The sequence below is a fragment of the Myotis myotis genome, unplaced genomic scaffold (genome assembly GCF_014108235.1).
Source record: "Myotis myotis isolate mMyoMyo1 unplaced genomic scaffold, mMyoMyo1.p scaffold_m19_p_26, whole genome shotgun sequence".
In the NCBI taxonomy this organism is placed as follows: Eukaryota; Metazoa; Chordata; class Mammalia; order Chiroptera; family Vespertilionidae; genus Myotis; species Myotis myotis.
In genome coordinates, this window is record NW_023416331.1 from 440,150 (window position 1) to 575,368 (window position 135,219).

Here is a 135,219-nt window from a genome sequence, read left to right on the forward strand (position 1 = left end):
GCTAGGCCCAAAGAGAACGCCTGTGGAAACGGTGGGTCTGAGCGCGGCTGCAGCTTCATTGTGTGCAATGTCCTGTTTTCAGACACGTGTGGCTGCTAGATGCTATCGCTGGGGTAAGGCGTGGGTGAAGGGCAGGCTTCTCTTTTTCTTTTTCGGCTGCACTTTTTGCAACTTCCTGTGAGCCTTAAATTAATTCAAAGTGAAAGGTTCTTAGGAAGGAAGGAGGGGAGGGGAGGGGAGGGGAGGGGAGGAGGAGTGAGGCTCCAAAGGGGATCCCTTGTCCCTGTGGGTCCAGAGAGAGCACCGGCGAAGGCGCTGCACGTGGTCAGGTTTCAGCCAAACTGCAGAACCGCTTCTAGGAGGAGGGACGCAGTGGGGCAGGGGTCTCGGCTCACGAAAGCGGCCAGGCAACGCCTCTCCTCCCCAAACTGAGCTCATCCTCATCCTCCCGGAATCCATCTGCTGTGGCGGCTCGAAGGGCCGGGGTCCCCAGGCGTCCTCCTACCCGCCAGGTGGGGACAGGACCCCCCAGGTGGGAACGGGGAGCAGAGCGGCTGGCGCTGGGGGCCTTGGCCAGCCCCTGCGCTGCGCCCCTCCCAGCCCACGTGCCCCCCATTTCTGTTTCCTCCTTACAGGCCTTCTCTCTAACACCGACCCCCTCACCTGCCCCTCCATTCCCTCCACATTTCTCTCCTCGCCCCGCCTGCCCCGCCCCTCACCCTTCTCTACCAACTCCATCGCCCCCCACCCCACTCCCGCCGTTCCCCTCCCTCTTGCACACACACCCAGCCTCGCTCTCATCCGCTCTCCCCTCTCCCCCTCCCGGCTCCCACTCTCCTCTGGCTACTGTTAGGCTGCCGAGCTAGGAAGCACAGGGCAGAGAGTGGTAAGAAATATAAACTTATTACGTCACCTGGAAACCCAAACGGCGCCAGCCCCTAGGGACAAGGGGCAGAGGTTTTAAAGAACTCGAGTGGAGGGGGGCTTTTTGGCAAGGGGTCAGGGGACGGGACTCTCTGGGCAGGTCCAATCCTGGGAAAGTCTGAAGGGGAAGTAATGGCCTTAGCAAGTGGAATGTGGTCTAAGAAGTGACCTGGACGTGGGTTGTGAAGTGTTTGGTTTAAAGTCAGTTCCCAAGGGGAGGGGGTATCATTCAGTTATTTGTCAGGCCTAACAGCTCCCCCTTCCCTGGCTCACGGTCCCCTAGGGCTCCAAGCACCCCCTCCGCCCACCTGCACAGCTGCCTCCGCTGCCTCCTCACGACCTCCCCTCCCGCCCTCGGGCTGTGCTCATGGGTTGTGGGAACAATGTTTATGCCTGTGGGGCGCAGGCAGTTAGGCCACTTTCTCCCCAGACACTCCTAAGGCCACTGACAGGGGATGACCAGGCAGGGACAACGAGAACAGGTAACAGCAAGGACTGTAACGTTCCTGAAAAATTGGTGACAACACAACTGAGGGAAGTGTGTGCATCCAGGGAAATTCAAAGAGAAGGTTACTTTTCAGGTGAAACTCTGATCTCTAGACATAACAAGCCAAGGAAATCTAGGGTAAGCGAGTAAATCTGAACATAGTGAACTAATTAAAAACCTGTGCAGGAGGATTTACACCTGCGAGCCTCCCTTAGTCTCGTTCTGCATATCCATGAGACAGATGCTCCCCAAAACATTACTCTTGACTTTATTCATGGATCAGGGCTGCCATAAGCAAGACAATTAACAGGAGAACAATGAGGGGAATTGAGGTCCGCAGAGCAGAGTGGAGTGGTGGCTGTGCTTTGAGGGGTGGGAAGGAACTTACTCTGACATTCCAAAGGTATGTTACCATAGATCAATGGTTCCTAATGCCACGACCCTTTAATACAGTTCCTCATGTTGTGGTGACCCACAACCATAAGAGTAGGAAGCGTGGGCCACCCTCCCACCGCCCACTCACCAGTTCCCTTTGTGAGAAATCCGGGAACTAAGTGAAAGCTCCTGCGAGCCAGGCACCTGCAAAGCCAAGGCCAACGTAAGAATCATTCGAACCTGGAGAGGATTTCTGTGCAACTGTCAACAATCGCCTGGAAGCAAAATCTCAAGGGATTGAGAAAATGCTCCCGAGAATGGCAGTTTTGCGTCTTATTTTATACATTAGAATCAAAAGAGCAGATGTAAGTGGCTTACACGGAATCCATTGGCGATGGATTAGGGAGAAAGCCAAGGGGGTGGACCTCTGGGATTGGATAAAAAGCAAAATGATAGACACACACTTCTTTTACAAGGTGTGTGCAGGAGAGTTAACAGCCGACAATTAACAGGAGAACAATGAGGGGAATTGAGGTCCGCAGAGCAGAGTGGAGTGGTGGCTGTGCTTTGAGGGGAGGGAAGGAACTTAACTCTGACATTCCAAAGGTATGTTACCATAGACCAGTGGTTCTCAACCTTCCTAATGCCACGAACCTTTAATACAGTTCCTCATGTTGTGGTGACCCACAACCATAAAATTATTTTCGTTGCTACTTCATAACTGTAATGTTGCTACTGTTATGAATCATAATGTAAATATCTGATATGCAGGATGTATTTTCATTGTTACAAATTGAACATAATTAAAGCATAGTGATTAATCACAAAACAATATGTAATTATATATGTGTTTTCCGATGGTCTTAGGCGACCCCTGTGAAAGGGTCATTTGACCCAGAAAGGGGTCGCAACCCACAGGTTGAGAACCACTGCCATAGATGCAAAAAGACAATTAGGCAGGCTAGATTAAGGTGAAAATTGACCTTTGTCAAGGAAGATTCTAGCCTAAGACATGACTACTGTCATAACTGCTCTTAGTTTAAAAATTTTAATCTCAGACCATTGTTTGTCTCTGAGTTTGCAAGGCCGCCGTGCAGTCTTCCCAAGCTTTTCGGGTTCATATGTGACCCTTTCTGTGCCCACCAGTGAGGAGGCATGTTAGGCCCCCGCCAAAGGCCAGGCCAAGAGACCTTGTGAGAGTTTAAGCGGGCTGAGCCCAGTGTGTCGGTTTTAGTGGGGCAGAGTAGGGGGAGCGGGATATATATGTCCCTTGTCAGGGTCAGTCAGAGTAACTGGTGGGACCAGGTGGGGCCAGGTGTGGGGGTCACTGAAACCTGGGTGAGGCGGTTTACTGGAAGCCACAGACCGTTAATCATGAAACCTACAATGAGGACAACAGGAAAATCGCAGGGAGGGGCGAGAGCCCCCAGCAGGGCATAATGGAGTGCAAGAATGTGCCTAACAGATTCCAGATGTTGTCCACTGTAGTCCCTGCCCTGGTGATAGGAGCAGAAATAGAACGTTGGGGAACCAGCTAGAACTGTAAGAAATATGAATCATGCTCTGTTGACCGTGACTGTGTTGTTCTGATTAAAGAAGGCGCATTCCAAACTGGCTGGGAGTTACACACACGGCCCTCGGAGCTCACCTGGAGATGCAGCCCAGCCTCCCTATTCTCATGGAAAGATTAACAACTTTGTTGCAGAAACCAGAGCCGCCAGCCCTTGGAAGACCCAGCCCTTGCAGATCACTAAGTCCTTTGAAGACCCCCAGCCTTCCCATGTCAATAAGACCTTTTTAAAAAAATATATTTTATTGATTTTTTACAGAGAGGAAGGGAGAGGGACAGAGAGTTAGAAACATCAGTGAGAGAGAAACATCGATCAGCTGCCTCCTGCACTCCCCCCACTGGGCATGTGCACACAACCAAGGTACATGACCTTGACCGGGATGGAACCTGGGACCCCTCAGTCCGCAGGCTAACACTCTATCCACAGAGCCAAACCGGTCAGGGCTGTCACTAAGTCCTTAGAAGATCACCAGCCTTTTGCATACCCACAGGCCTTTGCAAATCTCTAGCCTGCTTACCTGTAAACTGCCCGTTTGGCACACCCTTTGCCTACTTCCCCACGTAATCTTTGTCCCTCTACCCAGTATCAGCAGCTGGCTGATGGTGGGCAGAGCAGATTTCTGTGGCTGACCTGCTGCTCTCCCACGCTGCCAGCAGGATTGAAATAAACTCTCATAATGATTCAACCCTGTCTCTGCTTAACTGGCTCAAGTAGTGACAGGCAGCCGGACCCACTGATTGTCCGGTTACACTGGCGCAGGGCCATGGGATCAGAAAGAGAACCCTGCTCACCCAGCTTCTCCCAGGGAAGGCGTGAGTTCAAATGACCGGTGCACCACTCTCCACAGTGGGGTCCCCAGGAGACAGACCTCAGTGGAGCCAGGGGACCTTGGTGGGGTCCACCGCAGCCCAACGCCCTGGGGAGAAAGGGAAGCAGCCTGGGCTAACAGAAAAGATGGCCCTCCGTCCGGGCTCAGAGCGAGCTCACAAACGCCGCAGCTGCCTGCGGAGGGAAGGAGCCCACAGAGGCCCACGGACTCCCGGCCAGGCTGATTGGTGGGGGATGTCTCCTGAGTGAGGCCAAACCACAAAGAGCAGGAGTGGCGCTGCTATGAGGTGTTAAATCAGTGGTTCTCAACCTTCCTAAGGCCGCAACCCTTTCATACAGTTCCTCATGTAGTGGTGACCCCCAATTTCATTGTTACAAATTGAACATAATTTAAGCATAGTGATTAATCACAAAAACAATATGTAATTATATATGTGTTTTCCGATGTCTTAGGTGACCCCTGTGAAAGGATCGTTCGACCCCAAAGGGGTCGCGACCCACAGGTTGAGAACCGCTGTGTTAAATGAACACTTGGTAAGTGCAGCCGGGATGATGAGCTGGACGGTGGCTGGTGGCATGGATACTCACGGGCCCGGGAGGAGGCCACAGAACTGCCTTGAGGGGCCATGTGGGGAGGTGAAGGCAGAATGCAGAGATGCCACGTAGTCATCTGGTTATTATTTACCAGGAAAGGAGTGGAGGGAAGATTGGATCCTAGAGGCATGCCATTTACCTGGTTCACAGCTTGGCCAATTTAACTAACACTCCCCAAGCCTGTTCCCTGCTGATTGCGGGGGGCGGGACTGGACAGTGGCCTTCTGGAGTGTGCCCAGTGAGGTCTGAGCGACCTGGGGAGGTGCTTACCGGTCCATCAATCACACCTGGAAGCAAGTCAGTGGCCAGAATAGGCGTGGCCACTGTAAGGGCAGGAAACCTGAATGTTTAACCTGACAAAGGAGCAGCTCTCCCGGCCTTCAGCACCTGGTCCTCTCCTGTTCCAGGGATGCCCTCCCCGTACCCACGTGGCTCAGAGCCCTGTGGGATCCGCACCGTGAACTGATGGACTGTAATCAGCCTAATGCTGGACCAGACCCGGCTGCAACATGGACGGAAGCTCTGGACACGCTTTAGGCTCTGCTGGAACCCCAGCACCTCTTGCAGGACTGGCTGAAGGGGCAGGGGACCTTACAACCCGAGGAATGTAACTCCAGGCAAATAACGCCTTTTACCACATCTCATCCGCCAGCAGGGGCTTCTGAAATGCTTATTTCAGCGGGACCCCAAGGGCCTCACTCCCACAGCGATGGAGAAATCTGACCCTCCGGGACCACAGAGACTAGACAGGGCCGAGGTAGGGTCCGCAGGTAGAGCGCTTTGGCACCTAAGGCTATAGGCCTGGGCGTCAGGGAAGACTGCTGGGGGAGGCGTCTCCGGAACTTGCATTTGTCTATGACTGCAGCCTGCCATCGAGGGCGAGCGCTTGTATGAGGGACTGGTGTCCGTTTAAGACCCCTGGGTACTGACATTTCAACAAGTTAGCCATCTGTAATTCAACAACAGTCCCTGCTCAACACAGATCACACCTGAGAGGCGGCACACTGAAACACCTGCAGTGCGCACGGGAGCTAACCAGGGAGAGGAGACGGGAGGAAAGCGCAGACACACAGCCGGACAGCCCACTGCCGGCCGCCAGAGAGGAGAGAGCTGGTCGCGTGTGGTGGCGAGAGAACAGCATCTGAGCCGAGGACGCGGCGAACAGGGTCTGAGTTGCACACACAGGAGCTGCAAGAGCTAACACTGCGCCAGCAGATGCCCCGCAGTCAGAGCACCGCACCGCGAGGCTCCCACCGCTGCGCCTGGCGGAGGTGCTTTAGACCAGACGAGGAGATCGCAGCGCCCTGCCGCGGAGACTCCCAAAACTCGCCTCCTGTTGCCCCTGGAGTTGGCTCAGGAGCACATCGTCTGCAAACCAAGAGCTGATGGATGCAGTCCAGTCGCTGTTTCCCTCTGTAACTACCCCCCAGAAGGGGTGCTTGGCTGCACCCAAGGAGGTCGGGGTCGCCATTACGGTGCCGGTAAAAGGAACCTCACCCCAAACTCTCACCCCGCAGGCAGCCAGGGGAGCCTCTGAAGCCGCGGAGGCTCAAACCGGGGAGAGCGCGGGGTAAAAAGCTTGTGAGTCAGCGCCACCTGCTGGAACATAGGAGAAAGGCCGCCTCAGAGATAAATGGAAAATCCATGGAGGGCAGCAAATACCGTGAGGAACCACAGTAACCACAACGACCAGAAAGAAAATGAAGAATCCCCAGGAAGCAGGCTGGCACGCATGGAATTGTGTGACATAAATGACACAGCCTTCACCATTGCAGGTCTGAAAATACTCAACAAGGTGCGACAAAATACTGACAGGCAAGCCAGGGCACTCAGAAAACAAATCAATGAACAAAGGGAGTATTTCTCCAAGGAAATTTAAACTTTAAAAATGAATCTATCAGAACTCCTGGAAATGAAGCCGGCAATTAAGGAGATTAAAAGTGAACTACGGAGCATAGAAAACAGAACCAACCAGTTGCAGTGGTTCTCAACCTTCTGGCCCTTTACATACAGTTCCTCATCTTGTGACCCAACCATAAAATTATTTTCGTTGCTAGTTCATAACTGTAATGTTGCTACTGTTATGAATCGTCATGTAAATATCTGATATGCAGGATGGTCTTAGGCGACCCCTGTGAAAGGGACGTTCGACAGCCAAAGGGGTCACGACCCACAGGTTGAGAACCGCTGAGTTAGAGGAAAGACCTAGTGACACTGAAGATAGGAATGTAGAAATTATGCAGAGTGAAGAAGAGAGACCCCTGAGAATAAAGAAAAATGAAGGAGCTCTATGAGACTTATCTGACTCCATCAGAAAGAGAAATACTAGAAATATAGGCATTCCAGAGGAGGAGGAGAGGAGCATGGGACAGAGGGCCTATTCAAACAAATAGTGCAAAAGAACTTCCCAAAACTATTGAAAGAACTAGATCTTCGAATCCAAGAAGCAAACAAAACACCTAGTTATCTCAATCCAAAGAGGCCTTCTCCAAGGCACTTGGTATTAAGCTGTCAAAATTAATAACAAAGAAAAATTCTCAAAGCAGCCAGGGAAAAGAAAGAAGTGACCTACAAAGGAAAACCCATCAGAATTTCACCCAACTTCTCAGCAGAAACTCTGCTAGCCAGAGAGAGTGGAGCCAAATATTCAAATGTCTGAAAGAGAGAAATTACCAGCCATGAATAATATATCCACCAAAATTATTCTTTAAATATGACAGAAAAATAAGGACATTCCCAGAATACAGAAGCTGAGGGGTTTTATCACCAGAAAAATTCCATTGCAGGAAATACTCAAGGGAGTTATTCTACCTGCAACAAAGAACGTAAGGTCACAACACAAAGAGTAAGATACCAAAAAGCTTACAGCATAAACAGGGATAATTTGTGACAACAAAAACATACAAGGGGAAGGGGGAAGGTCTGAACTGGCAAAGGAGGATGAAGATCAGATGCACTCAAATGGGGGGAAATATGGTGTGTGTGTGTGTGTATATATATATATATATATATATATATATATATATATATATTCATTCTTTATAAACCTAATGGCAACCACACACACAAATCCCGAAAATGGGACATATAGCTTAAAATCTAAGGAAACAGAGGAAAGAAGTGTGGAATACCACCAAGCAAAAACAACAGGCAGAAGCATAAAGGAAAAGAGCCAATGGAGGCACAGAGCTACCAGAAAACAAAAGATTAAAATGGCTGTAGGAAATCCTCATACATCAATAATTACCCTAAATGTAGATGGTTTGAATTCACCAGTAAAGAGGCACAAAGTAGCAGAGTGGATCCAAAACAAAATCCAACCATATGCTGCCTACCAGAGACACATCTAAGCAGCAAAGACAAAGGTAGATTCAAAGTAAAAGGGTGGAGAATGATTCTCTAAGCAAGTAACACCCACAAAAAAAGCAGGTGTAGCCATACTTATATCTGATAAAATAGATCTTAAGATAACAAGAAACAAAGATGGACACTTTATAATGATAAATGGAGCATTACATCAGGAAAGCATAACACTTCTTAATATATATGCACCCAACCAGGGAGCATCGAAATATATTAAACAGCTACTCACAGACTAAAGGGAGAAACAGATAAAAACACAATCATAGTTGGAGAAGTTGGAGACCTTAATACTCCATTGACAGCTCTAGACAGATCAACCAAACAGAAAATCAATAAAGAAATACCAAAATTAAATGAAACACTAAACCAAGTAGACATAATTGACATTTACAGAATATTTCATCCCAGAACATCAGATTACACATTCTTCTAAAGTGCACATGGAAGAAAAACCAAGATGGCGGCATAGGTAAACACCGGAGATTGCTGCCTTGCACAATCACTTCAAGAATACAACTAGCTGTGGCCAGTTTGGCTCAGTGGATGGAGCATAGTCCTGCGGACCGAAGGGTCCCAGGTTTGGTTCCGGTCAAGGGCATGTACCTTGGTTGCAGGCACATCCCCAGTGGGAGGTGTGCAGGAGGCAGCTGATTGATGTTTCTAACTCTCTATCTCTCTTCCTTCCTCTCTGTAAAATCAATAAAATAAATTTAAAAAAAAAATACAACTAAAACACTGAACAGACATCATCCAAAACCACAGGAAGGCTGGCTGAGTGGAAATTCTACAACTAAAAGGAAAGAGAAAAGCATACTGAGACTCAGAGGAGGTGCGGTGCAGAAGTACAGAGGTACAGAGGCACATGCAGAGAGGGCTGGCGGCTGAGGACACGGTTATCTTTTTCAATCGGGAGGGAGTCTCAAGCTCTGAGCTCCAGTTCTGGGCGAGTCCCTGGGGACCCAGACTCATATGGAGAGAAACTGGACTATCTGGCATTGGTGGGAACTCGAGGGCGGCTTTCTTTCAGAGGTGCTTGCAGCATTTGCCGGGACACTGAGAAGCAGGGCCTCTGAGGGCAGCCATAGCTGCTTGCTCCACCCTGTTGATCCCCTGGGACCCCACCCCACCCAAGCCCCAAGCCACTCATGGAGGCTTTTGCATATGAAAGGCCTAGCCCAGGGGTGGGCAAACTTTTTGACTCGAGGGCCACAATGGGTTCTTAAACTGGACCGGAGGGCCGGAACAAAAGCATGGATGGAGTGTTTGTGTGAACTAATATAAATTCAAAGTAAACATCATTACATAAAAGGGTACGGTCTTTTTTTTCAATAGTTTTATTCATTTCAAATGGGCAGGATCCAGCCTGCAGGCTGTAGTTTGCCCACGGCTGGCCTAGCCCTTTGCAATCTGATAATTACCTAACAAACTGCAGCTGGCCCAAGGCCCAAGGCAACTTGCATTGCTTCACACCTGGCTCCTGCTGGATAGCCTCAGGCAGAGGCTAGATTAGCACCTCCTTAGAGATACAGGAGCAAGTGTTCCCTGTGGTCAGAGTGGGACCATCCAGATTGCAGCTCCTGGGATCCATAAAGGACACACTCAGGGAGCAGACTCAGTGAGCACCAAAGCTCCACTGAAGCAAGTCTTGCCCCGGAGGGGTGTCTCCAGCACAGAAGTTCTCCCACTGCAGACACAGCTGATTCTCATAGCCAATTGGCCTGGAGGTCAAATCTTCCCAGTGATACCTACAACAATCAAGGCTTAACTACAACAAGACTGTGCACAAAGCCCACAAGGGGGTGCACCAAGAGTGTCCACCTCAGGTAATTGGGGAGGCTGAGCCACTGGGCCCTATAGGACATCTAGCACAGAAAGCCACTCTATCAACACAGGGAAGCAGCCAACATGCGGAGACAAAGAAACAGGTCACAAATGACAGAAATGGAGGAAAGCAAACTATTGGATATAGAGTTCAAAACCACACTTTTAAGGTTTTTCAAGAACTTTCTAGAAACCGCTGACAAATTTAGTAAAACCCTCAAAAAGATGGGTGAGACCACCGATAAATGTAGTGAGATCCTCAAGAAATCTAGTGAGACCATCAAGGGTATGAAAAAGGACCAACTAGAAATTAAGCATACACTGACTGAAATAAAGGATATTATGCAGAGTTCCAACAGCAGACTAGAGGATCGCAAGAATCAAGTCAAAGATTTGAAATATGAAGAAGCAAAAAACACCCAACCGGAAAAGCAAAACGAAAAAAGAATCCAAAAATGTGAAGATAGTGTAAGGAGCCTCTGGGACAGCTTTAAGTGTACCAACATCAGAATTATAGGGGTGCCAGAAGAAGAGAGAGAGCAAGATACTGAAAACCTATTTGAAGAAATAATGACAGAAAACTTCCCCTACCTGGTGAATGAAATAGACTTACAACTCCAGGAAGCGCAGAGAACCCCAAACAAAAGGAATCCAAAGAGGACCACACCAAGACACATCATCATTAAAATGCCAAGAGCAAAAGACAAAGAGAGAATCTTAAAAGCAGCAAGAGAAAAACAGTCAGTTACCTACAAGGGAATACCCATATGACTGTCAGCTGATTTCTCAACAGAAACTTTGCAGGCCAGAAGGGAGTGGCAAGAAATATTCAAAGTGATGAATACCAAGAACCTACAACCAAGATTACTTTATCCAGCAAAGCTATCATTCAGAATAGAAGGTCAGATAAAGAGCTTCACAGATAAGGAAAAGCTAAAGGAGTTCATCACCACCAAACCAGTATTGTATGAAATGCTGAAAGGTATCCTTGAAGAAGAAGAAAAAGGTAAAGATACAAATTATGAACAACAAATACACATCTATCAACAAGTGAATCTAAGAATCAAGTGAATAAATAATCTGATGAACAGAATGAACTGGTGAGTATAATAGAATCAGGGACATAGAAAGGGAGTGGACTAACTATTCTTGGGAGGGAAAGGGGTAGGGAGGATGTGGAAAGAGACTGGATAAAAATCGTGCACCTATGGATGAGGACAGTGGGGGTGGGGGTGAGGGCAGAGGGCAGGGTGGGAACCGGGTGGAGGGGAGCTATGGGGGGGAAAAAGAGAAACAACTGTAATAATCTGAACAATAAAGATTTAATTATTTAAAGAAAATAAAAGCAAATAAATAAATAAAGTGCACATGGAACATTCTCAAGATAGACCATATGTTGGGTCACAGAACTAACACCAACAAATTCAAGAAGATTGAAATTATACCAAGCATATTCTCTGACCACAATGCTTTGAAATTAGAAATCAACTGCAAAAATGAAGTAAAAAAAAATATAAATACATTGATATTAAACAACACATTACTGAAAAATGACTGGGTCAAATAAGAAAGAAAAGATGAGATCAAAAGATATATAGAGGCAAATAAGAATGATAACACAATATATCAAAGCCTCTGGGATGCAGCAACAGCAATAAGAAGAGCACAGTTTATATTATTGCAGAGCTATCTCAAGGAACATGAGAAATTCCAAGTAAACAACCTAACATCACATCTTAAAGTGCTAGAAAAAGAAGAACAAAAGCAGCCCAAAGTCAGCAGAAGAAAGGAAGTAGTGAAAATTAGAGCAGAATTGGATGAAATTGAGAACAAAAAGATGATATAAAAAAATACAACAAAGAGTTGGTTCTTTAAAAATATTAATAAAATTGACAAACTCCTGGCTAGACTCACTAAGGGAAAGGCCCATATAAACAAAATCAGGAATGAGAGAGAAGTCACCACAAACATCACAGATACACAAAGGATCTTACTAGAATATTAAAGACGTTATGCCACCAAATTCAATAACCTAGAAGAAATGGATAAGTTCCTAGAAATATATAACTTTCCTAGACTAAATCATGAAGAACTGAAAAATCTAAATAGACCAATCAGCAGTAAGGAAATTGAAATAACCATCAAAAAACAAAAGTCTAGGACCAGATAGCTTCACCAGTGAATTCTACCAATCGTCCAAAAAAGAATTAAAGCTTATATCCTTTTCAAACCCTTCCAAAAAATTGAAGAAGAGGTAATACTTCCTAACACATTCTAGTAGACCAATATCACACTGATACCAAACCCTGGCAATGATAATACAAAAAAAGAAAACTACACACCAATATCTCTGATGCATACAGATGCACAAATCTGAAACAAAATACTAGCAAATTGAAAACAATAGTACATCACGATCAATTAGGGTTCATTCCAGGGGCACAAGGACAGTTCAACATATGCAAATCAGTCAATGTAATACACCACATTAACAAAAGAAAGGATCAAAATCATATGATCTTATCAACAGATGCAGAAAAAGCATTTGATAAGATACAACATCCATTTATGATTAAAACATTCAATGAAATAGAAATAGAAGGAAAGTACCCCAACATAATAAAGGCCATATATGACAAACCCTCATCCAATATTATATTCAATGGCGAAAACAAAGCTTTTCCTCTAAAACTGTTATTATTAGCAGATGACATGATATCGTACATAGAAAACCCTAAAAACTCCACCAGGACCAGAAGCAAGTGTACTGCAAACATGGCATCGGCGGCACTGGCGCTGAGGATGCAGATAGCTGTTACAGCCCTGATGAGGCCCCCACAGGCAGCAGCTCTTGCCATCAGATATGCATCCAAGAAGACAAGTGGCAGCTCCAAAAACCTCGGTAAAAAGTCACCAGGCAAATGCTTTGGCATCAAAAAAGTGGAGGGTCACCATGTTCATGCTGGCAACACTCTTGGGACTGAGCGCCACGTGCAATGGCACCCGGACAATCCTTTGGGGTTGGGGGAGGGGTATCTGTGTGCCCTGGAGGAAGGGGTTGTTCACTACACTCAGCAGGTCTAAAGTGGAAGCATATACCATGTTCATGGACTGAAATAATTAGCATCATTAAAATGTACATACTACCCAAAGCAAATCTATCGAGTCAATGCAATTCCTATTAAAATACCAATGGCATTTCACACATCTGGAACAAATATTGCAAAAGTTGATAAGGAACCAAAAAAGACCCTGAATAGCCTCAGCAATCTTGAGAAAGAAGAACAAAGTTGGAGGAATCACAAAAGCAGATATCAAGTTACACTACAAAGCCACTATACACAAAACAGCCTGGTACTGGCACAAGAACAGGCATATAGATCAATGGAACAGAACAGAGAGCCCAGTAATCAACCCACATATTTATAGTCAATTAATATTTGACAAAGGAGGTAAAAGCATACAATGGAGTAACAACAGTCTCTCTTCAATCAATGGTGTTGGGAAAATTGAACAGGTACTTACAAAAAGAATGAAACTAGACCACCAACTTACACCATACTTAAGAATAAACTTAAAATGGATAAAAGACTTAAATGTAAGTTGAAAAACCATAAAAATCCTAGAAGAAAACATAGGCAGTAAAATCTCAGACATCTCATGCCCTGGCCGGTTTGCTCAGTGGTTAGAGTGTCAGCCCTTGGACTATTATGGGGCGACCCGTGGAGATAACCACCAAGGACTCAGATCAAGATTTAGGAGCCTTTATTAAGCTGGCCAGCAACTACAGTTACAGAACCCTGCCAAAACAGAGGCTGAACTGCAGTGCCGAATTCCATGGCCAGCGACTACAGTTACAGCACCTACCAAAGCAGAGGCTGAACTGCAGTCCTAACTACAGGAGTTACAGCGTTTTTATTTGCAAAAACCACATAGTTAGTTACAAAGCCTTGTTTACACAATTTGTTCCCAACACAGTACGGTGTCAGTACAGTGACTACCTTCCTATCTAAGTGTTCTAGGAACAGAAAGTACAGCATGCCCCGTCTGGCCGTAGCACCATATATACAGCCCAGCACAGGACCAAAGGGCCAGGGGGTCAATTCCCAGTCAAGGACACATACCTCAGTTGCAGTTTCAATCCCTAGCCCTAGTCAGGGCACAAGCAAAAACAACCAATCAATGTGTCTCTCTCCCCCTCACCACTTCCTTCTCCCTAAAATCAATGGAACTAGTACAATGTAAAGTAGGGTTCAAATAGCATTCTGAGAACAGGACATTTATTATTCACCAGGAAAGGCAGTTTGAAATAATATTCTGAGTTAGAGAAGAAAACGTGGTTAATGTCCTGTGGAGGAATAACTGTAACTTTTAGGGTTATCTTTTCTCTGTAATTGCACAGAAAACAAGCCTTTAATTTATCATTAAAAAACAAAGTCAAAGGGAAGTTTATAGCTCTACAGGCCTTCCTCAAAAAAAACAAGAAAACAATGGTAGCAAATTATCTAACTCTACAACTCAAAGAATTAGAAAGAGAGCAACAAGAAAAGCCCAGAGTGAGCAGAAGAAAAGAGATAACAAAGATTAGAGCAAAAATAAATGACATAGAAACCAAAAAAAATCAATACAAAAGATCAACAAAACCAAGAGCTGGTTCATTGAAAGGATAAACAAGATTGATGAACCTCTAGCCAGGCTCACCAAGAAGCAAAGAAAGAGGACCCAAATAAACAAAATCAGAAATGATAGAGGCGAAATAACAACAGGCCCCACAGAAATACAAATGATTGTTAAACAATACTATGGACAACTCTACTCCAACAAATTAAACAACCTGGAGGAAATGGACATATTCCTAGAAAAATACAACATTCCAAAACTCAATCAGGAAGAATCTAAAAATCTCAATCGGCCAATAACTATGGAAGAAATTGAAGCAGTCATCAAAAGGCTTCCAGCAAACAAAAGCCCAGGACTAGATGGCTTCACAGGGGAGTTTTACCAAACATTCAAGGAAGAACTAAAACCTATCCTCCTCAGACTACTACAAAAAATTCAAGAGGAAGGAACACTTCCAAGCACATTCTATGAAGCCAGCATCACCCTAATCCCAAAACCAGATAAAGACAACACAATGAAAGAGAATAACAGGCCAATATCCCTCATGAACATAGATGCCAAAATCCTCAACAAAATCCTAGCAAATAGGATCCAGCAGTACATCAGAAAGATCATACACCATGACCAAGTAGGATTCATCCCAGGGATGCAAGGATGGTACAATATCCGCAAATCAATAAATGTGATACATCATATAAACAAATTGAGAGAAAAAAACCACATAGTCATATCAATTGATGCAGAAAAAGCATTTGACAAAATCCAACACCCATTTTTGATAAAAACTCTCAGCAAGGTTGGAATAGAAGGATCATACCTCAACATAATAGAAGCCTTATATGACAAACCCACAGCCAACATCATACTCAATGGGCAAAAACTAACACCATTTCCCCTAAGAACAGGAACAAGACAGGGATGCCCACTCTCACCACTCCTGTTCGACACAGTACTGGAAGTATTAGCCATTGCAATTAGACAAGAAGAAGAAATAAAAGGCATCCAAATTGGAAAAGAAGAAGTAAAACTGTCATTCGCAGATGACATGATATTGTACATAAAAAACCCTAAAGACTCCATGAAAAAACTATTAGACTTAATAATAAAAGAATTCGACAATGTAGCAGGATACAAAATTAACACCAAGAAATCTGTGGCATTTTTATGCACCAATAGTGAATTTGCAGAAAGAGAGACTAAAAAAGCAATCCCATTTACCATCGCACCAAAAAAATTAAGATACCTAGGAATAAACTTAACTAAAGAGGTAAAAGACCTATACTCAGAAAACTACAGGACGTTGAAAAAAGAAATAGAGGAAGACATAAACAGATGGCAGAAAATACCATGTTCATGGATTGGTAGAATCAACATCATTAAAATGTCCATACTAAAAGGAACCAAGATGGCGGCGTAAGGTACAGACCTGTGCATGCTGCCTCCCACAACAACATTGAAAATACCAACTATAAGACAAAACAGCTATCATTCAGAACCAGGGGAAAGCTGTCCCAGTGGAAGTTCTACAACTGGAAGGAAAAAAAGAAGAGCATTGAGACTGAGTAGGATGTGCAGAGGAGCCAAGAACAGAGGTACGGAGGCGCGCGCCAAGCGGGCTGCAACTGGATACACTTTTTTTTCAATCGGAAGGGGTTGCAAACTCTCGAATCCATTCTGTTTGCTCTGGTGATTCCCTGAGACCCTGCCCTACTCAATTTACATCCACATCCAAGCTGTGCCAGAGTCACAAAATGTGGGAAGAGCTCAGGAGATTTATCTCAGTGCAGTGGCAGATGCAATGGCGTGAGCGCACTCCGCCTATACAAGCTTCCTCGGCACACCGGGAAGTGGCAGCGCCCGCCTGAGTAAGCCCCCTAGAGCCCCTACATAGTACCCTAACTTTCCTACCATTGGTTGCCCTAAGGATGTTGTAAACTTCTGATTGGTCCAGAAAGTTATATATATCCCTGTACTTAAACAATAAAGTTCAAATCTGCGTCTTGAACCTGATCTCCGGAGTCGGGCATGCTTCATTAGGACTCTGTCGGCCTCACCCCCGCGGGACCCCCTGCCTCATTCTGGCGCCATGAACAGGGACCCCGGCAAGCGTTGGGACGGGTGAGTGCCCCTCTGTAACAATGGAAAACCTTCCCCCCTCAGCCCGAGCCCCTCAGGCTCGGGCACTCCACGCGCTGTTACAGAGCAGGCGAGTAAAGGTAACGGAACGGGAGACATTCCCTCTCGCTCCCCCCGCCGCAGCCTCGGCTGCCGCCCCCGCCGCAGCCTCGGCTGCCACCACCACCTCCTCAGGTGCTGCTACCAATGCCTGAGGCGCTTTCAGCCTAGGTAGAGGCTGGGAGGACGTGTAGTAAGCCCTCTGCCCCCGCAGATTCCTGGACTGTTTTCAACAAGCCAAAAGTAGTTTCTCAAAGCTCAAGGAAGGCTAAAACTGAGACAGAAAAAAACCTCTAGCGAGGAAAAAGCAGGAAAGTCTCACCAGGAGGCTGCCTGCCGGAGTCACTCCCTCGCTCCCCTTGCAGAGCAAACAAAAAGTTTAACTGCCAGCGGTCCCCGAGTAACCCTTTCGTAGAAAACACAGATAATAATCCATGGACGGGGATATATCAATCCTTGTGTAGCCAGAGAAATAGAACAAAGAAGTCCTTAAAACTAGAGACCCCTGGACTCTTTCCTGTGAATATTAACCCCACAGCTACAGCAGAGAAAGAAAAAAAAAAAGAAAGAAAAAAAAGGTGGGGGGGCCGTTGCCATGGAGAGAGAGTTCTTTGTTGATTTTGCTTATCTAAGGTATGCGAAGACCCTAGCAGCTAGCAGGCAAACTTATCTCTGTCCAGTTTTCTTCTCTTTAACCCTTCCAATACTAAATTTGACTAATACAATATACTTAAGATTACACAAGAAAGAAAACACCTACTCTTATTAATCTAAAGAAATGCTGAATGTTTAACTTGCCAGCTAAGAGTTTAAAGTTCTAATTAAATTGGAAAAAATTATAATTGTAACTAAATGCCTAAAGTATAGAAAGAAAATCTTGTCAGTTTTAATTTAATTAATATCTCTTAATAATTATAAAAAGTACTATAACCAAGGAATGACTTTGAGATATTTCATGGGCCCTGAAATGTTTTCAAAAGTTTATTCTCTCTTCTTAAAAAATTTTTTAATAAAGCCAATTTAATGTGCTTAAAATCACATGGAAAGCTTTATCAAATAAAAATTAATAAATATATGTCTTAAGTTTTTGCCTCTAAAAAAGGGCAAAAAAAATTATTTTATATAATATTTCTTAAAATACAGCAGTAGAATTTTAAGATATAATTTAAAACAACAAAAGCTCTCTGTTCATGCTGAGGTTGAAGCCTCATAGTGGCTAGTACCATAAATCTCCCAGATAACAGAGACTTGGCTAAAAGTAGCTTCCCTATATCTAAATCCAGCCTAACACCAGGAATGCTCAGGGCCTTCTCAAAGAATGCAAAATAATCCTTTCCATTAATATTAACAGTATAAACTAAAATTGTTGTTAAAGTATTAAATTTAACAGTAAAATAATAGTCAAGTTTTCAGATTAATTAAAAATTGGCTCAAGAAGTATTAACCAAAATTTTCATTTCATGGAAAAATTGCTTAACATACTATAAACCTAAAGCAGTCATATTTTTATACAAAAAATTAAAATTTAAAGTTATCTAGACTGCATTACAAATTTTCCAAAAAATCTTCCTAATAATTAAATTAAAAAAGGGAGGATAGTGGAAAAATACCATGTAAAGAAAGATATCCTGTAACTAATTTACATCTAGAAAAATTTTCATTTATAATGCTAACAGCAAGACACCCATGAAAAACCTATGTGATGTCAACATAAGCCAAAGGAAATTCATTTAAGCAAAAATAAATAGAACTCCAAATAAAGTTTCCTTTATTAACCTTTGGTCAAGAATACGTTTATATATTTTCAAAAAACAAAAAACAACTCCAAGACCATGTGGATTCCTGCAACAGAAAGGAATTATCAGGAATGCTCCAGCCATGAAGACAAGAGGAAAAACAATCCAGAGATAGAGAGAGAACCAAGATGGCGGCATAGGTTAACGCCGGAGTTTGCTGCTTTGAACAACTACTTCAATAGTGAAACCAAAAAATGGAAGGGACATCACCCAGAACCACAGGAACGCTGGCTGAGTGGAAGTCCTACAACTAGGAGGAAAGAGAAACGCATACGGACACTCAGAGGAGGCGCAGTGCTGAAGTCAAATACTGAGGTGCGGAGTGCGCGGAGCGGGCTGGCGGCGGAGGGCGCGGTTGGCGTTTTCAATCGGGAGGGAGTCGAAGACTCTGAGCTCCAGATCCCGGCGAGTCTTTAGGGACCCAGGCTCAAACGGGAGAAGCGGGACTGTCTGGCTTCGGTCAGAGCGAGTGCAGCTTTCTCTCCGAGCTTTGCAGCGGGTGCTGGGACTCAGAGAGGCAGAGCCCCTGGGGACAGGACTGAGAGCCACCATAACTGCTCTCTCCGGCCCACCCTGTTGATCCTGTTCGACCCGCCCCATCCAAGCCCTGCACACAGGCATTTGCCGGATAGCCTCAGGCAAAGGCTAGATTAGCACCTCCCTAGAGGACAGAAGTTCTCTCACTGCTGACACAGCTGATTCTCATAGCCACTTGGCCTGGAGGTCAAACCCTCCCTGGAATTAGCTACAACAATCAAGATTTAACTATAAGACTGCGAACAAAGACCACTAGGGGGTGCACCAAGGAAGCATAACAAAATGAGGAGACAAAGAAACAGGACAAAATTGTCAATGGAAGATATAGAGTTCAGAACCACACTTTTAAGGTCTCTCAAGAACTGTTTAGAAGCCGCCGATAAACTTAATGAGATCTACAAGAAAACTAATGAGACCCTCGATCTTATATTGGGGAACCAACTAGAAATTAAGCATACACGGACTGAAATAACGAATATTATACAGACTCCCGACAGCAGACCAGAGGAGCGCAAGAATCAAGTCAATGATTTGAAATGCGAGGAAGCAAAAAACACCCAACTGGAAAAGCAAAATGAAAAAAGAATCCAAAAATGCGAGGATAGTGTAAGGAGCCTCTGGGACAGCTTCAAGCGTACCAACATCAGAATTATAGGGGTGCCAGAAGATGAGAGAGAGCAAGATATTGAAAACCTATTTGAAGAAATAATGACAGAAAACTTCCCCCACCTGGTGAAAGAAATGGACTTACAGGTCCAAGAAGCGCGGAGAACCCCAAACAAAAGGAATCCAAAGAGGACCACACCAAGACACATCATAATTAAAATGCCAAGAGCAAAAGATAAAGAGAGAATCTTAAAAACAGCAAGAGAAAGAAACTCAGTTACCTACAAGGGAATACCCATACGACTGTCAGCTGATTTCTCAACAGAAACTTTGCAGGCCAGAAGGGAGTGGCAAGAAATATTCAAAGTGATGAATACCAAGAACCTACAACCAAGATTACTTTATCCAGCAAAGCTATCATTCAGAATTGAAGGTCAGATAAAGAGCTTCACAGATAAGGAAAAGCTAAAGGAGTTCATCACCACCAAACCAGGATTATATGAAATGCTGAAAGGTATCCTTTAAGAAGAGGAAGAGGAAGAGGAAGAAAAAGGTAAAGATACAAATTATGAACAACAAATATGCATCTATCAACAAGTGAATCTAAGAATCAAGTGAATAAATAATCTGATGAACAGAATGAACTGTTGATTATAATAGAATCAGGGACATAGAAAGGGAATGGACTGACTATTCCTGGGGGGGGAAGGGGTGTGGGAGATGCGGGAAGAGACTGGACAAAAATTGTGCACCTATGGATGAGGACAGTGGGTGGGGAGTGAGGGCGGAGAGTGGGGTGGGAACTGGGAGGAGGGGAGTTATGGGGGGGAAAAAAGAGGAACAAATGTAATAATCTGAACAATAAAGATTTAATTTAAAAAAAAAAAAAAACAATCCAGAGATAAAGGCAGCTAACTTGCACAAACTATTTCCTCATTTAACCCTCTCTAGCTGCAAGCATCTCATACGGGCATGCAAAACCTGCGGCCCCTATTGCCTTTAGGCCCCCTCCAGCCACAAGGGGACAACCCCCGGGGGCTCCAACCCAATGCCTTATGGCAAGCAGATGTGACCCATACTCCAAGCTGCAGTAGGCTCAAACATGTACATGTAATCATTAACACTTGCTCTGGAGCCACGTATGCTCAAGCTCACACAGGTGAAAAGACTCGCCATGCAATAGCAACCCTCAAGGAAGCATTTTTAACATTAGGCTTCCCTTGAAAAATTAAAACAGATAATGGTCACTACTACACTAGCGAGGCTTTTCAGCAATTCCTCACGAAACATAACATCAAGCATATTACTGGCATACCATACAACCCACAGGGACAAGCCATAGTAGAACGACAAAACAAAGAACTAAAAACCCAGATTCAAAAAGAAAAAGAAGGGGGAAATACAGGCACGCCCCAACAACTATTACAACAGGCCTTATTAACTCTCAATTATTTTCATTTTGCCCCCGACGGTCTTCCTCCCATTTTCAAACATTGGGGAGGTCTCAGAGACGTACCAACACCTCTCCCCTTGGTCCGGTGGAGAGATCCACTAACCGGGGCTTGGAAGGGCCCCGACCCGCTCTTAACCCAAGGGAGAGGGTTTGCTTGTGTTTTTCCAGAAGGTGAGAAAAATCCCGCGTGGATTCCTGCCCGTAACATCAAACCCTGCACCACCAGCGATGAGCCATAGACCAACATCACCATCACCTCCAATAGAGGAAATGGAGGACCTGACCATAGAGGACAGCCAGCCCTGACAGCGGAGATGACCAAGACATTGATGAGCCCACAACATTACCTGGGAAGACATCAAGAACCTACAGGACCAAGCTGCACGCATGGCACCAGAAGGCAATCCGTCAGAAGGGACATTATTCCTATTGTGTGCCATCATAACAGCGAACTCTCAAGCGCGAGCACAACATGTATGGGCAGCCATACCTCATCCAGGGTTGCTCATGCCTGTCAGCGCCGACAGCCTACAATTCCCCGCTGTCCAAGTGTCTGACTGCTCTGTGGACTTACCCTGTGATGGAGCAGAACTGGACTCATTGCCATAGAGTGGGACAGTATGGGCTGATAGCAGTAGCCCTAACCTCCTTAAATGGACTCTAGATAATGGGATTGCCCCAGGACAAGGGTGGATATACCTAGCACCTCATGCAATAATACCTGAGTGAAACCCGTTGAGTTTAGTTTCTTAAGTGATGCCCTCAGTCGTCTAACTTCCTGGTTAAACCCAGCCAACCTCCTCATTTGGGGAGTCATGATAGTAGAATTCGTCATAGGAATAGTATTATTTCGCTGTTTATACAACATGTTCAATAAGCTAAGTGCCCAGCAAGCCATAATCATACACGTCCAGCAGGCGCTAATAAGAAAAGAAGGGGGAGATGTGGGAAGAGCTCAGGAGATTTATCTCAGTGCAGTGGCAGATGCAATGGTGTGAGCGCACTCCGCCTATACAAGCTTCCTTGGCACACCGGGAAGTGGCAGCGCCCGCCTGAGTAAGCCCCCTAGAGCCCCTACATAGTACCCTAACTTTCCTACCATTGGTTGCCCTAAGGATGTTGTAAACTTCTGATTGGTCCAGAAAGTTATATATATCCCTGTACTTAAACAATAAAGTTCAGATCTGCGTCTTGAACCTGATCTCCGGAGTCGGGCATGCTTCATTAGGACTCCATCGGCCTCACCCCCGCGGGATCCCCTGCCTCAACAAAAGGAACCACCTGTGCTTTTACAGCATAACCCAACAAACTGCAGATTTCCACTCCTCGCATCAATAAGGGACACACTCAAGAAGCGGTTCTTTTTTAATCGGAAGGGGTTACAAACTCTCGAATCCACTGAGACGGGACTCGGAGGTCCTAGACCCCTACGGGGAGAGGTGGGATGGCCTTGCAGCAGGTCGGAGAGCGAGGGTGGCTTTCTCGTGGAGCTGCTCGCCAGCACTCGGGGACATGGAGACGTGGAGTCGCGGAGTGGTGAGGAGTTGCAGAGACACCATTGCTGTTTGCTCCACCCTGGTGATTCCCTGAGACCCCACCCTACTCAATTTACATCCCCACCCAAGTTGTGCCAGTGGCACAAAAGGAACCACCTGTGCTTTTGCAGCACCCATAAGGGACACACTCAAGAAGCAGAATCAGGTTCAGAGGAAGCCGGAGCCGGACCCGGCTGGGCCGGCAACATGGAACTGCTGTACCAGCAAAAGCACAAACAGGTCCACCAGATCCAGTCTCACATGGGACGCCGGTAGACGGCAGACAGCAGTCTGTGCACTTAGTAGAAAATGAAATCCAAGCAAGCATACAAGATATTCAGCCAGCGAGAACACCTGGAGATTTTGTCCAGCAAGGAGCCGCCCAACAAAAGACTGAATGCCAAACTTCATGTTGACCAATTAAAGTATGATGTCCAGCACCTGCAGACTGCTCTCAGAAACTTCCAGCATCGGTGATATGCAAGGGAGCAGCAGGAGAGACCGCGAGAGGAGCTTCTGTCTCGCACCTTCACCCCCAAAGTGGGATGCGGCAACCCCTGTGAGGCTGTGACGGCCCCTGCGAGGCTGCGATGGCCCCTGCAAGGCTGAGATGGCCCCTGTGAGGCTGATACGGCCCCTGTGAGGCTGAGATAGCCCCTGTAAGGCTGAGACAGTCCCTGTGAGGCTGAGATGGCCCATGTGAGGCTGAAACGGCCCATGTGAGACTGAAACAGCCCCTGGGAGGCTGAGACGGTCCGTGTAAGGCTGAGACAGTCCCTGTGAGGCTGCAACGGCCCCTGTGAGGCTGAGACAGTCCCTGTGAGGCTGTGACGGCCCCTGTGAGGCTGAGACGGTCCCTGTGAGGCTGTGACGGCCCCTGTGAGGCTGAGACAGCCCCTGTGAGGCCAAACACAGGGACACACCGTGGATGGAAATAGCTACATTTTCCATGTGTTATGACCTGACAACAAAAAGCATACACCTATGGATGAGGACAGTGGGGGGGTAAGGGCAGAGGGTGGGGTGGGAACTGAGTGGAGGGGAGCTATGGGGGGAAAGGGGGGAACAACTGTAATAATCTGAACAATAAAGATTTATTTTTAAATCATAAATAAAATCAATGGAAAAAATAAAATAAAATAAAATGTCCATACTACCCAAAGCAATCTATAAATTCAACACAATCCCCATTAAATTACCAACGACATATTTCACAGACCTAGAACAAACTCTCCAAAAATTCATCTGGAATAAAAAAAAGACCCCAAAATAGCTGCAGCAATCCTGAGAAAGAAAAAAGTAGGTGGGATCTCAATACCAGATATCAAGCTGTATTACAAAGCCACTGTTCTCAAAACTGCCTGGTACTGGCACAAGAACAGACATATGGAACAATGAAATAGAATAGAAAACCCAGAAATCGACCCGAACCACTATGCTCAATTAATATTTGACAAAGGAGGCAAGAACATACAATGGAGTCAAGACAGTCTCTTCAATAAATGGTGTTGGGAAAATTGGAAAGATACATGCAAAAAAAATGAAGCTAGACCACCAACTTACACCATACACAAAAATAAACTCAAAATTGATAAAGGACTTAAATGTAAGATGGGAAACCATAAAAATACTAGAGGAATCCAAGGGCAACAAAATCTCAGACATATGCCAAAGCAATTTCTTCACCGATACATCTCCTAGGGCAGTGGTCGGCAAACTCATTAGTCAACAGAGCCAAATATCAACAGTACAACGACTGAAATTTCTTTTGAGAGCCAAATTTTTTAAACTTAAACTATATAGGTAGGTACATTGTTATTAACTTATTTAGGGTACTCCTAAGGCTTAGGAAGAGCCACACTCAAGGGGCCAAAGAGCCGCATGTGGCTTGCGAGCCGCAGTTTGCCGACCAATGTCCTAGGGCATTTGAAACTAAAGAGAAAATGAACAAATGGGACTACATCAAAATAAAAAGCTTCTGCACAGAGAAAGAAACCATCAACAAAACAACAAGAAAGCCCACTGTGTGGGAGAACATATTTGCCAATGTCATATCTGATAAGGGCCTAGTCTCCAAAATTTATAGGGAACTCATACAACTTAACAAAAGGAAGATAAACAATCCAATCAAAAAATGGGCAAAGGATCTAAATAGACACCTTTCAAAGAGGACATTCAGAAAGCCAAGAGACATATGAAAACATGCTCAAAGTCACTAATCATCTGAGAGATGCAAATCAAAAACAACAATGAGGTTCCATCTCACACTTGTCAGAATGGCTATCATCAACAAATCAACAAATGACAAGTGCTGGAGAGGATGCGGAGAAAAAGTAACCCTTATGCACTGCTGGTGGGAATGCAGACTGGTGCAGCCACTGTGGAGAACAGTATGGAGCTTCCTCAAAAAGTTAAAAATGGAACTCCATTTGACCCAGTGATCCCACTTCTAGGAATATATCCCAAGAAAACAGAAACATAAATCAGAAAGGATATATGCACCCATCTGTGCATAGCAGCACAATTCACCATAGCTAAGATTTGGAAACAGCCTAAGTGCCCATCAGCAGATGAGTGGATTAGAAAACTGTGGTACATCTACACGATGGAACACTATGATGCTGTAAAAAAGAAGGAATTCTTACCATTTGCAACAGCATGGATGGAACTGGAGAGCATTATGCTAAGTGAAATAAGCCAGTCAATAAAAGAAAAATACCACATGATCTCACTCATTTATGGATAATTAAGACCATTATAAACTGAGGAACAATAGTTTAGACACAGAGGCAGAGCAACATTGAACAGACTGTCAAACTACAGCGGGAAGTCTGGGGAGGGTTGGGGGTGGAGTAAGAGATAACCAAAGGACTTGTATGCAGGCATATAAGCATAACCAATGGACACAAGACACTGGGGGGTAGGGGAGGCCAGGGGAAGGTCAAGGGGAGAAAAAAAAAGGGAGACATGTAATACTCTTTGTAATACTTTAAGCAATAAAAAAAAAAGAAGTCAAACACGATACATTCGCCTAGAATCTGTTTTTGTGATTAATCACTATGCTTTAATTATGTTCAATCTGTAACAATGAAAATAAATCCTGCATATCAGATATTTACATCACTATTCATAACAGTAGCAAAATTACAGTTATGAAGTAGCAACGAAAACAATTTTATGGTTGGGGGTCACCACAACATGAGGAACTGTATTAAACTGCATTATTAAGGTTGAGAATTACTGCTGTGGAGTATATTTGTATGACCTTATTGCTGGGGCAATCCATTTCAATGCATTTGCAAATGCCTCAACTACCCTTTCCCACACACTGGGAACAGTGCCCCTGCCCCCCTCCAAGCTACATTGTGGTTTAGATGTTTACACTCAGTGTCCAGTCAGTAGACAGAAGCCACATCAGTGATTTGAACAGGGTAATTTTTAAATATGTTTTTATTGATTTCAGAGAGAGGAAGGGAGAGGGAAAAGTAAAAACATCAATTATGAAAGAGAATAATCAGTCAGGTGCCTCCTGCACACCCCCACCTGGAAATCAAGCCCAAAACCCAGGCTTGTGCCCTGACTGGGAATCAAACAATGACCTCCTGGTCATGGGACGATCATCAACCACTAGGCCACACCACTTGGGCTAAACAGGGAAATTTTATATTTATTATTATTATTACTAGAGACCCGATGCATGAAGATTCGTGCAAGAATGGGCCTTCCTTCCCCTGGCTGCCGGCACCACCTTTGCTCCGGCCTGGAGCCACCTTTCGACCTTCCCACACTGCCCAGGGGCCTGGAGCAAGCGTCCCGCCCCGCTTCTGGCCGCTCAACACCTGCATATGCAAATTAACCTGCGATCTTTGCTGTGTTAATTTGCATACTCACTCCTGATTGGCTGGTGGGCGTTGCAAAGGTACAGTCAATTTGTATCTTTCTCTTTTATTAGTGTAGATTATTATTATTGCTTTCAGAGAAAAGAGGGAGAGAGAGAGAGAGAGAGAAACATCAATGATGAGAGAATCATTGATCAGCTGCCTCCTACACACCCCTCACTTGGATCAAGTTCGCAACCCAGGCATGTGCCCTTGACCAGAATCGAACCTGGTACCTTTCAGTCTGCAGGCCAATACTCTATCCACTGAGCCAAACCGGCTAAAGCAGGGAAATCTATAATAATAAAAGCATACTATGCTAATTAGACGAGACAGCCAAATGACCTTCCAGACATTATTCCGGATGTCCTTCCAGATGAAGCCGCCAGGGTGGGGGCCAAGGCAGAGGCCGTTAGTTAGGGGTGATCAGGCAGGCAGGCAAGTAGTTAGGGGCGATCAGGCAGGCAGGCACAGTGGTTAGGGGCGATGATGCAGACAGACAGAGTGGTTCACGGTGATCAGGCAGGCAGGCAGGCAAGCAGTTAGGAACCAGTGGTCCCAGATTGCAAAAGGGATGTCCCACTGCCAGTTTAGGCTAAATCTCTGGGATTGGACCTAAACCAGCAGTCAGACATCCCCCGAGGGATAAATAAATAAATAAATTTATATTAAAAAAATTACTAACTAGCCAAAGGTAGTTTTAGTGGTTAACTACTGAAACAAGTAAAAGAAAGCTCTAAGGAATACAGAAATAGCAGATACAGGAAACAGACACTAAGTCTAGAGTTAAGGCAGAGTACACGGGAAGGAAGAAATTTGGAAGAGGAACCCCACAAGACACATTCAGAGCTTATTGGTGAAGGGAGGACCGTGGCCCCTGGAAGGAGTACACTGACAAGCCACAGGCCAGAGCTGGTGGCAGGAAACCTCCCACGGGGGTTCTGCTTAGCCCCCCGGAAGCATCCTCTGGAAAACAGGCTGCTGCAATGCCAGGCAAGTTCACCAAAAGGTGCAACACTGGGCCTTCTGCAGGCCAGTGACAGTCCACCGTGGGGGCAAGAAGAAAAGGGCCAGCAGGGAAGAGAGCCCATTTCCCCTGCTGTGCCCTACAGCGCCCCCTGCAGCACAGGGCTGCCAAAGGCTCACAGCATTGGGCTGCATGGCACAGAAGTTGGGAGGGTCACAAAACAGGGCAAATGTGAGGTGGGTTTGGAACCAAGAGGCAATAAGTTGATAATGGACACAGTCCACACCTTTGACTACTCAGCTTCAATGTGAGCCATTTACCAAATTTGAACTTTCATACAAAAATACAGCTCTACTTTTTCACACATCAAGACAAAGCTCCCGTCACACGTGAAGAGAGTCTCACCCGTCCCCCAAAATGAGGAGACAGTCACAGTCCCCGTATCGATCACTGCTATATTCATATTGCAAATTCCTGAAATCCACCCCCCACTGACTGCTCTGTTACCTGCAGACTATACTACACATAACCCCCAACGACTTACAAAAAGCGAAAGGGTAAGGAGAGCGAGCAGGAAAAAGGTTCATGTACACAAGTAACACACACACAAGAGAGAACATCTGCAAGGCTGTCGCTTCACCCCTTGTTGGTCATTGGTCGCAGGTGAGAACTGACCATCTGACTTCTTTCTTCCACTTCCCATTCGGCTCTTCCACCGCGTGAGAACCACAGCAAGTCAGAGTTCTCCTCTGGTAGAGAACTGCATTCCTGCGGGTCTGAGTCCTCCAGGGCCCCGCTTCCTTTTCCTTGCTGTGGTTTTCCAGTAACCTTGCCATTGGACTTGGAAGCACCGACGCGACACACTGATGACTGGGTCCCACGCCCAGCCAAAGCTTTCTGCTGCTCGCCCGGCATCTGAAAAGTCTCCTCTGTGCACATGGTAGCCCGGGGAGAGCGCTCTTCCTTCCCTGCGGTTGGAGCCTGAAGAGGGGCCCGGTTCTTCCTTGGTTCCTTAAGTTGACACCCCAGGTCTTGCCCAGGGAACAGAAACTTGCCGCGGTTTGGGAAACAACTGCTCCAGCCATCCCGGGGCAGGGACCATAGAGTGGAATATCAGACCTCTCTCCCCTTAACAGTCCATCTGCCATCGTTTCCCTGGAGATTTTGGGGCCAACTTATCTGGTCAGATAGTGAAGACCCACAAAACAGATCTGGGACCACCCTCAGCCCCTGGTTCTCCTGCACAAACTCAAGTTGGATAAAAGAAACTCCCCTCAATGCTGCAGAGCAGTTCAGCCCCGCCCCCGGCATATTCAAGCAGAACAACGAGCCCATGGAATATTTTTCATTACCAACGAAAAACAACCTCCCGTATCAAAATAGCCTCTCCCAGCCCAGTCAACTTTAACCTGCTGCCTGAGCTGGGCAGGAACTGACTGTTCACAGCCTCACACCTGGGAGCCTGCACGCAGGGGGTGGGGCTCTGCTCACAGGGGGTGGGGCTCTGCTCACAGAGGGTGGGGCTCTGCATGCAAGGGGTGGGGCTCTGCTCACAGGGGGTGGGGCTCTGCACGCAAGGGGTGGGGCTCTGCTCACAGGGGGTGGGGCTCTGCACACAAGGGGTGGGGCTCTGCTCACAAGGGGTGGGGCTCTGCACGCAGGGGGGGGGCTCTGAACGCAGGGGGTGCGGCTCTGCTCACAGGGGGTGGGGCTCTGCATGCAGGGGGTGGGGCTCTGCTCACAGGGGGCGGGGCTCTACCACAGGGGGTGGGCTCTGCTCACAGGGGTGGGGCTCTGCATGCAGGGGGTGGGGCTCTGCTCACAGGGGGTGGGCTCTGCTCACAGGGGGTGGGCTCTGCTCACAGGGGGCGGGGCTCTGCCACAGGGGGTGGGGTTCTGCACTCAGGTCTCCCTGGGAGGCTTTGCCAGGGGAGGCTGCAGCTCCAGAAAGCGCCTTAGTGAGGGGTCAGGGACAGTGGCGGGGCGCAGCCGCCTCGTTGCCGGGGAGTAATGGAGATTCAGCCCCATCAGCACTAGAGCCTGGGGGGCTCAGAGGCTCCTCGCAAGGAGAATTGTTATGGGGCACAGGGAGCCCCTCGGACACACCCGCCATGGGGCAGATGGTCAAGGACCCAACTCCTGACTTCAACCTGAAGTATGGAAAGAGGGTCCCGGAGAAGGAAGCCCGAGGGAAGGAGAAGATGTGGGAGCCTTCCGTCATGTCGTAGAAGGAGACGTCCCCTTCGCTGTAGTCCAGGAACACCCCTACCCTGCGCGGAAGCTGCCTCAGGGGTAAAGGAGTGCCATCCTTAGGGCAGGGACAAAATCCATCTTCAAACTGCCCCACAACCCAGAACCCCTTTTCTGGGGACTCTACGTACCAGCCGGTCCTTTTCACATCTTCCCGGCAGACCCCCAGAACCCACTCACTTCGGTCCCCATCGGGGACCTCCACCTCCCAGTGACAGCGCCCTGCTGTGATGCCCTCCAGGCCCAACACGCTGCCGCTGCCTCCAGAATCCTCACAGGTCTCCTTCAAGGTCACTCTCCTCCTCTCCTGAGAGACAACAAGGCTGGGATCCGCAGAGCCTGGGTCCAGAGTGACAGGCCCTGCAGAGAGAGGGCCACTCATGCAAGGCCTCCCCACCCCAACAAGGGCACACCTCCCCATCCCCACACACTTAGCTGCAGGGGGGGGCAGCCTCCTGAGCCGAGCGCCTTATGACGCAGCCCATGGCCCTCCAAGCAGGAGAAGGAATCACAGGACCTATTCGGGGTTGGTTATGTCTCAGGCCCTTGAGGCCCAGCCTGGACTCCACGGGTTAGGGATATCTATTCAGCACCCAGTACCAGCCACGCCCCAGCCCCAGCTCTGTGCTATCACCTTCGCCACCCAGCTCGCCGCCGCTGCTGGGGCCACTATCTGCCCACCACAGAACTGAAGGAGAGGCCAGAAGTCGTGGGGCAGCAGGAGGCGCACCCAGAAAAAACACACTCACTCACAGGCCGGGAACTTCTCCTGCCGCCAATCTGCAAGAGAGCACGGCACATGTCAGGGACCTCAGAGACCGGAAGCATACTGAGGCGGGCATACGGGGGAAATTGTTTCTGGAACATTCAGCTGATGCATTTATTTCCTTTTATACATGCAAACACACACATACACACACACACACACACAGATGCACACATACACACGCGCACACATAAATGCATGCACACACATGCACGTGGAGCCACCATGCTACCACCTTCCCGTGAAAGCTTAACGCTCAGGACTCAATCTGGAGACCGACCTGCGCCGAAAGGCCCAGACTCAGTATCTAAGTTGCTTTCTCAAGTCCCAAGCCACACAGCCACCCTGAAAGCCAGGTTTCCCCCTAAAGAACTGGGAGATCCAAATGTCCATTTACAAGTGAAAAACGGATTGAGCTGAACTCAGGGTGCCCCTCAGCCGCAAGAACAGTGAATACCACTGGCTGGGCTGAACTCGGAGGATGACTCCAGCCCTGAGTGAAGAGAACTGGGGCTGCAGATCAGAGAAATCTTGCCCACTCAGAGGCAATGGAGGGGGTTCTAAGGAAGGGAGAGGGGTTCAAAGCAGGAAAGACATGCACTCAGTAAGAGGACAGACACTAACAAATTTTCTTCCCCTTCTCATGGGTAGTGAAAGCAAAACTGTACCAGAAACCTGCAGGGTCTGGACCCCAGACTGAGAACACCTGCTTTAAAGCAACCACCTCCTCACAGCCAAGGAGGCTGAGAGGGAGGAACCAGCACAGATGGAGCTCAGAGCATCAGGAAGCCGACACCAATCTCTCAGAGGACCAGGAAGAAACAGAAAACAAAGCTAGATCCAAAAAGGGGAGGGATTTCAGGGCAAGAAGGATCCAAAACCAAGGACCCTTAGGAAGACCTCAGTCCTACCCAGGCAGGCAGGGTTTCTGAAACCTAGGCAGAGACGGGCGAATGGGCACGGTGTTCCCCGCCTGCATCTCTCCTCACCACCCCTCTGCCCTCAGGACAACAAGGTGAGCTCAGCAGTGCCGCTAGCCCTGGGGGGACCTGCGGTGGAGGGTGGGCCAGACAGAGGCAGGTGTGTGTTCCCAGGGAGGAGTCCTGGCGCCCTTCAGATGGCGGCCACAAAAGTGACAGGAGAGCAGGAGCGCCCACCCACCCTGGGGTGCGGTCCACTGACAGAGAAGGGGACAGGGTCGAGGCTGGGGAGGTGAAGCCACAGGAAACGGAGTCACTTACCTGCATACAGCTGGGCCTTCCTCCAGGCTGAAAGGGAACACACCTGGTGAGACCTCGGCCACAACACCCTGCACAGCGGGAACCTCTGGCTGCCCGGCTCCCCAGGGGAGATGGCCTACAGGGAGAGTGCCCGGCAGGGGTTGAGGGAAACCCCGTGGCAGGTGGGCTGCGGCTGTGCGGCCTCTGGCCAGTCACCTAGCTGCTCTGAGCCAAAACAACCTCAGAAACTCCCGTTTCACTTGCTACTACTCACCGTTGCTATTCAGGTGAAAAGGTACACTATGTGTGGAAACATTTTAGGAAATAAAATATAAATTATTCTGTAATTGTAAGAAAGCACTTTCCTATCCAATCTTTTTCTGACAAAGGTATATTTGGAAAATAACTCAAAATGGGAATTAACTTAAGGACGGGGATGTGAGGTGAGATCTGGGCTAAAGTGGCCAACCTTCCTCACATAGATAGTTTCTACAGGTAACCAGCACGGCCCCTTTCCGGGCGGACACCCACCCGGCACCGTCCCCTGAGTGGTCAGTGACTTTTTCTGTTAATCCTCACTGTAGGACATTTTTTCCCATTGATTTTTAGAGAAAGTGGGAAGGAGGGAGGGAGGGAGGGAGGGAGGGAGGGAGGGAGGGAGGGAGGGAGGGAGGGAGGGAGGGAGGGAAGCGGGGAGCAGGGGTGTGGGGGGGAGAAGGAGAGACATTGGTTGCCTCCAGATGCGCCCAAATCAGGGCCAGGGATCAACCCGACAACCCAGGTAGGCGCACTTGATCGGGAATTGAACCTGCGATCCTTTGGTGGGAGAGCCAATGTTCTAACCCCTGAACCCACCGGCCAGGGCTCCCCCAATCGCGTTTGATCAGCACCCGCAGGAAGTGGATAAACAGACTCTCTGGGTGGTGTTTCGGGGGAAGGCAGGAGCTCACAATCCTACCTTAATGACCCCACTTATTTACATGGCCCTTTCCAGGTGCTGAGTGAGCTCCGCATTGAAGGCTGTACAGGGTGGTCAGGGCTGGAATGAGGCCCGGTGCCTGGCAGACCCCAGCCGCCATCACGCCCGGTTCCCCAGCACTGGGTGGAGAACAGCAGCAGCCGGGTCTGTCAGGGGAGCCCAGGGAGCAGGGGGCTGCCTCCCACCAGCTCCCACGTCTGCCCCACGGAAGGGGTCCACACGTGTGTGCCCAGACAGAAGCCGGGAGAGGGACCCTGGGGCAGCGGAGGTCGGTGGAGTCACTCACCAGCCAGGTACACGCTCCTCCTCCATCCTGAGAGAAAACACAGGACAGGTGAGCCAGCCCGAGTGTCTCCCACGGGGCTGGGGGCGGGGGGGGGGGGGGGGGGGGGGGCGCGCGGAGAACCTACCGAGCTGGTCCTGCAGTTCCCCTGAAACAGAGTGAGAACAGCATGAGCTGCCATCCCTGAGAGGAGGGACAGGGGGCGGGAGAGCCGCTCTAGCCTGAGGTCCCACTGCAGACCCCGAGCCTGCAGAGCCCTCTCTGGGTCTCCCTGGTCTCCCCGAGGGCTGGCGCCGCCCTGGGCCTGCCCCTCTCAGCACGGCTGCCACACCCACCGCCTGGGCCTGTCCTGCCTCACCTGTGGCCCTCAGCGCCGCCTCCTTTGCCCGCAGGTCTTCCTCCTTAGCCCGGAGCAGGGTCTCCCGGTCCCTGAGCGCCCGCAGTCTCCTGGAATGTTCTCTGTGGGCGCAGTAGCCAGCCCCCAGGAGCAGGAGCCCCAGCGCGGCCAGGCTCACCCAGAAAGTCACCTTCCAGAGAGGGGCCTGGGGGAAGAAGGGCTCTGCACCCGGCAGGTGCCCCATCAGGGCCCAGCCCAGGACCGCCCCCCAGCGCCCCCGGGACAGCCCAGGACAGCCCCCCAGCGCGCCCAGGACAGCCCCCCAAGGCCCCCGGGACAGCCCCCCAGCGCGCCCAGGCCCCCCCTCCCTCCAGCTGGGGAGTCGGAGCAGCTCTGACCTGGGATGAAAATGGCCACAGCCTTCTCCTGGCCCAGGATGGGGTTGTGCAAGGAGCAGGTCACGTTGCCCACAGAGCGGTCTCTCACCACCAGCGCGGCCTCCACGCTGAACAGCCCGCGGGCGTCCTGGGCGTGGGCCTCGGAGAACGCCGGGAACTGCGCTCCGCCGCCGCCTCGCCAGTGCACCTGGGGCTTCGGGAACCACCCCGAGGCCGCGCACTCCACGCGGACGCCGTCCTCCTCCGGCCCCGTGATGCGCACTCGGGGGGCAGAGCCCACACCTGCGCAGGGAGGAGATGGAGGCCCCTCTGACATGTTAACCACTGGCCTTCCCTCCCCCGGGCCTTCCCCCCACCCGCGGCAGCAGGCGGGCTGCAGTGGGCGCGCTCTGAGCTGTAAACCACCTCCCTTCACAAAGGCTGAGCTTTTCCTCCAGTGAGCTCATAGATGGCCACCCAGTTAGCAGGTGAGTTCAGGTACACTCTCTGCGACTCCTGCCCTTCCGTTCTCCTTCCAGAGGCTTAGTGGCCTCTGCACGAAGGGCGCTGCAGGTGTTTGGCTGGTGGCAGGCTGGGTGCCGTGAGTGGGTCATGCTGGCTGGTGGCAGGCTGGGGCCCTGAGTGGGTCGCACTGGCTGGTGGCAGGCTGGGTGCCTGTGAGTGGGTCGCACTGGCTGGTGGCAGGCTGGGTACCTTGATTGGGTCCCACTGGCTGGTGGCAGGCTGGGTGCCTTGAGTGGGTCGCACTGGCTGGTGGCAGGCTGGGGGCCCTGAGTGGGTCGCACTGGCTGGTGGCAGGCTGGGTGCCGTGAGTGGGTCACACTGGCTGGTGGCAGGCTGGGGGCCCTGAGTGGGTCGCACTGGCTGGTGGCAGGCTGGGTGCCGTGAGTGGGTCATGCTGGCTGGTGGCAGGCTGGGTGCTGTGAGTGGGTCGCACTGGCTGGGATGCTTATTCAGTCAGAAAAGGCTTTTCTTTCTCACCAGCCACAGCCCCGCAGTCCCCTCTCCCTGCAAACGGTCTGTGTCCCCAAACCTACTCACCCAGTGGGTCTACTCTGGAAGCCTCACGATGTGTGATCCCTTCTGCCCGCCCAGTGCCACTCGGGTCGCCTCCCCCCTCATAACCAGGTCCGTCTGAGCCCCAGCCATGCTCCCTCCATCCGTCCTCTCAGCTGCCACAGGGACCGTCCTGCACTGCCTCGTGCTCTTTCCTCAGCAGGGCGTCCAGCTCCCCCAGCACAGCCTCCCTCCCCCCACCTGCCTCCTCCACCTGCCTCCCCACTGACCGCCTCCCCCCACCTGCCTCCTCCACCTGCTCTCCCCACTGACTGCCTCCCCCCACCTGCCTCCTCCACCTGCCCCCCCACTGACCGCCTCCCCCCACCGGCCACCTCCACCTGCCTCCCTACTGACCGCCTCCCCCACCTGCCTCCCCACTGACCGCCTCCCCCACCTGCTCTCCCCACTGACCGCCTCCCCCCACCTGCCTCCTCCACCTGCTCTCCCCACTGACCGCCTCCCCTCACCTGCCTCCTCCACCTGCTCTCCCCACTGACCGCCTCCCCCACCTGCCTCCCCCCACCTGCTCTCCCCCACCTGCCTCCCCACTGACCGCCTCCCCCCACCTGCTCTCCCCCACCTGCTCTCCCCACTGACCGCCTCCCCCCACCTGCTCTCCCCCACCTGCCTCCCCACTGACCGCCTCCCCCACCTGCTCTCCCCACTGACCGCCTCCCCCCACCTGCCTCCTCCACCTGCTCTCCCCACTGACCGCCTCCCCTCACCTGCCTCCTCCACCTGCTCTCCCCACTGACCGCCTCCCCCCACCTGCCTCCTCCACCTGCTCTCCCCACTGACCACCTCCCCCCACCTGGGCCCCGAGGGGCCACAACTCGGGTCACAGGACTGTTTGGTAGCTGCTCAAAACACAATCACCCGCCTCATCCGATCCCAGGCTGTCAGTGTCAAGTGCTCAGCGGAACTGTGACCTGAGCTGGTGACCTCAGGCACCTGCTGGGCGCACACTCCCTGTGAATGTTCTGGCTTGTCCATCTGCCCACCCTGCACCAGGAGCATCCTTTTCCAGGACTGTCAGCTCTTACCGCCCTCCCCTTCACTCCTCTCATGGACAAGCCACGGTGGCCTCCTCAGGTGCCGGGAGCACCAGCCACACCCCAGCTCTGGCTTCACGGGGCTCCCTCTGCTGGGCACCCTCCTGGCCCCCTAGCCACTCGCTACATCCCTCCCTCCTCGGAACTTGTGCTCAGAGTGTCAGGAAGAGCCCAGGTGAGCCCTGTGTGACCATGAAGCCGCCCCCCCCCCCGCCCCCCCCCCCGCAGCCTGGCCTCCTTCCCTGTCTACTCGGCCTTGTATCCTCAGCACTGCCCACCGCCTGCCTGCGTAACCCACGCACCGTGTGGCTCCCTAGCTCTGTGCTTCACGGGTGTATCCCAGGCGCCCAGAACAGGCCTGGCGCAGAGTGGGGGTTCTCTGTATTTTCAGTGAATAAATGAAGGAGTGAATGAGCCGCCCTTTCCTCTCCATAAAGCAAGGGGCTGTACTGCACGGCCCTGGAGGCCCCACCTCCACCCCAGTGCCCCGGGAGAGTGCAGAGCAAGTCGCCCACCTGCCACCTTGAGCTCCAAGCTGGCCTCTTCATAGAATTCTCCCTCTCTGAAGAAGCAGGAGTACGACCCGTCATCGGAGGCCTGGACGTCGCGGATGAGCACAGCAGCCTGCCCCTGGCCCAGGAGCTCCGTCACCAGCGAGGTCCGCCCTGCGTACTGGGCCATCAGCTCCTCGGGCTGCTCCCTGCCGTCCTCGTAGATGAGCACGGCCTCGGAGAACTTGGAGCGGAACCAGCGCAGCTGCATGTTCTCCGCGCTCCTGGCCGGGGCAGTGCGGCAGGGCAGCTCCACGTCCCCGCCCAGCACGGCCACCAGGGGCTCCGTGGGGCCCAGGACCATGAACTCTTCTGTGGACACAGGAAGAGGGAGGAAGACGGAGATGCACAACCCTCAGTCGGGAATGCCCAGGCAGGGGCGCAGGTGTAGCCACTCGAATCCGGGCACGATCTTCTGGTCACAGTTGTGGGCAGGATGTCCAAACGACCCTCTTCTCCACCTGGGCTCCTGTCCTCCACCTTCTGTCACTCAAGGTGGAGTCACCAGCAGGGCTTGTAAACAGCTCTGACTCGGTGGGTGGCTCGAGAACGGGCATGGCTGGCGAGTCCCTGCAGCTGACACTGAGGCTCCGGACCCCCCAGAACACAGCACCCACCAGGCCCCTCCAAGGACAGGACTGGAAACTGACCAGGTCCCAACTCTTGATTGCTCAGCCTCGCCCAGGGACCCCCTCCCACCGCACACCCGTGTCCCGCCTTTCTCCGCTGGCGGCTTATGTGGGACTCAGCCCCGCTCACGGGCCGAGCACTGCCTGGAGGAGTGGAGAAGGCCGCCCCGCAGAGCTGCCCCAGCCTGTGGACAGGCATGACGTACTCTGCAGCAGTACCGCCCGCGGCACGTCTAGGGGCCTCCTCACCTGGGCTGCGTGGCTTCAGCCAAGGCTCATCTGTCCTCTCCCCACCCTCCCGCCTGTGACCCTGTCACCTGCTGTCACCCTGCTCCGCTCTGAGCCCTGCAACCCTCCCACTTTCCCCAGTGGCTGTAGCTCCATAGGGACAACCACCAGCACCGCTCTGAGCCCAACACCCTCCCCGTCCCCCCATGTGCAGGGACACTGGCAAGCACATCGGACATTCTTAAAACTGTTGTCACCTGGAGGAAACTAAAATGGCGGCATAGGTAAACACCGGGAAATTGCTGCCTCCCACAACAACTTCAAAAATACAACGAAAAGACAAAACGGACATCACCCAGAACCACAGGAAGGCTGGCTGAGTGGAAATTCTACAACTAGAAGAAAAGAGAAAAGCACACTGAGAGCCCGAGGAGCTGCGGAAGTAAAGTGCAGAGGTAGGGGGCTTGCGCGCGCGGAAAGGGGCTGGTACCTGAGGACGCGGCTGTCTTTTTAAATCGGGAGGGAGTCACAAGCTCCCGACTGCTCTGAACTCCGGTTCCAGGAAGTCTCTGGGGACCCAGGACTCATACGGGGAGAAACTGGACTGTCTGGCAGCGGGCAGAACTCGGAACTTGAGGGCGGCTTTCCCTCAGAGGTGCTTGCAGCAATTATTGGGACACTGAGAGGCACAGCCCCTTAGGGCAGGGCTGAGGATCCACCATAGCTGCTTGCTCTGCCCTTTGATTCCCTGAGACCCCGCCCCACCCAGGCTGCGGGCAGAGGCTTTTGCATATGAATGCCCTGGCCCTTTGCAACCTGAAAATTACCTAACAAATTGCAGCTGGGCCAGACAGACCCAGAACTTCCAAGAGAAGGCCCAAGGCCCCACAGCAGCTTGCATTGCTTCACAGCTGGGCTTCATCAGGGTACCTCCAAACTCCAAAAAAGGAAGGGGAATATGCAGTTCTCTTCGTAGCTCCTGCTGGGTAATCTCAGGCAGAAGCTAAAATAGCACCTCCTTAGATCCAAGAGCCAGTGTACCCAGTGGTCAGAGGGGGACCATACAGATTACAACTCCTCAGATCCATAAGGGACACACTCAGGGCGCAAAATCAGTGAGCACCAAAGCCCCATTGAAGCAAGTCTTGCCCCAGAAGGGTGTCTTCAACACAGAAGTTCTCCCACTGCAGACACAGCTGATTCTCACAGCCAATTGGCCTGGAGGCCAATTCCTCCCAGTGATCCTACAACAATCAAGGCATAACTACAACAAGACTGTGCACAAAGCCCACAAGGGGGTTCACCAAGAGTGTCCACCTCAGGTAACTGGGGAGGCTGAGCCACTGGGTCCTACAGGACACTTAGCACACAAAACCACTCTACCAACACAGGGAAGCATAAAAAATGCGGAGATAAAGAAACAGGTCACAAATGACAGAAATGGAGGAAAGCAAATGACTGGATATAGAGTTCAAAACCATGTTTATAAGGTTTTTCAAGAATTTTATGGAAACTGCCAATAAATTTAGTGAGACCCTGGAGGATATGAAAAAAGACCAACTAGAAATTAAGCATACACTGACTGAAATAAAGAATAATATACAGAGATCCAACAGCAGACAAGAGGATCCCAAGAATCAAGTCAAAGATTTGAAATACAAAGAAACAAAAAATACCCAACCGAAAAAGAAAAAAGAAAAAAGATTCCAAAAATATGAAGATAGTGTAAGGAGCCTCTGGGACAACTTCAAGCATACCAAAAATCAGAATTATAGGGGTACCAGAAGAAGAGAGAGGGCAAGATATTGAAAATGTATTTGAAGAAATAATGACAGAAAACTTCCCCTACCTGGTGAAAGAAATAGACTTACAACTCCAGGAAGCACAGAGAACCCCAAACAAAAGGAATCCAAAGAGGACCACACCAAGACACATCATAATTAAAATGCCAAGAGCAAAAGACAAAGAGAGAATCTTAAAAGCAGCAAGAGAAAGACAGTCAGTTACCTACAAGGGAGTACCCATTCGACTGTCGGCTGATTTCTCAACAGAAACCATGCAGGCCAGAAGAGAGTGGCAAGAAATATTCAAAGTGATGAATAGCAAGAACCTACAACCAAGATTACTTTATCCAGCAAAGCTATCATTCAGAATTGAAGGTCAGATAAAGAGCTTCACAGATAAGAAAAAGCTAAAGGAGTTCATCATCACCAAGCCAGCATTATATGAAATGCTGAAAGGTATTCTTTAAGAAGAGGAAGAAGAAAAAGGAACTCTTACCATTTGCCACAGCATGGATGGAACTGGAGAGCGGATAAACACCACATGATCTCACTCATTTGTGGAATATAATGAACAACATAAACTGATGAACAAGGACTGATCCAGAGATGGAGAGGCATTGATTGGACTGTCGGGCCTTGGAGGGAAGGTAGGTGAGGGTGGGGGTAAGGGGGAAAGATCAACCAAAGGACTTATATGCAAGCATATAGGCCTAACCAATGGACACGGACAATGGGGGGGTGAGGGTATGAGCGGGAGGGGGGAGGAGGGAGGGGGCAATCTGGAAATAAGGACACATATGTAATATCTTAATCAATAAAAAATATATTTAAAAAGGAAAAAAAAATATTGTCAACTGAACCCCAGACTCAGGCAGAGCCACGCCCTGAGGGCGGTCCTAGCCAACAGGCAAGGAGCCACTCAGTCTGACCTTTCCAGGCCAGGTGCTAGGGGGTGCATCCCATTGTGTCTCCAGGAACTCAAGGCCCACCCAGATGTGATGTAACTTCCTGGAATTTGGGTATAAATTAAACACATGGTTCCAGTGCTGGCCGCCCTGTCTGTCCCTCCATCAGAGGGCAGAAGCCCACCCGGTCCCAGCTTCTCTTTCTATTTCTGTGTCTTGTCTCTTTATTTCATTTCTCAGTCCCCAGCGCCTCTACTCAAAGAACTGGTTCATTTCTCTTTCCGTGCTGGACTCGGAAAAGAGAGACTCCCGGCCATACCCCGGCTCCCGCCCCTCAAGCCCACTCCACTCCAGACACACTGTGTCCTCTGTGCCTTGAGCCCCCGCATGTGCCAGCTCCGCACCAGCTGGTCCTGTCTGTAGGGTCCCTCAGGGGCTCGCAGCCCTCCTCCTCCAAGCCCGGGCCACCTCCAGGCCCACACTGCCCACCTCCCCGCAGCCACTCCCGCCTGCTCCACCGCACCCCACCTCTCTCTGCCTCCGCTGGGACTGGGCAGGTGCATGGCACATTCACTGCCTCCTGCGGGAATGCCGCGCTGTGAAGACAGCCCCTCTGTGCTGCTCACAGAACAGCTGACGCACGGCGGCACCTTGCAGCTACTCATGGAATGAAATGGTCCCGGATGAGAGGTGCTTAGGGTCCCAGTACAGCTGGCAGCGCGGCAGAGAGGACAGGCACCCACACTCTGAAACTGACTTTAAACCTCGCATACTCCTCAGTGGCCCGTCGTCCAGGCCGAATCCTAATTTCCTGGATCGGGGACTGTTCTTGAAGATTGCCTCTTAGAGAAGGGCCTCCCCCAACCGCCCCTGTTCCTGATGGGGAGCACCCACAGGGGACCTGGGCCCCACCCACCCGGGGTACCGCCCTCCTGGGAGAGACACAGGAAGAGGGTCAGGCCACACTCACCTGCGGACCCCGCAGGGAGCAGCAGCGGCATGAGGAGGAGCAGGGCGGTAAGATGGTGGAGCTCAGAGCTGCTGGGGGGACCCTCCATTCCTCTGCGCGGGGGACATGCGGGCGGAGGCGGGTGAGGGCCCACAGAGGGAGCTGGGCCTCAGGGGGGACAGCAGGCCAGTGGCGGGCCAGCTCCAGCCCAGCCCAGCCCGCCCTGGACTCCTCATGCTCATGGGCTGTGGGCCCACCCAGCAGATGCAGAGAGGACTGCGCCTGGGCCCGTCTGCCTTTGGAAACCTGTGCAGCTAGAGGACCTTTAGGGTCGCTGGGGGGAAGCCACTCCTGCCCTTCCCACCCCGGCACCCAGGGCACAAGCAGCCTGCCCAGAGAGCAGCCTTCCTCCCTCAGCACCTGCCCCAGGGCGACCATCCCCCTCCCTCTCCCTTGTTCGCCCACCACACTGACCCTGGACAGAGGCCAGCCCCGCCCCTTGCCAGGAAGGACGTGACCAGGGACCCCTCCCCAGGAGACTGGCTCCCTCACAGCCACCCCCCTGCTCAGACTGCTCGCTGACTCACCTTCACTCCCACCCACCGCCCCTTCCTGCAGGGGCCCAGCGGGGCCCAGTCACCCACTGACAGGGGACTCTTCCTCCCTCTCTCCATGAAGAGCTCTGCCTCGGGGTCAAGGATCCCCCTCCCGGAGCCACCTCCCCACCCTCCGCACCTGCTCTCAGCCGCCTCCTCCCCGCACTGCTCCCTGCTTCCTCCTCTTTGACCACGGTGTCCCCCAAACCAGCGTGCCTGCGGGGAAGGCCGGCTTCTGGAGCCAGCGTCTCAGCACCAAGCTGGAGAAGGTCCAGGGGCCCCAGAGCCCCAATCTGCGCCCTGCGTCTGCCCCTGTGCTCAGCTGCTCAGAGCCCAGCCCCGCTGTGCGCCCAGGTGGGTGCCGGGGCTCCCTGGGGGCAGAAGAGCTGGTTCCCAGGACGCAGAGAGGCAGAGCTGGGGGCTGCAGGGGCGTCTGCAGAGGCCAGGCCCTTCCCCAGCTCCTTCCACCTTAGAAGACAAAGCTCGCCTGGTGCAGCCTCGACTCTGCCCCGCCCTCTGGACATGCACCCAGGTACAGGAAGCTGCATGATGGGAGATTAGAGCAGCCCACGGAGCCCGTGGCCACTGACAGGGCGGCCAGGGGGCTGGGTTCTGGGTGCCGATCCTCATCCTCATCCTCATCCTCAGAGAGGAAGCCAAGCCTCTGAGGGTGACAGCCACACGGGTCCCTCTCCGCAGCTCCGAATGGCCCGGCAGCCAGGGCTCCCTGACCCGGTGCACCGGCCCTTGCTTTCTGCCCGGAGCCTCTGAGACATTAAACCCTCGGCCCCGGAACCCAGGCCACCCCTGAGCACACCACGCTGCCTTTCCCAAAGCTCGGTTTCTCCCAGGCCCCTCACACTCGCGATACTTGTAACATCCACGTGGAGCCAGAAAGCACTGACAAGACAAGAACCAGTGTTGCTTAGGGTTCACCCCCACCCCAACCCCCACGGCCACCACCCATCCCTGCCCAACAGAGAGACTTTTCCAGGCCTGAGAGGCAGCAGGGAAATTCTATGAAAAGACAGAGGAAAAAGTGTTTTATTGAACACCTACTAACTGCAGGGGACTGGGCCACAAAAATTCTATCTGCCTCTTGGTTCTCACATGTGCAAACAGAGATCAGGTAACCAGGAACCAGGAACCTTAAAGAGGGGGGCCCAGAGCTGCAAGGAGACCCCTCCTCACCCCACCCAACCCTTAAGCCAGCCCCCAGCTGAACGAAGACAGGATGAGGAGGGGCAGAAAGGGACCTTGGACTCAGAATTGCCCCATGGTAAGCCTGGAAGCTTATCTCTCCCTGAATCCTGGCCCTTTGATTGGGGGGAGGCGGGGCAGACATCCCAGGAGAGCCTGGAAGGACAGAGCAGCGGCTGCACCGCCCCTCCCGGCTGCTCAGGGGCAGGGTCCAGCTGCCTCCACAGCGGAGGAGGAGGACGCTGTTCACTAGCCAGGAAGGACTTTTCTGGATCAAGTATAAATTGCCCTAAGGCTGCTGAGGTCAGCATTTGACTTGCGCGCTAACAGCCCGTTGTTACCTCTTATCTCCTAGTTGCTTCGGTACTTTCACAACCGTTCGGATAAATACCTAAGCCATTAAAGGGGAACCCCAACCAAATTGTGATTTTTAAAATGTGACAGTGAGTGGGACGATTAAACCCCCTTTTTAAAAACGTGCCATCGGTAGGGCTTAATTTATCTGGACACTGTTAGGAGGGATTAGCTGGACACTGTTCACCGGATTAGCTTCTGCAGGAAAAACTTCAAAATTGACTGCTGACTCTTTGGAAAAATTAAAAACAAAAAGAATCACAAACACACACACATGCACACAAGAAGGTGGTGGCTCCTGTTTCAACTTTAAAAGCTTGTCCTTCGTGGTGCAGACGCACTCGGGGTGCGAAGGGACGCGGGCTCCGGAGTTGCTGGCCTGGCGCCACGTTCCTGACCGCTGTCCTGCCGCCGCAATCGCATCCCTGGCAGCCATGGGTCTGAAAGCAGGGCGGCCATGCTCCCTGCTCCCTGTCCTTCCTGGCTAAGCAGAACATGGAGGGAAGGAGGGAGGGAGGGAGGAAGAGAGGGAGGGAGGGAGGGAGGGAGGGAAAGTCCTCCCAGCATTCAGCCCTGACATATCTGGGAATGGGTGCCCAGAATGGCCAAGTGTCTGTCAGTCACCGGGATGTTGGTGAATGATTTGCAGAGAGTGAGCATGTACTGCCCATGGGATGGCCCAGTCAGTGACCTGGGAAGGATTTTCTCACCCTCGATCCCAGGTAGGTGAGACACATCCATGGTCAAGGGTGAACAGGCAAACCCTGGAGGGCGGGGTTTGAGTTCCAAGTCATAGGAAAGGGCCTAGAGGCCTGGCCCCTTGACCTCTGCACCTACAGGCTCAGGGGAGAGGGGCCTGGGGCACCAGAGGCCAGAGGCCAAGGCAAACCCTGAGAGGCTGATTCACACCCCGATGCCGGCCCTCTGGGGTGAGCTGTGGCTGAAGCCCAGAGCCCGGCTGCCCTCATGGTGTCTCCCAGTCCTCAGGCCCGCCCTGCCCCAGTGCTGCTTTGCTCTGAACATTGCCATGAGTGGTTCACTAGATCCTCTGAGGGGAGTCTTGCTGTCCCCCTTTTACAGCCGGAAGACAGAGGCTGAACACCTTGAGGGACCTGCTGGAGGCACGTGGTTGTGTGGCCAAACTCTGACAGGAGCCAGGTCTCCCCAGAGCTCAGCAGAGCGCTCAGGGAGGCCACCAGATTGGGGGCCCCAACCCCAGCAGCGCTCCAGGAGTCTAAGGCAGGAGGGGAGGCAAAAAAAAAAAAAAAACTTTAAGCCTATAGGGGTTGCTCAGTGGTTGAGCATCGACCTGAATGAACCAGGAGGTCAAAACAGGCTGGGGTTGCAGGCTTCATCCGGGTTGGGGGGGGGGGGGGGGGCCAGGGGGTGGCGCGTGCAGGAGGCAGCCAATCACTGATGTTTCTATCTCCCTCTCCCTCCCTCCCTAAAACCAATAAAAATATTTTTTTTGAAGTTAGAGTTTCTATTATAAAAGCTTGCTCTTGTCTCTTTTGATGTGTTATTGGTGTATGTGTTTATAATCTGTGTAATGTTTGCACATAATTGTTAACTGATGTTCAAAGTGTCAGCGGTGCTGGGGGTCAGCAGGGCCACTTTCTGGCCACAGAGGAAGGAATTCCACCCGAGAGGGGAGACAGGGAATTGCAGCAAGAGGCAGAATTCACTTAAAAGCCAAAGTCAGAGGGGCAGCTTGAGCGAGGGCCCAGGGCCCCAGGGGGGTAGCCCCTGGCTTCTTATCTTATTCTTGCCCCTCCCTCCTTGGTCTTGGTCTTACTATACATGTGTTTCCTGGCTGATGGGCTTCTTGGGTTTTGTTTGCAGGTGTTCTGTAAGATTTGCCCCTTTGGTGGGGTCGTTAGACCGCTCAGCCTCCTTCCTGCCTTTGTCGGACCTGGATCGCTCATCATCCCGCCCCGTTTCCCGGGTTATTCCAGCCTGGTCTCTGGCCCGTTCATTCTGCCCTTGATCCACCTAAATACCTCCTCCAACACCAGCGCCCCTGGAAGGAGAGTGAGATCACAAGAGTGTGGAGCCGGCTCGCTCCGAACCTCTGCTCCACAATCTTCTCCAAAGCAGCAGGGCTCCGAGGGGGGAGCAGGAACACCCTGCCTGGGAGGCGCCCATAAAAGGGTGCTGGGGGAGGAGCGGGCGGTAGACCGGGGAACAGTGGACCAGCACCGCCAGGTCGCACCAGGGTCCGTCAGGCTCTGCTGCCCCCTTGTGGCCAGCACGTGGCGGACAGAAAGGGCTCTTCCCTGCAGGACACGGAGGAGCGTGGGCGGTGCCTCCAAGGGATCTTAGAAGCTGCAGGGGACCCAGGAAACCAGATGGACGGACGGACGGACGGCCGCTCCCTGCAGGATTCCTGACGGATGGAGCCCACGGGCAAAGCAGGCTGAGCGGCAGGAGCCAGGCAAGGATTACCCGGAAGGCTGAGGGCAGGCAGGACCGGGGAGGACACCCGGGAGTGCTCTGGGGTGGGACGGTTCACCACGTACTCACTCACCGACGCTTTACTGTTATTCGTCCTATTAATTTTATATTTATTTTAATAAACTGTTACTCATTTTTTAACAAAACTGAGTTCCCACAGGGAACGCTGGGACAATGTCAGGGTCTCTGAGCAAGCATGTCCCCCCGCATTGGTCGGCCCCACCTTGCTCCCCAGTCTCACTGCTGCCCCAGGCCTGACAGGGGCAGGGGTCTCTCCTGTCACGGACCACACACACACACACACACACACACTCGTGCACATGGGTGCACACAGGCACCCTCTCTTTGAAAAGGGCCCACAGCAGACCTTGTCCCTGCCATTCCCCCAAACCCAAAGCTTCTCTCCTCACCTGCCCCTCTGCTTCTGAAAGGCCAGAGGACACACTCCCTGCACACCTGTCCATGGGCCGTGTGCACCTGGGGAATGCTACAGGATTCCAGGGCCGGAGGATAGGGAAACTGAGACAGGAAAGTTAAAACAAGGCCCAACAGTGTGGGCAATTTGCAGCCAGCTTGTAACTAACAAGCCATCATCTTCCCCAGCCAAGGGCCCTGGAGTGCAAATGGTTAAAAACCTCCCTGATGAAGAGAGAATGGGGAAAGGGGGGGGGGGGGGAGGGAACAAAGAGTATTTTTACTCCCTGAGCAGAGAAGCCAGCAGCCTCAGGTTTCTCAGGATAAAGTTGCCAGGTGACTCTCAAGAATTCCGGGAAACACAACAAAGTCACATGGGACCTTGAGAATTACTCTGCACCAGTATAGTCCACAGGGGAATTGTGAGACCTGTAGACAGGAGGGTGTGTAACGCCCCGGACCCCACCAAACTCGCTCTTCAGATCAGCTGAGCCAGATGCATAAGTTGCTGGCTTTGCTTTTTCAATAATGGTGCATGCTTTCATTGCTTCAATGAATTGAAGTATGGTAGCAACCATCTCAGGTGGAAACTGTAGTTTAACTCTAGCCCTGCTGTTTGGCTTAACAATAGAAAAGTTATTTTGATTTTCTGAATTGTATACATCATCCCATTCGATTGAATGACTATCCCATTGATTGTTATCTTACTGGTTATTGAAGCACATTCTTCTGTACCTGGGAAACAGGACAGCACAATTATCCTAAATTGTTTTAGTGGCCACAGATAATGCGTTCCAGTTGGCTCAGTGGTCCCAAGACCAGGACAGCACAATTACTCTAAATTTAATGAGTTCCTGGAAACTCAGTGGTCTCAAGACCCGAGGGCTCTAGATAAGGTGTTTCTGTCAATTCAGTGACCCCGAGACCCAGAACTATAATTAACATGCTTAATTCTGCTTCTGTAAACTGCTTTTTTGCGAACCAGGTTCCTCATTCCAAACCCTGGGATGTAAACAATACCTTTGTGAACTTTGCCTATATAAGTCTGGTGTTATGGCCATCTTATCACTATGAGATTTGGGGGATGGCCCCTCATAGTCCCAGATTGCAATAAATGTGACTCTTTAATTCGACTTCTTGAGGCGTCCTTCTGTGATTCGCGGGGTACATTACAACAGAATTGGCTTTTCACAGTGAGTCAAGGTCTCTCCCAACACCTCTCTGGTCCCGCTGAGAGGTGCTTCTAACAGGGAACACCAAGTCTCTTGCTCTGAGCAGCCTCACAAGGGGGCCCACTGACAGGGCAGGTGAAGAAGTGGAGAAAGCTGCAGGGAGCCACCACGCCCTGGGGGGTGGGGGGTACGGAGAGAAAGGGAGGAGGGGCTGCGCCTGGGAGACCTGCAGGAGCAGTGGCCTCAGTTTCCAGCTTGGACTCCCTGGGGAGACTCCGAACCCGCTGGCAAGAAGTCCAGAATGGGGGTGAGAACCTGGCCTCTGCGAAAACCCAGGAACTGACGGAGCTGAGCCAGAGGTTCAAGACACAGGGAGGGTGAGAGGCTAAGCCAGTGCTTCTCAACCTTCCTAACGCTGCGACCCTTTAATACAGTTCCTCATGTTGTGGTGACCCCCAACCATAAAATTATTATCATTGCTACTTCATAACTGTAATTTTGCTACTGTTATGAATTGTAATGTTCCTATCTGATATGCTATATGTGTTTTCCGATGGTCACGACCCACAGGTTGAGAGGGCAGGAAAGAGCGCCCAGACTCTGCCCTACAGATTCTGCCAACAGAGAAGAGTCCTGAGTGAGGAGAGCCCAGCCCCTGAAAATGAGGAGAGAGGACTGGGAGGGGAAGCTGCCAGCAGGAGGCAGGACTCACCAGGACAGCAGGGGCCTGAGATAGTAGGCGCCCCCCTCAGGGTCGAGAAGGGCCTAGAGGAGGAGGAGGAGGAGCAGTAGGGATCTGAAGCTGGGGACCACCCAGGCAGGAAGGGCCTAGAGGAGGAGGAGCAGCAGGGATCTGAGGCTGAGGACCCCCCAGGCAGGAAGGGCCTAGAGCAGGAGGAGCAGCAGGGTAAGGTTGGTAGCTCCCTTGGCCAGACACCAGCAGGGAGTGAGGCAGGCAGCGGAGGAGCACCCCTTCCCTCTCCCACTGCCCTCCCCTGCTGGCCCGATCACCCCTAACTTCCCTACCTTGCCAGCCTAGTCTCCCCTAACTTCCCTCCCCTGCTGGCCCAATTGCCCCTAACTGCCTTCCCCTGCCAACCTGGTCACCCCTAACTGTCCTCCCCTGCAGGCCAGGTCCCCCCCAACTGCCCTCCCCTGCAGGCCTTGTCTCCCCCAACTGCCTTCCCCTTCAGGCCTGGTTGCTCCCAACTGCCCTCTGCTGAAGGCCTGGTTGCCCCTAACTGCCCTCCCCTGCTGGCCTGGTCCCTCCCAACTGCCTTCCCCTGCCGGCCATCATGTGGTGGCCATCTTGTGTGTTGGAGTGATGGTCAATTTGCATATTACCTCTTTATTAGATAGGATAATTGTGGCTGGTCCCCAATATTCTATTTCTTTTTTTATTTTTAGTAATTTTTATTTCTTAAAGTATTACAAAGAGTATTACATATGTCTCCTTTTTCCCCCCTTGACATTCCCCCAGCCCCTACCCCCCTCCCCGGTGTTTTGTGTCCATTGGTTAATCTTTTTTTTTTTTTAAATATATTTTATTGATTTTTTACAGAGAGGAAGGGAGAGAGATAGAGAGTTAGAAACATCGATGAGAGAGAAACATCGATCAGCTGCCTCCTGCACATCTCCCACTGGGGATATGCCAGCAACCCAGGTACATGTCCTCGACCGGAATCGAACCCGGGACCCTTCAGTCCGCAGGCTGATGCTCCATCCACTGAGCCAAACCGGTTTCGGCTGGTTAATCTTATATGCATGAATATAAGTCCTTCGGTTGATCTCTTAATCCCCCCCAAACCCTCCCCAGGCTTCCCACTGTAGTTTGACAGTCTGTTCAATGTTGCTCCGCCTCTGCATCTACCCCTGTTCATCAGTCTATACTGGTCCCCATTATCTGTCCCAACCTCACTGGAGCAGTCCCAACCTCACCGGGGCCGCCTCAGCCTCACCAGGGCCGTTTCAGCCTCACCAGGTCCGTCCCTACCTCACCGGGGCCGTTTCAACCTCACCGGGGCCATCTCGACCTCGCTGGGGCAGTTTCAACCTCACCGGGGCTGTTTCAATCTCACCGGAGCCGTTTCAACCTAACTGGGGCCGTCCCGACCTCACCGGGGCCGTTTCAACCTCACTGGGACTGTCCCGACTTCACCGGGGCAGTTTCAACCTCACCAGGGCCGTCCCTACTCCACCAGGGCCGTTTCAACCTCACCAGGGCCGTCTCGACCTCACTGGGGCCACTTCAATCTGACCGAGGCCATCCCGACCTCACCGGGGCCGTTTCAACCTGACCGGGGCCGTCCCGAACTTACCAGGGCCGTTTCAACCTCACCAGGGCTGTCTCAACGTCCCCGGGGCCGCTTCAACCTGACCAGGGCCGTCCCAACCTCACCAAGGCCGTTTCAACCTCACTGGGGCCGTCCCGACCTCACCGGGGCCGTTTCAACCTAACCGGGGCCATCCCGACCTCACCGGGGCAGTTTCAACCTCACCAGGGCCGTCCCGACCTCACCGGGGCCACTTCAACCTCACCAGGGCCATCCCTACCCCAACACAGGCACCATCAGACCCCAGGAGTCTGCTCTCATTCACACATGTACCTCCCATCTGCTCCAAGCTCACCCACAGGAGCAGACGCCTCTCCCTTGCTGACTCTGCCTGTCCCAGAGCTGCCTGCTTCCCCTTCTCTGCCTCCTTTGTCTATAACTAATGTAAATCCTTACAGAATGGCTTACCTCTCTCTTCCCCACCTGATGTACGAAAACATCCAAACCTCCGGGACTGCAGACATGTCGTCTTTCCCACCTCACCATGCTGCTGGGGTTTAGGCTCCAGGCCTTGCTGGTCTTTTGTTATCAATGCCCTAATAAACCCTTAAAAAATACATTGGTTTGTGGGGGAGAAAGAGAGAGAGAGAGAGAAACATCGATTTATTGTTCCATTTATTTATGCATCATTGGTTGTTTCTTTTTTTATTTTATTTTATTGCTTAAAGTATTACAAAGGGTATTACATGTGTGTCCTTTTTGTTCCCCATCCTTGACAATCCCCTGGCCTCCCCTACCCACCATTGGTTGTTTCTTGTATGTGCCCTGATGGGAGATTGAACCCACAACCTTGGTGTATCAGGATGATGCTCTAACCAACTGAGCTACCAGGCCAGGGTTAAACCCTTTCTTTTAAAAAGACTTTCAGTCCTGGCTGGGTGACTCAGTTGGTTGGAGCATCATCCTGTACACCAAAAGGTTGTGGGTTTGATTCCAGGCCAGGGCACATACCTAGGTTGCTGGTATGGTCTTGGGGGCCATACAGGAGGCAGTAGATCTCTCACATCAATGTTTCTCTCTCTCTCTCTCTCTCTCTCTCTCTCTCTCTCTCTCTCTCTCTCTCTCTCTCTCTCTTCCTTTCTCTCTTTAGAATCAATGAACATATCCTCAGGTGAGGATATATATAATAAAGAGCTAATATGCAAATGGCCATCACACCCTCACGCCCCTGTGCCCTCATGCTCTCGCACCCTCGTGCCAGAACTGCTCAGACACTCAACACTAGGGAGAGAGGAATGGGGACCAGCCAGGCACAAATGAGCTCCCAAAAGAGGAATGGGGACCAGCCAGGCTGTGACCTGGGAGACGGACAAGCTGCCCGCCCCACTGTCCAGGACGCCAGCACCTGTGGCTGTGGCCCGGTAGAGGGACAAGCCGCCCGCCCCATGGTCCCGGGCACCTGCAGCTGTGGCCCAGGAGAGGGACAAGCCACCCGCCCTGCGGTCCCAGGCACCTGTGGCTGCAGCCGGCACGGGCAAAGCCAGCCCAGGTCCTGGGTGCTTTCAGCCAGTCAGAAGGAGGGAAGCCCAGGTCCCAGGTGCCTGCAACTGGCCAGAGGAGGGAATCCTGGGTCCCGGGTGGGAGGACAAAGCAGAGACGGTTAAGGGTGATCAGGCCAGCAGGGGAGCATTTAGGGGTGATCAGGCAAGCAGGCAGACATGGTTAGGGGCGATCAGGCAGGGAAGCAGGCGAGCGGTTAGGAGCCAGCAGTCCCAGATTGCAAGAGACAGTCGGACATCCCCCAAGGGGTCCCAGATTGGAGAGGGTACAGGTTGGGCTGAGGGACCCCCCCCCCCGCCAATGCATGAATTTCATGCACCGGGCCATTTTTTGTTTAACAGTTTTGTTGATTTTGATAGTTGTACTGCAGTTATGTAAGAGTATTGTGCCCTAGCCGGTTTGGCTCAGTGGATGGAGCGTCGGCCTGCGGACTGAAGGGTCCCAGGTTTGATTCCGGTCAAGGGCATGTACCTTGGTTGCGGGCACATCCTCAGTGGGGGGTGTGCAGGAGGCAGCTGATCGATGTTTCTCTCTCGTCGATGTTTCTAACTCTCTATCTCTCTCCCTTCCTCACTGTAAAAAAATCAATAAAATATATTTAAAACAAAAAAAGAAAGAAAAAGAAAAACATTAAAAAAAAGAGTATCATTAAAAAATAAAAAATTTTAAAAATTAAAAAAAAGAGTAACGTTATTCTTTTTTTAAAATATATTTTTACTGATTTCAGAGAGGAAGGGAGAGGGAGAGAGAGATAGAAACATCAGTGATGAGAGAAAATCAATGATTGGCTGCCTCCTGCATGTCCCCTACTGGGGATCAAGCCTGCAACCTAGGCATGTGCCCTTAACCGGAATTGAACCTGGAAACCTTCAATCTGCAGGCCGACACTCTATCCGCTGAGCCAAACTAGCTAGGGCTAATGTTATTCCTAAGAAGTTCACACCAATGTATCTACCAGTAGAGGGATATCTTGTATGAACCTGACTCACAAATGATTCAGAAAAATATTCTAATATGTATTTAGAGAAATAATGATAAAGCAGACATGGTTAAATGATATCAACTGGTGAATCTGAGTGAAGACTATCCTGGAATTATTTTTAGTATCATTGCTCCGTCTCTTTGAGTTTTAAGTTATCTGTATATATAAAAGTTTAAGTGGCCAACCATCCGACTGCCCTACTGACCAGCCAGTATATATGACATGCACTGGCAATCCCATATAATAAAAGCCTTGGTGGCGTCACGCACGATGCCCTTGCACAATGTAGTCACAAGATGTCTGCCACGACATTGTCACAAGATGGCCACCACAAGATGGCCAGCGGGGGAGGGCAGTTGTGGGCAATTAGGCCAGCAAGGGAGGGCAATTGGGGGTGACCAGGCCAGCAGGAGAAGGCAGTGGGGGGCAATCGGGCAGGCAGGGGAGCAGTTAGACGTCAATCAAGCCTGCAGGGGAGCAGTTAGGGGTGATTAGGCAGGCAGGCAGGTGAACGGTTAGGAGCCAGCAGTCCTGGATTGTGAGAGGGATGTCCAACTACTGATTTAGGCCCAATCCTGCAGGGATCGGGCATTGGGCCTAAACCAGCAGTCGGACATCCCCCAAGGGGTCCCAGATTGGAGAGGGTGTAGGCTGGGCTGAGGGACAACCCCCCACCCCGTGCACAAATTTCATGCACCGGGCCTCTAGTCTATCCTATCTAATAATAGACAAACATGGTAATTAACCATACCTCATCTACGCTTCCCATTGGCTAATTGCAGGATATGCAAATTAACCGCCAACAAAGATGGCGGCCGGCAGCCACGCAGCTGAAGTGAACATGAAGCTTGCTTGCTCCAGTGATGGAGGAAGCCTAGGTTCCCCGCCTGCCATGGCCCAGCTCTGAGCTCCGGATGCAACAGTGTTGCAATTATAGAAGCTAAACAAACTCCAGATACCTGCTTTCAGCCGGCAGTTGGCTCAGATCTTAGAGCGGCAGTAATGGCAACAGAGTTTCAATTATAGAAGCTAAACAAAGCCCAGATACCTGCTTTCAGCCAGCCATGGCCTCAGAGCTGGAGCTGGCTCTCAGCTCCAGTGACAGCTATAGAAGGTAAATAAATCCCAGAATTAAAAAAAAAAAGAAAAAAAAAGAGGTTGGGAGCTTCAGTCACCTGCCAGCCTGAAAATGGCCCTCAGCCCCTCATCCAGGCTGGCCAGGCACCCCAGTGGGGACCCCCACCCTAAAGGGGGTGTGACCAGCTGCAAACAGCCATCAGCCCCTCATCCAGCCTGGCCAGGCACCCAAGCGGGACCCCCACCCTGATCCGGGACACCCTTCAGGGCACCCATGCACCAGGCCTCTATCCTATATAGTAAAAGGGTAATATGCAAAATGACCCTAACAGCAGAAAGACTGGGAATGACTGGTCACTATGACACACACTGACCATCAGGGGGCAGATGCTCAATGCAGGAGCTGCCCTATGGTGGTCAGTGCACTCTCACAGGGGGGAGCTCTGCTCAGCCACAACCTAGGCTGATGGCTGCCAGTACAGCGGTGGTGGTGGGAGCCTCTCCTGCCTCCTCAGCAGCACTAAGGATGTCTGACTGCAGCTCAGGTCTGCTCCCCGCTGGCAAGTGGACGTCCCCCGAGGGCTGCCGGGCTGCCAGAGGGATGTCTGATTGCCATCTTAGGCCCAATCCCCTGGGGAGCAGGCCTAAGCCAGCAGGTGGTCATCCCCCGAGGGGTCCCAGACTGCGAAAGGCCACAGGCCGGGCTGAGGGAACCCCTACCCCTGAGTGCACAACTTTTTGTGCACCGGGCCTCTAGTATATATATAAAAGGCTAAGTGACCGACTGTCTGAACCATCCCACTGACCGGCCGGTACACATGATGTGTACTGTCAATCTATATATATAAAAGCCTAAGCAACTGTCCAACCAGTGCTATGACACATAATGACCACCAGGGGGCAGATGCTTAACACAGGAGCTGCCAAGCGACAGCAACTTTGCAGAGTGCCCTCTCGCACTCAGGGACCGCTTGGGGGATGTGCCAGTCAGGACTAGAGACCCCACCTGCCAGAGGGACCCCGCTCACTCCACAGACCTCCTTCGAGCCCTCCCCAGGTGTGGCCAGCTGGGGAGGGACCGTGGGAGGTTGGCTCCAGGGTGTGTCTGGTCCCTCTCACCCAGCCCCGTCCCATCAGCCACCTTCTAATTAATTTCCTTTCAATGTGCACAAATCCGTGCACCGGGCCACTAGTTTCAAAATAAAAAGCTGCCTAGCTGGTTTTGTTCAGTGGATAGAGCATCGGCCTGTGGCCCGAAGGGTCCCAGGTTTGATTCCAGTCAAGGGCACATGCCCAGGTTATGGGCTGGATCCCTAGTGGGGGGCATGCAGGAGGTAGTCGGTCAATGATTCTCATCATTGATGTTTCCATCTCTCACTCTCTCTCCCTTCCTCTCTGAAATCAATAAAAAATATATTTAAAATAAAAAGCTTTTTTAAGTGGTGCATTCCTCGGCAGAGGAAATTTCTCAGGGTGCCCCAGGCTGCAGAGGGTGCTTGCTGCCACACCTGTGCCAGTCACCTGACTCAGCCCTGTGCCAGCAGAAGAAGGCCAGACATACTGAGTCCAACAGCCAGGGCTTACTCAAGAAGGTAAGGTGAGTCAGGGCAGCAAATTCTCTTTTGTGATGTTATTTTTTTTATAATTTTTTAAATATATTTTATTGATTTTTTACAGAGAGGAAGGGAAAGGGATAGAGAGTTAGAAACATTGATGAGAGAGAAACATCAATCAGCTGCCTCTTGCACACCCCCTACTGGGGATGTGCCCACAACCAAGGTACATGCCCTTGACCAGAATCGAACCTGGGACCCTTCAGTCCGCAGACCAATGCTCTATCCACTGAGCCAAACCAGCTAGGGCTCTTTTGTGATGTTATTTAGTCCGATTTTAAAGTCAATGACTGGTGCCTGGCTGGTGTGGCTCACTTGGTTGAGAGTTGTCCTATGCACCTAATAGGTCACTGTTTGATTCCTCAATTCCTGGTCAGGGCACATGCAGGATCCCTGGTAGGGGGAATGCAGAAGACAAGGAACAGATGTTCTCTCTCACATCATTGTTTCCCTCCCTCTCTCTCTCCCCCCGCCCCCCATCTCCCTTCCTCTCTCTCTAAAAAAAATCAATACAACATATTTTAAAAATAAATAGTCAATGACTAGCCTTGCCTCCCAGGGACTCTGCAGTAGAGGAAGGGAGACATGGGGGAGGGGAAAGACCAAATGCAGTGTTTGCTATGAATAATCCAGACTGCAAAACTGATGGCGGTTTTGTACTTTTCCCAAAGCAGCCGACACCTCCCTCCTCCCCGCAAAGGGCAAAAGCCCTAGCAAGGGCCAGAGTGAGGCCCAGAAGCCCCCTGGGTCCTCTGCCCAGGGCGGTCGTTTCAAGCTATGCCAAGCTGCAGGTTCTCTGAGAAGCATCTGGAGTGACCCCCAGAAACAAGCACCTCTCCCGGGAGAGGAGCAGGAGATCCCCATCACACCCTGCCTCCGCCTGCCTGCCCTGCCGCACGGGCGCCACCTTGCAGTCCCCACCCCGGGAAAGCAGAGGCCACCTCAGCAGAAGGGCTGGGACTGTCCCCTGTTCTCCCCTCCCTCACCTGCCCTCCAGCCACCCGGTCCTGGGGGGGGCAGGGGTTGTCAGGGATGGAAGGCCCCTCCCTCATCCCCTCAATGTCCCTCCTCCCTCCCCTCATCACTTGGGTGTCCAGGACATTGTGCGACTCAGGAAGCAACTCAGCTGCGAGGCCTGCAGCAGCCAAGACGGCGGAGGAAGGGGCTGTGGCGCAGGAGGTGGCTCCGGGCAGGGAGGGCTGAGGGCTGCCTGGGCTCTGGAATGCAGCCCCCTTCGCTGCTGCTGCTCTGGCTGCTGGGCTCCTGGGCTGTGAAGACCGGAGGTGAGGACCAGGGATGCGGTACCGGGTGGAAGAGGGGGGCCCACCGTCCCGAGGAGGCCTTTGGAGGGTTGGGGCGAAGGGCTGAGCCTCGAGCTTTGGGGCGACACTGGGTGGAGGGAGCGGCTCTGCTGCCGGATCTGCGCAGACCAAGGCCGTGGGCCTGGTGCCGGGGTCTGTTGGGTTGGGTGGCAGGGTGCCCACCCCCAGGGAGAGCCCAGTGAGCCCGGAGCTTGGGGACAGCGGGCTCATTTGGGGGCGGGGAGAGGAACAGACTGGCCACCTTGTAGGGAAAGAGATGTGACCAAGATGGAGACATGGAAAGGTTGAGGGTCCACCAAGTCCCTTTACCGGTTCAGCCCCCCTCCCCCCTCACCCCTCCCAACCCCCCCCCCTCCCAACCCCCCCCCCCTCCCAACCCCCCCCCCTCCCCGCCTCCATGGCTCAATGCTGGGCCCTTCCTGGAGGAAATCCCTTTTCTGTCTCAGCCATTCACCTCCCAGGAGTCCCCTCAACCCCCCCTCCTGATCCCTGTTGTCTTGCTTCCGAGGGACCAGGGACGGGAGGCTGCACTTGGGAGGCCAGAGAGAAAACAGGAAGGGGGTGGGGATTAGTAAGTGAGAGGCCTGGGATCTGGGGGGTGGGGCGGGCACCACATGGGGACGAGGAACAGGGGTAGGAGGCTAACAGGTCCCCAGAGCTCCCAGCTCATCCTCGTCTCCATCCCTAGGGCTGCCCTGCGGGAATCTCTCAGAACCCTGTGCCAACGGCGGCACCTGCCTGAGCCTGCCTCAGGGCCAAGGCACCTGTCGGTGAGGTGCCTGTGCGGGGTGGGAGACTGGAAAGGGGAGGGGGAGTAAGGAAAGAGGAGGGGGGACAGAAGGCCAACCTCAGCCAGTGATGTGAGTGCCCCCCCTCCCTCCCAGGTGTGCTCCTGGCTTCCTGGGTGAGACGTGCCAGTTTGCAGATCCCTGCCGGAACGCCCAGCTCTGCCAGAATGGAGGCAGCTGCCAAGCCCTGCTTCCTGTCTCCCCGGGCTCCCCAAGCGCAGCCTCGTCCTTAACCCCCAGCTTCCTCTGCACCTGTCCCTCGGGCTTCACTGGCGAGAGGTGCCAGGCCCAGCTCCAGGACCCCTGCTCCTCCTTCTGTTCCAAGATGGGCCGCTGCCACATCCAGGCCTCGGGCCGCCCGCGGTGCGCCTGCTTGCCCGGGTGGACAGGTGAGCGGCGGTGGGAGCGGGCAGGCGAGCACGGGCTGGGCGGGGAGGAGACCGCGGCCATGAGAATCAACAAGCCGGTCCTTGGGGACACGTTCCCCCGCGACTGGCACCCCCCACACAGCTGTGCTGATTGCCCCAATTTGACATATTTCCAAAGCAGTCGGCAGGCAGCTACTGCCAGTCCCCGCCACGTACCAGCCGGGTCCTCTCGCAGCCCTGCACCCCTCCCATAGCCAGAGGGTCCGTGGGCCCAGCAGGGGGCTCTGTGTCTGAGCACCCGAGTGGCCTCTGCCCGGGGGGTGCCAGGGGGTCACTAGGCAGACTCCAGTGGGGGGAGGTGTGCTGGGTGAGAAGGGGTGGAAAGGGTCTGGCCAGGGAGAGGAGTGGGTGTCCCCCCAGGAGGAGGGCGGCTCTGCCACTGAGACTGTGCCCGCAGCGGACGCTTGGCGCGGAGAGGCCCGCGCTGCTCAGGAGGCTCACTTAGCCCGCCCTGGCACGCAGCGCGCGGACACGGGTGGCTGCCACCACTGCCGCCTCTGCCAGCGGGTGGTGGCTGGAAGGGAGTCTCTTATCGCTGCAAAGATTACACCCACGCAAAGGCCAGGCAGCTGGGCGAGAGGGACCAGGGGCGCTAAGTCTCCTGGGGGCAGGCAGGGCCGCATTCCCCCTCCCACCAGGTCCCCGGAGGGGCCGTGTCTCCTCTCCCCAGGCAGGGCCCATCTGCAACACGCCACCAACAACCACGTGTCCTACTTTCAGCTGAAAAATATAGTCACTCCAGATGTAACCCCCCAAGAAACTGAGGCAGGGCGATGGGACAGGGCAAATAGGGCGGAGGGGGGGCGCGAGAAATGGGGAGATGAGAGGCGGGGCGCCGTTCCCAGGCCCTGGGAGCTGACGGCCTTGCCCTCTGCCCTCTGCCCTCTGCCCTCGGCCGCAGGCGAGCAGTGCCAGCTTCGGGACTTCTGCTCAGCCAACCCCTGCATGAACGGCGGGGTGTGCCTGACCACCTACCCCCAGATCCAGTGCCGCTGCCCGCCCGGCTTTGAGGGCCACGCCTGCGAGCACGACGTCAACGAGTGTTTTGGAGACCCCGGACCCTGCCCCGAGGGCATCGCCTGCCACAACACCCTGGGGTCCTTCCAGTGCGTCTGCCCGGCTGGGCGGACAGGTCCACGCTGTGCGCTCTGGGCAGGACCCTGCCCCCTAGCGGGCTGTCCCAACGGGGGCACCTGCCAGCTGGTTCCGGGGGAGGACTCCCCCTCCCACCGCTGCCTCTGCCCCCCAGGTGTGTGCTCACAGGGCTGGCCTGCGCCCCCTGGGCGGGAGGTGGTCCCCCCTCAGCTGACCCAGGGCCCTGTCAGGTCTCACAGGCCCGCTCTGCGAGGTGAACCCCAACGACTGTGCCGGGCACCCGTGTCAGAATGGCGGCACCTGCCAGGATGGGCTGGGCACCTACACCTGCCTCTGCCCCGAGGCCTGGACAGGTGAGGTCCTGAAGCCAAGTTCACGGCGCCAACGGTGCAGATGGTCAGCCCCGCCGCCCCAGGCCCCGCTCCAGCCTGGTCTCCCCCCTCCACAGGCCGGGATTGCTCTGAAGACGTGGACGAGTGTGCGGCCCAGCGCACCCCTCGCTGCAGAAACGGCGGCACCTGTCGGAACGTGGCTGGCGGCTTCCACTGCGTGTGTGTCAGCGGCTGGGGCGGCACAAGCTGCGAGGAGAACCTGGATGACTGCGCCGCTGCCACCTGTGCCCCCGGAGCCACCTGCATTGACCGCGTGGGCACCTTCTCCTGCCTCTGCCCCCCTGGCCGCACAGGTGCGGGGCGGAGGGGCCGGGGCCGGGGGAGGGGCCGCCAGAGAAGCCCCCAGGGGCCGCTGAGAGCCTTCTCTCCTCCCTCCCCCGCCCCCCGCCCTCCGCCCCCCCGCCCCACAGGCCTCCTGTGTCACCTGGAGGACCGGTGCCTGAGCCAGCCGTGCCACGGGGAAGCCCAGTGCAGCACCAACCCCCTGACGGGCGCCACACTCTGCCTGTGCCAGCCCGGCTACGCGGGCCCCACCTGCCACCAGGACCTGGACGAGTGCCAGCTGGGTGAGGCGCCCCCATCGGGTCCTCTCTGAGCCCCCGGGCAGCCGCTGCCCAGGAGACAGGCCAGTCGCTTTCCACACTAAAAGCATAAACAGCTCTTTTCCCTGAATCTGTCCAGGCTGGGCACCTCTGCCCCGGCTGGTCTTCTCCCCACGCCCAGCCTCCCGCCCCACTGCCCTTTCCTGACGTGGTCTCACCTGCCTCACTCAGCCCCGGCCCCCAAGCGCTGGCTGCCCGGCCGTCCACCCTGGGCCCCTGTGGACCCGGCTCTTCCCTCCTCCCAGCCCAGCAAGGCCTGGGGCCCTGTGAACACGGCGGCTCCTGCCTCAACACCCCCGGCTCCTTCGACTGCCTCTGTCCGCCTGGCTACACCGGCTCCCGCTGCGAGGCCGACCACAATGAGTGCCTGTCCCAGCCCTGCCGCCCGGGCAGCACCTGCCTGGACCTGCTCGCCAGCTTCCACTGCCTCTGCCCCCCAGGTACCGGGCGGGCGGGGCCTGGGGTAGAAGACAGGCTGATCCCCCCACAGGCCCTCTCGCCTGGAGAGCGAGGAGAGCCTGGGGCCAGCTGTCAGGCACCCGAGGACCTCCTCCTGCCCCCGCCCCACGAAAACCCCAGGACCCACGAAAACCCCGGCCACAGGCTGTGCACTGCTCCGCTCCGGGGGAGGCGCATTCGTTTCAGTCCTCGCGCACTCGGCCCGTCACGGGGAGCAGAGCAGCAGTTCCTAAACATCATGCCAGCCCAGAATGCGCCTCCTGCCACAGAGACGCTCCTCCGTAGAGCTCGGCAGTGAAGCCCTCGGAGGGCTGTGGCCTGAATTTGGTGCAACAGGAAGGGGATGCTGCAAGGCGGCCCCAGCTCCGCTAGCCTCCCGGGAGCTCATGACCGGTGCGGGGAGTGGACAGAAACGGAACGAGAATAGCTAACCCTGTGCCGGGTGCTGCCGAGCCCGTTGCGCGCACCATCTAAGTCTTACAATAACCCACGGGGTCAGCGCCGTTACCCTGCCCGCTTGACAAATGCAGAAACGGGAGCACAGAGGCTGTGACCTGCCCGAGGTCAGCGGCTTGTACGTGGCAGAGCCAGGACGCAAGCCCAGGCTTCAGGCTGTCAGCCATTCCCTGCACCTCCGGCCCCCCTCAAGCTGGGCGGCTCCCGGGAACCTGCTGAGGAAACGTCCAGCATCCCAGGGACCAGGCTGGGGCATGAGGAGCTGCAGAAGCAGGCTCCAGGCAGGAGGGGAGGCAGCGGGTCCGAGGCCGGCCCCGCCGTGGTGCAGGGCGAGACGGGAGGCCGGGGCTGCCCGAGGAACAGGCCCCGTCTGGACCGAGGAGGGGGAAGGGCAGGTCCCTAGAGGCCCCGTTGGGGACCCGGTCTCCCCGGCACAGAGCCTGCCGGGTAGAGCAACGCGGAGCCCTCCCTGCAGATGCCCACTTGTCTCACTTGCCCTTCGGGGCCTCTAGGCTCATCAGCCTGCCCTCTGGGCGCAGAGGAAAGGCACCAAAAGGCACGTCCGCCCTGCCCCCCCGCAGCCCAGGTGCCTGTTCCTGGGCTTTCTCCCGAGTTCCTCCCTGCAGCCCGCAGGCACACGGCGGCCTGGGAGGGCAGCCTGGGGCTGGGGCTGCGGCAGGCCGGCTCTAGAACCCGGGCCTCCTGGGCAGCAGGCCTGGCTGCCCCGCAACCTCACCACAGCTCCATGCCCTCAGGCTTCGAAGGGCAGCTCTGCGAGCTGGAGACAGACGAGTGTGCCTCTGCTCCCTGCCTGCACCAGGCTCACTGCCAGGACCAGCTCAGCGGCTACCTCTGCACCTGCCCGCCCGGTGAGTGCGCCTCACCCACCCTCCCCCCTGCACCTGCCCTTCCACCCACCCTCCCTGCCCCCCCTGCACCTGCCCTTCCACCCGCCTCCCCCCCCATAGCTGCCCTTCTACCCACCCTCCCCCCTGCACCTGCCCTTCCACCCGCCCTCCCCCCCTGCACCTGCCCTTCCACCCGTCCTCCCCCCCTGCACCTGGCCTTCTACCCACCCTCCCTGCCCCCCCTGCACCTGCCTTTCCACCCACCCTCCCCCCTGCACCTGCCCTTCCACCCGCCCTCCCCCCTGCACCTGCCCTTCCACCCGCCCTCCCCCCCTGCACCTGGCCTTCTACCCACCCTCCCTGCCCCCCCTGCACCTGCCTTTCCACCCACCCTCCCCCCTGCACCTGCCCTTCCACCACCACCACCACCCCACCCCTGCCCTTCTACCCTGCCTCCCCCCCCTCCCCGCACCTGCCTGCCCTCAACCCCTGCACCTTCCCCGGGTGAGTGCCGCTTCCACCCTGTTCTCGCCTCAGGCCTCTGAGCCTCCACAATTCAGGCTCCAGGCCTCTGCTTTGCTCCCCAAACTCTCTTCTGTTACATCCCCCAAATCTTCCTTCCCTTGCTTACCGGCCCAGCCTCATCTCTGTCCTGCCACATCACCCCAAAGCCCGCCTTTCTGGACCCCCGAGTCCCCGATGCACCCAGCACAGGGACAGCCGCCCAGGACTCCTCAGCGGCACGGGACCCTCCGTCCTCTGCTGTGACGGTAGCTGGCTCTCTGAGCACACACTTCGCTCTAGTCCCAGGCATTCTCTAGTTCCTCCTTTCAGCGGCAGCCTGAGGTCGGTTCCGTTATTAATCCTCTGCAGGGGAGCACCCTGCTTACCCCGCCAGCCGCACCTGCCCAGGTGTCTCCTCTGGGAAGCCCTCCAGGTTCACCCTTCCTGGCCAGGGGAAGGGCCCGGACTGGGACTTATGCTTTCGATAAAATGTGTTTCCGGCATCAGTACATATATCCAGTGATGCCTTATCTGTATGAAGAATAAAGTGACCGTGTTATGCTGTCATGTCCTGAAGCTCAAATACTAAGAAGGCCTCAGTTGGAGCTTTCATTGCACAGCGAAGCTTTTAGCCCGCCCACACCCCGCCCTTCTCTGTGGGCCGTCATTCCTGTGCGTGCAGAGAGGCTGTCAGTGTAAACTCCATTTCTTCTTTGAACCCATGAAATCCTGCCTGCAAAGCTCAGCCCACACTGTAACTAACAAACTCCCTGGTGCATGTAAGGAACAGAGATGCCCTTCGCCATCCCCATGCCCCCCCGCCCCTGCCCCTGCAGGGTTCGCAGGCTCCCGGTGTGAGGAGGACATCAACGAGTGCGGCAGCTCTCCCTGTGCCAACGGCGGGCAGTGCCAGGACCAGCCTGGGTCCTTCCACTGTGAATGTCTCCCGGGTAAACGGGGCTCAGACGCCGAGGGAGAGCGGGGCGGGGGCAGACGCCCGCAGCCCCTGAGCGTGCCCTGTGCCCTGTGCCCTGTGCCCTGTGCCCTGTGCCCAGGCTTCACAGGCCCGCGCTGCCAAGAGGAGGTGGACGAGTGTCTGAGCGGCCCGTGCCCCCCGGGCGCCAGCTGCCTTGACCGCCCAGGAGCCTACTTCTGCCTCTGCCCCTCCGGCTTCACAGGTCAGCGGGAGCCCCTGGCGAGGGCGGGTACCGGGTCCTTTCAGGGCGGGCAGAGGTCCTCAGTGACGGTGAGACGGAGAGGACAGCCAGTGAGTCCTCATTCAGTGCCACGCCTGCAGCTGCACACGCACAGACGGTGCTGTTTACCGAGGCCTCGTCGTGAATGGCGCGATTGGGGTAGGAGCAGGGCCAGGGTTCAACAGGATGCCATTCATTGCTTTTTTTTTAATTTTTAATATATTTTATTGATATTTTTACAGAGAGGAAAGGAGAGGAATAGAGAGTTAGAAACATCGATCAGCTGCCTCCTGCACACCCACTACTGGGGATGTGCCTGCAACTAAGGTACATGCCCTTGACTGGAATCGAACCTGGGACCCTTCAGTCCACAGGCCAATGCTCTATCCACTGAGCCAAACTGGTTAGGGCACATGTAGCAGGCACTTCAGTGCAGACGGGGACAGACATGCAGACATGACTGGTAGGAGAGCTGCCTTCCCCGAGGGCCTTAGTCTAGGGCGGAAAGACCACAGCCTCTCGTTAACGCCCAAGAGGGGCTCTGAGAGCCACCTGTGCAGGACCCCAGACCGGGCCCTCCAGCCCAGAGCAGAGCTGAAGGCCTTACCGGCTGCAGGCAGCTGTGCCCCTAGGGGAAAAGACAGGAGGGGAGGGGAGGGGGGGGGGGAGAGCGCCACCTCAGGAGCGCAGGGAACAGGGCGACTGGGAGAAGCACCTGGCCCCTGGGCCCTGGCAACAGGGAGCCACGCAAGGCTCACGGGCAGTGAGCGTGTCATACGTAAGTGGCCTTTGGCCCCCATCGAGGACAAGGAGGGACCCCGTCTCTCTGCCCATCTCCCCACCCCAGGTCATCTCTGTGACGTGCCCCTATGTGCCCCCAACCTGTGCCAGCCCGAGCAAAAGTGCCCGCGCCAGGAGGACGAGGCCCGCTGCCTCTGCCCGGATGGCAGCCCTGGCTGTGCCCCCGCGGAGAACTGCACCTGCCGGCACGGGCGCTGCCAGAGGTAACGCCCGCAGGCCCTCCGCTCGCCTCGCCCTCTAGGCCAGGAGACAGCGGCAGGTCTGGGGGAGGCCCCGGGGGCGGGGGGGGGGGGGTAGCAAGGAGGTGGCGGAGTTCTGAGGTCCCAGCCACAGCAGGGCTGGCCTGTGAGTGTGGTCCAGGGAGGGAGATCACAAAGAACGGGGAACGAAGGCCGAGAGAAGAGCCCTGAATCCCAGGGCCGGCCCATCAGACAAGCTCACTGAGCATCTGCTCAGTGTGGACACCGCTCAGGGCGCGGGGCCGGCGGGCAGAGTGAACAGGGACGCTGCTCAGGGCAACGACCCTGAGGAAAGGGCAGAGCCTCGGGCCAAACACAGAAGAGGTCACGGGACTACCCAGTGGGAGGGAAGGGAGGAAACCGCTCTCTCTCCATGGCCAGATCCTCGTGCGTGTGCGACGTGGGCTGGACAGGACCAGAGTGTGAGGCAGAGCTGGGGGGCTGCGTCTCCACGCCCTGTGCCCACGGGGGGACCTGCCACCCCCAGCCCTCTGGCTACAACTGCACGTGCCCCACAGGCTACACAGGTGAGACGCTCCCTAAACCATGTACACCCTGGGCTGGCCACCCTCTAACGAAGGGCAAGGCCTGTGGAGACGTGTGACAAAGGCCCTCCGTCTCTGCCACCGTCCAGGACAGCGGCATGGACTGCAGGGGCCAGGTGCTGGGAGGGAAGAGTGGGGGGAGGGCTGAGGGGGGGAGGGGGAGGGGGAGGGGGAGAGGAGAGACAGGGCTCCCTTCCTCAGGGCCCACCTGCACTGAGGAGGTGACAGCGTGTCACTCGGGACCCTGCCTCAATGGCGGCTCCTGCAGCCCCCGCCCCGGGGGCCACCTCTGCACCTGTCCTCCCAGCCACACCGGGCCCCGCTGCGAAACCAGCACCGACCTCTGCGCCTCCGGTGAGCGCCCACCGTCCCCCGGGCTGGCGCAGGCGGCCGTCAGGGGTGCTTGTGCCGAAGTCAAAACCTGGGCACAGTGAGCTGGTGCTCTGATGGGGGGCGGGGGGATGGCCTGTCTGTGGTGTGACTGAGGTCATAGGCCAGGTTACAGGCAAGAAACCCGACCCTGGCTCACAGCCCCCTCTCTCCAGCCCCGTGCCTCAACGGGGGCACCTGTGTGAACAGGCCTGGCGCCCCCACCTGCCTCTGTGCCACCGGCTTCCAGGGCCCACGCTGTGAGGGAAGGGTCCACCCCAGCTGTGCAAACAGGTGAGCAGGGGCAAGGCCCTTCTCCTCCAGCTCCTCCGGGGCCCAGCTGCCTCTCATCCTGCATCCTTCTCGGAGGGAGGCCTTCCCTCAGTCCCATCTCCCCGGGACCGCCCTCCCCCTGTCCCACACCTGCCTCCTCCCGTGCCCGTCTCTTGTCCAGCCCCTGCAGAAACAAGGCTACCTGCCAAGATGGGCCCCAGGGTGCCCGCTGCCTCTGCCCTGCTGGCTACACAGGAAGCAGCTGTCAGGTGAGGCTCTGAGCCAGGTGTGCTGAGGGGGCAGGGGGCTGGGGAGCGCCAGTGAGAGGGTCTCAGGTACTGAAAGGTGGCAGCAGGGGCGTGTGGGCAAGGCACCCACATGGGGAGCTTTGGAAGTCCAGGCTCTGGGGTCTGCAGGGAAGAGGGGCTGCGGGGTGCCTGCCTTGGGGACTCCCCAGGATGGAGGCAGCAGGGAGGCCAGGGGCGGCCTGAGGGGATGTTGAGGAGCTGCAGCCAGCAGAGCACCACCTCCGGGCTGGGGACCTGGTGCTCTGTCCTGCCTCACGCTCCCTGCAAACCCTCAGACTCTGATGGACTTATGCGCCCAGAAGCCCTGCCCACGCAATGCCCGCTGCCTCCAGACCGGGCCCTCCTTCCAGTGCCCGTGCCTCCAGGGATGGACCGGGCGTCTCTGCGAAGTCCCGCTGTCCTCCTGCCAGAGGGCTGCCCTGAGCCAAGGTACCAACCAGGGGCCGACTGGGAGCCGATGAAGGAGAGAAAGGTGCCCTCCGCTATCCCAGCCCTAAGGGATCACACATCCGACCACAACACACTCGGCCCAGAGGCAAGCAACACAACCAGCCAGTGACTGATTCCACAGCCCAGCGCCCAGGGCCTCCCCACACGGCCCAGCTCCCAGCACCTGATTCCACAGCTCAGCACCCAGGGCCTCCCCAAACGCCCAGCTCCCCGCACCACCCTCAGCGCCCAGGGCCTCCCCACACGGCCCAGCTCCCAGTACCACCCTCAGCGCCCAGGGCCTCCCCACACGGCCCAGCTCCCCGTACCACCCTCAGCGCCCAGGGCCTCCCCACACGGCCCAGCTCCCCGTACAACCCTCAGCGCCCAGGGCCTCCTCACACGGCCCAGCTCCCCGTACCACCCTCAGTGCCCAGGGCCTCCCCACACGGCCCAGCTCCCAGCACCACACTCAGCGCAGCTCAAGAACCACCAGCCAGCCCTGTCAATAAGACTCCACATTAACACAACCAACAGGGACCTAATCAGTGTGAAGCAGCTCCACTCTGTCACTATCATCATCTCTGGAGTGGACACATTTAACCCAACTACACTCAACACATTTCACTTCCCACACACTGTGAAAGAATAGCCCTGGCCCTGGCCGGTGTTGCTCAGTGGATAGAGCCTCAGCCTGCGACTGAAGGGTCCCGGGTTCAATTCCTATCAAGGGCACAGGCCCGGGTTGCGGGCTCGATTCCCAGTAGGAGGCGTGCAGGAGGCAGCTGATCGATGATTCTCTCTCATCGCTGATGTTTCTAGCTCGCTCTCTCTCTCCCCCTTCCTCTCGGAAATCAATAAATACATATTTTTAACAAATAAAAAAAAATAGCCCTTTGTGCAGATGAGTTTGAGATGAGAAGACCTCAGAAGAGAGACCAGGGTGGCTGGTGGCAGTGACAGTGAGCACATGGGAGGGCGCAGAACTGTGCTCTACAGCCGGGGGAGAGGGCGGCCCCCCAGTTGGCAGCACAGACAGCGGGGGAACTCGATGCTTCAACCCCTCTGTGTCAGGCGGGCCTGGTCCTCAGGCCTCCCCTCCCCCAGGAATGTTGGTGGTCCCCACAGCCTCTCTGCTCAGTGTCTGGGCCCGGGGCGCCCTTCCGCCCCACTTAGCTTTACTGATCCTGTTTGTCTCTCGCAGGCACAGAAGTCTCTTCCCTGTGTCAGAATGGAGGTCTCTGCGTTGACAGTGGCCCTTCCTACTTCTGTCACTGCCTCCCTGGATTCCAGGGCCCTACGTGCCAGGACAGGGCGAACCCATGCCAGTCCAGACCCTGCCAGCACGGGGCCAGCTGCGTGGCCCAGCCCAATGGGTATCTCTGCCAGGTGAGCGGGTCAGGGTGCCAGGGTGGACTGGACATGGGAGACAGTCGGCATGGTGGGGGCCATGATCTATCCATTTCCCTGACCCACACATCCAGCCAACCTCCAAGTCAGGCCATTTTATCTCCTAAATATTTCTCCATTTTGTCCGTGTCTCTTCACCTTCGTCCACTGGCTTAGTCCAGGCCTTTGCTGCTGTCCACGTGGACACCTGCATCAGCCTCCCATCCGCCCTGCCCAGCCCTTATTCTGCTACCAGCCTTTACTCTGTTGAAAGCGTTGCGCTCACCTGTCACTCCCCTGATCAAAACCCTGCAGTGCTGCCCTCCTTCACCACGGCCCTGCCCTGCGAGACCCGCCCTGGCTCTCAGGCCTCGTGCCCCCCACCCCCAACCCCCAGCTCCAGCAACACGAAACTGCTTCTGGCTCCCTGCACACCCACACCGGCTCTCTGGTGCCCTCCCCAGCTCCTCCACTGCATGGTGCCCAGGAGGTGCCTTCCTCAGGAGCAGTCCCAGGCTGGGTCCAGGCCTCTCCTTGGTGGTCAGGTCACGGTGCTAGAGGCCAAGCTAGACTCAAGCCTGAGCAGCCTCGTCCCTGTAATCAGAACCAGGGCCTGGGGAGAGGGCACATGCACTCCCCTCCCCCGCCCATAGCGTCGTATTGTGAGCGTTTCACACACCCAGACACTGAGGCAGCACACTGACCGTCAACCTCACGCACCTGGTGCTCCGCTTGACTTCCTCTTCCATGAAACTCCCCAGAAGTTTCCACGACACCCCTCATCTGCTTCCGGCAGCCCTCTAGCCACTTCGCCGAGAGCCCTTTTCTCCCGAAGCCTTCCTGGTCCCGTTCTTGCAAGCTCGCCTTCCTCTCACAAGAACTCAGCACACGCAAAGGCCGCGCAGCGATCCCTCTCCAGCAGAATGTGAAACAGTGGGGACATGGGACGGGCGCCGGGAGGGAGCCGGAGAGGCACTGCGCCCCGGCGCCACCTCCTAGCTGTGCGACTTGTACAAGTCAGTCTCTCCAGGAATCGCCTCCATTTCTGGGAAGTGAGAGTCAAGTGCGATATCCACACAAAGGGTCTTTAGGGGGATTTCAGGAGGTTATGCGTAAAAATCATGCAAGAAATGCCAGCTGTCTCCGTCCTGGCCGCCTGCGAACCTCCTGGCAGCAGGACCAGTTCTGGTTCTCTTTGCATCCCTGTTGCCTAACATGGTGGCCGCACAAAGGGCGTTCAGTGGGTGCTTGCAAGTTCATGAAGCGTGGCACAGCCTGGGGCGCTGGTTGGCGAGAGGGGTTCTACCCAAAATGGAGCCATCTTTAGTGGCAGTGTGCCTAGAGCAGCGGGCGCCAACCCGAGGTCCGTGGCCCCTGGTGGTCCGAGAGGCCTGAAAGGTGGCGACCGCTGTCCGAGAGGCTGTTGGGGCTGGAGGGCTGAGTCGTGCCTCCTGGGATAATGTGCGCCGTGTGTTGAGATGGGTGAGCTGCAGGGGCCTGGGGGCTGGTGAGTGGGGGCTGGTGAGTGGGACTGGCAAGCAGAAGGCGGTGCGGCAGACTGCAGTGCTGGGTGGGCTCGCTTCCTGGTCGGCTCAGCCTGACCCTCTTTGCCTGCAGTGCGCCCCGGGCTACGAAGGACAGAACTGCTCAAAGGAACTGGACGCTTGTCAATCGCAGCCCTGTCACAACCATGGGACCTGCACCCCCAAACCTGGCGGCTTCCACTGCGCCTGCCCGCCAGGCTTTGTGGGGCTGCGCTGTGAGGGGGACGTGGACGAGTGTCTGGACCAGCCCTGCCACCCCAGAGGCACCGCAGCCTGCCACCCTCTAGCCAACGCCTTCTACTGTCAGTGTCTGCCCGGGCACACGGGTGAGGCGCGGCTGGGGGGCTGGGGGGGGGGGGGGACAGGCATCGGGCACAGCTGAGCTGGCCGTGGAAACCAGATAATCCCCACCCACAAGGCCTAGTCATCCTTCCCGCCCAGAGAACACGGCCAGGGTCCCTTTACCTGTGCGGCTAGCGCTGGGCCGACTCCCAGGAACGGCAGTGACCAGACAGTGTGACATCCAGTCCCACCCTGCCGCAGGTCAGCGGTGTGAGGAGAAGATGGACCCCTGCCAGAGCCAGCCCTGCTCCCACGGAGGGTCTTGTGAGGCCTCGGCAGGACCACCCCCAGGCTTCACCTGCCGCTGCCCCCCGGTGAGTGACGGCAAAGCTGCCTTCATCACCCCCAGCACTGACACAGGCGAAAGCCTGAGCTGGGACCCAGAGGGAGCCGGGAGCCCTGCAGTGGGAACTATTGGAGCAGCCGTCCCTGCTCACAGGAGTGGCTCTCGGCAGCAAAAGGGGGTGGTGGAGGCAGGATCAGGGGTAGCACGAATGCATGAGGGAAGGACCCCAAAATCAAGCTGGGTGACTGTGGATAAGTGCTCAGTTCTTTTAAGTGTGTGTGTGTGTGTGTGAGTGTGTGTGTGTGTGGGTGTGTGTGTGTGTGTGTGTGAGTGTGTGTGTGTGTGTGTGTGTGTGAGTGTGTGTGTGTGTGTGTGTGAGTGTGTGTGTGAGTGTGTGTGTGTGTGTGTGTGTGAGTGTGTGTGTGAGTGTGTGTGTGTGTGTGTGTGTGAGTGTGTGTGTGTGAGTGTGTGTGTGTGTGTGAGAGTGTGTGTGTGTGTGTGTAGGTGTGTGTGTGTGTGTAGTGTGTGTGTGTGTGTGTAGGTGTGTGTGTGTGTGTAGGTGTGTGTGTGTAGTGTGTGTGTGAGTGTGTGTGTGTGTGAGTGTGTGTGTGTGAGTGTGTGTGTGTGTGAGTGTGTGTGTGTGTGTAGTGTGTGTGTGTGTGTGTGTGTGTGTGTGAGTGTGTGTGTGTGTGTGTGTGTGTGTGTGTGAGTGTGTGTGTGTGTGTGTGTGTGTGTGTGTGTGTGTGTGTGTGTGTGTGCGTGCGCGCGCACTCATTATGGGCCTGATGCGTAACATCGGTTCATGATACACTGACACCGTTGGTTTGTGCATGGCCTTCTATGTATTTTATTCTTACAATGTAACACCCATGAACCAAATCCAAGAATTACAACATTAGTAACTTGCAGGCACTTATGTCCTGTCTCCCTTCCAGAGGAAGAGCACGAATATAATCCTATTTCCGAGGATTAAGACAGTAGTTCAGTTACTACTCTATGAGCTCTTTAGTCTGCCGGGACTTGCACTGCCATGCTGCAGAGCTGTGGTTCACCCACTGTCAGCACCATGTACTGTCATTGTGTGAAAACACACGGGACATGGTTGCAACCTCCATAAAATGATCCCCTGTTCTCTGAGGCCCTTCCATGTGGACACTCGCCCCCCACCCCCACCCCCGTTACCTTATCCGGGAGTGTCTTGAGAGGAAGTGGTAAGAATGACACAAGGCCCCTCGCCAACCTCTCTTCTCCTCTCTGCAGGGTTTTGAAGGCCCCACCTGCAGCCAGCGAGCCCCCTCCTGTGGCCCCCATCACTGCCACCACGGGGGGCTGTGTCTGCCCTCCCCCAAGGCTGGCTTCCCACCCCGCTGTGCCTGCCTCAATGGCTACGGGGGCCCTGACTGCCTGACCCCAGCCGTCCAAGGCTGTGGCCCTCCCTCTCCTTGCCTCCACAACGGCAGTTGCTCAGAGACCTCCAAGCTGGGGGGCCCGAGCTTTCGATGCTCCTGCCCTCCCGGCTCCCCAGGGCCCAGGTGTCAGAGCCCCAGAGCAAAGGGGTGTGAGGGCAGAGGGGGAGACGGGGCCTGTGACGCTGGCTGCAGCGGCCCCGCAGGAAGCTGGGATGGAGGGGACTGCTCGTTGGGGGTCCTGGACCCCTGGCAGGGCTGCCCCTCCCACTCCCGCTGCTGGCTTCTCTTTGGCGACGGGCAGTGCCACCCGCAGTGTGACTCTGCAGAATGCCTGTTTGACGGCTATGACTGTGAGACTCCTCCAGCCTGCACGTGAGTTGGGGCGGGGCCACAGTGAGGGCAAAGGGCCATAGATGCTTCTGAGTTACGTGTCACCCAGCCTCAAGCTCCAGGGAGTCGGCACCCTCGTCACTGTCGGCATTGCCAAGTGGGGGTGGAGGCCTAGGCTCCACCCAGGAGCAGGGCAGCCTCAGGTGAGCGGGGCAGAGAAAGCCAGACCAGCACCATCTCCGCCCCAGCCCTTCTCCAAGCTGCTGCCCTGGAGACTCTCCCCTACAACCTGCACCCCAGGGAAAGCGCCCCGGGCCCGCCTTCAGGGACTGTCTTAGGGACCAGGTGTCAGTAGACATTAGGGTGTCTGAGCTACCTACCCCCAGGGCCTGCCTACGCCCATTTCTCGGGAGCTGCCCCAGTAGCGAGTGTCCTGGAGGCGGTGGGAGGTCAGGAGTCCTCTCTGGGATGAAGGAGGGAGTCTAGTTTCTTTGGGGTCCTGAGCCCCCTCTCCTCGCCCCCAGCCCAGCCTATGACCAGTTCTGCCACGATCACTTCCACAACGGCCACTGTGAGAAAGGCTGCGACGCTCCGGAGTGCGGCTGGGACGGAGGCGACTGCAGGCCCCGAGACGGGAGCTCCGAGGGGGGGCCCTCCCTGGCCCTGCTGGTGGTGCTCAGCCGCCCAGCCCTGGACCGGCAGCTGCTGGCCCTGGCCCGGGCACTGTCCCTGGCTCTGAGGGTGGGGCTCTGGGTGAGGAAGGACAGGGATGGCAGGGACATGGTGTACCCCTACCCTGGGGCCCAGGCCGAAGAGGAGCTGGGAGGAAGCCCAGGCCCCTCTCATCAAGAGACAGCAGCCCCTCAAACACAGCCTGCGGGCCAGGAGCCAGACTCCCTCAGCACGGGGTAAGGCTGGGCGAGGGGTGAGGGAAGGGAGCCGGGGCCGACACCGGTCCCTGAGGTGCCTCGCCCGCAGGTTTGTGGTGGTGATGGGTGTGGACTTGTCCCGCTGTGGCCCTGACCACCCCGCAGCCCGCTGTCCCTGGGACCCTGGGTTCCTGCTCCGCCTCCTGGCGGCCATGGCTGCAGTGGAGGCCCTGGAGCCCCTCCTGCCGGGACCCCTGCTGGCGGCCCACCCTCGTGCAGGCACCGGTAGGTGCCCCCGTCCTTTCCCCTGACCTCGCTCCCAGCCAGGCTGCATGCCGCAGCCAGCATGGAGGTCAAATGAAACAGGAGAACTGGGACCCACTGCTCTTGTGGGGCCTGACCCTTGCCACCCTCTTTCTCTAACGGGGGGCTCCCCGGGCCCCTTTGCTCTACAACCTCCTTCCTTATTTTCCTAAGGACTTTCTCCTAGCCTCCCTCACAGGCTCCCCGCGAACCTCGGGTCTCGGTCCATCCTCTCTGCTGGGCCGAGGGCATGTCACTCCCGTGTCACACAGGGCAGAGCTCACGAGAGAATAACAACTCAGACCGCGCACACTGCGTGCCCGGCTGTGCGCTAAGCGCTTTCCAGTACTAACCCCTCTCATCCTCCCAACAACCCCCTGGGGGCGGTGCTATTGTTATTCCCATTTCACGGACGAGAAAACTGAGGCCCACAGGTCTCTCAGTAGTACCCAGCCTCACCCCTAATGGCCTCCTTTTGTCTCTCCCACCAGAGCCCCCCGCCACCCAGCTTCCCTGGCCTGTGCTGTGCTCGCCAGTGGCCGGGGTGCTTCTCCTGGCTCTTGGGGCTCTTCTCATCCTCCAGCTCATCCGGCGGAGGCGCCGAGAGCATGGGGCCCTCTGGCTGCCCCCGGGGTTCACTCGAAGGCCTCGGACTCAGCCAGCTCCCCGCCGACGCCGGCCCCCACTGGGCGAGGACAGCATCGGCCTCAAGTGAGAATGAGGAGGAGCTGGGGCTCAGGGAGGGGACTCTTGCCTGTGAAGACATTTATGATCAGAAGCAACAAGAGGTGCCACTGCAGAAGTGGAAGACAGAGGAAGGGGAAGGGGTTAGGGTTAGGGTTAGGGTTGGGGTTGGGGTTAAGGTTAGGGTTAGGGTTAGGGCTGGGGTTGGGGTTAAGGTTAGGGTTAGGGTTAGGGTTAGGGTTAGGGCTGGGGTTAAGGTTAGGGTTAGGGTTAGGGCTGGGGTTGGGGCTGGGGTTAGGGTTGGAAGACGGATGCAAACTTTGTGGACCCTGAAGGCCCTCTACCCACCCTCCTCTTCCAGGGCACTGAAACCAGAGGCCAAAGCTGAGGAGGATGGAGTTGTGATGTGCTCAGGCCCTGAGGAAGGAGAGGAGGTAGGCCAGGGGAAAGCACAGGGCGGGAATGGTCCTGCAGTGACGGGAGGGCAAAGGGACAAGCCGACCTTCCTTCCCTGGTTGTTTTCCGGTCCCAAGGCTGAAGACACGGCCTCGCCTGCCCAATGCCAGCTCTGGGCCCTGAGCGGTGACTGTCGAGGACTCCCCCAGGCAGCCATGCTGACGCCTCCCCAGGAAGCAGAGCTGGACATCCCTGGTGTGGACACCCGTGGGCCTGGTACTCGAGCCAACCCGGGCCAGTAGAATTCCCTGACCCTTAGAATCAGAAAACACTTTGCTATCAGCCCTGAAGAAGCAAATGTTAGAATTAGTGCCTTACAACAGAGGCGACAGAAGAATCAGTGCCCTTGGGGAAATGGGTAGAGACACAAATTCTTGGGCTCCAGAGCTCCTGGTTCAGATAGTCAAGCTATTGGGGAATGTGTTTGAACAAGCCCTCCAGGTGAGTGTACTGCAGACTCAAGTTTGAGAACCACTGCCCTAGAATGTGAGAGAATGAGGCCTGCTGGCTGGCTCCTTGCACAGAGGAGGAAACTGAAGCTGGAGAACAGCAGAAGCCGCTTGACTTAAGCTACACAAAATCAAGAGCCAGAGCTGGGCCTCCTGACACCCAGGGCTGTGATTCCCCTGAGCCTCCATACCCTTTTGATCGACGTGTTTCCCATTCCTTTTCTCCCACCCACAGAGGGGGTGACACCCCTGATGGCAGCAGTCTGCTGTGGGGCAGTGGAGTACAGGACTTTCCTGGAAAGCCCCGAGCCCTGGGCACCTCTGTTAGATGGAGGGGCCTGTCCCCAGGCTCACACCGCGGGCACGGGGGAGACCCCCCTGCACCTGGCTGCCCGATTCTCCCGACCGACTGCTGCCCGCCGCCTCCTTGAGTCTGGAGCCAACCCCAACCAGCCAGACAGAGCGGGGCGCACCCCTCTTCACACCGCTGTGGCTGCTGATGCCCGGGAGGTCTGCCAGGTCAGTGCACGCCGGGGTCCCTGAGAGAACAGGGAGCAAATGTGCAAGTAAGGCTGGGCAAAAGCCTCCTCTAGGGATGGCAAAGAGGAAGGTGATGTGAGCCTGGGGACCTGAAAGGGGAAAAGAGCAGGTGGCTGAACATGGATTGGGAGGTGGGTAGTGTGAGGGCCTGAGCTGCTGCCCAGGACATACCAGGGTGTATGTCTGGCCCCCCAGCTCCTACTCCGCCACAGACAGACGGCAGTGGATGCCAGGACGGTGGACGGGACCACGGCCCTGATGCTGGCCGCCAAGCTGGCAGTGGAGGACCTGGTTGAAGAACTGATTGCAGCCCAAGCAGATGTGGGGGCCAGAGATAAATGGGGTATGGATCTGGGCGTGTTGATTGCCACAGAGAAGTTGAGCAGTGGGGAAGTGAGGTAAATAGTGGGGGGCGGTCAGCAGAGGAACTGGGGGCGGGGGTTCCCTGGCAGCCCCTCGGGATGCACGTCCGCGGGCATTGGCTGGAAGGAGCACCAGCCTCCCCCATCCTCAACGCACACGCCCCCGCCCACTGTGCACCAGGATGGGAGGGTGCGGGGGGAGGGGGAGGCCTCCGGGTCCCACCGACCCCAGACAATGCCCCATTGTCCCTTCCGCGCGCCGGTGACGTCACCGGCAGTGCTTCCTGCCGCCGCCGTCACCCGGGCAACGCTTCCGCCCGGGGGGACCCAGACTCCACGGGCCTGAAGAGCCCTGCCCCCAAGGCCGGGATCCCTGGGAAACGGAACCGGCGCCCGGCGCCCGGCCCCCGCCTCAGGGTGACGCCCTCCCACGTCGTTCCCCAGGGAAAACCGCTCTGCACTGGGCCGCCGCCGTCAACAACGCGCGGGCCGCCCGCTCCCTTCTCCAGGCCGGAGCCGACAAAGACGCCCAGGACGGCAGGGTTAGGCCGGGCAGAGGGCTCCCCACACAGAAAAGGGGTGCGGAGAGGGGGGAAGCGCGGGAGCTCCCAAAGCCAGAGGGGGCGGGGCCGGCGGCCCGGTCGTGGAGCCACGAAGGGCGGGTCCCGGGGTGTGGCCCCCTGACCTCGCCCCCGGCTTCCCCCTCGCAGGAGCAGACGCCGCTGTTCCTGGCCGCCCGCGAGGGGGCGGCGGAGGTGGCCCAGCTGCTGCTGGGGCGGGGGGCGGCGCGAGCGCTGCGGGACCAGGCGGGACTGGCGCCCGGCGACGTCGCCCGTCAGCGCCACCACTGGGACCTGCTGGCGCTGCTGGAGGGGGCGGGGCCCGCGCACGCGCGTCACCAAGCCCCGCCGGGCCGAGCGGGCGCCTTCGCGCGTGCGCGGGCCGCCTCGGGAAGCGGGCGGCGGGGCGGGGCCGTGCCGCGCCACCGGACGCAGTCGGTGGGGGCAGCCCCGCGTGGGCGCGGAGCCGGTCTGCAGACCCGCACTTTGTCCGTGGACTTGGCCGCGCACGGGGGCGGGGCCCGCTCTCCGTGCCGAAGCCTCGCGAAAGGAGCTGGAGGAGGCCCGCCCCGCCGCGACCCTTCGTTCCCCGCGGGCACGCGTGGGCCGAGGCCCGGCCCCGCCGCCAGGCCAGGAAGATCCGGGGTCGCGACCTCCGCTGGCGGGCCCTGTGACTGGGTGTCCCTGGGAGCCTGCGGCCCCGCCCCCAGCTCGCGGAGCCCGCCTCCTTGCCTTACTCCGTCCCCGGAGCGCGGGTCGCCTCCCCTCGCCTGGGGCTCCCCAGCCCCCCCAGGAATACCCTCAAATGCAGGAAGCGAAGCCCAAAAGTAGGCGGCTAGTGGCCGGGTGGGATTCCAAAAGTGAGCTCCGTTAAATGCCCGCCTGGAAGCCTCCAGGTTTTAAAGTCCTCGGGCCCTAAAAGTAGGGGTCGGGAATATAGCGTCTCTCCCAAAACGAGTGCATGCCCACTCAACCGTCATCGTCTTCCACGTGGAGAAGATGCGGCCCTGCAGGGGTTAGGTGCTGAGATGGAGTGGGCCCAGGAGTGCGGGTGAGGGGCTACCGGAGGGGGGAGGGGGCTAGTACCCTGAGCTGGAACCACCCGCAGACGGGATGTAAGGTGTTCTTCCTGCACAGGATGTGGTTCCCGAAGGGAGCGTTTAATCACCCCCCACCACCTACAAACAGTTGACAAGTATCTGTTCAGCACCTGCTGTGCCAGGCATCGCAGGTGCTGGGTCGGGGGAGCACCAAGGGCCACTCCAGCTGATGACTCCTTGCATTCTCACCACTGCAGGGCTGAGGTGCCACTCTTCTAGCCGCTACTTTCTCTAAGAACCCCAAATCTGTCATCAGAGAATAAAGCTGGTATAAAGTGTTACCTCCTTTTGGAGGGTTTGAGGAGTGCAATGAAGAAAATATGGGAGTGACTACATTGTCTTCCAAATTTTGTGTCCCAAATTCAATATTTTTTGTTTTGTTTTTTAATATATTTTTATTGATTTCAGAGAGGAAGGGAGAGGGGAGAGATAGAAACATCAATGATGAGAATCATTGATCAGCTGCCTCCTACATGCCTCCCACTGGGGATCAAGCCTACAACCTGGGCATATGCCCTTGACCAGAATCGAACCTGGGACCCTTCAGTCTGCAGGCCGACATTCTATCCACCGAGTCAAACCGGCTAGGGCCCAAATTCAATATTTGGATGGAGACGTTCAGTATAGTTTAAGAGCAAGAATAAGACTTGGGGGCCCTATGCTAATTTAGGGTGTCATCTGAAAACAAGAGTGTAGTAGTCTGAAGAGAAGCCACCCATTACACCCTTTGCCCACCTTCCAAGGGCATTTAGTTCTAGCCACGTAGGAGCCTCCCGGGAGCTCAAGCTCGGCAGAGGCAGACAGAGACCATCTCAGTGTGATCCACCTTTCAGCAGCGTAGTTACACCTCTCATGGTGCTGATGGGCCCGAGACATGGAGGCTTGGGGCATTTTGAAAGCGGATACAAGCATACCCATCTTTGTGGGCTTCACTGTGTTGCGCTTCGCATGTAAGTGTTTTCATTAACATTGAAGCAAAGACCCTCTACCAACAAAGAGATTATGACTCACTGAAGACTCAGATGATGGTTGGAAATTTCTTAGCAATAAAGTATTTTTAAATTAAGGTATGGTTATTGTTTTTAAGACAATGCTGTTGCACAGTTAATAGACTACGGTATAGTTGTAAACATGCACCGGGGAGCCAGAACATCTGACTCACTTTATTGTGATAATCACTATTGTAGTGATCCGGAATCATCCTGCAATACCTCTGCAGTATGCCTTGTAATAACTACCATTTATTGAGCATTCACTGTACCAAATGCTTTATCACATCTAATCCTCACACCAACTGTGAGGTCTACCAAAACGGCTAGGTCCATTTTACTCTTAGAAACAGGCACAGATTTTTATCTGGCGAGGATGACAAGGCATTAAGTGGCAGAACCAGAGCTCTTCATCACATTTCGTGTTTGAAGTCACTCAGCTGTAAACCCCGTATTATGACAGGTTTCCATTTCCAGGCTCCAAATGTCTATCTGTCCTTCTAGCTTGGGGTGATCAGTGTGGACAGATCAATGACCAAGCCAGGGAGTTGGTCCTCTCCCTTCATCCCTCATTCATGACCAGAGGAAAGCCTTCCCTAACCATGTCTCACATTTGAGACACATCTTGTCCACTGAATAGACCAAACACCGAGAGGGCAGGGGTGACGACACTCGCTGTGTTGGACCAGTGCTGGGGGTATATGTATATGTCTGAGGGCCTGACATCCCTGGATCTGAGTCCTGCTGGAACCATGCCTGTCCCAATCCCAATCCCAATGGGGCTGGGAGCTGGGAAGCAGGGGAGGGCTGAATCCTACCCTCAGGGGACATCTTAGGGAGAGGAGAGACCTGGGGGTGAGGGCTCTGAGGAGTGAAACCACTTCCTGTGCAGCTAGTTCCTGTGTTGACAGAGCTGGAGGGGAGGGGGGGGAGGGAACAGAGTGGTGGGGTGGGGGTCTACTGAGGCTCTGGAGAGGGGAAGGCCAAGAGTTCTTGCCCACCTTGAAGCCCCTTTGCTCCTGCGGGAGGAGCTTTTCCCAGCCTCTGCTCCCCTGGGGAGAGAGGTTGAGCAGCAGTTTGGGTGGGAAAACAGAGCTGGAGGAAGTTGACAGGGATGGGCGGGGCCCATGGGGGCTGACCAGGAACCCAGCTTCCTGCTTAGTACCCAGACATCCAGCCCCTGGCTTGCCCCCACCCCTTCCAGCCCCCACTCCCCTCAGGAACTCGGGGTGCCGGCCCTCCTCCAAATCCCAGCTCCCCTCCCCCATCGGTTTCTCCCCTCCAGGGCATGGAGGCTGAGAGACCCCAGGAAGAAGAGGATGGTGAGCAGGTGAGCTGGCACCCGGTGGGGGAGGCTGGCCCTGGGAGAAAGGGAGGCGAGAGGACCTGAGGCAGAGACCTAGTGGCCGTGGACACAGGACTTGGAAGGGCTTGGGCACGCTGGGGGGAACAGAGACAGAGGAAGCGGCCGCTGGCCGCCCCTGCTTGACGAATGGGTGTCTCGGCGTCAGGGCCCCCCTCGGGATGAGCATGGCTGGCCCCCTGTAAACACCACCATTCGACCTTGGCGATCTGCTCCTCCATCCCCTCCTCCAGGGACCCGCCACACAGGTACCCCACCCATCCAGGGAGTTCCCTGACCCTGGTGCCTGCATCCTTCCTAATCCTGTGACCAGGGTCCACTCCATCGTGGCCCCTTCCCCACATCCTCTGGACTCCCCATTGTACCTCCTTACCTCTGACCACCAGCCCCTCATCACCTCACCCCGTCTGTCCCTGCCCAGGCCCCCACCCTGCCACCCTCTCTGAGCCCTCCCCCCCTCTCCCAGCCCTAGGACCCCGCTCGGCCTCCCTGCTCTCCCTGCAGACAGAGCTCCTTCTGGACCTAGTGGCCGAGGCCCAGTCCCGCCGCCTAGAGGAGCAGAGAGCTGCCTTCCACGTCCCCCAGGGTCCCCCAAACCTAGCCCCAGCCCCACCCCGGCCCCAGGAGGACAAAGAACAGCTCTACAGCACCATCCTCAGTCACCAGGTGAGGCACCCCACGCGCCAGGAGGCCAGACTCAGGTTTCCTGGTCTCCAGACCCTGTCCTCTCTGGGGCCCTATCCCTCCTCCTCCCCAGGCCCTGGCCCCCCATCCCAGTCACAGGTGTCCTGTATGCCCTGCATACCAGCCCTTCCAGGCCTGCTCCTCCGCCCTCGCCAACACCTTCCCATCCCTCCCTTCCTCCAGTGCCAGCGGATGGAAGCCCAGCGGTCAGAGCCTCCCCTGCCCCCCGGGGGGCAGGAGCTCCTGGAGTTGCTGCTGAGAGTTCAGGGTGGGGGTCGAATGGAGGAACAAAGGTCTCAGCCCCCCACTCACACCTGCTGAGACTTGAGCCCCCCACCGGCCCGCCCGCCCCACTCCGGGGCTCCCAGCGGGGCAGCCCGCCGCATACCCTCAACCCTGCTGGGCAGGGGCCCCGGAACTGGGCCCAGCAGACATCTCACTGTCCATCGCCCTGGCCCATGTGCCTGCGAACCGAGGGGGTGAAGGCCTCGCCCCTGGGAACAGGCAAGGTAGGAGGGTCCTCGAGGACCTCCCTGAGCCGGCGCTGGAGGCGGTGAGCACCCCGCGCCCAGGGGCACCGTCCCTCCCGTCATCCCAGGGAGCGGCTGCGGGGACCCCCAGACGTCAAGCCGCTCGGCAGGGTCTGAGGCCCCCACCTCCCAGGAAGACGCCTCGTCCCCCCAGGCTGCGACCCGGGGGGCAGGCCCGCCGTCCCGGCCAACGAGAGGGGGTGACGGACTGCGCGCTCCCCGGCGCCCGCCCCGCCCCGCCCCGGCCTGAAGTTCGGTTTGTGAATAAACGCGTTCCCTCCCGACTGGACTGGTGTCTGCGCTGCGGGCCGAGGGCGGCCGGGGCCGGAGGCCGCCTCCGGGTCTGGCCCGAGGCCAGCTCCCGCCCCGGCTGGTTAATTACCGGCTCATTAAGCAGCGGCGGGAGGCCTCCCTAATCACCCCGCCCTCCGGGTGTTAATTAAGTGGAACAGGGAGGGAGCCATTAGCACGAGAAATATGCACGGGCTGTCGGTGGACCCCGGCGCCCGGGGCCAGAGTCCGCGCCCCGGCCCCGCGCGCCCCGGCAGGCCGGCCACCCCGCCCGCGTCCGCTCCTCCCGCTCTCCCCACCCCCCTCCCCGCCTCCCCGGCTCCCTCCCCGCCTCCCCCTGCTCCCTCCTCCCGCTTCCCTCCCTCCCCTCTCATTGCCCTCCTCCCGCCGCGGTGCCGTCGCGTCTCCGCCCCCGGCTCCGCCCGCGCCCCGCCCTCCCGCGCCCTCCCCTCCCCCAGCTCCCTCGCCCTCCTCCCTCCTCCCTCTCGCTCACACACACCCCCGCCTGGGCCTCCTCTCTCTCCGGCTCCATTTTCTCCGCCGCCGGGGGCCGGGGTCTCCTGTGGGGGGCCCCGCCGGTACCCCAGGTCTCCCTTCAGAGCCGGGGTGAACCCCCGGGGGAGCCAGGAGACGGGGAGACGGGCGGGGGTCGGGGCGGAGGGAGCAGCGGCCCCGGCGAGTTTGGGGGGAAGTAACCCGGCGGGGGAGGGGCGGAACGGGGAGGGGGCCTCTGGGCCCCCCCCACCATGGACGAGCGGCTGCTGGGGCCGCCCCCTCCAGGCGGGGGCCGGGGGGGCCTGGGGCTGGTGGGTGCGGAGCCTGGGGGCCCTGGCGAGCCTCCCGGTGGCGGCGACCCCGGTGGGGGTGGCGGGGGGGTCCCGGGAGGCCGAGGGAAGCAAGACATCGGGGACATTCTGCAGCAGATAATGACCATCACGGACCAGAGCCTGGACGAGGCCCAGGCCAAGTGAGTGCCCCGCCCCCACCCCACACAGACCGGCCGAAGCCCAGTCACAAGCTCGGGCTCGGAACCCCCAACTCCAGGATCCCACAGCTCTCTCCTCCTTGCTCCCGGAACCCCCAGATAAGTGACTCCTCTCAAACCTTTCTTCACCCCCAGGCCCTGAAACCTTAAAGAGGGGAACCCCAGGTGGTCTCACCCCCTCTCCTAACCTCTCACTGACCCTCCAGCCCCCTGACCCACCCTTCCCTCTCCAGAGCCCCCTCTGGCTCCTCCCCTGACGCTCCACTCAGGCCACCCCTCCCCTGCAGACCGGGGGGGCCTCCACACCCCTCCCCAGAGTTCCTGCCTCTCCCCTCGGCCAGGGCCCAGCCTCCCTGTGTCCTCACCCACCCACCCCCACCCCACCCCCACCCTCAGCCCAGGACCCTCCACACACATCTCTGCTGATCCCTCCACTTTAGCTCGCACCCCTAACCCCTCTCTGGCACCTCAAACTGACTCTTCTCCCCAGTCTCCATCTCTTTTTCTGAAATCGACCTAGTCACCTTCATATCTGCAGTCACCCCCACACTCCCCCTCTGCACCCTAGACCGTCTCCCACAGCCCCCAGCTGCCCACGGGGCCTTCAGCCTGCTGCCCCCACCTTCCCTCTGTGGCCGGTGCCAAGCAGCTTCCCCACGTCCCCATTTTGGGAGCTGATCTCGCCCCAAGAACCCCACCCCCATCCACCCCCAGCCCCTTTCTACCCGCCTTCTTGTTCCCAGGCTCCCCCCACCCTCGTGGTCCCCCTGCACGTTCCTGTAGCTAAACTTTCCTCTCTTGTTCCTCCAAGGAAACATGCCCTGAACTGCCACCGAATGAAGCCAGCGCTCTTCAGCGTCCTGTGTGAGATCAAGGAGAAGACCGGTACGCGGGGAACCGTTCCCCATACGCTCAGGCCAAGAGTTAGACAGCGTGGAGCCCCGAGGAGAGTGGGGGTCAGAGAGGTGTCCGGGGTTACTGAGGAGGGAACCAAAGAAACTCGGGTCTCAGGAGGGCAGAGAACTGGGTGTGGGGGTCCCCGGGTCCCTAAGTCCACTCGCCCGCGCTAGGCCTCAGCATCCGAAGCTCCCAGGAGGAGGAGCCCGTGGACCCCCAGCTTATGCGCTTGGACAACATGCTTCTGGCAGAAGGTGTGGCTGGGCCTGAGAAAGGGGGGGGCTCCGCGGCGGCAGCTGCAGCCGCAGCAGCTTCCGGGGGCGGCGTGTCCCCTGACAACTCCATCGAACACTCGGACTATCGCAGCAAGCTCGCCCAGATCCGCCACATCTACCACTCCGAGCTGGAGAAGTATGAGCAGGTGAGGCGAGGCGGCTGGAGTGGGTGGCGGGGCTTCCTCGGGGGGACCCCAAGGCCAAAGGCTCCTCACAGCCCACCGGCCCCCCTGCAGGCATGCAACGAGTTCACGACCCACGTCATGAACCTGCTGAGGGAGCAGAGCCGCACGCGGCCCGTGGCGCCCAAGGAGATGGAGCGCATGGTGAGCATCATCCACCGGAAGTTCAGCGCCATCCAGATGCAGCTCAAGCAGAGCACCTGCGAGGCCGTCATGATCCTGCGCTCCCGGTTCCTGGATGCCAGGTGGGCCCAGGGGCCCAGGCTGCCCATCCCGGGCTCCTTCCCGTCCTCCAAGCCCCGGGCCATCCCCAGGGCCCCGGGAGCCTGCAGCAGAGACCCTGCTGGCCGGGCAGTCCTCACCGCCCTTCTCCCTCCTCTGTAGACGGAAACGCCGCAACTTCAGCAAACAGGCCACCGAGGTCCTAAATGAGTATTTCTATTCCCACCTGAGTAACCCGTATCCCAGTGAGGAGGCTAAGGAGGAGCTCGCCAAGAAGTGTGGCATCACCGTCTCTCAGGTACGGGAGGAGTTTCAGCAGGAAGCCGGTCCTGTGGACTGAGGGCCATACGGAGGGAAAGGTCTCCAGCTGACCCTCCTCTCTGCCCAACACCCCCCAGGTCTCCAACTGGTTTGGCAACAAGCGGATTCGCTATAAGAAAAACATCGGAAAGTTTCAAGAGGAGGCAAACATCTATGCCGTCAAGACCGCCGTGTCTGTCACCCAGGGGGGCCACAGCCGCACCAGCTCCCCGACACCCCCTTCCTCCGCAGGTGGAGCCCTCGGCCAGCCTGGCTGGCTGCTTTGCACACTTCCTGCTTTTGTTCCCACTTCCTGTCTAGGCAGGATCATAGGGTGGGGGCTTCTGGGGGTAACAGACCAAGCTGAGATGGGGTGGGGATGTCAGGGACACAGGCCACTCCAGCCGAGTTAGTCTTGCCTCTCGTCCAGCCGGTGGCCGGGAGGCTCAGAAGCTGGCCCTTGAAGCTGGTGTTGCCGTGTGGAATGTGTGCGCAGCGGCACCCCCCACAGGGCTAGTTCCAAGGGCTTTTAGGAAACGGTGGTGTGTCTGTCTGCCACACAGACTGTGTTCGTCCCTAATTCCTTCTCTGCTCCCCCAAGGCTCTGGCGGATCTTTCAACCTCTCAGGATCCGGAGACATGTTTCTGGGGATGCCCGGGCTCAACGGAGACTCCTACCCTGCCTCCCAGGTCAGATGCCCCTCTCCGAGCAGGGGAGCAGGTTCCCCGCCTTCAGCACGCCAGCGGTTCCTTCCGAGGCGTCTCACTGTCATGCCTGCCTTTGTGCCGTAGGTGGAATCACTCCGACACGCGATGGGCCCCGGGGGCTACGGAGATAGCCTCGGGGGAGGCCAGATGTACAGCCCCCGGGAAATGAGGGTGAGCGGACCCCTGCAGCCCCCCACCTCCCCAGCACCAGTGCCTTCCCGGCAGCACTGCCCCCACTAGGTTCAGAGCTTCACCCCAACTGTCTTCTTTCCAGGCGAACGGCGGCTGGCAGGAGGCTGTGACCCCGTCCTCAGTGACGTCCCCAACAGAGGGGCCAGGGAGCGTTCATTCCGACACTTCCAACTGATCTCACCCCTCGGCCACAGGGTGGGGGCTCAGAGGTGACTCTTGACGAGAGGACAAAGGCATCCAGAGGACAAGCCCCAGACACAGGAGAAGCACAAGAGAAGGGCAAATGGGGTCGCCCTACCCCAGCCGACTCAGTGCTGGGGTTGCTGAGTACATGGCAAGGAGAAGGGGGTCCCCTAAGGGGAAGGTGGGGTCTGTCTCCCCTTTTTTCCCTTCTTTTCAAGCTTTTTCTCTCCCCATTTCTCACACAGAAACACACCCAGAATCCTATCTTTCAGGTCCTCTCTCATAGACACATACACGACTATTCTGTTTCTCTTCCTCTTTCTCTTTTTTTCTCTCTCTCTCTGGGTTCACCCATTCTTCCTCCCCCACCCCTTATCTGCTCTGGGATCTGTGGAGACGCCAGCCTTGCCCTACCTACCAGAGATGCCAAAAATGGGGACACAACTTCTGGACAGATGACCTGGCCACACCCCAGGCCTCCCCCCTCCCCCTCCAGACGGCTTTATTACCTCATATGCAGCTCATCTTAAACCAATAGAATTGCTCGGTGAACGAGAGTGTCTGACTCAGATATCTACCTCGAGGGAGTTTCTGCTACTTTAGGGAATTGGGAATTGTTAACTGGGTGTGGGGTTTGAACCTTCTTTTTTAGGGAAGAAAAAATCCCTGGGATCCATCTGTATTTTGGGGGTGTTTTGTTGTTGGTTCTTCATTTTTAATTGAGTTTGGGGAAGTAGATGTTTTTATATGTTGATTTCTTTTTATCTTAATTACTGGCTTTCCCATATTAGGGGTGATAGTGAAAGGGGTTATGATAAGAGAAAGGGGAGCCAGCAGAAGGCCCGGCTGGCTCCTGTCCACGGAAGTCATGGAGCAGGGCGCCACGCCCGCCCCCCAGATCACTTAGGTCCCCTCCTCTGTTTTAAAACCCCAGGAGTTCTCTGCTGCTGAGGCAGCTCCTGCTGCCCGTGGTGGGGAGGCAGCTGGGCGCTTGCGTGGTGGCCTGTTCTCCCTCCTCGCTCAACCCTTGGGCAGGGCTGGGCACAGTCACTTGGAGGCAGTGCCACCTTCCCCTGTGACATGTCTTTTTTTTTTTTTAACTATGCAGGTTGGAGGGGAGAAGGGGGAAGGGTTATTGTGAAATAAGTATGGGTTGGGATGCTTGTGTATGTATCTCCCTCAATTCCCCAGAAATGAGGTATCTTTGTTCTCAGTCCAAAATCATGAGGGTAGGGAGAGGACAGAGGCTGCAAAAAGCCAGGTCCAGAGGAAGTCCAGTCACTGCTGCCCCATCCTTGGCCCTGAACCCCTCCAACATCGCCAGGATTTCACAGACTGTCACCGTGGGAACCCCTCCCGGCAAAGACCCAGCAGGACTGTGGGCAGGTTGGGACTGATGGGTGGGGGGCGGGAGGCACGGCACGGGTTTGGGCAGTTCTCTCCTCACTTGTAAACTTATAGTTTCGCAGGAAAAAAAAAAAAAAAAAAAGCAGTTTTAAATAAAGAAATTTTCCCCCTGGGTTTAGTTGAGAATTATTTTCAAAAACAAGAAACCCCAGGAAGAAAGTATTTTTCTCTTCATAAAAGCACAAAAGGCTTTTCCCTGAGTCTACCAGCCTTGCCCTCACCACCCAGGCCCCAAGTTTCAGCCGGGCCTCTGCCATGGGAGACGGCCTGGCCTGAACCGTTTGGCCTGGCAACCTTGTGTCTGAAGATGGGCTCCAGTGGCCCACCAGGTAGCCCTCGGCAGACTGATGGTCAGGTTGGGGGTCCCGAGGGCCTGAGAGGCCCTAAAAGATGCACTCCCCACCCCCACGAATGTGGCAGTGCCAGGGGTGGGGTGATCACTGTTTCTAGTATCTGAAGGACTCTTATCCGAGAGTCATGAATTCCTAGCATTCCCTGTGCCAGGACAGGACCGGGAGATGGGGGCAGGGGAGAGGGTACAAGCCCCACCTAGGGCAGTGGCCACAGCAGCGAGAGGCAGACAGCCAGGAGCCTGGACAGGAGGCAGGATGGCGGCAGGGGCGACGGCTGGAGCCTGGGTGCTGGTCCTCGGTCTGTGGGGTGAGCCACTGCCCCCACCTGTGGAAGGCGCTTGGCCCCTCCCAGGTCTTCCCCGGACCCTCACACTCCCCCAGTTCCCTTGCCCACCCTGTGCCAGTCTCACCAGCCCGCCTCCCTCCAGCCCCTCCACCTTGCTGCCCTCTCCCAGGGACAGTGGCAGGCTGTCAAAACGTCACAGCCCTGATCGGGAAGCCGCTGGTGCTCAAGTGTAAGGGTGCTCCCAGGAAGCCACCCCAGCAGCTGGAATGGAAACTGGTAAGTGGGGCTCCGGGCACAGCCTCCCCAGCTCCAGCCTCAGGATCCTTCCCCAAAGGGCATGCGTGACGCAGGCCTCTCCTCTGTCCCCAGCACACAGGCAGGACAGAAGCCTGGAAGGTCCTGTCTCCCCAGGGAAGCCCCTGGGACAGCGTGGCTCGAGTCCTCCCCAATGGCTCCCTCCTCCTGCCGGCTGTGGGGATCCCGGATGAGGGGACTTTCCGGTGCCGGGCCATGAGCCGGAAAGGAAAGGAGATCAAGTCCAACTACCAAGTCCGAGTCTACCGTAAGGGCTCCAGGGCTCCCCCAAGGCCCACCCCTCATTTAAGGAAGAGCCTTCACCCCCAGCCCTCGACTCCTTGGCTGGCCCTGGTGGTGGGAGTCTTCAAAGCCCCAGCTTTTGATGGGAGTTTTCCCTCCTCAGAGATCCCTGGGAAGCCAGAAATTGTCGATCCCGCCTCGGAACTCAAGGCTGGTGTCCCCAATAAGGTAGCGGAAGAAAGGGGAGCAGAGTGGTCCTGAGAATGGGACGGGTAGCCGGGGACGTGCGTGTGGCGTCTCTTTCAAAGCTGATAAGGTCACTCTTTCCCCAGGTGGGGACATGTGTGTCTGAGGGGGGCTACCCTGCAGGGACTCTTAGCTGGCACTTAGACGGGAAGCCCCTGATACCTGATGGCAAAGGTGAGTCCCAAGCTTCCCCTCCCAGCTGCCTTTTTCTGATCCCTCCCCCACACACCCTGGGACACCTGCCTCTCCCTCCACCTTAGGCGTGTCTGTGAAGGAAGAGACCAGGCGACACCCTGAGACAGGGCTTTTCACACTCCAGTCAGAGCTGACGGTGACCCCAGCGCAGGGGGGAGCACCCCACCCCTCCTTCTCCTGTAGCTTCAGCCCCGGCCGTCCCCGGCGCAGAGCCCTGCACACAGCCCCCATCCAGCTCAGCGTCCAGGGCGAGCCCAGAGGTGGGTGAGTACCTTCTGAAAGTATGGCCACCGGGCTGCACAGCGGTGTAACTCTCAGCCTCATGCCTCCCCAGCCCCGGAGCCTGTGCCTCCAGAGGTCCAACTGGTGGTGGAGCCGGAAGGCGGAGCAGTGGCTCCTGGTGGTACTGTGACCCTGACCTGTGAAGCCTCCTCCCAGCCCCCTCCTCAAATCCACTGGGTCAAGGACGTGAGTGACCTGGGGAGGGGCTGGGAGGCAGAGATGTAACTGGCAACCGGGAGGGCAGGGAGCGCATGCAGAGGCCGGCAAGGAGCTGGGGAAGAAGACAGGGTATCTGAGGATGTGGACCGAGATAGGCTAGGAGATGCATGGACTTGGGTTGTAATAGCCTCCTGTCCACCTCCCCCCATCCAGGGCACCCCCCTGCCCCTTCCCCCAAGTCCAGTGCTGCTCCTCCCTGAGGTAGGGCCTCAGGATCAAGGAACCTACAGCTGTGTGGCCACCCACCCCAGCCACGGGCCCCAGGAGAGCCGTGCTGTCAGCATCAGCATCATCGGTGAGGAGACCTCTCCCCACACACCCAGGGGCCTGTGCAGGCTCCAGTTACCTACCCCATTCTGGCACTGTCCCCCAGAGCCACCCTCCTCCGCCCTCAGTGCACCCACACCCAGGCCTCGGCTTACCCCCCCAAACCCTACCAAGAGAGCAGCCCAGCCTGTCCCCTCCCGACTCTGAGCTAAAAAAAGGAAACACTCCGGGAGCCCTCCCAGCCTGACGCCTTCCTTTCTGACTTTCTCTGACTCTGTTTCCAGAAACAGGCGAGGAGGGGCCAACTGCAGGTGAGGGGCTGGAGCAGGTCAGAGGAGCAGACACACCCCAATGTGAGTGGGGGAACAGTCAACAAGAAAGGAGGGTGGGGCTGGGCCCTCAACCTCCCCTTTCCCTACAGGCTCTGTGGGAGGGCCTGGGCTGGGAACTATAGCCCTGGCCCTGGGGATCCTGGGAGGCCTGGGGGCAGCCGCCCTGCTCATTGGGGTCATCGTGTGGCAAAGGCGCCGCCGCCGAGGAGAGGAGAGGTGAGTGGAGGAAGCTGGACACCTGGTCTTGGGCTTCCAGGCAGCAAGGGGGGAGGGGGGCGGAGAGTGCAGGGCCATGTGCAGAGCTCTCCCCACGCCTCCTCCCCAGGAAGGCCCCAGAAAACCGGGAGGAGGAGGAGGAGCGGGCAGAGCTCCGTCAGTCCCAGGAGCCCGATGCCGCCGAGAGCAGCGCAGGAGGGCCTTGAGGGGCCCTGGCCACCCCACCCCTCAGTTCCCTTTTCTTTTCCCTACACTGTTTTGGCCCCAGACCATTTCTCCCTTGTATAACCTCTACTCACCTCACCTAACTCCCTTTCACAACCAGAGCCTCCCACAAATAGCGATGAGTAAACACCTGACATAACCTTGCTCCCTTTGCTCTTGTGTGTGTGTGTGAGAGAGAGAGAGAGAAACCCTCACTCCCTACAGCCCTGAGGACATCCCCACACCACACCAACACCCACCCAAAGTGGGGGATGTTCCGGACGGGGAGGAAGGGGAGGAAGGGGAGGAAGGGGAGGATGGGGAGGAAGGGGAGGAAGGCAAAGGTGCGCAGAGTTCCCATCAATACATCTCAGCTTGTTTATTGAGTCTGTGATAAAGAAGTCAGTGAGGAGAAGGGAGCATTGAGTCAGAACCCACAGTAGGTACTGGGGAGAGAAAATTAAATTAAATCAAGGGAGAAGTTGGGGAGAGTCAGAGGGAGCCTTGCCCACCTTTCAAAATCAAATCAAGAAATGGGAACGCACAGGATGAGGAAGGAGAAACAGACCTTCTCTTCAGCCCCCTCCTCTCCCAGCGCTGGGAGGTGCTGCTGCGGGTGAGTGCGAGTGCGTGCACAGTCGGAGGATGCTTCTCCGTCCTGTGGCCCTCTGCGCAGATGCACTCCTCACACACCCACCTGGAGAGTGGCCAGCAGAAGTGGAGGGGCTGGGGGGAGGGCCCAGGAGTGAGGAAGGGTCAGCAGGGACCCCCAATACTGATTCTCCTCTGGCTGGAGGTGGGCAGAAAGGAGACATGGCTCAAATACTGAGCAGCCAGAAAAAGAAGAAAATGGCGAGAAACAGGAAGAGGGAGTCCTGCCAGCTGGAGGCCGGGTGACCCTGTCCCAGATCCACACCTGGAGGAGAAAGGAAAGCTGTGGCAGAAGCATCCACTCCGGGGCCAGGAGGGGCTTGAGGGGATTGGGGGGGGGGGGGCTCCCTGGCAGAGGCTGAGGGATGGCTCTTACCTGCACCCCGGCGGAACGGCTCATGGGTATTGAAGACAGTGGTGAAAAATCCAAAGGGAAAAGCACCCACACCGAATGAGAAGTGAAAGGCCCCGGTATCGCCGAATGGCTGGAAGCCCTACGGAGGCAGAGAACGTCAGGGTGGGCTGCGCGAGGCCTTAGCAAGGGCGGACACCATCAGACCAGACTCACCCCTCTGCTCTCGGGAGCTGGCCGCTGGCCCTGGGGGCGGGGTGGGGTTTTCAATCTGAGGAAGAAGAGAGGGCCATCACCAGGACATGCCTCCACCTCCACACCCCCTTCCAGGGAGGAAGGCTCCCCTTCCCGCAGCACCTCCTCTCTCACCTGGGGTCCTGGGGCTTCTGGCTCCCTCGCCCATAGAGGGGGACAACCTTTTCTCGGCTGATGCCAGCTTTACACACTGGGCACTCTTGCCGCTCTGGCCGTGTCTCCAGCCACTGGGGGGAAAAATGAAGTCGTTGCCAGTATACAGCAGGTCCTCCAGCTCCTCAGACCTCCCCATCTCCCTCTTCATCTCTTCCGAGTACGCACCTGATGAAGACAGGGCCAACTGGATGGGGGGAAAAAAAAGGTCAAACTAGCTACAGGAAAGGGAGACACAGACCCGACCTCAGGGTCCCCCTAACGCCCAATTCCCAGGTACCACCCGCTGTGTCTTTTCATATTGTCTGCCGCCTCCACCATGCCAGCCAACCTGGCCTTCCTGCTTTTCTAATCTCCCAGCACAAAGTTCCATCCATCCTCAAAACGCTTACCCGCCGCCCCCCCCCCCCCCCCACACACACACACACACTCATTCCCTCCCTTCTCCTTTTGACTTAACTTTCAATTATTTCCAACAACCCCTTTCCAGGTCTCCTCCTTCAGTCCCAGCCCCATCCTTGCCCACATCCATCACTCCCAAACCTAACCTCCTAACTAGCACCACCCGCCCCACTCCTTTTCCTCTCTTCCAGGCACATCAAGCCCCGATTGCCACAATCCTGCAACCTCTTAGGACCGTCCCTCCAAGTGCCCTTGTCCCCCGGGCACCCCGCCCCTGACAGAGCTCACCCGAAAGTGGTCCCGCATTCCCCAGCTCTCCCCCACTCAGCTAACGCCTCCCCTGTCCGCTGGGTCTAATGCGTCCCCGCCTGCATGGCTAGGGCCCCTCTCTCAGCTGGGGTAAGGTGGCTCGGGTCGCCCCTATACAGATGGGCGCCGTCCACCCTCCCCCCGTTTCTCCGAAACACACCATCGCTCCAGCTCCCAGCTCCTGTGCCTCCGCTGGTCACAGGTCTGTTCGTACAGACGTGACCCTCCCACCCTCACACACCCGGAAAGACCGGGCTCACCCATGGGGCTGTGCCTTCCGATTACCCGTATGATGCGTGACCCCAGCCTCCCCTGTACGGAGGTGAGCCCCACTCCTCTCGCCCGCTCCCCGGTTCTCACCAGTACAGGTGGCCACACATACTGATCACAGCCTCCCGAGCCGTCTCCAGACAGATGTTACATTCGAAGGTCGCGCCCGCCCCGCCCCGCTCGCAGTTTGGCCCTTCGGGGCCCCCATGCTCCTCCTCCGCTGCTGCCATGGCCCGTTCGGTGTCGCCCCCACGCACCCCGAAGTCCCCGCAAACACACAAATACAAGCCCCAACAAACAAGAAACCGCCTCCCGCTCACGATCGTTGGGGAGGCTTCAAGGTTTTTTAATCACGATTGGTCTGAGCGCCTGCCAATCACACAGGATGCACCCTAAAGGATTGGTCCAGAGGCCGGGGAGGAAGAGGTTGGCGCGGCCCTGCCCTTGCACTATGACTATTGGCTCTCGCAGTCGCCGTCGCCGTCGCGGGCGTGCTCTGCCATTCGCCCGTCGCCGGGCCAGGGAAGCTTTATTCGTCTGGGCAGCTGCCAGTCATATCCCAAGGCCAGAAGCAATTGGTTCGGAACTGCCCTTGCTTTCCTTTACTTCCTCTTTCACAGAAGGTCCGGATTCCTATTGGGCTTTGGAGCGTATGACTCCAAAGCAATTGACTGGCTGGACTCGACAGAGAATGGTGGTCAGGCAGTGCGCGTGCGCAGCAGGCGGGAAGGGGTGGACCAATCCCGTGAGCGCCGAGCTTTCTCTGGGCCCACCCTGCACCTCTATCTCGTCGTCATGGTGACTGCTCTACAATTGGCTGGGTTCGGGTTCAAAGGATTCGGCTCGGCCTCCTCGGAGTCCTCGGGTTGTGGCATCTCTCGCCCGATTGGCCCGTTTCCTGAACCCCTAATTGGCCGAGATCGGAAGAGACAGCAAAGAGCTCGGGGAAAAGGGCAAAACTAGGGTCGCAGGGTTCAAAATGGCTCCGGCCTCCTTCGGTGACGTAGGGAGCAAAACTTGGGGCCGCCCCTCCCTCTCGGTGAAGGATGGGGAACTGGCCTTAGCCCGACGCCGGGATGGTGCGAGCCTCGACCGGCGGCGCTGGTGTTAACCGCCCCCCGCGGCTGGACGCAGCCCGCCCTGCAGGTGCTTACGGGGCAGAACCGAACTAAGCCAACCCCGTTTAAAGTGAGCGGTAGAGCAGAGTCGACCTCCACTCCCTTTTAAACCCCCGCAGCGAACATGCCCAGCTCCACCCCTCCTTAAGGCGACCGTAGGCCCGCCCCTTCCTCCGAGTGCGATGCCCCGGGAGCTGGGGTCCCCCCGGGCTGGACCCCCGGGGCCGGGCACGCGGCTTCCGAGCGGGGGCCCCTGGCGCGAGCGCGGGCCTTTGTTCCGCAGTCAGTGACCCCCCTGCGGCCGAGGAGCAGCCGTAGGTAACACCCGGGGCCAGAGCCCCGACATCGTCCTCGGGCGTGTGAACGCTCTCGGCGAAGGTGGGGCGGGGCGGGCAGGCATCTGATAAATGCCGGGGAGGTGGCGGTTCAAGAGTTCGGTAGCGGGTTAGGGAAAGGTTGCCGGAAAGAAGAGGTGGAGGCCAAGGAAGAAGCAGGGATAGAAGGATCCTGGTAAAGGGGTTGTGGGGAACACGGGCGGGGACCGCGCTACGTACGCGGCTTCACAACTCCGGAGGCGTGCCTGTCCCGGGGAGATCAGCATCCCCCCCCCCCCCGAAAAAGCGGCCCCAATGCCCAATGTCCGCTTTAGGAACAGGCGCGCCCGGCTCTGTGCTGGGGAGGGGGTCGGCGCGGGAGGAGGCCGACAGGGAGGCACTAGGGAAGGTGCGGAGGCTGAGGGGCCTGCGAGGCCGGGAGGGGGCGGGGGGGAGGGGGCGGCGAGGGACGAAGGGGGACCGGACTGCGGGCCGGAGGGCCGGGGGAGGGCCGGGGTGCTTGGCATCCGGTGGGCGCCAGCTCAGTGTGGGAACTGAACGGGGGACGGGAAGAGGGGTCTTAGGAGTTGGAGGGAATAAGCTGCAGACAAGGGAGCTGAGGAGGAAGGAAGCAGCCGAGAGGGGTGGAGGAGAGCGGTGGGAGCGGGAGGACCGGCAGCCGCTGCCGAGCGGACGGAGGGAAGGGATGCTGCAGGCAGCGCCCCGCCCGGCCCGGCCCAGCCCCGAGCCACAGCGAGAGGAGCCGCCCGGGGGCCGGGGAGGCGATTGGCGGGCCGGGCCGCTCATCACCGCCCCCCGCTTCCTGACCAGCCCCGGAAGCCGGCGGGCGCGGGGGGCGGGGGGCAGCGGCAGCGGCAGCCCAGCCCTCCGAGACGGCAGGAAGGGTGGGAGGGAGCCGGGGACAACCCCCTCCGTTCCTACCGCCATGGGCCCTGCCTCCCACTCGCACCTCCCCTCCATCGGCCGGGGCTAGGAGACCCCCAAGTCCTGTCGCCCCCTTGGCACCGACACCCCGAACGAGGCAGAGACACAGCCACCCGCCACCACCGCTGCCGCAGCCTGGCCGGGGAGGGGGCCAGCCCCCAGGCTCTCCTCCCCGCTGAGGTGGGGCAGGAGCGGGGAGGGAGGAGGAGGGGAGGGTGCGGGGCTGGGGGGCGGGCTGGGGAGAGGGCTCTGGGGAAGGAGAGGGGACCTGAGGGGGAGGAAGAATGGGGGCTGGAGGGAGAACGGAGACCCCGCGAGCTGCGGGGCGGGTGTGGAGGGGACCCCTGGGCGGGGATTCCTGCCCCTTCCCATCCCCGGCTCCTCTCCGTGCCCTTTGGCCCCACCTGATCCTGGGAGGCCGGGCCGGGAGGAGGCTGCTCACGGCAGGATGCGCTTCCCAGGAACGCCCCGCTGGCCGCCGCTCGGCCTCCATCTAGGCACAGGGCCTCTTGTTTCCCGCGGCCTCCGCGCTGCTCGCCCTCCTGACACTTGGCTGTTTTCTGTGTCGAATCTGTGTACCTTGCACATAATGGCTTGTGTGCAGCTAGGTTGCCCTATGCTACCCACGGGCTGTGAAGAAATGATGTTATTTCCCATCAGAATTGCCCATTCGCATCTTACGTCCATGTCTCCCGTCTAGTCCCGCCATGCTCAGGTGTGTGAGTTTTCGTATCCATATGCATCTATTATGGGCTTCCTGTTTCTTGCACATAAACTTTTGCGTGTAGAGACGATACCTTGTTTTGGGGGCTCCTGTGTTCCGTCCGTGTTCCCATCACATGCAGCGGTCTTCATGTGCGGGTCCGTGGCTTCCCTGATGAGCACACGCTCTTTCCATGATTCGGTTGGCCCCTTTGCCGAGTATATTTTCCCAGTCAGGGTTCACTCTACACATATGCGTGCTCCTTCACATGATACGCTGATGTGACATGTCCAACATGCCTATGGTTACACGTACTGTTCATTATTTCTTAATTTTATGGGCCTTGTGTTTTGGGAGTCAAGTGCTCATTAACCCATTTGGCGCTCTATTGTGTTTATAAATCCTTGGATGTTTCTGCTCCAGAGAGGATCACATATTACTAGTGCATGCGAGAGCGGGTACCTGGGCCTCCACCTCCCCAAAGAACCAGGCCCAGGTGCCTCACCTCGCTGACGTCTCCGGCCTGTGCCTCTTCCCGCACACGATCCCTCCGTGGCCGTGGCCGTGGCCGTGTGCGCCGGTCCGCGGAGCTCAGTGTGTGCCCTGGGCCAGCCCTGCTGTGCGCATGGCCGGTGCGCCGCTCGGCACCGTGGCATGTGTTTGATGACAGCAGCCTGAGAACCCCGTTCTGTACGTGTCTCTCGTGTGTGATGGTATGTGCCATCCTGCTTGTTGCCGCTCTGCTTTCACTGTGGCCGTGCATCACGTGTACGCTCAGAGTCGGTTACTGTTAGGCTCCGTGCGTTCACTGCTTTCTCGGTGACGTCTTGTCGTCGCTGATATCCTCAAGAGGGTAGCTAGCTTCCTCGCGCTCAGGCCGGGCATCTGTCATTATTACGGTTGTGTGGGTGTGTGTGCAGCCTAATGGTGTGCTCAGCAAATGTTTATGAGTGCCTTCTCTGTTCCTTCTGCCTGGGCACTGGGGATAAGACAGTCCCTGTCCTCAAGCTGCTTATACACTGGAGAGGGAAAAGAAATGCCAGTGAGCAGTTAGACACAGTGGTGTCAAGATCAGTGGTTCTCAAACTCACCTGGAAGGCCTGTTAAAACACAGCTTCATGGGCCCAACACCCAGCATTTCTGATCCAGGAGATCCGGGGTGAAGTCCAAGAAGTTGCATTTCCACACTTTGAGAACCAGTGATTAAGATCAAAGTGTAATGAAAAGTCAGGCCTAGTGGGCTTCAGAAAGACCTCCAAAATGTGACACTGAGCTGCGTGAGGCGGGTGAAGGGGTGGAAGGGCGTTCCAGCCAAAAGGAACAGCATGTACAAGGCACAGAAGCCTGAAAGGTCCTGGTGTGTCTGAGGAACTGAAGTAAATCAGTTTGGAGTAAAAGGCATTTGTGGGCGTGTGGCCGAAGAAGTAAGCAGAAGTCAACTTGTCAAGAAGGGCCTTTAGGCAAGACAGGAAAAAGCCCAGATTTGTGTTACAGAAGAATCTCTGGTTGCCATGAGGAAGAGGGATTGAAGAGGAAGAGTTAGGAGCCTGTTGCAAAAGGCCAGATGAGAAACGCTGCTCCAAGCCTGCAGGGGCGGTGGGACGGGTGGCTCGGAAGCCTACCCTTTCAGAGCTGGCCGTCTCCTTCCCTGTTGCCTGTTACCTTCGCTCTTGGCAGTGGGCTTGCCTTTGAGCACAGCCCTTTCTGTCATTGGAAGGCAGTGTCTTTGGCCTTGATAGTATTTACCTGAACACTGTTTTTGTGAATTGGGACCCTGCCCCCAGCAGTGGGACAGCGGAGTGGAGGAAGAAGGAAGAGCCTAGAAGGCAGGTTCTGGGCGCCCGTCCGACTTCCTCTTCCAGGGATGGTGGCGTGATGTCCCTTTTACTCTGCCCTTTTTTCACTTGGTGAGACCTTACCTCTGTACATGCCTGGCCAGACTGCTTGCAGGAAGGGAGGAAAGGAGTGGTGGGATTCATTTGTCTGTCTGTGGAGGTAGGATTGATGGATGTAGTTACTCCTGGTGCGTCCATGGCTTTATCTGGAATGGGAGGCCGTGTGGGTGGAGAGGAATATTCTAGGTATGCATTTCCAGTCCTTCCTCTGTCACTGGGTAGGATTATAAATTTGTGTGTGTGTGTGCCGGTCCGTCTTGTGTGTGTGTGTGTGCCGGTCCGTCTTGTGTGTCTGTTTGCCTGCGTGACAGAGCCTTTATTCTTGTCAGCCAGCCCTTGAGAATGTCTGTGGGTGTTTGGTGACTCTCGCTGTATCTGCTGTGTGTGCACCTATGTGATATGCACACAGATGGCAGTGGAGCTGAGGGGCTAGGGGCACAAGGCTGCTTAGGTTGAGGCTAGGAAGTGCATCTTAGGTGCCATATATTACCTCAGGTAAGTTACTTAACTTTTCTAGGCCTGTTTCCTATAAAATGTAAATTTTGTGGTTTAACATAGTGTATAGTATATATAAACCAGCCCTGTCTAACACAAATATAATGCATGCCACATATATGTAATCTTTAATTTTTCTTTTTTAATCCTCACTGAGGATATTTTTTCCATTTATTTTTTTAGAGAGAGTGGAGGGGAAGGAGAAGGCAGGGAGGAGAGAGAGAGAGAAACATCAATGTGAGAGAGACACATCGATTGGTTGCCTCCTGCACATGCTCCAACCGGGGTTCAAGCCTGCAACCAAGGCATGTGCCCCTGACCGGGAATCAAACTCATTACCCTTTGGTCCACGGGCCGATGCTCTAACCACTGAGCACCCGGCCAGGGCTGTAATTTTTAATTTTTTGGTAGCTACATTGAGAAAGGTAAGAAGTAACAGGGTGAAATTAATTTTAATATATTCTATTGAACACAAAAGCTTGTAATTGCAAAATGTAATCAATATAAAAGGTTATTAATGGAATATTTTACATTCTGTTTTTCATTCGAAGTTTTTTGAGATCTGATATGCATTTTACATTTCCGGACGTCTCAGTCTGGACTAGGCACAGTGCACGTGCTCAGTGGCCATATGTGGCTGGTGGCTGGTGGCTGCTGGATGGACAGCGCAGGCGTAGACCCTCACCAGCTACTAGTGTTAGCTCTCCTCCTATTGTCCTTTTATCATCACACATCTGCTTCTTGCGGAAGCACATGCCTCATATCTCTTGTGCATCTGAAGATATCTGGGCCTTCAGAGAGAGGGCGGGAGGCCAGTCCCGAGCTCCCCTGTCCCAGCTAGAGGCTCCCTGCATGGGTTTCGATGGGAGCCCTGGCCCCATCTTGTCTCCTGCCTTCTGCACCTCACCCGCCCGCCCCCCTCCAGGAATCAGGCCCACTGTCCCTCGCCCCAATCCCTGCAGGTGACCAGAATGGACCTGTGGCCAGGGGCATGGACGGTGCTGCTGCTGCTCTTCCTACTGCTGCTCTTCCTGCTGCCCACGCTGTGGTTCTGCAGCCCCAGTGCCAAGTACTTCTTCAAGATGGCCTTCTACAACGGCTGGATCCTCTTCCTGGCTGTGCTCGCCATCCCCGTGTGTGCCGTGCGAGGACGCAATGTCGAGAACATGAAGTGAGGGCCAAGGGGTGCTGGGTGCTGAGGGAACCTAAGGGTCGGAGCAGTGTTTGGGGAGGACATGGGTGTGTAGGAGAGACTGAAAGAGTCCAGGGACAGGAAGGGGGAGGATTGCCAAGATGCGGGAAAGAGGGGAGCTGAGGCAGGCAGGCTGGCGTCAGTGGATCCCCCTGGAACCGCCTGCCGTGACACCCCCTAGGATCTTGCGTCTGATGCTGCTCCACATCAAGTACCTGTACGGGATCCGCGTGGAGGTCCGTGGGGCTCACCACTTCCCTCCCTCACAGCCCTACGTCGTGGTCTCCAACCACCAGAGCTCCCTCGACCTGCTTGGTGAGACCTCCTAAAACACACCTCCCCCAGCCATGCCCTTCCTCTTGGAACCTTCCCCAGAATCTCCTCCCGGAGGTGCTCACCTGCCCCTCAGCTGGGACGTGGCTGTCTTTCCCTCAAAAGCAGGGTGGTAGGCCTTTCGTCACCCTTCCCTCCACTTGGGTCTTCCTTGGCCCTGCCCCCCAGTCTCCTCTTCCTTTATATCCAGGCCTTAGTAGCGTAGTGATGACCTGGGTGAAGTGGGCCACCTCCGCCCTGATGCTCACCCCACCCTTACCTGCCCCAGGGATGATGGAGGTACTGCCCGGCCGATGTGTGCCCATCGCCAAGCGGGAGCTGCTTTGGGCTGGCTCTGCCGGGCTGGCCTGCTGGCTGGCTGGAGTCATCTTCATCGACCGGAAGCGCACTGGGGATGCCATCAGTGTCATGTCTGAGGTCGCCCAGACCCTGCTCTCCCAGGACGTGAGTCACCCTGGGGACGAGGGGGTGGTGCGTATGGAGTAGAACAGTTGTAAAGAAACGGATGGGTAGGGTCAAGGGGCCACAACCGTTCTGCGACCCTCCACGCATGTGTCTTCTTCGGCAGGTGCGGGTCTGGGTTTTTCCTGAGGGCACCAGAAACCACAATGGCTCCATGCTGCCCTTCAAACGCGGCGCCTTCCACCTGGCAGTGCAGGCCCAGGTGATGTTGCCTCCCCTTCTGCTGCTGAGCCCAAGCCCCGCCCCCCTCCTCTCTGGTGGAGCACCACCAGGGCCTCAGAAGGGAGTCCGGGGCTGATGGCTTTTCCCTTCCCCAGGTTCCCATTGTCCCCATCGTCATGTCCTCCTATCAAGACTTCTACTGCAAAAAGGAGCGCCGCTTCACTTCGGGTGAGGCTCTGAGCAGCCCTGGGGGTGGGGACCAGAAAGGTCATGGCAGAGGCTAGGGGGACGTCCCCATAGGGCAGGGCAGTGAGTGTCAGAGCTGGGAAATGTCCACAGGGTCACCTGCCAGGAGGTGATGAAGCACCACCATGAGAGGCCGTTACTGTCGGGCAGGAAAGATAAGGCCTGTGTGTGCGGAGCTGGAACCCTCGGCAGGACGTGCTAAACCCACACGGGGTGGCGGGGGGGGGGGGGGGGGCTGGAAGGGTGCCAGTCTGTGGTTTGAGGAAGGCTTCATGCAGGAGGGCCTCAAGGACCAGGTGGCATTTGGCAGGCAGAGGGGCAGTTGTCCAGGGTCGGGAGAAGAGCCCTAAGAGGTTCGGAGAGGAGTAGCAGGAGCTCAGAAACGGCCCCACACGGGCAAAGGCCTGGGTAGACAGGCCCTGACTGCTCCCCCCTCCCAGGGCGATGTCAGGTCCGGGTGCTGCCGCCAGTGCCCACAGAAGGGCTGACACCAGATGACGTCCCAGCTCTGGCCGACAGAGTCCGGCATTCCATGCTCACCATTTTCCGGGAAATCTCCACTGACGGCAGGGGTGGTGGCGACTGTCTGAAGAAGCCTGGCGTCAGCGAGGCCGGGCTCTGAGTTCCCTCCACCTCCCCCTCCACACGCCTGCCAGCCAGTGGGTTCTGACGCAGGACCAAGCCCTCTTCCTCGTCCCCTCTCCCTACTCAGTCTCCTCTTTGGAGTCTTCAACTTCTGAAGTGAATGTCTCTGCCCCTTCCCAGCTCCCCCCATGGACTCTTGCCTTGGTGCAGTCTCCACTCCGACCCTCCCCACCTCCTGCACCATGAGTCTGTGGGACGGTTGCCTCCCGCTCATCCCCAGTGCTCAGCCTCCAGGCGATGGGAGCACTCCATCCTGTCCCAGGGGACCTCCTTCCTGTGTGGTCTCTCCCTCTCCCCCGACATTGGCCAGTGGACTCATCCTTCTGTGGAACAGCTCCCCCCACCTCCACCCCATGGATTCAGCGGGCTCATCCGTCTGCCAGGAGGACTCCTCTTGCTGTGCCTGGAAGCTGGTGCCTGGAACACCCCCCAGGCTCCTCCTGGGAACACTCCTCAGCAACTCCACCCTCCCTCCCACGGAGCCTCCGTCAGGGGAGGCTGGACTCTTCTCACTCCGAGGTCTCATTCCTGCCGGGCCCAGGTGCCCAGGACTGAGCAACCCCTGGATGCCAGTTCGGTCTTCACATTTCTGCTTCCCCTGTTCCCGTCCCCTCCGCCCTGGGGCACATTCTGGAGACGGGAAGTGCACCGCAGGGGCCGCACTCGGGCTCCCTGGCTGGAGGGGATGGAGGGCTTTTAATTTATTTCTTTCGTTGGAGGTTTCCCCCCCTTTGAGCCAGTTTTCATTTCCTCCCTGTGGCATTAGCCTCCCATCCTCCCATCCCAGACCTGTGCCTACAACAGGGAGGGGCTGGGAGCAAAGGAGGAGGGTGGGACTCCGTTTTTCATGGTTGTTTTTATTAATTATCTGGATAACAGCAAGGAACCAAGAATAAAGATTGCGAGATCTGGACACGGGCTGCCTTGGTTAAGTTGAAGCAGTCCCCGCCCCAGGGAGTCCGCCGAGCCCTCGTCCTCAGTGGCGGGTGGCTTGGCGGCAGCTCCCCAGCTGGCGAGTCCCAGCGGGTGGCGGTCCGGCTTCCGTATAAAGTGGGGCAGCGGGTCCTCACGGCCGCCCGCCGAGGCCCGGGCTCAGGCTGTTGTCCTCACAGGAGCCTGGTTAATGGCAGGAGAAGGCGGGCCTGGGTCTGTGGCCGCCCCGGCGGAGCGGGTGTGAGTCCGGGGGAGACTGGCGCCCCCCGGCCAGCGAGGCCGCGGCGGGCGGTGAAGGGGGCTGTGGGGAAGCTGGGAGCCCGCGGGGGGGGGGGGGGGGGGGACTCACAGGCGCCCAGCCGCTCCTCCAGCAGCAGCACCTGGTCGCTGAGAGAGTCTATCCTGTCGCCCCGGCGCCACAGCTCTGCCACCTGCTCCGGCCGCAGGTCTTCGGGCGGCACGGGCAGCACCGCTCGGACCCAGGCCCCGGCCTGCCCCGCCCACTGCGAAGGAAGACGCCGCGGGTGGAGGGGCGGGGCGCACCCAGCCCCGCGGCGCGGCCCCAGCGCCCAGGCTCACCTGCTCCAGCCGCTCGAGGCGCCCTCGCAACTCCCGGACCTCTCGCCTCAGGGCGCGCTCATCGCGATCCGCTCCCCGGTCCGCTTCCCGGACTGGGACAAGGAGAGCATGACGGCTGCCCGCGGCCCGCCCGCCCGCCGCTCACACCCCCCGCCGCCCGCCGCTCACACCCCCCGCCCGCCGCTCACACCCCCCGCCCCGCCCGCCGCGCCCGCCGCTCACACATCCCCCGCCCCGCCCCGCCCGCCGCTCACACACCCCCCCGCCCGCCGCTCACCCCCGCCCCCGCCCCCGCCCCGCCCCGCCCGCCGCTCACACACCCCCCCGCCCGCCGCTCACCCCCGCCCCCGCCCCCGCCCCGCCCCGCCCGCCGCTCACACACCCCCCCGCCCGCCGCTCACCCCCGCCCCCGCCCGCCGCGCCCGCCGCTCACACACCCCCCCGCCCGCCGCTCACCCCCGCCCCCGCCGCTCACACCCCCCCCCCCCGCCCGCCGCTCACCCGCCACGCTGAGGACGCTGGCGCCGGTCGGGGGCTCCGGGGGCCCCTCCAGGCAGGTGCGCCCGTCCGGGCCCAGCACCAGGCCGCGGGGGCAGCCGCAGGTGAAGCTGCCGGCCGTGTTCAGGCACCGGTGCGAGCAGAGGGCGGCGCTGGCCCTGCACTCATCCACGTCTGGTCACGGGGAGAGGGGGGCTGAGGGGGGCGGGCGGGCGCGGGGTGGGGGTGGGGGGGAGGGCCTGGCGCCCAGAGGGGGCGGCGATCCGACTCACCCACGTGGCAGTGCTTTCCCCCCCAGCCGGGGGCGCACTCGCACTGGTCCGGCCGCAGGCAGGCGCCGCCGTGGAGGCAGGGCTTAGCGCAGATGGCTGCGGGCGGGGGGGGCGTGGGGGGGCGTTTAGACCAGGCCACGGGCTCCCGGCCACCCCGGCGCCCCTCCCCGAGGCCCGGGGAGAGCCAGCTCACCTTCCTCACAGGTGAGCGCCCCCGGGTGCCGCTTCTTCCATCCCTGGCAGCACACGGCGTGCGTCTGCCGCACCTCCCGCCTCACCTCCCGCCACGCCACGCGGTATGTGGTCCTGGAGCACAGTGCCCGGCTCGGACCCTGACGTATGGGTCCTGGTCGGGGTTCTTGGGGTTCCTCTTGAAAGACCCCGGGACCCAAGCTCCCACCCCTCACCTGTAGGTGCTGCAGATGCGCCTGCCCGGGCACAGGGTCAGGTAGGGCTTGTACACGGGTTGGCTGTAGGACTCGTTGTAACGGAGCGGGACCAGCAGCGTCTGCTGGGAGCAGACCCCCTGACTGCGCCCGGGCGGGAGAAGGTGGGGGCACTGAGCGGGCCAGGCCTGGGAGCCCCTTCACGTGGCGGCCCCACCCCCTTTCCAAACTTCGCTGGCCACCCGTGAGGCCCCACCCAGCTTTCCTGAACATCTCACCCTGCCCCTGCCCCCCGCTTGTCACCTCTCTCTGGGGGATCCACCCTTGGACCCGTGGCCGGACGTCAGGAGGAGGAGTGAGAGGCCGCTTAGGAGAGTGCACAGCTCAGCCCGGGACCCCATGCCGCTCCTGACGCCAGACTGCCGCCTGCAGGAAGGAGGTTAAGGATGCCCTTCCCGCCGCAGCCCGCGGCGCCCTCTGAGGGCCACAGCACATTCATTTGCACACACTTGCACCAGTCACCGGGTCGGACACGGGGGCATGTTTACCTAACGGCACCCTTCCTTCAGCACCAGGCTCCCACCCGACACCCTCTCCCTCCCCTCCACACACACTTACCTGCCCTTCGTGACCTTCTGATCTCTAACATCACCTCTTCCACCTTAGTCTTCCTACCTTCAAAACCTTAGGTATTCACCACTACACCCCTCCCCCCTTACACACAAACTCCACACCCTAAACACATTCCTACCACCCTCACACATCACATACACCCCTCACCCAGACAGCACCCCCAACTCACACTCTAAGGCTCCAAATGACCCCCACTTTCCCCATTGACATTCCATGCCCACCTGCCTTTCCCTCTCTCTGGGAGAGTCAGGCCCACCAGCCTCAGCAGCAGCCGCTGGACTGGTGGGCAGGCTGGCTGCTGAGAGGAGGGGCTGGCCACAGAGCCCTCCCACTCCTGCCCCCTCCCACAGCCCCCCCAGAGCTCCAGCTTGGTGTGCTCAGTGGGGTCCAAGTCTCACCACTTGCCCCACCCCAGCAAAGGGCCCCCTAAAAGTATCTTCCCAATTTTCTGAGGCCCCTTCTTTCTGGACCCCCCAAATCAGCAGTGGCTACTTGCTATATAACTACCAATACCCTTGGCCCTAGCCTCCCCCTTAAACCCAACACAGACTGGGGGAGAACTGGGGGGCAGGGAAAGAGCTGGCGGAGAACAGTGTGGGGTCAGGTCACGGGAGAAGAGGCAAGATCAGTTGAGGAAAGAAAGAAGGGAAGTCATCACAGAGGGGCAGGGGCAACCCAGGGCACTAGGGGAAAACGGACCCCACTTCTTGATGACATTTGTCAGGGCCTGGGAGGGGGCACAGTTGAGTCAGCCACCGCCCCCTCTGCCGGAGTAGACAGGGCCCTATTGTCTCTGTCAAAATTCCTCCTTTCAAGGAAGAGGAGGCCCATTGTCCAGCCCCTCCCCAGCTCTGGTCTACAAAGGTTGGAAAGGGGCTCAAGAAATGCTTACCCTGACCCTTAGCCCCCTGGGCTGGCCTGGGGGTGGCAAGGACATTCCTTCCATGAAGCTGGGGCACAAACCACTGAGGCCCTGTGCTCAGCCCCCCAATCTCAGCCTGGGACAGGAAGAGAATTGTCCTCAGCAGGAAAGAACCCACAGAGAATCAGGAACCCACACAGAATGGGCATTGAGAGAGCGGAAACACCAGGGGGTCCCACCCCAGACCATGCATCCGGGCACCCAGGCCTCAGGCTCTCCATTCCCACCCTTTTTGGGGAGCCAGGTTCCCTCACCTGGAAATGAGCCAAGCCACACTGAGGAAATGGAACTTTATTTCCATAAATACAGGGTAACACCCATTTAAGGTTAGCTAAAGGAGGGGCTGGGGCCTCAAAGAAAGTAGGCTCCCAGGAAGTACCCCAACACTGAACATAGGGACTGGGGGATCCCCAAACCTGAGATGGGCCTCGCAGGCCACAGATATTCCCCAACACTGACACTTCAAGAATGGAACTGTACCCATAGGGGAGCCTTGGACCCCGCTCTCATGGGTAGTCCTTCCTGGGGGTGAGAGGGCTGACAATGGGGGAGTTCAGCGGGAACAGAGTAACAGTGTCCTGAGCAGCCTGGGAGGAGACCCCTGTGGTGGGCAGGCTGGGTTCCCCTCCTGCACAGCCGAGATGGAGGAGCAGCCACAAGTTAAAAACCTGGTTTCTCACTTCCCAACCTCAGCCTTGGGAGGATGGGAGAGCATGGAGCCACCCCAAATGAAGACATGAGGTGGGGGAGACCAGGATTTGTCATTCACAGAGCAGAGGAGGGGGTCCTGGGAGCCCTGGTCGGTGGGGGCAGTGTGCAATGACATGGTCACAGGCGCAACGGAGCCTGACATCCGCTTTCCAAGGCCACCACTTGGTCTCTGGGCCCAGGAGTTCCTCGGGACCCCTGGGCATGTCCTCAGGAGAGCCAGGGTTCGATGCAGGTCTCGTAAAGGGTGTGGTTGGAGTGCCAGGCTGTGTGGGCAATCCCCGCCATGGGACACCTCACGATGGCCCCCCGGGCCAAGAGCGTCTTCAGCCCAAAAGAATCCCGAAGATAAACCTTTGAGAGGGTAAAGGGGCATCGGAGAAAGACACAGGGAGAGAGGACGTGAATTCCTGCTGGTGTCTCAGGCCCCTTCCCAGGGTGAACCTCTGAGTTCATAAGTCAGCAGTAGGGAGGGCTACAGACAGCTGGGATGGGCATGAAGAAATCCCAGGCACTCACCAGTTGTTCCTCCATCTCCAAGACCGTCTCATTTGCGTCATAGAAACCAAAGAAGCTACAAAGAGATGGGGGTGGGCCATTATCAGGAGTTGGAGAAAATCAAGGTGGGGTAGGATCCTTTAAGAACTCACAGCCTGTTGGGGAGACAGGCAGCAGGGAGAACACTCAAAATATTTATCTGGACATCATGCACCCCATGAGGTGACGCATGGAAGATACGGCATCACTTCACTGAATTCCCAAACTGAGGGACATTCTACACAATAGATGGTCCATACACTTAAAAAATATCAATGTCCTGGACAAGAGGACTTTGGTAGTAGTCAAGATTAAGAAGCTAAAAAGACATGAAAACTAACACATGATCCTGGGTTTGATCTTACACTGGAATTTTTTTTTTTTCCTAAAAAGACAGCCCAGCCAGCGTGGCTCAGTGGTTTGAGTGCTGACCTATGAACCAGGAGATCACGGTTCGATTCCCGATCAAGGCACATGCTCAATCCCGGTCAGGGCCCAGCTCAATCTCCAATATGGGGTATGCAAGAGGCAGCTGATCAATGATTCTTGCTTCATCATTGATGTTTCTATCTCTTTCTCCCTCTCTCTTCCTCTCTGAAACCAATAAAAATATATATATTTTTTAAAAAAAAGACAATTAGAGCCAGGCCAGTGTGGCTCAGCAGTTGAGTGTCGATCCATGAACCAAGAGGTCACCAGCTCAATCCCCAGTAGGGGGTGTGCAGGAGGCAGCCGGTGGATGTTTCTCTCTCATCAATGTTTCTTTCTCTCCCTCTCCCTTCCTCTAAAAAATCAATAGAGCCCTAACCGGTTTGGCTCAGTGGATAGAGCATCGACCTGTGGACTCAAGGGTCCCAGGTTCGATTCCGGTCAAGGGCATGTACCTTGGTTGTGGGCACATCCCCAGTGGGGAGTGTGCAGGAGGCAGCTGATCGACGTTTCTCTCTCATCGATGTTTCTAACTCTCTATCCCTCCCCCTTCCTCTCTGTAAAAAATCAGTAAAATATATATTTTTAAAAATCAATAGAAACGTTTTTTTAAAAAAAGATAATTAGAAAAATTTGAATAAGGTCTATAAAGCAGTGGTTCTCAACCTTCTGGCCCTTTAAATACAGTTCCTCATGTTGTGACCCAACCATAAAATTTTTTTTTTTAATATTTTATTGATTTTCTACAGAGAGGAAGGGAGAGGGACAAAGAGCCAGAAACATCGATGAGAGAGAAACATCCATCAGCTGCCTCCTGTACACCCCCTACTGGGGATGTGCCCGCAGCCAAGGTACATGCCCTTGACCAGAATCGAACCTGGGACCCTTGAGTCCACAAGCTGACGCTCCATCCACTGAGCCAAACCGGTCAGGGCGCAACCATAAAATTATTTTCGTTGCTACTTCATAACTGTAAAGTTGCTACTGTTATGAATTGTAATGTAAATATCTGATATGCAGGATGGTCTTAGGCAACCCCTGTGAAAGAGTCCTTTGACCGCCAAAGGGGTCGCGACCCACAGGTTGAGAACCGCTGGTCTATAGAGTACCATATCAATGTTAATTTCCTGATTTTGATCACTGTATTGCAGACTTATAAAAAACGCCCTGTATGTAGGAAATATGCACTAACATACTCAAGTTTAGGGATAAAGAGATACTATGTCTTCAACCTACTCTCAAACGGCTCACACACATCCAGTAGGGGGCATGTGGGAGGCAGTCCATCAATGATTCTCATCACTGATGCACCTACCTCTCTCCCTCTCCTTCCCTCTCTGAAATATATATTTATAAACACTAGGTGACAAGTATATGAGATTGCTTTGTACTACTTTGGTAACTTCTTAAGTATGGGATTGTTTCAAAATAAAAAGGTCTTAAGCCCTAGCTGGTTTGGCTCAGTAGATAGAGCGTCAGCCTGCGGACTGAAAGGTCCCGGGTTCAATTCCGGTTAAGCGCACATGCCCAGGTTGGGGGCTCAATCCCCAGCAGGGGGCATGTAGGTGGCAGCCGATCAATGATTCTCTCATCATTGATGTTTCTATCTCTCCCTCTCCCTTCCTCTCTGAAATCAATAAAAACATGCATTTAAACATTTTTTAAAAAGGTCTGAACATGTTTTTTCATTAAGAATATATAACTGGCATGAGCATTGAGTGGATGCTGGCAATGAATAACTGAATGCTAATAATAAGTCCAATGGGCCACAGGAGCAAAGACAAGCCACTGCCTTAGTGTAGGGCAGGGGTGGGGAACCTTTTTCCTGCCGTGGGCGATCTAGATATCTATATTGTAAAAGGCCAGTGGCCAACACCGTAACGACCAAACGGCCGGTCACCAGGAGGTGCATTGATGGGTCCCATGGCGTGGCGGGTCTAGGGTCTCACACGATTTCACGCGCTGGGCCTCTAGTTTATAACATAATTCCATGGCCATACCAAATTATCAACTTAAAAATTAGCCTGCTGTATGCCCTAACGGGTTTGGCTCAGTGGATAGAGCATCAGCCTGCTGACTGAAGGGTCCCAGGTTCAATTCCCGTCAAGGGCATGTACTCTGGTTGTGGGCACATCCCCAGTGGAGGGTGTGCAGGAAGCAGCTGATCCATGTTTCTCTCTCATTGATGTTTCTAACTCTCTATCCCTCTCCCTTCCTCTCTGTAAAAAATCAATAAAATATATATATTTTTAAAAATTAGCCTGCTGTATTTGGTCAAACATTTAATTAATTCACCCCTAATGCCTTGGCAAGGCCAGACCAAACGATTTCTGGGGCCTTACCTGGCCTGCCCGTTTCAGAGCACACCTGGTTTAGAGCATCAACAAAGTCTTCCCCACCATGACCCTGGACTAGGGAAGGCTGCTGCAGGCCAATGGGATGCAAGAGCAAAGGCGCAGAGGGAGGCGCAGCTGGGCCCGCGGGGAGCTGGGTTGGAGGCCTGGAGGCCATGTGGAGAAGCTGGGTTTCACCAGGCGTGGGAGAGCAGCAGGGACACATCGACCTGGATTTGCACTCCAGCTCTGCCACACTCCCCGTGTGCAGCCGGGCATGTTACTGCTCCCGTGTCCTATGTAAGAAGTACCTCCTTCGCAGCGAGGCAGGAAAACATGTGGTTAACAGAGAGAAAGCCTGACTTCACCACTTACAACTCTATGAGCATAAGCAAGTAATTCCATCTCTTTGCACCCAAGTTTCCGAAAAGGATGTTTTGAGGATTAAATTGAGCTTTATTTAAAGGTGCTACATAACTACAAGCTATCACTATCTTTATAGGGTTGTAGATCTGAAATGAAATGTAAATAAATCCCATCTCTTACTATTATTATATAAGGGATATTACTCCTTCACTCAAAACCCTCCAATGTCTTCCCATTTTACTCAGACTATACAGTCAAGGGTCGTGGTTGCTGGGGGCTGGGGAGGCTGGGCTGAGGATTTCGTGTTTAATGGATATGGAATTTCAGTTTGGGAAGGAAAAAAAGTCCTGGAGACGGATGGTAGTGATGGTCACACAATAATGGAATGTACTTCATGCCACTGAACTGTGCATTTAAGAATGGCAAATTTTGCCCTGGCTGGTGTGGCTCCGCCGGTTGGAGCATCATCGGTACACCGAAAGGTGGTGGGGTTCAATTCCCAGTCAGGGTACATACCCAGATTTTCGGTTTGAGCCCTGGTCAGGACACATATAGGAGGCAACAGATTGATCTCTCTCTCTCTCTCTCTCTCTGCAACAGATTGATGTTTCCCCCTCTCTTTCTCTCTCTCTGTAAAAATAAATAATACATACATACATTAAAAATGGCAAATTTTATGTTGTGTATATTTTTTAAAAAAAGAAGTTAAGGGCCTTTGCCCTACAAAGGCTTAACATAACGGCTCCCTGCTACCTCTTTCAACCTCCTCTCCCACTCTCTCCCCAGCTCCCTTGTTCACACAGCCCCAGGGCCTGTGCAGGTGCTGTCCTTCTCCCGGGCCTACTCCCCCACACTGTTGCACAACTCCTTCCCCGATTTCCTTCCGCCTCGCCCCGGCGCAAAGGGCACCTCTTCCCGGAGGACTTCTCTGGCCACTCCCTAAAACAGGCTCCACTCCTGACGGCCGTCCCCTGCCTTATTTCACTCCCACTTGACACAGACAGTTACATCTGTTATCCGTGCCCCCACTAGAGTGTGAGCTACATTACAGCAGAGCCTTCACTGACAGCTGTTCCCAGGCCAGAACAGCGTCATGGGTGACTACGGAGGTCAGTGACGCTTCAGAGCACGCATGGAGGTCTGGAACCGAGGCTCGCACAGTGCCACGGAGACCGGGATTTCCCAGAGGAGGAGGGTGGAAGGGATGAGTAGGAGGCAATCACAGCAGACCAGGTAAGTAAAAGAGGTGATAGGAAATGGATTAAAAGGGCATGGAATGTCTGCACACGTTGTACCAATGTCAAGTTCCTGTTTTTGATACTGTGCTATAGTTACATCAGATGCAACCACTGGGGCAACTGGGTGAAGGGTACACAGGACCTCTCTAAACCATCTTTGCAATTTCCTATGAATCTACAATTATTTCAAAGTTAAAAGTTTTTTATAAAACTAGGGGTGGTAGGGATGGAGAGGAAAAAGAATCAGCAGGATGTAGTGACTGGCTACATACAAGGGGTTGGGGGGTGACACCCAGGTTTGGATCTTGGCTGACAGGCATTAACTGGACAGTGGAACCAGTGTTAGGTATGCGATGAAGACTGATGGGGAGAAGGGGGTAGCCTTAGCGAAACTTCAGGCCATGCAGCCCCTCGTTACCTGGACTGCCAAGGCGTAATGACACCATCGTCAGGGCCTCCGACCAGCACCATGCGGCCCACGCGGAGGAAGTTCTTCCGCCATGCTGCAGTTTGGGAGCAAGAGAGCCCGAGTCAGCACGGGGCCGGCCAGGTTGGAGCGGGAACACAGCGGGTCAGAAAAGCAGAAAATGACTCCCAAGTAGAAGCCTGGGGTCTCACCAGTGGCATTGGGATGGTCTCTTTCCCCATTGATGAGGGCCAGGAAGCTGCTGGCATTGAGGTACAAGTCGTCGTGGTGGGGATCTGGGTACAAACAGCATTTAGAAAGACAGTCAGAGGAGCAGGGAGAGGAGGCAGGACTGGAGACTGGAAGACCCATCAGGCAGCTTCAGTAATAGACAAGGTGAACAGTAATGTAACGCAGCAACAATAATAACTGTGAACATGATAGCAAACACCTTTACCTAGCACCTACTGTGAGCCAGACACTGTTCAAAGTATGCTGTCCTCATTAATTTACAACCACCCTGTAAGGAAGGTATGATATTATTCTTTTACAGCTGAGGGAAACTGAGTCACAGGAAGGCGAAGGAACACCCGGAGGCACCCAGCAGGGTCAGACTTCAAACTCCAGCAGCCTGGACCCAGCATCCATGGTCTTGAAAAGCACCTTAGGCTTTTGCACTAGGCTCACTGCTTGTTTCTGTAAAGGAAGTTTCATTGGAACAGACACATGGCGGCTTTCACACAGGCGTGCCAGAACGGATGAGCTGTGACAGAGACTATATGGCCTAAAAAACTAAAAATATTTATCATTTGGCGCCTTAAAGAAAAAGTTTGCTGACCTCTGTACCACACTGTACTTTCTGAGACAATAGCTGATACACATAAAGCATTTTGTGCTCAATCAATGTAAGTTATCACTATCGTTACTGCTATTGGCTATGGAAGAGGGGGAGCAGCAGGCCCTAGCCTCCAGGGTACCCCTCCATGGAGGTCCAGGTTAGCCTCCCCTACTCACCATGCCAGTAGTTGCATATGGAGAACTCCTGCCCCCAGGGGCTATAGCAGATCCGGTAGAGGTTAGACCTCATGGAGGTAGGGAACAGCCACTTCAAGTAGTCCGTGTCTGGCAAGAGAACAGCGGCGCCAAGTAGACCCAAACCTTTGTGGCAACCCCCCCGCCCCAAACTCAGGGCCCCCGATGAAGCCCACCGTACTCACTGACCTCCATACTGCCCCATCTGTGGGGAGGAGAGAGAGATGAAAGAATCCACATTGTGTTCATCCATCACGGAGAGCAGTGCCCGGCACACCAGGCCTCCTGTGGGCAGACCACCACATGGGCAGGGATTTAGGGACAGCCAGCCCAACAGTCTCCACACTGCTTCCCCCACCAAAACGTACAGAAGGAAGACTGAGGCCCAGATAACAGACACGTCCTGTGGCAAAAGGTCCGTATCACGTAAGTGACAGAGCCAAGAGCCAGACTTAGGTTCAGGGGTCTTCTGACCCTAACTCTAGGGTGTTTTTTACTGCCCCTCTCACTATCTCTTAGGGCCAAGAACCATGGGTAATGGGGAAGGGAGGGGGTAGCAGTGTGGCCACTGAGGATACAAAGATGAGACCCAGGGGCTGAGGGAAGTCAGAAAGGAGGGCTCAGGCACCGGGGTCCTGCTGGACAATGTGGTTCAGAAAAGGGGACACTAGGAAGTGCCCCTCAGGTAAGGATCAAGCTTCAGACAGTGCTTGGGATTAGGGGGTCACCTACCCTGCGAGTAGCAGATGAGATGCACCCCTTGAGGGGCCTTTGCCATGATGGGGGCCACGGCCTCTCGGAACCCTTGCACCTGTTCCCACAGGGGCCGCAAGCTCTCTCTCCCATCGAAGAGATCAAGCACCGTGACCTCAGTCCCAGGGTGTGTCTGTGGGAAGCGGCAATGCTGCAGCTGGGGGTGGGCTGCGAAGCCCTCCCCTCCACCCCAGGCTGCGCCAGTGCCTACTGTGCCCCGCTAGAACCGGGGGTCTCGTCCCCCACCCAACTCTCCCCAGTCCGGCACCAGCTCCCGAGGAACCGGCAGGCCAGAGGGGCGGCTTTCGGTTCCGCACGCGTCCTCCCTAGCCACCGCAGACGCCCCCAACGCCCCGCAACCAGGTGTCCCGGCCAGACCTCGTTGATGTAGTCCAGCAGGTGGCGGAAGCTGTACGAGCTGTCGAAGAGCCCGTGCACCACGATGACCGGCTTGTAGGAAGCGCGACGGGGCGCGGGGGCCGCCGGCAGCAGCAGCAGCGGCAGGAAGGGCAGCGCGAGCAGGATCCCCACAAGGGGCAGCCGCGGCCCCCGGAGCCCCGGCATGCTCTCACCTGGGGAGGGGGTGCTCGTGAGCGCGGACCACGGCCCCTGCCCTCGGGGCAGACTCCGCGCTATCAAGCCTCTCCCGCCCGGGCCCCCCAAGTCCGGGTCACAAAACAGCCAACTTTTAACTTACTCCGTCCTCGGCCCGCAAACACACCCCCACCGCGCAGACGCGGCGACGCGCACCCGAAGCCCCGCCCCCAGCTGGCGGCGACCGGGCGCCCGGGCGCCCGGGCGGGGACCTCCCGAAAGCGTCGTCCCCGCCAGGCACCGGCGGGCTTCTGCAGGAAGGACCTCTGAGCAGCAGCCAGGTCCCAGGGAGGGCGCACCCTCCCACCGGCCCGGCTCCGGGAGCCCGCCCCGCCCGCTGTTTACTCCTCCCGGGTCTGGGAGCCCGGGGGGGAGGGGAGGGGAGGGGAGGGAGGACGGCGTGCGCCCGGGAGTGACCGGGGGAGCGGGGCGGCAGCTCGGGGTCGCGCTCGGCCGTCATATCCGGGGCTTTCCCTGGCAACCGTGCCAGCGTCCCAGGCAACGCAGGCCGGGGACCGGAGGAACCATGGAACTTTCCATTGCGCCCTGGGAGCGGGGGGGACAGAGGCGGAGCGGTTCATTTTGACGGCGAGGAGAGGGAGAAGCATAGAGAGGTCCTGGGAACAGAGAGAAGGCCTTCGCCCCAGTGCCGGGCCCTGGGGTCCGGCTCGGCAGGGAACTCGACGTCCTCTCCCGGGGAAAGTCCTCCGCGCTTCGCCGTCGCTGCCGAGGGCTGGAGCCAGTCCAGGCGAGCCCCGCCCGCCCCTGCCAGCCCGCCCGGCTCGGCCTCTTACACCTCTTGATCCTGAAGTGCGTGTAGTGCTTGTCTCCCGAGGCGCGGAGAGTCCTCCCGGCCCCTCGAGCTAAGAGCAGCCTGGCCCAGTTTCTCCTGCCCTACTCTCCGCAGCTCCCACAAAGGATCCACCCCGAAGGGGTGGAGGGCTCCCGAAGCGGCTCTGACTCACGCTTACTAGCGTGGTTTCGACCAGACTTTCAACCAGAATGACCCCCGCAATCTGGCCCTTAGCTGGGAGCTCCTGGGGCGGCTCCCCACCCAGACCCTCCCACCAGTCCAGACTCCCAGCCCCCGGCATCCCCACCTCTCCACCTGTGACCCTTACCCAATACCCAGGAAGAAGTTAATGAAATAAAATGAACTCACTATGGCCAAGCTGCTAAGTTACTAAAGGTAAGCAGGTTGAGGTATGAAGAAATGATTCTATTCTTGTTTTAACTTAAACTTTGGAACTTTCTAGTCCTGCGTCAATGCCTGCATATACCTCAGACCTCCAGACAACTGAGAAACTACTCTGATATCCAGACCACCTGACAGCCAGTGTGCAGACCGCTGGTCAGCTAGAGGACTACCCATCCAGAGGCTAAGACTGAACTGATTCTTCTGAAAAAATGTACCCTATAAGCCTTTCTCCCTCCTCAGGAACACTCCAAGTATTGCTTAATTGTGCTACCAGTTTGCCAGCCCTAAGATCCTTGGTTAAATCTTTGCCATTTCTTTATATCGAAGCCTCCAGACACTTACTGAGTTCCTTGGACACCAGGAGCCCCAGTTAGAGCTTTTACTTAGCATTTAACGGTGTTTCCCTTGAGAAAAGAACTTCCCAGATTGTCTGAACCCCTCCCTTGTTCACAAGCTCTTTGCTGGTCTAAAGTACTTCCCAGTCGAACCAATTTGAGCTCTGAGTTGTGTAGAATGAGGTGGTGGTACAGGTTAGGGCTCCCACAAACACCATAGAAACCAGAATGGGGAACCATGATTTAAATCTCTGTAGCCTGGGACTGGCCCAGCTGAGTGTCTGTTTAGACATGAAGGAGAAGGACACAGCCGAGGAGAGTGACTGTGTCTTGGCGAGTGGAGGGGGTTAAGAAATGGATCTGAACCCTGGCAGGCCCAGGAACTCTAAGAAGCCCAGAAGCAAAGGAGAACAGCGGATGGAGTACATCTTCCCCATTCGCCCAGGCCTGGGTGGCGGGTTGGAGCTATAACCCTGGGAACTTTCCAGGCCATCGCACGTCTCAACTCTGCATACACACCTCTCTCATACACCGTTGTCTCTCCTAAAGTGAGGAGAGGAGGGGCAAGAATTTGGGAGAAGAATCTGGGGCCTGACAGGGGAAGCTGGGGAAGCAGCGGCCTCGCTGGAGTGAGCCAGACCTGCAGGGAGCTGGGTATTGAATCTGAGGAGCACCTACTCCATTCCTCCCACAGCTGATCACTACAGCCAGGCTCGGAGGGGCCGGCTCTAGAGTGTTCTCTCTCCCTCCTTCCTCTCCTTAGTCCCACCCACTTTGCCTGGTCTTGCTTGCCTCCCTGTTTCCATGACAACTCCAAGGGAGCCCAAACTGGGGGCTTGAATGCTAGGGTGAGAGGAGGAGAGACGAGTGGGGGTACGTCTGAAGAGCTCCCCCAACCCCGCCTCGGTCCCTTTAAGCTCTCCCCCCTCCCTGTTCTCCCTCTGCCCCCCCACCCCCACCCTCCGCGGCTGTCTTCTCTCCATCTCTTGCGCTCGCTGCTGGCTGCGCAATCCCTGCACCCAGACTCCAGCTCCAGTTGGAGACCCCCGACTCCAGCTACAGAGACCCTGACCCAGCGAGACAGAGACTGCAAGCATGTCATCAGAAAAGTCAGGTAAAAAGCCACAGCCAAACCTCCCACTCCCTCTACGGTCTCCTGACCCTCCCCCCCCACCCCCCAGCTCCAACCCCCTCCCTTACCTCTTCCTAGCGGGTCTCTCAGCTCTCAGCCACCCCTAGACCCCCTCCTCTTCCTTCTCTTCCTTTTCTCCTTCCAGTTTCAGCCTCTGTCCCTGCCAACGTGGGCAGCAGGGGGTAGGCTGAAGCAGTAAGGGAAGTAGGAGAGAGTGGCTTAGCATCAGCCAGGTGCTGCAGGGATAGCATCGTGGGGAGTGACAGATGGACAGATGGCACTGGCTGGCATGGGGACATCCAGTGGGGACGTATGGAGACACCAGCACATGCGGGTTGTTAGGGGAGTAAAATCCAGCAGACCCTCCTTTGTCAGCCCTAAAGGAAGCACTGAGATTCCCCTCCCCCCGGAGGAACGGCAGAGTGGACCGTGTCAGCTGGCATGGCTTGCACAGTGTTGAGCTGACACACGTTAAAGCCGTGTTGCATGGCTACATGTACACGCGCAGGACGAGCTCCGAGAGGCAGGCCCGAGGCAGCCACAGCCAAGCAGGCGCTGGCTCCGCTGTGAACGCCGTGGGCCCCGTGCTGTGAAGAGCAGAGTTGTGACCTCAAAACTAGATAGAAAGACAGAAGTGGGGGAGCACAGATGGCCTAGATACAAGCCCACTCCTGCCCCCAAAACGAGATGGCTTCTCACCTGTCTCCTCTGTCTCTCCCACTGTCTTTCTCCATCCCGGACCCTCTGTGTCTCCCCCTAACCCTCCCCATCTCGCTCTTATCTGCCCCTGGACCCTCGCCTCGGCTCACCGCCCCAGGCCTCCCGGACTCGGTCCCTCACACCTCTCCGCCGCCCTACAACGCCCCGCAGCCGCCCGCCGAGCCCCCCGCCCCGCCCCCGCAGGCGGCGCCCTCCGCGCACCACCACCACCACCACCACTACCACCAGTCGGGCACCGCCACCCTCCCGCGCCTCGGGGCCGGCGGCCTGGCGGCGTCCGGGGCCTCCGCCGCGCGCGGGCCCTCGTTCTCCGCCACTCTGCCGCGGCCCCCGCACCACGCCCCGCCCGGCGCGGCCTCGGGGGCGCCCCCGCCCGGCTGCGCCACCTTGCCCCGCATGCCACCCGACCCTTACCTGCAGGAGACGCGCTTCGAGGGCCCGCTGCCCCCGCCGCCGCCCGCCGCCGCCGCCCCGCCCCCGCCGGCGCCCTCGCACACCGCCCAGGCCCCCGGCTTCGTGGTGCCGACGCACCCCGGGGCGGTGGGCACGCTGCCGCTGGGGGGCTACGTGGCCCCCGGGTACCCCCTGCAGCTGCAGCCCTGCACCGCCTACGTGCCGGTCTACCCTGTGGGCGCGGTGAGTGCGGCGACCGGGGCCTGGGAGGGGGGAGGGCGCGATGGGGACACCCTGGGCGCTGGTGGGATGGGGAAACCGGGCCAGGGGACCTGCGGCCTAGGGTAGGGCCTGGAGAGGCGGGGAGGAGGGGGCTAGGGAGAGACCTGCGGGGAGGGGGTCTGGCAGCCAGTGAGGGCAGAGACCACGGCCTGGGAGCGGGAACAGAACAGCGGAGGGAGCAGAAACCGGGGACTGAGTGAGGGGAGAGGCCAGGTAGGGGACCTGGAGGGAAGAAACAAGGTTTGAAGTGAGGCGGGGCAGCGCCGGAGGGGCATTCCTTGGGGGAGGGAAGTTGGAGAGCCCCGAGGATATGGGGTTAATGGCAACCATGGAGGGAGGAGCGGGCCTCGGTGAAATGTATGGGTGTTCTGGAAGCAACGTGCAAGAATTGTGCTTTAAGAATCGCTCTTCCAAAAGCGGACCATTGTGGGGCCCAGAGGGTCCGCATGACGCCGTCCCCCTTCCTTACACAGCCCTATGCAGGCGGGACCCCGGGGGGCGCGGGAGTCCCCTCCACGCTGCCCGCGCCGCCGCAGGGCCCGGGGCTGGCCCTGCTGGAGCCCAGGCGCCCGCCGCACGACTACATGCCCATCGCAGTGCTGACCACCATCTGCTGCTTCTGGCCCACGGGCATCATCGCTATTTTCAAGGCGGTGCAGGTGTGTATGGGGCGTTCGGAGAGGAGGCTCACTCGGCTTCTCATCCCCAGGAGCCGGGCGTCGGGGAGCAACTTGGAGGGGGGCTGCGGCCTGCGCGCGGGTGGGCGGCCGGCCGTTCTCTGACCCGTTCCCCGCCGCCGCCCGCAGGTGCGCACGGCCCTGGCGCGCGGAGACATGGTGTCGGCCGAGATCGCCTCGCGCGAGGCGCGGAACTTCTCCTTCATCTCCCTGGCGGTGGGCATCGCGGCCATGGTGCTCTGCACCATCCTCACCGTGGTCATCATCATCGCCGCGCAGCACCACGAGAACTACTGGGATCCGTGAGGACGCCCCCGGCCCGGCGCCGCCCTGCGCCCCTCCACCTCAGCGCGGCCTGCGCTCCCGCCGCGGACCCCCGGGGCGCCCTGCACACCCGCCCCCGGGGCTGCCGGACTGGGATGCGCCCTAAGCTCGGCCTCCGCGGAAGCCCTCGCGGTGCGGGCACGCTCCGAATCCAGTTCCTCAGGAACCGCGCCGAAGCCCACACTCCCAAGGACGCCGCGTCCCTGGGTCCCAGCCAAACACCAGGCCCCAGGCGCCCCAGACTCCCCTCCCCGCTAAAAGCAGCGCCCCCGGGGGAGCTGCGGGAGGGTCCTTCGCGGAGCCGGGAGCCTGGTCCCGCAAGCCCCGCCTCCTCCATAGGCTCCGCCCCGGCTCTGAAAACCCCCGCCTCCAGGTCGGCAGGCTCCGCCTTCTTCTCTTCCTCGCGGGGTGCCTCGGGCCGGCGATTGGGTTTGGGGCACCGCGCCTCGCCCCCAGACCGACAGACTCCTCCCGTTCTCGCGGCGTGAGGACCCAGCCGCGGCGCAGCCACGGCTCCCGCGCGCTCCCGTATTTGCCGGCGGTTTCTTGTCTCCTCCACCCCATCTCCGCCGAGTTTCTTGCTAATCCCAGAACCTCTATTTTTGTTTTGTTTTGTTTCTTGGGATGGAGTTTGGGAGGCTCCCAGTTTAGGACCCTTCCCTCTGGGAAGAAGATACCGTGCGGGTCCCTGTAAATATTCCCGAGCAGCCGGGCGAAGGGAACCCAGGCTGTGGGCCTGCCGGTGTCCGGCGTCCGGTGTCCGGAGGGAGCCCGCTCCCGCTCCCCGGCAGCCCCGCCTTGTTCTGGTCTGTGTGTGAGTGTGTGTGTGTGAATTTCTGAAAGCCAATATTAAAGAGTCTAAGTGGATTTATCACCCGGAATTCCGATGACTAACAAAGACCCTGCTCTTTGGGTCCCCTTTCATCTCTCCCCGTTTCCCCTTGGGGTGTGATGGGGAAGGAGACTGACAGGTCTCAGGACACCAGAGAGAGACACGCACACGCAGGGGGAAGGATCCCTGGGATCCTGCCCGGGAAGACCTTGGGGGCCGTTCTCGGGGAGGATTTCTTTCCGCAGCACATCTTTCCACTCCCTCCCCACTGGGCTTCAGGCTGTGGAGAGGGAGAGGTACAAGGAGACCCAGAGCTCTCTCCCCAGAACCCCAGAAAGTCAGGAGGGAAGGAGAGGGCAGACCATTCTGAAGAAGTTGGCCAGAGGTCGGGTGGCAGAGAAAAGGTGCCAGCTGCCCGCAGGTGTTCCTGCCTCGGCTGGAGGGTGGCAGACAACTTGAATTAGAGCCCTAAGTGGCGTGTTGTACTCGCACAGGGAAGGCAGAGGGAAAGGCTGCGGAAACCTGTCTCAGCCTCTTCCAGCTGCTATCACTAAATGCCAGAGGCCGGTGCTCATAAACAAAAGAATTTATTTCTCAGGGTCCTGGCGGCTGGAAGTCTGAGATCAGAGCGCCGCAAGAGCCCCTGAGGGCCCTCTGGATTGCAGACTTCCCGTTGCATGCTCAAGCGGCAGAAGGGGCGAGGGCGCACCCCATTCATGAAGGCTCCACCCCGGGGACCTATCACTTCCCAAATCTGCACATCAGGATTTTAACATGAAGTTTGCAAGGAACATAGTCAAGCTACAGCAGGGCCCCAGGGAGGAGGTCAGTAGCCTCTCAACCCCAAGTGGGGCCTGTGGTCCTTTCCTACCCTGAGGTCAGCCAGGGGCCTCTTGGGGAGGGGGGAGGGGCACAAGCAGTGGACTCGGTCTCTTCAGTTGGACACCTGCAGGACATGACCCTACCCTGACTCCATGCATTCATACAACATGCAGATACCACGCAGGGTGCTGGCGAGACATTGCCGACCTCATGGAGTTTACCTAGGAGGAAAGCCATGCACCAGGATGAGACATGGGAGGAGGGTGTGGAAATCATGGGGAACGTTTTTTTAGACATTTCGGGTTGAATGTGCCTTCCTTATCAAGCTTCTTTAAAAAAATTTTAATTGATTATTTTAGAGAGAGAGGAAGGGAGAGGGAGAGAAACATTGACGTTAGAGAGAAGCATCAATTGGTTGCATTCTGCACACGAACCTGCAGCCTGGGTATGTGCCCTGGCCAGGGATCTAACCGGGGCCTTTCGGTGCACCTGCACCGGTAGACTCTCAACCAACTGAGCCAACAGAGCCACTCTGGCCAGGGCCTCACCAAACTCCTTGAAAAAAGAATCCACATTTGCAACCTCCACTTCCTTACCGCTTACTCATTTGTACCCCTTTCATCTCAAGCCTGAGAAAGGGGACATGGTTGTCACAGATGTGTCTGTCTGTCTTTCTTTCATGCCCACTGTTTCTTAGCCCTTTAAAATCTGCTTCCACTCCCTACTCTACTGAAACTGCTCCCTCAAATAGTACCCAATGACCAGAAGTTACCAGGAGCCAAACTCAATGGCATTTTCCTGAACCCTCCCATGTTTGTTCCTTGACCCTGGATTCCTCACTCACCCAGGCAGGGTTCAGGGACAAGTCATCTCTCCCCGCTTTACCTCCAGACACACCTCTAATCATTTTCCTCCCACTCTTTTTCCTTCTCCCTTCCCCTAAGTGCCTATTCTGGATTTTTTCCCCCTTCTTTGAGACCTTCCCTTGAAAATCTCATCCACTCCAAACTCTCAATCATTTCTTTCTTTTTTTCAAATTATAAGAGAAAGTTTATTTTAAAAGTCATAGAGGTAGAAGTGACTCATAGAAGAAATGTGCTCAGGAAAAAGGTTACAGAGCCAAAAGAAGGGCCCTTGGAGCTCGGGAGAGGAAAAGGTGAAGGTAAGGTTCCTGGGGGCAAGAAGAGGGGGAAGGGAAAGGTGTGGGTGTGCTTCCCAGAGGAAGAGCTGCCCAGAAGTAATTTCTAATGCTTCTCCGCTATAGACTGAATGTTTGTGTTCCCCCCAAATTCATGTTGAAACTTGATCCCCAATGTGATGGTGGGACCTTTGGGGGGTGCTTAGGTCATGAGGATGGACTGCTATGAGTGGGATGAGTATAAGAAACTACAGAGAGCTCCCTGCCCCGTCCACCAAGTAAGGACAAAGTTAGAAGACAGCTGTATATGAGTCAGAAGTGTCTCAGCAGACACTGGATCTGGTGGTGCCTTGATCTTAGACTTTCCAGCCTCCAGAACTGACTGTGAGAAATAAATGTCTGTTGTTTATAAGCCATCCAGTATATGGCCTTTTGTTACAGCAGCCCGAGTTGATTAAGACATTCTCTAACCTACATGTTTATATGCAGACATTCTTCCAGGGCCTGTGGAACACATCCACGTGGACCATGCTGCTGGTCCTCTAACCTCAGCATGGTCCAAACCAAATAGATGCAATGCCACTGAAAACCTGCTCCCCTGTCTCTATTAATGGCACCATTTCCCCAGCCCCCTTTGATATCATATGACTGTCTTCTAATAGCATCTGAAAACGTGATGCTATTAGAAGACAGTTCCCTGAGTCAGATGGGGAGGGCTGTCCCCTCCTTGGCTCTTGTCAATCTCATAAGATTTCAGATGAGTGACAGCAGTGTTGTAGCAAAGCAAGCAGATTTATTAAGGTAGCAAAGCAAGCAAATTTATTAAAAATACACTTGGCATATAGCATAAGTGGGCACCCAGCTAGTCTGAGTGCCCTGCCTGGTGGAAGTTTAAGGGTTTTATACTTTTCTGTCTACAGGTTTAAAGTTGCCAGATATCTCAGGCAACAGACCAGATTTTAAGGTCCCCCTTTTACTTTGTTGTGGCTTTTTCCAGAATTTATGATAACATCTGGCAATTTTATCTGGGCAAGTTCCAAGACTGCTGACTTCTTAGTTCACTGGATGAGTTAAAACTCTCCCTTTTCCCCTCCTCCCCCTTTTCACATAGTCTCTGGTTAGGGAGGAGAGATACAAACCATTTGCTCTCAAGTGTCCTTGGTTGGGGAAGATAAGGTCGTGACTCACAAGTTAGCTGCAAGCTGCCCAAACTGTTTGGCCTTGTTTCATTTTCTTGTCTCAGTTTCCCCTTCCACGTGCCCAGGAATTTTCCTAGCTTCTTACTATCCTGCCCCATTCTCTGCTCAGAGACTTCCATTGCTAAAGTCTTTTAGGGTTGATGAGGGAGGATGGTCTTTTTTTATGCAACAGTTTCATGCTGACAATGGCCATAGTCCCTGACTATGTCGGGTGTGGAAGTCTTTCACTGCCTGAGCTAAGGGAGACCAGGGAATTGGATCTGAGACTGGATCACAGATGCCGTTGGCTGATTCTTCTAAAGTGGAGTGAGCTGGAATTCTTGAAGTGTCATCATCTTGTGTCAAATTACTGTTTTCTGGAAGTGACACATTTGACAAGAAGATCAATGGAGGAAGGTCAATTATATTAAAACCCAGTCATGACATTACTTCTCTATAACAGGCTTTTGTTTCTTGAAGAGGAGCTTGAGGTCCTCAGTAGGTTCACAAGAGTAGGTCTCAGGTTGAGATTCCTGTAGGGACTCACAGGAAACAGATTACACTTGAGATAAATGGACCCCACTGGGTATCCCTGGGAGCTTTACTATAATTGGGGTGCTTACTAGGATTTGATGTGGCTCTTCCATCTGGGATAGAGTTGGGACTCAGGGCAGTTGTTTCCTCTTTTATTTATATATATATATATAAAAGCCAAGCAACCGAAACGCCGGACTGACTGGAACTAGCAGAACAACTGGTTGCTATGAAGTGCACTGCATCTGGCCAACTGGCCTGATGTGGGGAGGGGTGGCCCCTCCCCCTGGGCAGCCTGGCCAGATCAGGGGCGGGGCCTGCCAGCCAACCTCCCATGGCCCCTCCCCCCTGCCGGCTTGGTCCCCAATTGACCCCCCACCCTGATTGGGGGTGGGGCTGATGGGCCAACCTCCTGCATCACCTCCCCCCTCACTGACCTGGCCCAATCAGCCCCATGGGAGGGGGTGCCAGCTGGACCCCAGCCATGCACGAATTCGTGCATTGGGCCTCTAGTGTATATATATATATATATACACTAGAGGCCCGGTGCACAAAAATTTGTGCACTTGGTGGGGAGGGGGGGGTCCCTCAGCCCAGCCTGTGCCCTCTCGCAGTCTGGGACCCCTTGGGAGATAATGATCTGCTGGCTTAGGCCTGCTCCCAGGTGGCAGAGGGCAGGCCCAATCCCTAGGTGCAGCCCCTGGTCGGGCTCAGAGCAGGGCCGACTGGGGAGTTGGGGCGCCGCCCCCTGTCACACACAGAGCATGGCGGATTGGGAGGTTGCAATGCCACCCTCAGTCATGCTCAGGGTAGGGCCGATTGGGGGGTTGGGGCATCGCCCCCTGTCACACTCAAGGCAGAGTTGATGGGGAGGTTGTGGTGCCACCCCCTGTCACGCACAGAGCAGGGCCAATGAGGGGGTTGGGGCACTACCCCCTGTCACTCACAGAGTAGGGCCAATAGGGGAGTTGGCACACCGCCCCCTGTCACACACAGAGCAGGGCAGATCAGGGGGTTGGGGCGCCGCCACTGTCACACTCAGGGCAGGGCCGATGGGGAGGTTATGGCTCTACCCCATCACACACAGAGCAGGGCCCGTGGGGGGGGGGGGGGGGCGCCGCCCTCTATCACCCACAGAGCATGGCCGATCACGGGGTTGGGGTGCCTTCACCTGTCATGAACAGAGCAGGGCCAATAGGGAGGTTGTGGCCCTTCCCCCTGTCACACACAGAGCCGCAGGGCAATCAGGGGGTTTGGGCGCTGCCCCCTGTCATGCTGATCCCGGTGCCGGGAGGCCTCTCAGCTCCGCTGATCCCAGTGCTGGGAGACATATTACCCTTTTACTATATAGAATAGAGGCCTGGTGCATGGGTGGGGGCTGGCTGGTTTGCCCTGAAGGGTGTCCTGGATCAGGGTGGGGGTCCCCACTGGGGTGCCTGGCCAGCCTGGATGAGGGGATGATTGCTGTTTGCAGCTGGTCACACACCCTTCAGGGTGGGGGTCCCCACTGGGGTGCCTGGCCAGTCTGGGTGAGGGGCTGAGGGCTGTTTTCAGGCTGGGACTGAAGCTCCCAACTGCTCCTTTTTTTCTTTTTTCTTTTTTATTCTGGGCCAGCTTTAGCTCTGAGGCTCCAGCTCTTAGGCCTCCACTCCTGAAAGCAGGTATCTGGTTTGTTTCGGTTCTCGAAACTCTGTATCAACTCCAGCTCTGAGACCCAAGCCAGCTGAAAGCTGGTTTCTGGTGTTTTGTTACAATGTTTGAAACTGCAGGCTCAGAGGCCAGCAGCCGCAGGCGGGGAACGTTGGAGTCCTCCGTCACTGAAGCAAGCAAGCCTCATGTTAGTTTCAAGCTGCCTGGCTGCCAGCCACCATCTTGGCTGACAGTTAATTTGCATATTGCCCTGATTAGCCAATGGGAAGGGTAGCGGTCGTATGCCAATTACCATGTTTCTCTTTTATTAGTGTAGATATATTATTGCTTTCTACAGAGAAAAAGGGAGAGGGATAGAGAGTTAGAAACATCAATGAGAGAGATCGATCAGCTGCCTCCTGCACACCCCCCAGTGGGGATGTGCCTGCAACCAAGGTACATGCCCTTGACCGGAATCGAACCTGGGACCCTTGAGTCCTCAGGCCAATGCTCTAGCCACTGGCCAAATCAGTTTGGCCAATTGTTTCCTCTTGCCTTCTCCTGGCCCCCTGGTTTAGCTTGTTGGTAGTCTTTACCGGGGCAGGTAGAATTTTGTTTCCATATACCTGTAATGTTTTCTGTACTGTCCTAGATTAATGGTGTAAGTCTTACATTGTAAGATAAACAGAACATACATAACTTCTTTGTAACTGGACAATCAATGGGTCCGCACTGCCTGTCACTACTTGAGCCAATTAAGCAGAGACAGGGTTGAATAATATATGAGCATTCATTCCAATACTGCCTGCAGGATGGGAGAGCATCAGGTCATCCACAAAAATCTGCTCTGCAGCCCCCATAAGCCAGCTGCTTATATAGGGTAAAACAAAGATTGCACGGGGAAGTAGGGATTACAGACCTGGGAAAGCAGGCTATGCAGGCTGGGGTGGGCCCCATTGTTAGGGCAACAAGGTTGTTAATCTTTCCATGATAATAGTTCTTGAATGAGAATGGACCACATTCAAAGATTGACTCCCAGGTCCATGCCCTGGCTGGTTTTGCTCGGTGGTTACAGCCTAGGCCTGAGGACTGAAGGGTCAGGTTTGATTCCAATCTAGGGCACATGCCTGGGTTGCAGGCTCGATGCTCAGTGTGGGGCGTGCAGGAAGCAGCCAATCAATGATTATCTCTCATCATTGATGTTTCCATCTCTCCCCTCCCCTGAAATCAATAAAAAAAATATTTTTTAAAAAAAGAAAAAATATACGCTGCTGTAAAAAAGAAGGAATTCTTACCATTTGCAACAGCATAGATGGAACTGGAGAGCATTATGCTAAGCAAAATAAGCCAGTCAGAGAAAGATAAATATCACATGATCTCACTCATTTGTGGAATATAATGAACAACATAAACTGATGAACAAAAACAGATCCAGAGACAGAGAAGCATGGAACAGATCATCAAACCTCAGAGGGAAGGTAGGGGAGGCTGGGGGTAAGGGGAAGATGTCAACCAAAGGATTTGTATGCATGCATATAAGCCTAACCAATGGACACAGACACCAGGGGGCAAGGGCATGAGTGGGGGGTGGGGGGCAGAGGGGGTATAAGGACACATAAATAATACCTTAATCAATAAAGAAAAAAAAAAGAAAGATTGACTCCCAGGTCCAAGGTTGACTCCCTGGTCCAAGGTTGACTCCCAGTCCTGGGGGTACACAACTCCCAGCCAGTGAGAAGCCTAAAAGGCTAATTCCAATGTAACCCTGATGTTTGGGGGGGCCAGCAATCTAATGTACATTCTTCTTGATAACCTATAATTAAGTCATTGCCCCTTTCTCCACAAACTGGTCTTGCAAGACCTGTTACCCAAATGCTCACATTTTACAGAGGCCATAAACCATGACACAGCCCCTGGAGGGGGGTTATCAGTGCTGGCGCCAGGCCAGGCCCTTAGGTATGGTCTCAAGACCTCCAACACCTGGGGCTTTTTGCAAAGCCCGCGAAAGGTCAGGAAGTCCCCATCCATGTTTGGGGGACAAAGAAACCAAAGGGAATAAAAGACGGGATTCCGCCATATTGGTTTGCTCAGACTCTGGAGGCGACTCCTCTGAGACCGCCGGCGTAATAAAGCTGTGTAACTCCATTTCTCTAAGCGTCGCTTGGGTTTCTTTGGTCTTCTACAGCACCATGTTACAATGTCCTTTCTTTAACCAGCACAAGGCAATCATGGTTAACAGCACATGATTAATATTTTCCATAACCACACTTAGTACCCAATATTCTATATTTGTCCCTAACATTCCCCACTGCTATTTCTATAATCTCATATCTATGAGATTAGTTTTATTTTATTTTATTTTATTTATTTTTTTTTAAATGTGGAACGCTTCACGAATTTACGTGTCATCCTTGTGCAGGGGCCATGCTAATCTCTGTATCGTTCCAATTTTAGTGTATGTGCTGCCGAAGCGAGCACTATGAGATCAGTTTTAGAAGAAAAGTCTCATCCTGCTGAACTGTATCTGCTTCTGCCTTGAAAGCTGGTCCCAGGGATGGAGTACACCAAATGCAGGATCTTGGATATGTTTTCTATCAACTGAGAATTGTCAGAAAGATTAAAACAGCACATTCCTTTAAATTCCTCACAACCAGGGTTATGCCGCAACAGCAAATAATCTATTGCTGCCCGATTCTCTAGAACTGCCTCCCTGACCTGGCTCAGCTCTTGATTTATCCCCTGTATGGCCCTGGAGGTGGCATGCAGGGCTTTTACCCTGCTGCAAGCCAGCAGGGCACTTCTACACTAAGGGAGCCTACCGTTACCAGCATAACAAAAATGGTTACAGCAATATAGCCAGTAGGGCTTCCCAGGTGGAGATCGTCATTGCAGTCTGTTGCCACGGCCTCGAGAAAGTCTCTGTTGGTTCAGACCCTGTGATGTTTCTAAGGCATAAAGACAGTCAGTCATCTTAAGGAACAGGCGCTCTCCATGCTGTTACCCCACATATCAGAAACCAACCAGCCAGCAGCTCAGTATGCCCATTGCTATAAGGGAGGGTGCAATCATCAGAACAATTCATATTGAAGTTATTAGATACTGAAAGACAATAACTAGAACACGCAGTGAAAGTCAGAGATTCACCACAGGAAGCTACTGCAGCAACCTTCAGAGAAAACATTTCTGCATCCTTTTCCCAGACCGTGGGTCCCAACATATAAAAGATCTCCATCTATGACTTTCTTCCCAAAATGAATAGAATAATTCTATATATTAGCAAAGGGTATCCAACTCCTACTCAGCAAATGTAAAGGTCGGTTCTACACAGGTTCCTCCACTGCAGGCTTCAGAGCAGTTGGAGTGGTGAGAAGCACGTCTCAGGGTCCCGTCCACTTCTCCTCCGGTTGGCCCATCGTCCTGCTCTTCTCACATCTGTCTAACTGCCCACCACACCCCCTCAAGGGTCTTGGCTCTGAATTCTTGCAGAGAAAAGGGGCGCAGGGTCTCTTCTGTAACTGCTTCCTGCTGAGGAGGGGCGAAGGTTTTCCTTTAGAGCCAAGCGATCCTTGCTCTCTGTCAGAGGGACAATGAGGCCTGGGCACGGAAGAAGGTGGCAATGGTGTCTAGAGGTGGTATTCCCTGAGTGTGAGTTGGGCTTGTAACCTGCTGGAGACACACTGTGTTATAAAATTTAGTATTATTGGGCAAAAGTTAGAACAGCAAGAATTACAACAAATGGTCTGGTGGAAGGAAAAACACTTCAGTTCTAATAATTTCCTATTGAAACACAATTTTTCTCCCTAAAATCACCCTCATTTTTATTAAAGAGCCAACTTAAGACCAATTTATTTACTGTATTAAGTCTAGTCACAATTTGGCATGATTGTTTGCATGAACATAATAAGAATAACAGTTGATCACACAGACTATTTTAAAAAGATATGCTTTGAAATTTCATAATCAATCTTTAATTAGCCCCACAGGGGAAAGACACTGAGCCACCTAGCCACCATCAGGTTTGCCTGCAATACCTGCAGATATGGGTGAATTCCTCAGGTCCCCAATGGTATCCTGAGGTGCTTTCCCTGCCATCTCTCAGGCAAGCAACCTTCATTCCTTACCTGGAAAGACTGCTATGAACCAAGCAAGGTGACCAAACAAGGTAGCAGGCTTTCTCCAAGGGGCTCTTATCGGCTTCATTCCTTAAAGCTTCCTGGTGACATCCAGACTCCGGGCGTGACTCTCCGACATGACATTCCAGTCAAGTCTTGGTTAATAAAACCACAACTGGAAACAGGTCTTATTGAATTCATGCAAAGAAATGTATTACCACTTATTTTTTTAAGATATATTTTTATTGATTTCAGAGAGGAAAGGAGAAGGAGAGAGATAGAAACATCAATGATGAGAGAGAATCATTGATCAGCTGCCTCCTGCACGCCCCACACTGGGGATCGAGCCAGCATCCCGGGCATGTGCCCTTGACCAGAATCAAACCCAGGACCCTTCATTCCTCAGGCGGACGCTCTATCCACTGAGCCAAACCAGCTAGGGCTGAACCATTTCTTTAGTGTGCTTGTAGAAGAGGCAGGCGGATATCTGGCTTGGGCATTCCAGCAGCTTCAGTTTAAAAGTATCTTTTTACTTCACATCGGGGTGGCCAGCCGCCCTGCTGCTCCCCAGCCTGCACAGGATTTTAAGATATTAATTCCCCTTTGTTCCCAGGACCGCAGCAGCTCCTGGACCTCCAGGAGGAGGATTTGGAATGTTTGAAAAGACTCACTTTTACAAATTTTCCTTCAATTACCCTAGCCTTGTTTACATCATAATTACCCAGAAGCCTAGGCAAGATGCCCCTCCCTAATAAGGGAGCAGGGGACCCGGATCTACAAGAAAGGCCTGATTAAAAGCGAGGCTCCCAAGGCTACAGCCGGGGGTGGAGTGAAGTGGTAGCATTGAGGACGCCTGTTCACCCCAGTGATCAAACAGGTTTTGGGAGAAAGAGGCCCTGGTGAGTGAGTCAGAGTGGAGGAAGAAGTCCTGGTGTCTAATAAAAATGCACTGGCTTACTTGCCACCTCGAGGGCTGCCCTTGGCTCTTCCCTTCAGTGATGATGTTTTTAGTGGGAGCCGACTGGGGCACAGGTCCCCTTCCGTTCAAAGCCATTGTGTAGGTGGTTCCAGTCCAGGGACCCTCTGGTCCCCAGGACAGTCCCTCTTCCAGCGGCTGACCTTGCGGCAGAGGAGGCACGGTTACTGAGGATGCCCCTTCCCAGGGCACCCCCTTTTCCAGTGTCCTTCTTGTCCGTGGGAATAGCATTGCCCCTTTGATGTCCATTGTAAGCCGGAGCTGGGTGACGCTGAGCTGACCTAAGGCCTTAACACTGTGGCTAGTGAATGAGCCTTTCATTTTCATTGGGTGGCTTTTTGCTCTTCCTCTTCCCCGTCTCAGTTGTTAAAATCACTGCAAGTTGTCTTTCACCAGCTGTTCAGTGGGTGTCTGGGTTCCAAGGCTAGTTTTCGGTAATTTTTTTCCTGACGTCTGAGGGTGCCTGCTGGGTGAAACGCATCCCTGAAGTGCTTGGCCTTCAACAGACTTGGGGCATTTTTGTGTGTGTATTTCTGTAAAGTCTGTTAATTGCCCCCGAAAAAGAGCAGGGTTTTCATCCTTTTTTGAGTAACCTTTCCAAATTTTGTCATAATTAATAGGCTTAGTAGTACATTTTTAAAATTCCTTTTATGATACAAGTAACCATATGGGTCTGAAGGTCCCTTTCCTCTTGTCCTTCATTTGTTCCCATTTGACACACCCAGTTCGGGTCCTGAGGTGGTCGGTATATGTGACGTTGAGCGCGATGACCAGCTAATTCATTAGCATAAACCCTTGCAGCTTCTATTATGTGTTATTTTTTATTTTATTTATTTATTTTTTAAAATATATTTTATTGATTTTTTACAGAGAGGAAGGGAGATGGATAGAGAGTTAGAAACATCGATCAGCTGCCTCCTGCACGCTCCCTACTGGGGATGGGCCCGCAGCCAAGGTACATGCCCTTGACCGGAATCGAACCTGGGACCCCTGAGTCCGCAGGCCGACGCTCTATCCACTGAGCCAAACCGATTAGGGTTATTATGTGTTATTTTTTAAAGATATATATGTTTTTATTGATGTCAGAGAGAGGAAGGGAAAGGGAGAGAGAAATAGAAACATCAATGATGAGAGAGGTTCATCAATCAGCTGCCTCCTGCATGCCCCTCCCCCGACTGGGGATCAAGCCCATAACCCCGGGAATGTGCCCTGACCAGGAATCAACCATGACCTCCAGGTTCAGGGGTCGATGCTCAACCACTGAGCCACACCGGCTGGGCTATGTGTTGCTTTTCATCTACAGCACAGTAGTGGGAGAGAACAATTTGTAAATTATTTCAAGTGAAGTCATACGTCAATGCCAAGTGATTAAACCCCTCTGTGATTTGCTAGGGTTTTTGGAAAACCAACTGAGTTTTTCTTTGCGAAGTTCCAGGTCAGACATAGAAAAGGGAACATGTACCCGAACAACTCTTTCACCCGGCTCCCCACTTGCTCCTTCCATCAGAGGCGACTGTTAGGGTTTGGGGGAAATGAGTTCTGCTCCGGGTAGTGGCAGGACTGTTGAGCAAGGGCCTGCAGTTCTGCAAACGAGGTCTCCCTTTGCAGCGAAGGAGGCCTTACCCAGCGGCAGCTGCCCTTCGGGAGGAGGAGTGAGCTGAGATGCAGGCTGCTCTGCCTTTGGCCCGGCTTCTGTTCGCTGCTCTGGAGACAGAGGCCGGCTGGGGCTGTGAGGAAGGCGTCCTTTTATTCATCTGATATTGTGGCAATACACATTCTACAGGTTTTCCTTAAATCCCTATTTTGGTAAAGGGCTATAAACATGTGAATGTAAGGTTTTTCATTCCATTTGATTAATTTATGCAAAACGAATCTAATTGGAGAATAGTGTTATTTAGAGATCCATTTACAGGCCACACTTTCCTGTCCCTGAGTTTGTATTGGGGACAAGCTGTATTACAAAAGAAAATTAATCTTTTTCTTTTTAAGGTCTGAGGGTCAAAATTTCCGCGGTTCTTTAGGATGCTTCCCGAGGTGAATGCTGTGGTGTGGACACGTTGGTTTCCCATCTGGGAGAGAGTAGAGATCACAGGAGAGGATGAGTGTCCCACCTCCAAGGTTGTTTCTACCGCCTGGAGAAGGCGTCCTTTCTCAGGCACAGGCTTCCAGAATTAATTCTTACTGTGTAACCCAAATTCCTGGCTCAGTTACCTAGGGATGTGCTTACCCCATGCCCTGAGGGTGGCCTTAGCAACGACCAGGATGTCCCACTCAGACAGGGCACTCACCTCCATGCCAGTCTCCTGAGTCTTCCCTGCTTACATCTCTATTTTCATTTGACTTAAAACCTCCTTTCCCTCTGATCCCTCCTCCCCTGTCCTACAAGTACCTTCTGTTTCGGCAACAATGCCACCAGTTACTGACCCATTTTTCCTGCCAAAGACGCTGCTGGAAAAATAACTGCAGTATTTCTAATCCTACCAGCCACTGTAAAGACGGCACCCTTCTACTTTCTTGCAATCTTCTCATTCCCTCAAAAAGTTTGCTGTCCCATACATTTGTCCTCTGGAGCAGCTGAAAACCTGCATTCCTGCCTACTCCCCCATCTCATGAGTCCCATGGGGCCATGCATAACAGATGCCTGAGTAGAGTAGGTAACTCCTCCTTTGTCCATATCTAAGCAGCTAATGTACTGACAGCCCCTGAAGCTTGGTAAGGTTCAGTAGGACAAAGTCAACGTTTCCTGCTGTGCCTGTCAACCTTCTCATGATATTTAATAAATTGTGTTTGGGTCCCAAAGTTAGGTACCAGAGCCTAGAGTATGTGTGTGAAGAAGATCCCTCATTCCATTTATTCCACAACTGGCACACAGACACAGCACCCTGATTAATGGGGTGCAGTAAATAGCCCTGATCAGCCTGGCAAATAACCTTAAAATCTTTGCTTTAATTTATTTAACAGGGCATCTTGCTTGGTTACATAGCAATAATTGTTATCTGTTAGTAGCTTCTGGCCAGTGTCTTTCCTTACAATCCTATATAATAAAAGCCTAATATGCTAAGTGTCTGATTGTCCGGTCAGCCGTTCAACCAATCAAAGCGTAAATTTGCTAATGATATGCTAAGGCTACTCAACTGTTTGCTATGACGTGCACTGACCATCAGAGGGTAGATGCACTGACCGGTAGGTTAGCTTGCTGCTGGTCCAGCCGATCAGGACTGAGTGAGACAGGCTGGACACACCCTGGAGCCCTCCTATGGTCCCTCCTCAGATGGCCAACCTCCCGCGTCCCTCCCTGGCCCCGATTGTGCACTGGTGGGGTCCCTCAGCCTGGTCTGTGCCCTCTCGCAATCCAGGACCCTTCAGGGGATGTCGGAGAGCCGGTTTCGGCCTACGGCGTAATGACCAGTCACTATGACACACACTGACCTCCAGGGGGCAGACAATGCAGGAGCTGACCCCTGGTGGTCAGTGTGCTCCCAGAGGGGGAGCACTGCTCAGCCAGAAGCTGGGCTCACAGCTGGCGGGCACAGCAGCAGTGGTGGGAGCCTCTCCTGCCTCTGCAACAGCACTAAGGATGTCCGACTGAGTGGGCCTAAGCCAGTGGTCGGCAAACTCATTAGTCAACAGAGCCAAATATCAACAGTACAATGATTGAAATTTCTTTTGAGAGCCAAACTTTTAAACTTACACTATATAGGTAGGTACATTGTTATTAACTTAACTAGAGGCCCGGTGCACAAAAATTTGTGCACTGGCACGGGGGAGGGGGAGTGTCCCTCAGCCCCACTTGTGCCCCCTCACAGTCTGGGACCCCTCGGGAGATAACGACCTGCTGGCTTAGGCTCGCTCCTGGGTGGCAGAGGGCAGGCCCAATCCCTAGGTGCAGCCCCTGGTCGGGCTCAGAGCAGGGCCGATTGGGGAGTTGGGGCGCTGCCCCCTGTCATGCACAGAGCAGGGTGGATCAGGAGGTTGCGATGCCATCCCCAGTCATGCTCAGGGTAGGGCCGATTGGGGGATTGGGGCGCCACCCCCTGTCACACTCAAGGCAGGGTCGATGGGGAGGTTGCAGTGCCACCCCTTGTCACGCACAGAGCAGGGCCAATCAGCGGGTTGGGGAGCTCCCCCTTGTCACGCACAGAGTAGGGCGGATCAGGGGGTTGGGGCACCACCCCCTGTCACCCACAAAGCAGGGCCAATCAGGGGGTTGGGGCACTCCCCTCTGTCACACTCAGGGCATGGCCGATGGGGAGGTTGTGGCTCCACCCTGTCACACACAGAGCAGGGCCGATCAGGGAGTTGGGGAGCTCCCCCATATCAGGAACAGAGTAGGGCTGATCAGGGGGTTGGGGTGCCTTCCCCTGTCACGAACAGAGCAGGGTGGAAAGGGAGGTTGTGGCCCCGTCCCCTGTCACACACAGAGCCACAGGGCGATCAGGGGGTTTGGGTGCTGCCCTGTCATACTGCTCCAGGGGCCAGGAGGCCTTGCAGCTCTGCTGATCCCAATGCTAGGAGGCCTTGCTGCTCCACTGATCCCAGTGCTGAGAGGCCTCTCAGCTCTGCTTGACACCGGGGCAGTGAGGCCTTGCTGCTCAGCTGATCCCGGTGCTGGGAGGCCTCGCTGCTCTGCTGATCCCGGTGCTGGGAGGCCTCGCGGCTCCACTTGACACAGGGGCAGTGAGGCCTCGCTGCTCCGCTGATCCCAGTGCTGGGAGGTATATTACCCTTTTACTATATAGGATAGAGGCCTGGTGCACAGGTGGGGGCCAGCTGGTTTGCCCTGAAGGGTGTCCCAGATCAAGGTGGGGGGTCCCACTTGGGTGCCTGGCCAGCCTGGATGAGGGGATGATGGCTGTTTGCAGCTGGTCTCACCCCCTTCAGAGTAAGGATCCCCACTGGGGTGCCTGGCCAGCCTGGATGAGGGGATGATTGCTGTTTGCAGCTGGTCACACCCCCTTCAGGGTGGAGGTCCCCACTGGGGTGTCTGGCCAGTATGGGTGAGGGGTTGAGGGCCGTTTCCAGGCTGGCGGGCAACTAAAGCTACCAACCTCTCCTTTTTTTCTTTTTTTCTTTTATTCTGGGATTTATTTACCTTCTGTGGCTGTCACTGGAGCTGAGAGCCGGCTTTAGCTCTGAGGCCGGCTCCAGCTTGAGGCCTCGGCTGCTGAAAGCAGGAATCTAGGGTTTGTTTGGGTTCTATAATTGAAACACTGTTGCAACTCCAGCTCGTCCTGCTGGCTGAAAGCATGGGGTTTTTTTAGCTTCTATAATTGTAACATTGTTTCTTAGAGTGCAGCTCAGAGGCCGGCAAGGCAGGCGGGGAACCTTGGCTTCCTCTGTCACTGGAGCAAGCAAGCCTCCTGTTCGCTTCAGCTGCCTGGCTGCTGGCCGCCATCTTGGTTGGCAGTTAATTTGCATATCGCCCTGATTAGCCAATGGGAAGCGTGTCAGAGGTACAGTTAATTACCATGTTTGTCTATTATTAGATAGGATTAGGGTACTTCTAAGGCTTAGGAAGAGCTACACTCAAGGGGCCAAAGAGCCGCATGTGGCTCGCGAGCCGCAGTTTGCCGACCACGGGCCTAAGCCATCAGTCGGACATCCCCTGAGGGCTCCTAGACTGTGAGAGGGCGCAGACTGGGCTGAGGGATGCCCCCCCTGCCGAGTGCACAAATTTCGTGCACTGGGCCCCTAGTGTTTATATAAAAAAATCAAGGGAAGAGAACTCCTCCCCCAACCTAGGGCAATATCTTACAAACTTGTGGGGCCCTCAGTTAGAGCTATACTGTTTGGTCTACACACACAGCAAGTTCCTCTCCTACAGGCCCTACAGAGAGAGTACAAATGCAGACAGAGCTGCCAGAAACCATACGGGGCACAGAGGTGCAGCAGGTTGACAACTGACTGATGATTTAAACTCCGTTTTCCCCAGGCCTTCCTCCAGAGGCAGAAAATCTAGGATTTCATGGAATGGGTCCAAATGCTTGTGAGAAGGGCTTCCAGGGTCCATTACCCACTCGCACCCCCTGCCCATCCCATTCCCTCTTATGTGCCTCGGTTTCTTTCCCAGCCGTCTAAAGCCACTAGAAGGGCTCAACTGTAGGGCTCAGAGCACTGAGTGACCAACCCTTATGTGCGTGCCCCCAGGTGAGCCAGTCAGTTCATTATAAGTGGAATGGAAGTCCCCATGAGGCCCCTGTACATCTTAGGGTTCAACCCCAACTCCCTCCACAATGCCCTTACTCGCATAAGGACATCTGAGACTAGAACTGGAGGGAGGACTTGCTTCTTTTTTTTTTGTCTGTTGGAGTATAGGCTAGCCCAAGCACTCATTTGGTTTTGTTTTTTAATATATTTTATTGATTTTTTATAGAGAGGAAGGGAGAGGGATAGAGAGTTAGAAATATCGATGAGAGAGAAACATCGATCAGCTGCCTCCTGCATGCCCCGTATTAGGGATAGTGCCCACAACAAGGTACATGCACTTGACTGTAATCAAACCCGGAACTCTTCTTCAGTCCGAGGGCTGATGCTCTATCCACTGAGCCAAACCAGTTAGGGCATGGTTTTACTTTCAGTTTTCTGCCCCTGGGCACAGGCCCAGCATGTCTTGCTAATTTTTTTTAGGCTGCAACCCCCTAAACCCTGATGGCAAAACAGAAAAAGAAACCCCTGAAGGGAATGAGTGCCCTGCAATCTGCTGGCAGGAACCAAAGACAAGCGGGCAGTGATCCGAGTCATGGGAAGGGTTAACTGGCAGTGATCAGATCCCAGTCACT

General features: G+C 55.7%; 10 protein-coding genes and 1 non-coding gene across 26 annotated transcripts; 6 read left to right on the forward strand and 5 right to left on the reverse strand.

Annotated features, from left to right (window-relative positions):
- Positions 1–29,496: 29,496 nt before the first annotated feature.
- Positions 29,497–40,972, reverse strand: LOC118679480 (butyrophilin subfamily 1 member A1-like). Its single transcript, XM_036356261.1, has 9 exons — positions 40,942–40,972; positions 36,390–36,737; positions 33,764–34,045; positions 33,387–33,587; positions 33,156–33,340; positions 33,032–33,058; positions 31,788–31,814; positions 30,530–30,560; positions 29,497–30,140 (listed from the first exon to the last, which is right to left on the reverse strand). Exons 1-9 carry the CDS (start codon positions 40,970–40,972, stop codon positions 29,497–29,499), a joined length of 1,776 nt encoding a protein of 591 aa, XP_036212154.1.
- A 14,766-nt stretch (positions 40,973–55,738) lies between these two features.
- On the forward strand, positions 55,739–77,358 carry NOTCH4 (notch receptor 4). Its single transcript, XM_036356590.1, has 30 exons — positions 55,739–55,898; positions 56,626–56,707; positions 56,822–57,114; positions 58,055–58,402; positions 58,479–58,601; positions 58,697–58,933; positions 59,051–59,206; positions 59,488–59,682; positions 60,913–61,026; positions 62,346–62,459; positions 62,565–62,687; positions 63,553–63,709; positions 64,127–64,272; positions 64,492–64,644; positions 64,836–64,953; positions 65,114–65,201; positions 65,516–65,669; positions 66,874–67,058; positions 68,676–68,928; positions 69,146–69,258; positions 70,491–71,011; positions 71,494–71,877; positions 71,948–72,123; positions 72,633–72,852; positions 73,187–73,259; positions 73,359–73,497; positions 73,966–74,249; positions 74,466–74,613; positions 75,077–75,174; positions 75,343–77,358. The coding sequence occupies exons 1-30, from the start codon at positions 55,838–55,840 to the stop codon at positions 76,021–76,023; spliced, it is 5,937 nt and encodes a 1,978-aa protein (XP_036212483.1). The 5' UTR covers positions 55,739–55,837; the 3' UTR covers positions 76,024–77,358.
- An 889-nt stretch (positions 77,359–78,247) lies between these two features.
- GPSM3 (G protein signaling modulator 3) lies at positions 78,248–80,142 on the forward strand. The gene is made up of 4 exons (XM_036356591.1): positions 78,248–78,611; positions 78,793–78,892; positions 79,111–79,310; positions 79,512–80,142. Exons 1-4 carry the CDS (start codon positions 78,570–78,572, stop codon positions 79,647–79,649), a joined length of 480 nt encoding a protein of 159 aa, XP_036212484.1. The 5' UTR covers positions 78,248–78,569; the 3' UTR covers positions 79,650–80,142.
- A 738-nt stretch (positions 80,143–80,880) lies between these two features.
- PBX2 (PBX homeobox 2) lies at positions 80,881–85,193 on the forward strand. The gene is made up of 9 exons (XM_036356555.1): positions 80,881–81,116; positions 81,946–82,019; positions 82,205–82,452; positions 82,543–82,733; positions 82,873–83,008; positions 83,109–83,262; positions 83,612–83,700; positions 83,803–83,889; positions 83,993–85,193. Exons 1-9 carry the CDS (start codon positions 80,896–80,898, stop codon positions 84,083–84,085), a joined length of 1,293 nt encoding a protein of 430 aa, XP_036212448.1. The 5' UTR covers positions 80,881–80,895; the 3' UTR covers positions 84,086–85,193.
- A 533-nt stretch (positions 85,194–85,726) lies between these two features.
- AGER (advanced glycosylation end-product specific receptor) lies at positions 85,727–88,840 on the forward strand. The gene is made up of 11 exons (XM_036356553.1): positions 85,727–86,160; positions 86,309–86,415; positions 86,509–86,701; positions 86,840–86,904; positions 87,009–87,096; positions 87,183–87,377; positions 87,452–87,585; positions 87,772–87,913; positions 88,170–88,196; positions 88,307–88,433; positions 88,543–88,840. The coding sequence occupies exons 1-11, from the start codon at positions 86,019–86,021 to the stop codon at positions 88,637–88,639; spliced, it is 1,317 nt and encodes a 438-aa protein (XP_036212446.1). The 5' UTR covers positions 85,727–86,018; the 3' UTR covers positions 88,640–88,840.
- Positions 88,841–88,991: 151 nt separating this feature from the next.
- On the reverse strand, positions 88,992–91,394 carry RNF5 (ring finger protein 5). The gene is made up of 6 exons (XM_036356389.1): positions 91,120–91,394; positions 90,217–90,235; positions 90,010–90,122; positions 89,857–89,911; positions 89,665–89,782; positions 88,992–89,553 (listed from the first exon to the last, which is right to left on the reverse strand). Exons 1-6 carry the CDS (start codon positions 91,257–91,259, stop codon positions 89,456–89,458), a joined length of 543 nt encoding a protein of 180 aa, XP_036212282.1. The 5' UTR covers positions 91,260–91,394; the 3' UTR covers positions 88,992–89,455.
- A 477-nt stretch (positions 91,395–91,871) lies between these two features.
- On the forward strand, positions 91,872–100,452 carry AGPAT1 (1-acylglycerol-3-phosphate O-acyltransferase 1). 8 transcript variants are annotated; one of them, XM_036356385.1, is made up of 8 exons: positions 93,517–93,586; positions 94,067–94,121; positions 97,462–97,670; positions 97,873–98,006; positions 98,293–98,468; positions 98,593–98,688; positions 98,804–98,876; positions 99,335–100,452. In XM_036356385.1, exons 3-8 carry the CDS (start codon positions 97,471–97,473, stop codon positions 99,514–99,516), a joined length of 861 nt encoding a protein of 286 aa, XP_036212278.1. In that variant the 5' UTR covers positions 93,517–93,586; positions 94,067–94,121; positions 97,462–97,470; the 3' UTR covers positions 99,517–100,452. The 8 variants fall into 8 exon arrangements, with proteins under 8 accessions (XP_036212275.1, XP_036212274.1, XP_036212276.1 ...); XM_036356382.1 differs by lacking the exons at positions 93,517–93,586; positions 94,067–94,121 and adding an exon at positions 91,872–92,217; XM_036356381.1 differs by lacking the exons at positions 93,517–93,586; positions 94,067–94,121 and adding an exon at positions 91,872–92,175.
- EGFL8 (EGF like domain multiple 8) lies at positions 100,377–103,913 on the reverse strand. 8 transcript variants are annotated; one of them, XM_036356373.1, is made up of 9 exons: positions 103,733–103,913; positions 102,511–102,633; positions 102,229–102,351; positions 102,015–102,127; positions 101,822–101,917; positions 101,553–101,723; positions 101,052–101,143; positions 100,822–100,975; positions 100,377–100,655 (listed from the first exon to the last, which is right to left on the reverse strand). In XM_036356373.1, exons 2-9 carry the CDS (start codon positions 102,606–102,608, stop codon positions 100,606–100,608), a joined length of 897 nt encoding a protein of 298 aa, XP_036212266.1. In that variant the 5' UTR covers positions 102,609–102,633; positions 103,733–103,913; the 3' UTR covers positions 100,377–100,605. The 8 variants fall into 8 exon arrangements, with proteins under 8 accessions (XP_036212266.1, XP_036212265.1, XP_036212267.1 ...); XM_036356372.1 differs by having other exon boundaries at positions 100,377–100,687; XM_036356374.1 differs by lacking the exon at positions 101,052–101,143 and having other exon boundaries at positions 100,377–100,687.
- Positions 103,914–104,038: 125 nt separating this feature from the next.
- PPT2 (palmitoyl-protein thioesterase 2) lies at positions 104,039–113,229 on the reverse strand. 2 transcript variants are annotated; one of them, XM_036356379.1, is made up of 9 exons: positions 112,953–113,229; positions 111,943–112,136; positions 111,544–111,697; positions 111,001–111,096; positions 110,794–110,901; positions 109,992–110,075; positions 109,792–109,876; positions 104,990–105,044; positions 104,039–104,824 (listed from the first exon to the last, which is right to left on the reverse strand). In XM_036356379.1, exons 2-9 carry the CDS (start codon positions 112,126–112,128, stop codon positions 104,681–104,683), a joined length of 912 nt encoding a protein of 303 aa, XP_036212272.1. In that variant the 5' UTR covers positions 112,129–112,136; positions 112,953–113,229; the 3' UTR covers positions 104,039–104,680. The 2 variants fall into 2 exon arrangements, with proteins under 2 accessions (XP_036212272.1, XP_036212271.1); XM_036356378.1 differs by lacking the exon at positions 112,953–113,229 and adding an exon at positions 112,262–112,916.
- A 1,408-nt stretch (positions 113,230–114,637) lies between these two features.
- On the forward strand, positions 114,638–117,341 carry PRRT1 (proline rich transmembrane protein 1). Its single transcript, XM_036356377.1, has 4 exons — positions 114,638–114,805; positions 115,641–116,179; positions 116,692–116,877; positions 117,025–117,341. The coding sequence occupies exons 1-4, from the start codon at positions 114,787–114,789 to the stop codon at positions 117,199–117,201; spliced, it is 921 nt and encodes a 306-aa protein (XP_036212270.1). The 5' UTR covers positions 114,638–114,786; the 3' UTR covers positions 117,202–117,341.
- Positions 117,342–125,726: 8,385 nt separating this feature from the next.
- LOC118648931 lies at positions 125,727–125,830 on the reverse strand. The gene has a single exon (XR_004965517.1). It is a non-coding gene; the product is annotated as a U6 spliceosomal RNA (small nuclear RNA).
- Between the last annotated feature and the right edge of the window lie 9,389 nt (positions 125,831–135,219).

Excerpts from the sequence above, each read along its gene's own strand:
- AGPAT1 (XM_036356382.1), top strand. The coding sequence starts at position 97,471 with ATGGACCTGTGGCCAGGGGCATGGACGGTGCTGCTGCTGCTCTTCCTA. Across the intron at positions 98,007-98,292 it reads GAGCTCCCTCGACCTGCTTG|GGATGATGGAGGTACTGCCC; the intron begins GTGAGACCTCCT and ends TACCTGCCCCAG. Across the intron at positions 98,689-98,803 it reads ACCTGGCAGTGCAGGCCCAG|GTTCCCATTGTCCCCATCGT; the intron begins GTGATGTTGCCT and ends TCCCTTCCCCAG.
- GPSM3 (XM_036356591.1), top strand. The coding sequence starts at position 78,570 with ATGGAGGCTGAGAGACCCCAGGAAGAAGAGGATGGTGAGCAG. Across the intron at positions 78,612-78,792 it reads AAGAAGAGGATGGTGAGCAG|GGCCCCCCTCGGGATGAGCA; the intron begins GTGAGCTGGCAC and ends TCTCGGCGTCAG. Across the intron at positions 79,311-79,511 it reads GCACCATCCTCAGTCACCAG|TGCCAGCGGATGGAAGCCCA; the intron begins GTGAGGCACCCC and ends CCCTTCCTCCAG.
- EGFL8 (XM_036356368.1), bottom strand. The coding sequence starts at position 102,608 with ATGGGGTCCCGGGCTGAGCTGTGCACTCTCCTAAGCGGCCTCTCACTC. Across the intron at positions 101,918-102,014 it reads GGCGCTCACCTGTGAGGAAG|CCATCTGCGCTAAGCCCTGC; the intron begins GTGAGCTGGCTC and ends CCCCGCCCGCAG. Across the intron at positions 100,688-100,821 it reads GGAGGAGCGGCTGGGCGCCT|ACCCAGGCCCGCCTTCTCCT; the intron begins GTGAGTCCCCCC and ends GGGCGGCCACAG.
- PRRT1 (XM_036356377.1), top strand. Across the intron at positions 116,180-116,691 it reads CGGTCTACCCTGTGGGCGCG|CCCTATGCAGGCGGGACCCC; the intron begins GTGAGTGCGGCG and ends TTCCTTACACAG. Across the intron at positions 116,878-117,024 it reads CTATTTTCAAGGCGGTGCAG|GTGCGCACGGCCCTGGCGCG; the intron begins GTGTGTATGGGG and ends CGCCGCCCGCAG.
- NOTCH4 (XM_036356590.1), top strand. The coding sequence starts at position 55,838 with ATGCAGCCCCCTTCGCTGCTGCTGCTCTGGCTGCTGGGCTCCTGGGCT. Across the intron at positions 62,460-62,564 it reads CCACTGTGAATGTCTCCCGG|GCTTCACAGGCCCGCGCTGC; the intron begins GTAAACGGGGCT and ends CCCTGTGCCCAG. Across the intron at positions 74,614-75,076 it reads GGGGGCCAGAGATAAATGGG|GGAAAACCGCTCTGCACTGG; the intron begins GTATGGATCTGG and ends GTCGTTCCCCAG.
- RNF5 (XM_036356389.1), bottom strand. The coding sequence starts at position 91,259 with ATGGCAGCAGCGGAGGAGGAGCATGGGGGCCCCGAAGGGCCAAACTGC. Across the intron at positions 89,783-89,856 it reads CAGCTCCCGAGAGCAGAGGG|GGCTTCCAGCCATTCGGCGA; the intron begins GTGAGTCTGGTC and ends CTGCCTCCGTAG. Across the intron at positions 89,554-89,664 it reads GCCGTTCCGCCGGGGTGCAG|GTGTGGATCTGGGACAGGGT; the intron begins GTAAGAGCCATC and ends TTTCTCCTCCAG.
- LOC118679480 (XM_036356261.1), bottom strand. The coding sequence starts at position 40,972 with ATGCCGCTGCTGCTCCCTGCGGGGTCCGCAG. Across the intron at positions 33,341-33,386 it reads GGCGGCGCTGAGGGCCACAG|AGGGGCAGGCCCAGGGCGGC; the intron begins GTGAGGCAGGAC and ends AGCCGTGCTGAG. Across the intron at positions 30,141-30,529 it reads GAGAAGTTCCCGGCCTGTGA|GGCCTGTCACTCTGGACCCA; the intron begins GTGAGTGTGTTT and ends CTCTCTCTGCAG.
- PBX2 (XM_036356555.1), top strand. The coding sequence starts at position 80,896 with ATGGACGAGCGGCTGCTGGGGCCGCCCCCTCCAGGCGGGGGCCGGGGG. Across the intron at positions 81,117-81,945 it reads CTGGACGAGGCCCAGGCCAA|GAAACATGCCCTGAACTGCC; the intron begins GTGAGTGCCCCG and ends TGTTCCTCCAAG. Across the intron at positions 82,453-82,542 it reads AGCTGGAGAAGTATGAGCAG|GCATGCAACGAGTTCACGAC; the intron begins GTGAGGCGAGGC and ends GCCCCCCTGCAG.
- AGER (XM_036356553.1), top strand. The coding sequence starts at position 86,019 with ATGGGGGCAGGGGAGAGGGTACAAGCCCCACCTAGGGCAGTGGCCACA. Across the intron at positions 86,905-87,008 it reads AGGCTGGTGTCCCCAATAAG|GTGGGGACATGTGTGTCTGA; the intron begins GTAGCGGAAGAA and ends CTCTTTCCCCAG. Across the intron at positions 88,197-88,306 it reads CGAGGAGGGGCCAACTGCAG|GCTCTGTGGGAGGGCCTGGG; the intron begins GTGAGGGGCTGG and ends CTTTCCCTACAG.
- PPT2 (XM_036356379.1), bottom strand. The coding sequence starts at position 112,128 with ATGCCGGGGCTCCGGGGGCCGCGGCTGCCCCTTGTGGGGATCCTGCTC. Across the intron at positions 110,076-110,793 it reads CATATGCAACTACTGGCATG|ATCCCCACCACGACGACTTG; the intron begins GTGAGTAGGGGA and ends GTTTGTACCCAG. Across the intron at positions 109,877-109,991 it reads AGACCATCCCAATGCCACTG|CATGGCGGAAGAACTTCCTC; the intron begins GTGAGACCCCAG and ends CCCAAACTGCAG.